Below are 139,446 nucleotides of genomic sequence, written 5' to 3' on the forward strand. Positions count from 1 at the left end.
ATACTATTTCAGGGTATGCCTTCTATGAATCTATACCATGCTGTGGTAAATTCTTCATTTTTCCACAACACAGAAATTTAGATTTTATTCTATTGTTGCAGTCATTGTAAGTTGCCCTGGATAAGAGGGAATGAGCCAACTGCCTAAAATATAACTAACAATGAAAACTGGAATGCTTTGCAGCTCATTTGGCTGCAGTGATTGCCAGCTGACATTTTACCCAATTTCCTCTTGGGAATCAATAACGTATTTCTGAATAAGACTCTGATTTTACCAGGGCTGCCCACCAACAGTGAATACTGGCAATGGTTTTTTTTTTGTATGTTTCAGTCATCATACCGGTGACTTTGGTTCCTATGATGAGTGGCAGGGGGATTTCATCAGGAAGGTCTTTGCAGTTGGACACATCTGACAGTTTCCTCTGCTGCAGCAGGCGCATCTTCTGCCTCTTCTGTCTCAGCGCTGTCCGCTCTTCAGCAAAGAATGCTGATGAACACCTGAACCAGAAAACAGAGCATACTGATGGTGTTACAGCACTGGCATTAATTTGTACAAAAAGAAAAAAGAAGAACAAAAGTCGTGTCAAAAAAGGGTGCTATGAAATATGTAGAATGACAGTGAACCAGCATGCACTCACAGAGTTTGTACATTTTTCAAAATGATGGAACTGATATAAAAGAAAAAGATGATGAATGAAAGTCCTGGAGCACAATAAAGCATAAAGCCCACTGGACTGTGGCGTACCGCCGTGGTTTGCCCATAAGTCTCCTGATCGTTCCCCACTCCACCCGTGTTAGCTTTCTGGTTTTCAGGTTAGGGAAAGACTCCTTCAGACACAGGCAGAAGTCATTGTCACCCTCAAAGAGAGGTCTAGAGGAAGTAAATAAGGAATGATTACATTTTCACAGGAAAATATTCAGGCAATATTCATAAAGTATTGATCTTTGACGATAGCTATCCTTTTGTCTCTTGCACAACTTATCAATTATCATTTCTTATACCTACTTCTTCTAAATAAAAAATAATTAATGTCTGTATAGCTTCTGCAGGTATGAGTTGGGCTTTACCTGTCTATATTGGAGTAGAACCATTCATAAATGCACCATTTGTGAGCTTTGGGTAGCTTGAGAAGGTTTCTTAACCTCAGCCCAATTTTCTGAGAGGCTTTCTTATCTGGTGTCGTCACAGCAAATTTCTGCAAACAAAAGAAAAAACAAAAGATCCATATGCATTCTGACAAAAATGAACAAATTCCTTAACTAACAAAACTAAAAATCAATGCATATGCTTATCTCTATCAACTCCTTCTTGTTAAGAGTTATTCTCCTGCTACAATTCAAGTGCGAACATGTCTCCACCCCTATGATTGTCTCATTCACAGGGGTGCCCTCTGGCCCTAAATGTAACAAATGTATCCCCTTCTTTTCACCATCTCTTCACCTGTGACAGGGATCTTTTCACAGGAATCAGATTGTTTTTGCATTTAAAACAACAATGACAGCAATCACAGCTGTGCAATTCAGGCTTCAGATAATCACATTTAACCACACCTGCCCACGCACAGGCCAGTTACATTCTCTGTTAAATAGGACAGTACTGCACTGGCAGCACAACAAGCAAGACCACAAAAAAAAAAAAAAGATCTTATCACTGGCCTATTTTTTGAGGATCCCCTCATTAGTCAACAAATACTGAGAACTCTCTGGAGCAATGTTTGTTAGAATGTCAAATATTCACAATCAAAATCTGTAATGCCTAAAGTGGATTGTCATGGATCCTGGGGAGGTGCTTTTTTTGTAACTTAAGTGAAGCTTTCTGAAATTTATAAACAGCAACATTTTTCACCTCCTTTATGCATGGGTCGTGACATGGATTAAAGAAAAAAACTGAAGTCAGGCTGTTTTCTTTACCTGTGGTGTGGTAGTAACCCTCTGGCTCCTCCTGGGGGACCTGGAGGGGAGCCTCTGCTGTGGCTGCTCTTCTTCCTCTCGAAACAAACGGCTCCTCTTTGAGCTCCGTGTGGGCTGGATAATGAGCACAACAAGATGTAAGACTAATGCATTAATGAAGCGCAGGGTTGGTGACAAGTGGGCCAAGTCTGATGAAAAAGCCATTTGCGGAAAAAAATCACACCAGGGTTTCTACATTTATTTCCCAATTAAATTCCAAAACTTTTCCATTTTCAATAACCACATACCAAATTTCCATGAATGCAACTCTGCAGAGTAATGAAAAAGCGACGTTTACAACTAGTGGGCGAAATCAAATATGTTTCATAGCAACCACCATGTCTTAACTCTGGCTGGCTGCCTTCCTAGAATGATACAAAACCTGATTTCCAGGCAAAAAAAAAAAAAAAACAATCTTGGGCTCCAGGCTTGGAAAACACATTTTCAAATTCTATGACTTCTCCAGCATTTTCATGATAGGTGAAACCCTGTCATACAGAGAAGGCATCTGATGGACAGCATCCAATCTAGGCCGATACAATCAGCAGAGCAACAAATGCACAAACAAGAACCTGTTAAGGACTGAGTGCCAGACAATCCTGTCTCAAAGATTTCATGGCTTAGCTTAGGAAAGCTAAGCACAAAGACTGGGAGACTCCAGGTGTGGATATCAAAAATATGTACAGTTTTCCTTAAAATTACTGAATGCTCTGATCAAACATGTTTTGTAGTGTGATATGCACCAGAGGCCACTTTCTTCCATTTGAATTCATCTGATGCTGCCTCTTTACAGCTGGTATTGAAGAAGCATCATTTCTCTCACCGTGTCCATTGTCAGGGACGAATGCCGTCCTCTTGTGTTGTGAGCTCTGGGAAGCTGTTCTTCTCATTCAGCGTGTTAGACAAACTGCCCTCTGTGGGAAAAACAATCCATTTATTCAAAACAGCCTTATGACACAAAACACAAGATCTCTGTAGGCATGATTCATACACATTCAAATGTCAAACTACGACATACAGCTCCCAAATTAAAGAACAGATGAATGTGTGTTTTCCCCATTACAGGTGAGACAGGAAAGGAGATGAGCTGTGTGATACAAGTATAGGCCTACAGTCTTGGAACACAAAAGCTTTAGCCTTCACTGACACGAGGAGAACGCTGTGATTAATGGTGACAAATGGGCAGATCCATCATCAACATCATATATAAAGAGTTAACTTCCAAGTTTAATTAAACTCAAGACTATATAGACAGGGCTCTGCACTATTTAATTAAATGCAGTGTGGGGTGTCGCTGTAAGTTGTCATTATCAAGAGACATATAGAGAGATTTAGATTTCTGACCACCTGAAACGAGCAGCAGACAAAGATATAAATTCATGAGGCATTCATTGCCTGCTTGATACATTACCTTTCAGACTGACAAGAGCCTCTGCTGAGGAGCCTGTAAGATAGGACAAGATAGGGAAAGAAATTAGGCAATATAAAGCTAGTACACCAATGATATAAGAAAAACTGTGTCAAAAGGACAACTGGGCTGCGTTTAACTGCAAAATGGTGTCAGAAACAAATGTTTGGGAAACTGATTATTTCTGTCAAACCATTCTTAACCCTCCTATTATTTTTGTGGTCAATTAGACCCCATTCAGTGTTTAACATCTCTAAATACATGACCCCAATTGTTAAAAATGTTAGTAAATTTAAAGGTAAGTAAGTAAGTAAAGCTGATTTATGGAAGACATTTAAACATAGTTCAAACTGACTGAAATGCTTTACAAGAGGACAGAAAAAGGTGCTGTACAAAGGACATTAAATACAAAGTTAACAGTGAAAAATAAATAAATCAACAATATTAAACAACAAGGAACATACAAAGTTATAGACATAACATCCAATTAAAAGGTTAGAAGGCCAAGGGGGCCAGTGAATAAAAATGTCTTTAGCCTGGATTTAAAGACAGATGGAGCACATCTGATCTCTGATGGCAGCTGGTTCAACAATCACTGTGCAGCAAGAGCAAAGGCTTTGTCAGCTGTTGGTGTGAGTCGTGACAGTGGGCCATATAAGAGAGATTTGTTGTCAAATCTAAGAAACCTGGGAGCTGAGTGCCAGCGAAAAGAGTTTGTGATATAACATGGGTCCCGACCATTAGAGCCTTAAATGCAATCAGAAAGATCTTAAACTGAAACCTAAAATGGACAGGAAGCCAATGAAGACAGGGAGGGAGACTGGGGAAGGCCAAAGTAAAGGGAACTGCAGCAGTCTAGTTGTGATATAATGAACCCATGAATTACTCTTTCAATGTCATAGAAGTAGGGCTGAAGAATATACTGTTATCATGTTATCTAAATATGAGCATGCAAGACATTAATATCTCAAAAGGAAATGATATGGACTATATAAAATTTAGGGTAAGTGTAAGACAGTGATTGGTCTGTTCTGATCAATAAAATACTCTGAAGTAACTGCATTTTCTACATCCAGCTGATGAATGCTTAATTTTCACTGTTGCTACACTTCAAATTTCAGTAAGTGTGCACCCACAGTCACATCATATATCCTATCACTATCAGGATATTTAGCATAAATATCAAGGTATGAAATTTTGTCAATATCGTGCAGCTCTATATGGAGGGACAGAGTTGTCTTGAGTTTGGGGATGACTAACTGAAGAAACGATTTTTAACAACACAGCTGATTTATTTGTCAAAACAGAACTGGGAATCAAAGGTGACACTCAGGTTTCTTGCATGTGACTTCAAACACGGGGAGAGGTGGCGAAATGGCCTCTGGACTTAGATGGACCAAAGATAATTACTTCATTTTTATAAGCCGAAGGAAACTGTTTGGACATGTAACAGAGGGGTTGAGGCACAGATTGCAGTTCAGTTAAATGCAGCTAGCGCGATCAGCTAGGCCTAAACCCCCTTTCAGAGCTGTCAAACACAGGGAGAAAAAAAACACGGCAAGACAGATGAAATCAAGGAAAAGAGCTAGACAAGCTAACACTGCATCAACTTCTAACCGTGAGATAACCGTAACATCAACTACCATCAAGTCACACGACTGCTCGGGCTGAGAGCACATACACAACTCAGCCCTAATCACCACTTAGTGTAAGTCATACACAACGGGTTACACACTTAACCTGTGTAACAGTGAACGTTAACCAACCGACGCTAACGTAAATATCTAGCAAGGTGTCACGGTGGACTATGCCCAGCCAAACGGCTAACTACTAGCTAGTGTAGTTTAGTTAGACAATAGGTCGAAACATTGTGATAACCGTGTTATTATTGCGGAGAGGAACCAACGTTAAGGTTAGCAGACGTTAGCTCAGAGCTAAGCTAGCGTTATTTGTTTACCCAGCTAGGCTAACGTTAGTTGCTTAACTCCAGCGTTAGCTATCGTTAGCCCATCTTGCTAACAAGCATTAGCCGACTTAGACACTGGACAGACCGGTATCTCTCTACGGGGGAAAACGAGTGCTTCGTCTTTGCACAAAACGTGCGATATTCATTGAACAATTACTGCTAATAGTTTATCTCTTAACACGGTGTTTCGAAAGCGCAGGGCCGTTGTGCATTACCAAGACAAAACTCCTTGAATTTGTGTTGTTACTCACTCTCATCTAACAGCTGGTCCATCTCCGCCATCTTGAATTAGCCGCGCCGCTTTTTCAAAGACCTTGTCAAAATGCATTCTGGGTCGGGACACTATCTGGAGCGCGATTTGAGAAATAAAACAAGCCCGTACAATTTGACACCACAGTGCTCGGCAGCTCACTTTGTGCTGGTGATTTTGATACATAGGTAAATCAGCTGGACACTGACAAGACCCTCATCTGTTGAGATATGAGGGGAAGTGCTGGACATGCACTTTCTGAGCTGGAACTAGTAGTGCGAGTCAGAGGCACAAATCCTGTTCCCTTTGTTTTCTACTGCAGTTTTCTACTGGCTCTGCATCTAAACCGGATGATATACACCACATCCTATGCACTGGATACTGTCTGAGGTTCTGGGATTTAGGCCAGTTCAAGCTTAAGCCACAAACCCCAACCTGAAACGATTTTACTCCAAGGACCATAATATGACAGGATGATTTTTTTTATTTATTTATTTATTTTTAAATAAGGCTTGATAGATAGATATACATTATTAATCCCAAATTGGAAAATAAACCACTCAACCCCAGGACAAATATATATCTTTAGAAAACTTATCAAACACAAGTGATAAAATAAATAAATTTGATCAATACAAAGAATCTAAGAAACAAGAAAAACTTTTGCATATTCTGTAGACCTTTCATCTTTAAACCTTTACATATACTATATATATGTATGTATAATGAAATATATCTGCAAAATGTCTATAGAATAGAATATGTATATATGAAATAGATGCACACTTGTATAATTTTAAGTATAATTTCCATGTGGCAGAGACTGTCAGACCTCTGTAAAGAGTTAAACTGTTAAGATGTCATATTTGAACACTGTACAAATTCAAAATGGTGAGATTAAAACATAAGGTTACAATATTTTCTTTTTTGCGACATGACAATTTCTAGTTAATTAAATTATAGTGTAATTGAACTTCCCCATATTTCGCTGGGACTGTGATCACAATTTTATCATTCACTGCACTATTTGTAGGTGGTGTTATGGCTTTGCTCCATTACAGTATAATAAGATTTTCTCCCTAGTAAGTTTTTTTTTTTTTTTTTTTTAATGCACGGCCTGTATATCACAGGAGAACTTGTGGGAAGTTATCTGAAACACCCTCTCTTGCAGTTTGGAAATCACACACATTAATACAGCTTTTTCAGCATAGCCTATTTAGCAGTGTGCCTTGTGTTTCAACCCTACAACCACACCACCTGGATTCAGAGCTCATGTTAGCATGACATCCACCCTGTGTGAATCCTCAGGCTGCTGTATTATAGCCGGCCCTGACATCTGCCCTCCAGCCTCTGTGGAGAGGGTCACGTGAAACAACAATCTTTCTACGGGCAATCAATAAAGTAAGTCATCATTACTTTGAATTCTGAGGGAGAACTCCAGAAAATATTGGAAATTAAATGCTTGAAAACTGAAATTGAAAACCTCCACGCAGTCTATCAAATCAGCATGTTTAACCTGCACTGAGGGACTTTGGAGTCCTGGTCCGATTTGTTTGACTAGGGTCTTGAATTTGAGCAACACATTAAGAGATTAGTCCAGTGCTGCCTTTTCCAAAGTGACTTGTAACATGGAGTGGCCTGTCTGAAGAGCCCAGGCTGGCTTAATAAAAACCTTCTGCCATAAATCCTTGTTTAACCTCTGACTTTTATTCATTTTCATTCTATTTTACTGCATTTTTTTGCATTTTGATTTGCCTTTTGTCTTTCATCCTGTTTGACTGTGAAGCACTTTGTGGCTTTCACTTTGTAAAACGCTATATTGATAAAGGTTGTTATTTTATATAATTGTACAGTTATTTTACATTTATATACAAGTTTAAGAACAAACTGAAATGAGATGAAATAATGAATTGTATACAAAATAAGACTGCTTTCTAAATAAGTCACTGAGACACTGAAACATTGTCAGGGATTCTCAAAAGGGTTTTAATCTGGGGTAAGCAGGGAAAAGAAAAGACTAAGAAAAATGTAGCACATCTTTTTTCTGTTACAGAATACTTGGTCTAAACACTAACCACAATGTCTATTTTTTATGGAATCATTCTTGACAAAGAGGATAGTTTGTGAGACAAACAACAAATGAAATATGTACATGTCAGACTTCGTAATGAACCCTTTAACTCAATCTACAAAAGGTTCATAATCCCTAGAAAACAAAACAAAACAAAACAAAACAAAAAAAAAAAAAACAATTGTGGTGGTATACGTCTTCAGTTTGGTTGTTCACATGACCCAAGTCCTTCTAAACGTGCTGTACTATGCCTTATTAACTGCTCAGATTTATTAAAGGATGAGGAACACACTCAAAGTAAACGCTACCTAGAGACGGAAAACCGCAAGCCATGGCTGATTTTCTTTCTTGACCAAAATCTTTCCATACAGTATGCAGAGCACTTCAACCATTGAGCTGATTCCAGTCTGGATCAGGTACTTAAGTGCATAAAGCAACATACCAGGAGTGAGGAACGCTGCCAGCTAGTATATGAACCTGATATGTAAGCGAAAAAGTGTCTAGGGATTTCCAACGAACAATACAAAGCAAGGTATAGCATCAGTCCTTTGCCAAACATTATCCTCTGTTGCAGAAAATGAAGCCCGGGCGCTCTGGAGGCAACAGTGTTCTTTGTATCCACTTGGGAGGCTTTGGCCACAGCCCCTCACCACAAGGAGGACTGGTAGTTAAACTTGATCTTCAGGAGGTACTTCAGGTTCACCTGTGCAACATCATACACAATGTACCTGGAGGAGCAGCAGTTAAGGAAAACTAGCATCTAAATCCTATCACACTGTTAAAAACAAAGCATTTCACACAAATTAAAGACTACAGGGGTCCACAAGCTAAGCACTGAGATCATAAGTTTGAAATCTCTGGCACCCAGCAATGCACCCAGTTCCTGTTTTTTTTTTTTTTTTTTTTTTTTGTCTTCAGCTCCATGTTTGTGGCCACTGCGAGTCAGATTTATGTGGTTATCCTTCTTGCACAACAGCATTTCATCCAGATTGGAGTCTTGGAACTCAAAACAGTTTGAAAAACAGTTCCTTCACTTCATACATACCAACCAACATGATCAAATACTCACCATGCGATGCCTTTAATCCTATGCCAAAAAAGTTTCACTTGCGAGCCTTGATGGTAAATTTGTATCGCAAAAAACACCAGCCATCTCTGATCCAATGGGGAAAAATTGGGTTTGTTATTTTAAGATATTATAGCAGCAAAACACTATCACTATCACTAACACTATCTGTTTGAAAAGCTCACACCTGTCATGCAGTATAACCAGGGTATCCAGTCATATGCTCAGTACTTCCCAAACACACATATTTTCACCCAGGTCTTGCTGCAAGGACCACTTCCAAAAAATCCTCATACACTTCATGAGCGCACACAAGGATTTTGTGCAAGTGGTCTTTGCAGCAACATTTGAGCAAAAATACTTGTGTTTGTGACTGAGCATACAACTGGATTATACAGCATGAGGGCGAGTGTGAGCTTTCTAAACGCAACTTTCTAAATGTCTTTTGTTGTGAGATTGTAAAATTACAGCCCCATGTTTTTTCCAATGGATCAGAGATGGCTGACATTTTTGGAATGTGAGTTTACTATGAACTGATGAATTGATCTGTCAAGTACTCACCACACTGTGAGTACTTCACACAAAAATGATTGTGTGATGATTGAATGATTGATGATTATGGGCAAAATATCCCTAAGTGCTCTTAGCTATTTTCCCACTACAAGACTGGAAATGCCGACCATCAGTGCACTTGACCCAATCTTGACATTGGACTGGGAAATTTGGGCCTCGAGTCAGGTGAGAGCTTGTCAAATAGTTCAGTGAGAAGCACAGGAATGAAACTTCAGTTTACTCAAGGTTAGAAGCTGCTACATGCACTTGACACACTCACTTTATTCAATGACAACAAGAACTGAACATGTAAGAGTGGGGCTTACTTTTCCACTCTCCACTTTTCTAGACCATTAGGATATACATTGTACAGCTATGCAAGAAAAAAAAATGAAATCATTTGTATATATTGTCAAATTCATAAACCCCGCAACGAAAGTCAGCAAAGGATACTCGTTGTACAGAAGACTTGTATCATCAATGTTAGTATGGGTTCCTTTCCCAGAGGCACTTGCACCCCATCTAAAGAGACAGTAGCAGCTGGATCAGGGGCAGTTCGACCCAAACCTGCCGACAAGAAAGAAAAAAATGTTAATGCATTATAGTCTGAAGGAGGGAAAGACAAACATTGTATTGTAACAATGTATTAGCCAGAGGCACTTGAGATGACATGCCATATTGCTGTGTATATAATTTGCACAAGTCAAGGGGGGTACTTTTACCACGGATCTTTTGTAGCACAGAGATGTGTTGCTCAAACACTCAGTATGTAGTGTTAATGTATATTTATGAGTTGTAGAACATAATAAATTATCTTGAAGGAGTGGATGTTTACCAGTAAGCGTGACTCCAGACATTTTTTAATTTTTTAATTTAATTTTTTAACAATATGTTAAATTATTATTTATTTTAAAAATGTAAATTACTTATCAAACAGGACCTAACAATTCAACTACCAATGAATGAGCAGCAATATGCATGTGATAACACAGATTGAATATGAAAAATAAGCCGAAGTGATACCTCCTCTCTGAGTAGACAAGCTAAGCCAGTGTGCAGCTGTTAGCCAGTGAAAATAGCGCGGAGTAGCAAGTCTTCACTTTGTTAGACAATCTACACTACTCACAAAAAGTTAGGGATATTCGGCTTTCGGGTGAAATTTCAGGATGAACCTAAAATGCATTATAACCTTTACAGGTGAACTTAATGTGACCTTCTGTAAACTTTTGAATGCACATGTCCAACTGTTCAATGTTTCAGTACTTTTTGCACAAGTTGCTGTTCTCTAACAAGGAGTTTAACGGCAAAATTCACATCAGGTGTTTGATGCTCCAGCTCATCGAGGTCGTATCATTAGGGAATGGCTGCTGGAGACTGGGGTACCTCAAATGGAGTGGCCTGCACTTTCTCAGACCTGAATCCCATAGAAAACCTATGGGATCAGCTGAGTCGCCGTGTAGCGGCTGGAGCTCTGTACCCCAGAACCTCAATGTCCTGCGGGCCGCCCTTCAAGAAGAGTGGGATGCCATGCCTCAGCAGACAATAAGTCGACTTGTGAACAGCATGAGACGTCGTTGTCAAGCTGTAATTGATGCTCAAGGGCACATGACAAGTTATTGACACTGACATTTTTTGTTGTGGTATACCCACCACTGTTGTTGGCTTTTGTTTCAAGAAATTGTTTGAGATGCTTTTTGGCTAGTGCTGTGCCAGTGCAGTTGTTATTATGTCCGCGTTAAAAATAGATTGTTTTATTTGGCTAATTCCGCGATTCCGTCCGCAATTCTGTGATCGATAAGTAGACCGCCCCCCCCCCCCCCCCCCCCCCCCCCCCCCTTTTTTTAAAAAAAAAAAAACTCATCGGATCACCCAAATGGCCACGAAAAAAGCGAGTTGCGCTTTTCGGCGCGCTGTTTGCAGAGGTAAGTATTAATAGGAATATGGTAAGTTATTAATGAGAGCTCATAAATGAAAATTTAAGACTATTTAATGACTTCTATGGTCTAATATTTGTAAAACGAATTTAAGACATTTTAAAAAGGAACTGCAGACACCCTGTAGCAGTTTTAACAAATGTGTCACAGTGACAATCCATGAAAATTCCACTGCAAGCCATTTTAGCCATAAAAAAAGAGAAAAAAACAAAAACAGTTTTCTCACCTTTAACACTGTGTTTGCCCTTAGGTAACTTTGTAATGTGTGAGGCCTTCTTCAGTTCATGCCTGCATAAAAAAGGCAAGATACATGTTCATTTACACCATAACAGAGATAGTTTGTAAAGAACTTAAAAAAGCCTTAAAAGTTTTCAGCATCCTGCGAAGAATTCAAAGTGTCACTCACATGTTGCCAAGGGCAACCTCTCCCAGCAGGATGAGACCAACGGGGTCTGACTGGGAGGTGTGGCAGTAGTTGGCACTCTTGGACACCATGTCGGCAAAGTACACACCTTTGCCAAACATGTAACCCGTCTACAGAACATAAAGACAATCACAAATGACATCAAAATGTAATCTGGATGAGAATAATTTGCATTTAACAACATCTAAAATCAGAAACATTTCTATCCATTGATCCAAGGGCATTATAAAGTCTGTGGTAATGGAGGCATGTAGCTGTTTTTCTTGAAAGGCCACTCTGTTTCAATACTTATCCTGTTTTACTGTGAATTTCTGTATATCATGCGGTATATGTGGGACTTCCTGGTTAAATAAAGGTAAAATAAATAAAATATGCACTGAAAATGCTTATAGAATGTAAGCCTGTGTGAAAAGGGAGGTATAGAACAGTTGCATGACTGCAAGGAGCGGATGAAACACAGTAATCTGGCCTGACTATATTTAGAAAATCAGTACAAATATACACATCATAAGCAGCTGATGGCCATGTAGCAGCAGAGAAACACGCACCACTGGGGCCTCTGGCGGGGCAATGCGAAGACCCTGAGACAAGATACCAGCATAGTTGGTGGTGCGTGAGCCGTGCCACAGCAACTGGCGATTATGCATGTCCTTGAAGGGACGGTACCGCTGGTACTCTCCTTCTCGAACAATTTTGAAGATCTGGAAGATGAAAGGAAACATACAAGCACATGAGTTTAGGCCTGGAGCTACACAGAACCACCAACATATGGTACGTGCTAGTATTAATACAATAATCATGTACAAGGATTAATGCACACAATTACTGTACAAAATAGACATAAAACACTTGTTTTTGATAAAATCATGTCTTCTCCTGTTAATAACTTACCTCTTGTACTTCCAGTGTATAAGTGTTGTGTGTAGCAGCATGTGTGTTCTTGACATATTGCAAAATTGTGTCAGCCTCCTCTGTGCTCTTATCAACAACCTGTGTGACAAACAATAAAACATGTCACAGAAGTTTTCCAAACTTTGTTACAATGTAAACTTTACATTTTCTCAGTTGAACAAAGCATGCAGAAGCAAATGAATGAAGAATAAAGAAAGAAGAATAAAGAATTCCCCTCACCTCAATCTTGGTTTTGAGTTTTTCATAGTTGATGTCAATGGGATCATTTTCATTGTCCTCAGCGCCTCCTCTCAGGAGGCTGTAGGCCACTTCGATGTCCAACAGGTTGTCCAACATCTGAACTTTAGCCTGGTCAGTGGGACACAAACACTTTAATGCGCTTGTCCCATTGTCTGTCATAGGTCACATTTAATACTATTTGTTAAATGCACATTTGCGTGACGTATGCTAGTGTTACCATGTCTTACATAGGAAGACCATTCCTTTTTAAAGGTACAGTTCAACCATTTTGAAAAATTTGATATTATTTCACTCCCTCCCTAGCTGTTATGGCGAACAGTAGATATATTCCTGTTATCAACATTCACAAAGGTCTAGTAACGTCTGCACTCCCTGTATCACTCCACGCCAGAGGAGCAGTAGCCACCACAGATATGGAAGTTGATTGAATTTGCTATCGATTGTTATCTTGTATGCATGTTGGAGGACAAAAATAATCTTTTCTGGAGTACTAAATAGCGGTGGGACTTGTAAACGTGTAAACGTGTACACAGTTAGCCAATCATAAACGTTTAGAAAAAACACGTGTGTAAATATTATGGAAGCACTACTAGTCATCCCTATAATATTATTACAATATCGATAGATGTATTCAGTCAAAAATATTGTGATATTTGATTTTGTCTCTATGGCCCAGCTCTACTAGTTTTAAGAGTACATGATATGTGCTCCACCTGATTAACCACCGAGGAGCTCTGTAAAAACACCTTCTAATCCTATTCTGCATAGGGCTTATCAGCGAGAGGATAAAAGAAAAGTGAAAATGTGAAGTGTAATAGAATGGGTACATTCCTACCTGAATGTAGTCCAAGTTGCTGAGCAGCGGAGGCTTCTTCATGCCAAAGTCATGAGGTATGAGTGTGTAGAAGCGGTTGGACAGGTCCAGAATCTGGGCCTCAGGAACACATTCTGCCACAGCCTAGGGATGACACAGAGCCAAATACACTCACATTTGATTGATTTGATTTGATTTGTTTTGATTGACAATTATTTTATCTATCCCACAGTGAAATTATCATGGTAACAACAAACTTTCAACACAATAAATAGCATAAATAGCAAACAGCCAACAGTAGTGTTGTTATCATTCCTGTATGATGACGCGCAGCATAGAAACCAGAAAACATATAGCACCAGGGGTGGACTGGCCATCGGGCACACCGGGCGTTTGCCCGGTGGGCCGATGTGCTAAGTGGGCCGACAGTCCCCCGACACTTTTTTTATTATTATTATTATTATTATTATTATTATTGAAATAGCTGACCGTAAGATCAGTAGATCAGCGGCCCGATTGACACTGGGCTGGTCCAGTCACATTGCTAAACAACCCCTTTTGCGTAGTTTGGTCCCGCCTGCATAATGATTTCGGCAAATAAAGTCATTGCAAGAGTTTGTTTACTCAGCACCGGGCTGAGATATATATATATACCAATCGAATCAGATTCAGATTTAAAGGATTTGTGTGGTATACTTTGTTTGTCGCCATGACCTTCCTATGTGCAGTTTGGGCTCATTCTCCATTCATGCTGATAGGCACCTGCACTTACTGATCTGAAGTAGATGCCCAAAAGGTGTTGGCCAGTTGTGGCCTGTTCAAGAGAATAAAAAAGTTCAATTCCTATTCATCTATTGTATTTTATTGTTCCACTATAGTACTATAGGCCCGTATGACTGAGGCAGCCAAGTAATTTGACATATTTGAACAATTTTTTAAAAAGTAACGTAATAGTTACTTTTCCTGGTAATTAATTACTTTTTAGTAGAAGTAACTAGTAACTATAATTAATTACTTTTTCAAAGTAACATGCCCAACACTGCTGATGACAGCTAACTAATTGCATGGCATTATGGCTTTAAAGAGTTGCACAGTTGTTATACACATTTAAGAGAGCAAAAAGACCGGAAAGGTGTGCGTTATCGAATGTGGTGGGCCGGTCTGGTCCAAAATGCCCGGGCCGATTTTTTGTCCCAGTCCGCCCCTGTATAGCACAAATCCAGAACAACACATATTGCAAACAGTAACATGTACTGAGTGTGACAAATAGAGAAATTTGCGATTTGTTGTCACTCTCACAGTACTAACCAAGTAAAAGACCACAGTAACAACCCTTGTGTGTTTTTGGGAGTGAAATGAGTCATGGATCACTCGCTTGCAATGACCAATGGAAATGAGGGTTAGATCTAATTAACACTTTGTCTCAGCGCAGACACACTGGAAAGGCCCAAATTAGGCTGATCCTCTAGGAGGTGCGGTGGGTTACTGACCTGCTGCACCTCACTCAGCAGGGCGTAGGCACTCTGAATCTGCCTCTTACTCAGCTTTCCAAGGGGCATCTTCTGGAGATCAATCTAAAGACAGGAGAAGAGATAAGAGATGATTTTCCATTTATTTTATTTATTTATTTAAATTTATTTCCCTAGGGGCTATGTACAAAATACATAAAACTTGAAGAGAAAAGCCGATTTAGAATGAGCTAAGGAGGCAATTTCCATCAGGGCAGATAGATGTTTAAAACACAAGAAAATCACAACGTTCAATGAGAATTCACGATACAAAAAGACAATAACATCACAGATCTACAGTAACTAACCCACAGAATAAGAATTAATATATAATTTATTATACTAATTTGTGGCATGTTAAAAAAAACCCACTAAATTGTGCACACTATAGGATTGTTAACACTAGTCTTTTTTGTAGATAAAAGCATTGGCTCTACAGAATTTTTCTCTTTCATCAATATTAAAAAGTAAAAAAGTAAGATGAAAACATGCAGAAAAAAAACAAGACAAAACAAAACAGGACTTCTCTAATGCACTCATCTACAGGCACACACACTTATTCCAATCAGTATTTAAGTCTAACCTCAAACTCCACCATGGCCTTCTTCATGCTCTCCACATCAAAGATCATCCTGATCAGTTCCTGGACAGGTTTGGCCAGCTGAGACTTGGTGCCAGCGGAGGCTGTCAGCTTCTTCACCGCCTCCTCGTCCTGCTCAGCAACATAAACAACACAGCCCATCAAGAAAAACCATGGTCAACGTATAGAAAAAAAAAAAAAAAAGAGAGCAACAGAAAAGCCACACTAATGAACAAAGTACTACAGGGTTTCTCAAACTGAGTAATGTATAGATATACTGATAATGTAGCAAAATATTGCTCATCCACCACTCAGGGGTGTCGTATATGGGGGAAAAGTTAGGACAATTCCAAGGGCCCTTGCCTGACAGGGGCCCCAAAAAATAGGTAAAAACTAATATAAAATTATTAAACCATCATCAAGCAAATATATAGATATTTTTTTTCATGGGGCCCAAAATTCCTGGCAGCGCCCCTGCCACCACTGCCCAGACTCAACAGGTTAGCAACTGGAAAGTGCATATGCCAGTACCTGCCCATAGTCAATCTCCAGAGGGTAGAACTTATTGGGGTACTTGGTGAAGTTGGTGGAGCCCCAGGCGTTGCCCGTCTTCTCCTTGTACACACCCAGGAAGTTGTCCATGGCAGAGTTTTTATCATGGAACTTGTCGAGCTTGTTGCCTCCGATGGTGGTGCCAACTCTGCCCCAGGACCTGAACACCCAGTACCTACACATATGTGACAGATTGGGATGAGTGTAAACGCTAAGTGTTGTTACAGTCCAGTGGTGCAGTTTGCAAGCTACAACTAGCAAGTTAACAGCAATTTTTTAAAAATAAATTACAGATCTCCAATTATCAGAATCAGCATATTTTACCAAATATGTTGACAGAAGTTGTCAAAGATAGAAAATGAGTAGCTCTTTCTGAATGCAAAAAACAAGACTGTATGTGTCTGCACATTTTCGGCAAAGATGAGTCCTTGTTGAGGTTACATTTTTTTTTTAAACAATTTTATGAAGTACCAGTCTATTTTATTACAGTGCTCAAAAGATGTGAAATAAATGGTAAAAATGATTTTTCTCAAGTGATGAAAACCATCATTTTGATAGCAGACGATGCTTGATTTATAGTACTGCTGCTTGGCACGCTTGAACTAACCATCTGGATCTTGTATGCACAACATCAGTCTTTTATATTACAGCACCTTATAACTGCAAAAAGTATCACACTGCAGGACTTTGGCGATTCTTCCACTGTAAATCCTGCCTGAGCTCTCTGACAAGCCGATCAATATATCTGCGATGTCTGGCTCCTGGTGCATAGCTGCTTTTTTCTAGAGGTCTATGTCTGCTGATCATCTCTGCCGCCCTTTGAGCTACCAGAGATAAACTAGACACTCCATACCCACAATTACCATTAAAGGGATAGTTCACCCTTTTTGAAATATTTGATAATAGCTCATATCCCATACTATACCCCATCTCAGACTCTGACCCATTGAGACATTATTGCACCTTTTGCACTTACATATTTATTAGTATATTTATTAGAATGTGGACCTTTTTTACTCTGTGGACTTTTTTTACTATGTGCTTAATTATATGTGCTATTTTTAAAATTCAATGACTGAGTTAACCCTACAAGAATTCCAATGCCCCTGTGCACCTGTACTTGGACAAATGGCAAAATAAACACTTGAACTTGAGCTTGAGTGGTTATATAGGTGGTGCTATCTTTCTCTCATTGTTACTGAGTGCTGGATCCTGTCTGGATCTTCCAAATGCTAACTGTTAGCCTCCTGCCACTGAAGTGGACTTCCCCATGAGTAACTTTCTCAAAAATAACAGTTAGCTAACAGTTAGCATTTGAAGCATCCAGCCAGTATCAAGCACTGAGTAACAATGAGAGGAAGATAGCACCACTACTGTCCTACATAACAGCTAGGGGGGGAGTGAAATAATGTCACAGTTTACAAAATGGGTTAACTATTGCTTTAGGATATAAATTACATGAAAGTGCTTGACCTGAATCTGCCTCTTGATCAGTAATTGGACTACATCAATCAACATCCTCCTTCTCTGCAGTGAGACTGACCGTTTCTGTACATCATCCTCCAGCAGCTGCAGTTTGTAGTAGGAGTTGGTTCCTCGGACAATGTCCACAAGACCCAGAGTAGCACTGTACATCTTCCCACTCTGCTCCAGCACATGGGCACTGTTCTCCAGGCCTGAGCAATCATGATCCAAAGTCAGGACAAAAAAAAGAAAGGAAAAAAAAAAAGGTTATTCTTGATAGTATCCTCGAATATCCAAGGTACTCAGGAATACAATCAGGATAGTTTAGATTTGCTAACAAGATCATGATTTAAGCATGCACACATGCCTACCTGAGTCCGGGTCCACAGCAGCTCCTCCTTTGACTGTAAGTTTCATCTTCTTGGCTTTGCTGCCACCTGTCATAGTGTTGATACAATTATTCACAACCAGATGCTTTTAGTCTTTGACCTCATATTTTGATCCAGGGTGTCTACAGGTACTGCACAGTTAAATGAAATACATATTAAGAACTTTTAGAGAAAAGTTTTAATGAAATTTATAACTGATTTTTGGACAAATTATCTTTTTTTTTTTTATTCAAATAAGTGTTGCAGTTAAGCATGAAGGTAACTAAGTACTATATATTGCCAAAGGCAGAGGTCTGTTTCAGGTAGGAATAAGGCTGGTTATTCACTAGATGATTGTTTGCTTGTGGTTTAAAAAATTTCATATGTACTTCACTTTGGATAAAAGCATCTACCAAATCTGAATTGTTAATTGTTGTTTGAACTGCCATAACAACATTAATATCTTATTGACAGGCAATTAAAATAATCAGCACTTTTGTAATGATGAACTAAAACAATGGCAAGCCTTTACCTTCCTCTTCTTTCACTCTGCCTGTGCTCTTGGTGGCCACTGCTCCAGACTTGGAGGCCACTGGTGCAGCCTGGGCCTCGAGTTTGACCTCTGCCCCCCAGGGCGAGATAGCATGCAGGGACACCAGCTCCTGGAGGGCTTTTCCAGATGACTTGATGTCTGTGATGAAATCCTCAGAGACCACACGCACGCCAGCCTCTTTCACTTCCTCCATCTTCTTGCTCATTTTCTCCACCTCCTCTGAAATCATGAGTCAGAGCAAGACAGAGCAAGTTAGAGAAGGGAGAAATGTTGTGTACATTACAATGCTATTCCCTGTGCTCATGAGATAAGCCAACTGGCAACTGGTTTGTTGACTAGGTACTCACTCTTGGTGCTGAGACAGAGAGCAGCCTTATTAGCTGTGCCAGTTATCTTCCCTCCCAGCTCCTCCACAGCAGACTTCAGTTCATCCTTGTTCTTGGTCAGTTTGCCCACAGCCAAAAGCTTCATACCTGTAAGAGGTTTGTCTGAAAGGAGACAAACACACTTACGTATTACAAACTATGACTGGAACATAAGAAAACTGTTCAAATATCTGATGTCTGATTTATCATTTATTTTAGTCTCATTTATTTACCAAACGAAACAAAAATCAACTAAAACTGAACTAAAGAGTAGTATTTTGCTGTAATATAGCATGAAGTCTTATACTGAACCTTCTTAAGATAGTAAAGAGAATTCTTGATATAATATTTTGATATAATTATTTCTGTCCATAAAAAGCAAGGCATCAAATCAAATCAAACTAGAAACTTGGCACAGAGGATTTAAATTCCAATTTATCATATTTATACCAAAGAAACAGACTCATAGAGGGCTTTTTGGCTCACCTGCAGGCGCTCCCTCAGGTAGTGATTTAGTGGGGGCGCTGGACGCACTGGCCCGTGGTTCAGCTGTAGCTGCAGTCGGGGTTGGGGCCGGGGCCACCTTGGGATACAATCTGTCCTGTCGCTTGAATTTGAATTTTTTCAAGAAGGGAACCTCGTGGAATTCCTAAAAGGACAAGCGAGCAGATACAAATGGAAGCTCTTTATGTAACTATAAAATAAAGTGTTTTTTTTTTTTTTAAATCATATAGATAATGCTGGCAGATGCTGACTAACTTGAGGGCAACAACCAAGGCTTTAGGTGAAGGACAGACCTCCTGAGCTGAGCCGGCCTACCTTGGGGATGACCCAGTCTTGACGTATGGGCTTGGTGATTTTGAACACACACTTTGTCCAGGCTGAGATGTTGCCAGTGCAGTAATAAGCATCACCCTTGAACACCAGCTGGCCGCTGCACTCCTTGCATGGCTCTAGAGCTCCAAAAGCCATGCCGTCTGCCAGGCTGTCCACCACCTGTCGATTCAACAGCACAAACTTACTAGCCGTGGAATAGCATGAGGATGAGAGCATCAGGAATCAGAGGAATAGCTGTTAATTGAAGATGAGAGCTGACAAATAGAGACAAGGCCTCCTCACATTGGACTCTCCAGAAGGAACCTCCTGGCCATTTGCAATTAGCAGCTCCTTCATGTCGTTGGTGGAGCAGTACTTTTTCAGCTTGTCCTTGATTCCCCAGATCAGCTGACTTTGCTCCTGTAAATATTACATAAACAGATGCAACGCATTAAGAAACTTGCCTCTCTCAACATGTTTTCTGAATCTGTATTCAGTCTCAATGATATGGGAAATCTCTGTGAGCCAAAATGATGCAAAATACACTGGAAATACCTTCAACTGCTCTTCAAGCTTTTTCTTCTCCTCATCTTCCGCCTTCTTCTGTTTCTTTGAGACCCCATCCACCTCATCACTTTTCCTCTTTCTGCAAGAACAAATGGGAAGTTCAAACAGTTTTCCTCAAGACCAGTTTTTAAAAAACAATTTCTGCTTGATTAGAAAAGAGTTTGGAAAGATTAAGTTATGTCCCTTAATAAAAACCCCAGGTGAAGTTCCTAAATGAGGCCAGAAGGGACATGGGACAACAGCAACGGTCAGGGAAAAACAAGTCTGAATATGACACCTTTACTCATTAAACAAATTCATTAGAGCCCCATCAGTAAACGGACATGGACACACACACCCACAAGCTCGAGCACGTCTCTGTCCCCAGGCATCATTACTGATGTCACCCACCCTACCCTGATAATAAGGAAAATTAATCAGCTACCCACGAGGTTTTTACTGCCCCCCAGGTAGAGAGGCATGCATATGAAATCTTTCTCAGACACACAGATTTACTTCATTAGTCAGTCGGGCTAATCCTTTGACATTGGAGAAACATATCACAAACATCCCACATAAGAAAACAGCTGACACCCAAAGGGAGGGGGGGAGGGGGTCAGGAATTCTATAAAACAGCGTCAACCCGCCTATCTCAGGTCCAGCATGACTTAAACAGAGGTGTGAGAGAGTGTGTGTGACTTTCAGTGCAAGGACAGGGGTATGCTGTTAGGATGACACCGATGCAGTCTCCTGGTACTTAAGAGTGAAACATAATGCTACAACATGTGTGTTTAAGAATGTTCCTTCTGCCTTGATAGGTGAGTAATTTTACTACTTTTATAGCATTTCATTCTGTTGCAAGAGGAAAAATATCCATGCAGTAATCAAGCTGGAAACCTCTGACTTGATCTTGTCTCTTTATTTAAGACAGCTATGGAGAACACCACTGCGTTGCTGAACTTGGACACCTTCATCCTTCCTGGGAACCCATCCCGTCTGCCTTCGCTTTTCCTGCGACCTCTCTGGAACTTCTCCTCCTCCTCTTCCTCCTCTCGCTCTTCTCCAGCACCACCTCCACCTGATGACTTGGTCATCTCTCCTAATGTTCCATACATGGCGGCTGAGCTGGTCATTGCCTTTTTTTCCACCGTGGGCAATTCCCTGGTCTGTGTCGCCGTGGGCCTCAACAAGAAGTTGCGCACTGTCACAAACTACTTCCTGGTGTCGCTTGCTGTGGCTGACATCTGCGTGGGTGCACTTGCCATTCCTTGTGCCATCTTGACTGATATGGGTGTACCGCGGTACAACCTCTACCTGTGTCTGCTCATGCTGAGTGTTCTGATCATGCTGACCCAGAGCTCCATCTTCAGCCTACTGGCGGTGGCGGTGGAGCGCTACGTGGCCATCTTCCTCCCCTTCCGCTACCAGGCACTGATGACACCACGCAATGCCCTGCTGATAATCGTGGGCATGTGGCTGCTGGCGTTCCTTATCGGTCTTGTGCCACTGATGGGCTGGCACAAGCCTCCACCTGATTCGGGCTACTGCTTCTTTGTCTTTGTGGTGGACATGAACTACATGGTCTTCTTCAATTTCTTTGCCTGCGTGTTGACGCCCCTCGTGGTAATGTTCCTCATCTACGCCCAGATCTTCGCCACCGTTAAGCGGCAAATGCGGCGCATCGCAGCTGAGCATGGCGGAGTAGGGGAAGGGCAAACAAGGGCTGCGGCCAATGTACGCCGAGAGATCAAGACCGCTACGTCTCTCTTCCTGGTCCTCTTCCTTTTCACTGTCTGCTGGATCCCGCTGCACATCATTAACTGCTTCCTGCTGCTCTGCCCTCACTGCTCAGTGCCGCTGGAGCTGCTGCTCGCCGCCATCATCCTGTCACACGCCAACTCCGCTGTTAACCCATTCCTCTATGCCTACACAATGAGCACTTTTCGCGATACCTTTAAAGCCATCTTCCTGTGCTGCAGGACCCTGAATGACAGAGAGGCTCCGACTGGGGCCCCTGCTGATGATGGAAGATGCACCATTGGACCTAACACACAGCGGACCTGACCAATATACAGCTCTGCAGCATATCTACATTGTAGTGGCCTACACCAGTGTGAGCATTTATAGCTCTGCTAAAGAGAATCTGTGTGCACAGAGGCGTGCTCTGTAACAGAAGGCAGCGCTGCCAAGATGTTTTTAATACCACACTACTGAAGCACAGATAAACAAAGAAGCAATATTATGGATCCTCTCATGAAACAGAGAATATGCTGCCAGACACACAGGCAGTGTCCAAAGTGATAATATGGGATATTTCTCACCATGAATTTAGTAACATCTTGCAGTGTGAATTATTTGGGGATGAGTTGGCAACATCAGCACATGTTTTCAAACAACCTCAGCTCCGGCCGGTTGAGGAGAGATGACAACAGGCATCATGTTGTCTTCACTTTCAGTGAAATCAACACGGAAGCAGTACTAAGCAGTGTAGTACAGGGGCTCCCAAATTCTGTGATGCCAGGCCCCACATGCTGAGGTACTATTTGTTCTGAGACATACCGTATGTTTTGTAAGGTGAACCAGAGCAATCAAAAAGTACTTATGCTGTGAATGCACTTAAAATCCATTATTAGGTGGAATGCTGCATTTGTCCTAGGCCTATATTTAGTTGAAAAACACTGTCTTACATTTATTCTTACATTCAATAAAATGTGTTACTCTTTGCTGAACACATGTCATTTAAATTTGTAGAGAATTCAATGTTACTACATGCCAGCGTTTTCTGTAGTAAAGAATTTGTTGGGGCTTTGTCTTCGTGTTGATGTGAAAAGAACGCATTAACACAGCCTTCCTACCACCTGCCTGACTCCACACAGGGGCCTATCATTTGAAAATTACCCATCTAGCGGACCAATCACTGACCTTGTGGTCCTGCCTTATATTTTTGGAGGTGCAGGTTCTCTAAATGTCAATATTCTAACCAGTCTACACATAAAATACTGTAAGAATACCATGGACACCATTGTACTATTCTCCACCAGCATAATGCCTCTCCTTGTACATTCACTGGTAATGTGAAAATTACAATGTCAAAAATTATGAGAAATGCAAACACAAACCTTGCTTTGAATTAACAAATGTTTAACATTAAAGTAGGACCTCAATTATCCCGTACCTAATTATTTGGAATAACCAGGCAACCGAATGGCCTTTTTTTTTTTTCCTTTTACCACTACAACCTGCGCACTACTCTCCACTATCCTACAACACAGTAGACTACTGATCTAATTCTGTTCCAGCATTGATCTACAGTAAATCACTTTATTATTTACTGGTTACTTTGTTTTTGTGTGTGTGGCCTACATTTTTGTTATGCAGGCCGTAATATTTGTGCTGGTTTAAAGGCTATTTGTTCTCCAGTAAATGAGCCTGTTATTCACTCGTAAGTTTGTTCCTGACTGTGTGCCACTGCCTTAGTAAGTAAGCTTCTTTGATGCAGCCACAAAAGCGCTTGGAAACACGTTAATAACATATTTAGACACACACAGACACACCAGAAAATTAGCAGGAAAAAAAATGCTTATCAAAAGTGTCTGTGTAAAAATGACACGAAAATTGTAACAACACTGAATATTGAAAAATTCTTAATATCGGCCGGGGCTGATATTTGATTTAGCCGATCCCTAGTAAAATGTGCCTCTGCTGTTTAGCAACACATTAAAGACCATCCTCTTCCTCACCCTTCAGATTTGACAGCAGGAAGCCTCTTGGTCAGCTCCTCTTTGTCCTCGGCTCGCAGTGCGTTGAAACCTTTGAGCTGAGTGGCGCTGTATTCAGGCTTGAAGGCCAGCTCCTCCCTGCGGCTCACAAAACAGGCCGTGTGGTACCAGCGGTCTATCAAACCCAGCTGGGGCTTCTCTGGGTCCACAGTCTTCTTGGACACACGAATCTGGTCCTGAAGGAGAGGCCCAAGGGTCAGAAACTTCACTAACACAATGAAATTAACCTGTACGGTCAGGCTTACTTAATATACAGTGTTTAGTTCATAAAGGTTAAATATTGTGATACACATGGCAACAAGCCATTTGTGAACAGTCTGAACCAACAAAATCTCTCCAATCCAAACTTTTCAAACCATTTACATGCTGATCTCAGACAGCGCAATCACTCTGATGTGAAACTGGCCCAGGCAGGGTATGTGTTGTTTCCAGAAGGTGTTCTGCTGTGTGCAAACCTCACCTTTTCTATTTTCTGCTCACAGCCTTTGCATGTGCTGCGGTTTGACTTGGCGTACTCCACCGCAAAATCATTCAGTGACTTCTCTCCTTTAGCTCCGCCCTTCTGGTCCCCTTTGCCTATGACAGGGAAGCCAAAGAACAACTGTCAGTAATTCAATTCAGCTACTGACAGTTGTTCATAACGTAACAATAACTGATTGACTGAAGGACTTATTGGACCACAATGTGATTAACATGCGATTAAAACTGCAGATAATGAACACAAACAGCCAATAAGCTTACTTCGATTGCTTCCTCACAATGAAATATATGTAAAGGATTAAAGGAATACATTAAAAAAGAAAAAAGCAAACTATAAATGTAGATATAAAGATATTGACATAACCATTATTTATTTATATCACAGTGACAGTGGTCATTGGGAGGTAAAGTCAGTTCAGCCGGGGTGACACATATCACCCTTTCACACTTCAGTGACTATGTCATTATGATTTGGCAAAACGATTTTTCCCCCACAAATAATGTCTGTGCTTTAATTATTCAAATGCATCATTCTGAAAGTTAAGCATTCACTTTGAATGTTCACCATGCTGTAGAAGGGGTGTAGTTGTGCGTGTTTGTAAAATGCCTCTTAAGGTTCATGCTGATTAGCGAGCCAAGTTGTGTTACACAGCTGTTTTTCTCCAGAAATGAAGATTAAGTAAACCACATAAAACTGAGCAAATGCACCTGATTTCTTTCAAAAACATGGGGGACAAAGGCAAAAAATCACCAGAACATTAGTTAGAAAAGAAAATTTGAAAACATAAATTTAGAAAAAAAAATCTTTAAATTATACACTTAAATGTCAGATCAGTGATGCTGGATTGACATCAGAGGCAGACCACATTCAACTAAGCTCAATAATGAAGGTGACTGGCCACTGACTTTCAGAAGTATGCAGACTTTTGGCACTGTGCTCTTTTACCAATCTCTAACTAGAGGGAAAAAGTCAAAATGGCACAGACCTCCTGCAGCTCCCCCACTTTCGATGGCCTTCTTGACCTTCTCCTGGTCCGGCCAGCGCAGGTCAGAAAAGCCTGCAATATCAGCCGTGGATTGAGCAGCTGCTCGCTGCCAGAAGCATGAAAAGTGGTGCCAGTGGGGAACCTTCCCATCGAACATCGGCGACTAGGGGACAACAAACAAACAGAAAATGTTCAGTACATGAGATACTGCTGTATGGAGCCAGCTTTACACTAATGTGATGCCTTAAATAATTAATAGGGGTGTAAAACCCCTACTTTAAAAAATACAAACCTTTCAATCCACACTACACCCTACAAAGTGCAGTCTTACAAACACATCCACTGTCTGAGAGCCATGCAACCACACACTGAGCTGAGGAATTAATGAATATACTGCAAGTATTTTCATGCTTGTTTTAAATAGTCTAAGTGGACTTTTGCCTTCGAAAGAGTATTTGATTTCATTTTGTTATGCCAAATCTCTGACTGAAAAAAGTTATCTTTGCAAACAAGACACAATACAGAAAAGAATGGAAATGGAGTGTTTTTCCTCCCTGATGTAAAAAACAAACTGAGACGAAATTGTGTCCCAAAACCCGTAAAACAAACCGAACCGTGGAAATACAGCGCAGCCTATAGAAATCAGAAATCAGATCGCTTTGATTTGTGTTTATGTGAAGGGACTCAGTGTGACTGTGGCAGATCTGTGCTGCACAGGCTGGATCTGCTCCACGGGCCATGAATCAGGACACTTATTTTGGGCAGCCACAAAAGCACCAGACGTAGCGTAAGCCCAGCGGTGAAAATACAACTATTTCCAGGTATCTGTGCGATGATCATGAGCCAACAGAGCTGTTATCACAATCAGTTTATTGCCACTTCTAAAATATACATTTCAGCATGTATGGGAGCGAGATAGCATATTCGGAAATTCAAAATGCAATCTTGGTATACGATATGCAATATGTGCTGCAAGTGCAATCACCATTAAAACACTGCATTAAAACGTGATTTTTCCTTTTACAGACAGGGCTGATGCACACAGCACACATTTCACAAAGGCTCAAGTTTCATTTCTCGGATTTTTGGCTTGTGAGAGTTGCTTGCTCACACATGTTGTTTGGGCTGCTCTAGATTACTTATTGGCACGACGTAATCTGAAGGTGGTAATCTGGTAAATCTCTAACGCATAAACGGCTGTTTGCTATGATTTCTAACAGCCCAAGCATGCGTAACTCCGGGATGAGACTGAAGCATTGATGAAGATCAGCGGCTCTTTGTGAGGAAGTCATTGGCTAGCTGTTTAAATGCTAACGAGGGCCTGTCGTAAAGCTGTTAAGATGCCAACTACACGTTCGCACTCTGAAATGAGCCCTTACATGCTAAAAAATAAACAAACAGAAGCTGGTTGATCTTCCAAACAGGCGAGTTATGCACAACATGCAAGCTAGTCTCGGCGGTAAGTTAGCTAACTTAGCTGCTTTCTGCAAAGGAACACACACAAGACGTCGTTACCTGCACCATGATGGCCATTCGCAGCGAGTCTTTAGCGATGTTTTCCTTGCATTTCTTGCATGATGCGCGGCCGCTTTTGGCGTACTCGGCTCTGTAAAGCTTGTCCTCTTGAGAGTCTGCCATAATTCTCGAGTATTACAGCAAAATAAGATGACCTGACTGCGAGGCTAACTTTCACCGGGATGACAAGAAGCCACAACAATCAAAGCAGACACAGTGGCGGAGCCCGCGTGCCTCACAGGCAGAGAGCAGAGGAAAGTGAAGAGCTCTCACTCTGCATGTGTGTTCAGGGGACCACAAACGTCATCACGAGGAGCAGCAGGGAAGTTTCTGAACTGTCCTTACATTTTCTTTCTTTTTTTAAAATTTATTTTATCCTTTATTTTATTCTTTTTTATTATATCATATTATAACAACGATTGCTGTTGCCTATATTCTCTTCATCCTTAATCAGGACACCATCATGTCTGACAGCAAGACCATGGTGGAGCCGCACCAACAGGGGCGCCGCCAGTAATTTTGGGCCCCCTGAAAAAAAAAAAAAAAAAAAAAAAAAAAAGGGGGGGGGGGGGGGAGATAAAAAAATAAATAAATATATATATATATATATATATATATATATATATATATATATATATATTAGTTTTTACCTATTTTCTGGGGCCCCTGTCAGGCAAGGGCCATTGGAATTGTCCTAACTTTCCCCCATATACGGCGCCCCCGGGCACCAATCACTAGCCTGCTAAAGCTGCTGAACTGCTAAGCTGCTAAACCAAAACCTGCCCTTCACATCTATTCCATTCTCCTCCCATTCAGCTGCACAGACAGGCCACAGTCTAGAGATGGGTACTCTTTAACAGGAACTTGTCATTCCCTCAGCCACAGCAGCTCTCAAGAATAAGCATCATACATATAAGCCTTTTTTTAATATAAAGAGTAACATTTATGTATTTTTGGTGTGTTGAGTGTGAGGGTGTTATTTTGTGTTTACCTAAGTATTGTACAGACTTGGACAACACATTTTCTCTTGGACTACAACAAAGAGTCTATCTATCTATCTATCTATCTATCTATCTATCTATCTATCTATTTTCAGCATTTTTCCCAGTCATCCACTACAAATTGATTTGTCATGAAAGATGCCAATGCTAGCAACAAAATTGCTGATTTGACTGAATGAATGAATGAATGAATGGCTGAACACTTGGATGAGGGTTAACGCCCACTTTTGAAGACAGGAAGTGTGCCTTTTTAATTATTTTTTATACTTTTGAGTGATTACTCTTTTTGAACATATACAATCTTTGGTGCATGCTTGCCAGAATACCCGCGCTTGGCGCAGTCACTACTAATCGAGTGAGGAGCAGTCGTCTGGAAAAGTCAAACACTGAGCGCAGCTTAGTAGCAAAGGCTAAAATACGGTATATTACGCTCTGAATTACGCTTTCAGTAATTTCTTGTGAAATAATTTTTAACTACGCTATTGCACCGACCAACCAAGCAACCAATAAATAAATAAATAAATAAATAAATAAATAAAAGCACGGTTTGTGCGTCACATCAGTGAATAAAAAAAAAAGAAAAGAAAAGAAAATAAGGAGTGTCAGGAAAAAATTAAACAAAAATGTAACAGGCCCAATGTTTTCCCAGGGTTGATTAATATACCTGAATAGGCTGCTGTTAGAGTAGTAAGAGAGGAAAGTGGCTGTGAAAGCTCTTCATAGGAGGACTGGGCTCATCCATTAGATCACATTAGTTTGGCTGTCGGCTGCTGATATTGATTTTAGGGCATTCAATGGCAGCCCTACCACAATCCATCAAAAAGCTAACAAAAGCTAGTCTAATTATGATGAATTTATAACTTTACAAACTGGCTAAGCTTTTAGATGAACCAAATGAAACCAAAATTCCTGCACACGGCAGGCATACTACCTCCACTTTATCATAAGATGCTTGATGTGCAACATCAGATGGTAAAATTTGCTCCAGCACGGGCCAGAGGTTTGTTGTACAGCTGAGGCAGATGGAGTTTCACAGATAGAAGCAGGCCTGTAGATGGCAGGAGAAGTTCAAAAGTTAAATGCAGAGTGTGCACTGCAGGACACAGGAGCAGGAGTAAGTCATCCCTCAGCTTCACCCTAGGCCACCAATGTGATGCCCAGGGCTCCCCTCACAGCAGATGAATTATATGCACAATGACCTGAAACAACATCACTCACTCAGATTTATTTTCATCAGATTTTATTAGCAGAAAAAGTAGACCATTAAATATGTTTAGTAGAAATTATGGAAAAATAAATAAATAAATAAACCTAGCAAAAGCTATGCTACTGTTTTTGGGTGAAAACCTTATTTCTCCAAAATGTCAACTTTATAGCAAAGAAAAAAAAAAAATGTCTTTCACCCTGATGACACTGCATTTCTGCTTTTATGTATTTACATTGGAGAATGTTCTCAACCCACAGAGAAGCACATAATACTTAAAGTGAAGTTAAAGTCGATGAAAATTGCAAAAACTGGGGTTATGACATTTTCACCACCAAATACCGCGTCTTTTCATTTGAGGCTCTAACAACATGACTAACACGTGAGGTGAGATCAGCGCCACAGATTGAAAACTGTGATTTTTGGCAATGAGGTTGGCTCAACTCTTAACAACTAAAAACACACTCTTGAAACCAAAGAAATTCGCCGTTGAATGCTGAAAAGGTCAAGTAACAGTAACATAAGTGTAGTCAGTATCCCAAGGCAAACCCGACGACTTTTGTGGATGAAGATTTTTTGACACTAATCTCAGTAATCCAGACCAATATGGATTATTTTGACACTGACAACTGACAAGAATCCTCATAGGGGCTACATTCAGAGAATAAAAATACAATATCAAACCTAAAAGTAATCAATTAATCATACATGAGCCTTTGAGTGTCTCTGTCATGTTGCTGGGGTGGATATGACATGATGAACTGATATGTCATAATATTAAGAATGACGCAACATTAAACAGTACAAAACAACTCAGTATTCTGTAGGCCACTGGTAATCTAAGAGAGGTTGCACAGGTTGTTTTGAGGTATTCTGTATTTTGGCCTGGAGGCGTGAGGACTCCCTGGAGCGAATTCAGGGAGTTTAATCTGAGCGTCTGAATAAAGATGTGAAGGAGAACCACATAGCACTGGTGTACAGAAATGATTTAGAGGAGCTATCTTTCTCGTCTTTGTTCAGGCTCTCATCATAACCAGCACCTCTGTCCTTGGTGTGCATTTGCTTTTAAATCAAGACTAATATGAATACTATCACTATCAAAAACTAAAAAAAAATGTTGGCCTTTGTACAACTTAAACCTGCTGCCTAATGACTAGGTATGGCAATGGAGAATAGTAAGCAGAGCTCTCAAGATCTCAGATGATTAAAAAACTGGTAGCAGCCAGTGGGACAGTTAGATCCTTTCTAAGTAAAGGACGAAGTGAACTAAAGGTGTCTTGCAGTCACTGATCCTGCTCATGGCCCTTTAACCTGATTTAAAGCTCTGCCTCAGCACTCTAGAAATCTGTCCATGGACGGTCCACGGGAATAAATGAGTTCCCTACGTGTCTACACACACTGTTAGCCCAGATAGGTCTCCTAAGTGTGTTAGAGCACAACCCCTCTTTATGTTTTGTTTTCTTGTCTTGTGAGACCACAAGGAGCTGGGGAGCTGAGAGGGACAGAAAGTCAGGGAGAAATGGGAGCAAAGGCTCTGACAGGACTGCATCCTCAGGACAGTAGTGGTGCTATCTTCCTCTCATAGTTACTGAGTGCTGGATACTGGCTGGATGCTCCAAATGCTATTGAGCTGGAGAGGAAGATAGCGCCACTGCTGTCCTACATAACAGCTAGGGGGGAAGTGAAAGAATATATTAAAAAAAATCAAAATAGGTGGAATATCCCTTAACTACATTACCATCTTTGGACCTGCCCATTTTTTTTTGAAGAAGTACAGCTAATCAGAAGACAACAGCCACAGCACAACAAACCAGTGGACACAAGACGGCTGCACCCTGCCCTCCTCCACCAGCAAGGGTCTGTTTGAACTCTGACCCCTCAGCACTACAGGCCGTTGGGAGCCAGGCTGAACCCCCCGTTGGCCTCTCTGATCTTCTCTTTTTGCCGGGCCTGCACCAGGCCGAAGACCACTCCGGCCAGCGTGATGCGGCCTGAGCGCGCCCCCGAGCGTCCCTCTGTCCCGGCGTTGGCTCTCTTGCTGCGCATGGTGCTGATGAAGTAGGTGCGGACCTTCCCCTGACGCTCGCTCACCTGCAAGCACAAGCAGGTGGAGCTGCAGCAGGACTTGAGCACATGCTATTTAATAAGCACCCCTCTGAAGTGGACTCAACATGGAAAACTGTCCCTTATCAAGTGAGATGTGGCTCATTAGACTCAAACCACTAAGCTTGTAATTTAATGCATGAGGCTACATGGTTTGCCTGACTCACTAATAGATGCCTGATCATGGTTTACTCTTTTGAAAGATACCTCTTCGACTGGAAATAAATCATATTAACCCTATAAATCCTGAACTATGAAAGAATTGGCAGAAAATTTGAATTTTTTGAAATTGAACCCTTTACTTAGTCCTATAACAAAATATATATATATATATATATATATATATATATATATATATATATATATATATATATATATATAAAAAGAAATTCAAAAAATATGTTATTACACAACCTTTCTGGTGTATGATATAAGATATGTACTTGAAGTGCCAATGGTATGGTCCAGGGTGAACAGGGGAAGTGTTCAAAGGTATACAACAGTATTTTGGTGAAGTATTGATTAAACTGAAAACGAAAAACGGAATTGAAAATGTGTATCATATATGATATGAATCGCTTTATAGGGTTAAGAAAGTAATATTCTCTCAAACTGAATTCTATCCAATCTATGCACTCTTACCACTGAATAACAGGCTTACACTGTTTGTCATGCTGAAAATGTTTTGCTCTAGTTGGGAATGTGTTTTTCATTTCACTGTGCAGTTGGTGGACTTAAAATGAAAATTGAATTTACAAACTGGATTAGAAATCCTGTTAAAGACTAACTAAATCCTTAATCTGTGTCAAGCCTGCCTGGTCCTGCCTGGTCCTGCCTGGTCTGTGGTGGCTGGTGATGTCACCAAAAACCAGCCATCATTTCACCATTAGGGGGCAGGCTTCACTCAGGTTTGGTGTGGGGTTTAGTTACCCTTTAAAAAAACATATTGGGCCTCCAGCTCACTAACCCAAATCAGAACAAAGAGCGTCAGTCAGTGTTTTCGGCCTTTTCAGCCACTCACCCCCTTGACAAAGATTTCCCCCCGCAGCTCCAGGATGAAGCCCCACTCTGCCAGGATCTTGCGCGTGGCCTCGGGCACCTGGATGCGTCCGCTCACCCCGGTGCTGTCCATGCGACTGGCCAGGTTCACCGTCGTCCCCCAGATGTCGTACTGCGGCTTGGTGGCGCCGATCACCCCGGCAACCACGGGCCCGTGGGCTATGCCTGTTTCAGTCCAGTGCAACAGAGCCAGGGGAGGATTTAGTGCCACTGTGTGTTTGCTTTACGGTTACAATGATTATTAGTTATTATGACACTGGAAACCCCCTGGGATACATTTATTGTCAGCCATCCATTGCTGAAGTGTGTATGTGCAAATGTGTGTGTGTGTGTGTGTGTGTGTGTGTGTGGGTAGGAGGCCAGCTACTTACCCACACGCAGCTGAAAGTTTTTGGCAGAGTGCCTGTTAATCTCTTTCAAGGTCTCCTGCATTGCCAAGGCAAACAGAACCAGCTCACTCAGGTGATTCCATTCATCCATACATGCCTGTGTGTGTATGTGAGAGTGTGTGTGAGTGAGAGAGAGAGAGAGGAAGGAAGATGTTTAAGTGATGGAAGGACAAATACAGCATCCTTTCAATGGAAAGTGCCGAACAAGCAAAACAAGCCAACACTGTCTTTCGTGGCACTCGGTCGATCAGCGGTTAGGACCAGCACAACCTGGCTCCAAATGGATTTGGTGGATCACCATGAATTTTGGAGACAACATTCACGTGTCTTTGAATGAAACCTGGCATTTGACCTCATGACCTTCCTTTTAATGCCAGTGAGACATCTATATTACAGATAATGTTTGTTCTTTCTTATGCATCGGCATTGTCCCACCTGTTTGTCCGGAGCAAGGCCGGAGGCGGCCATGTAACAGCTGCCAATGGTCTTGATCTTCTCTACAAAGTGGAAGTAGGACTCCTCCAGCAGCTGGTGAGAGGCACAGGAGAAACAACAAGGGAAAGTGATACAGTGTACTGGACTGGGTGGTGTAGTGGATAGGGATCCCACCCTTCAACAGCAGAAGTGTCCTTAAGCAAGACTCGGTGATAATAATACTAATAGTAATAATACAGTGTTTTCAAAAATGATATGATAAAACAGTTGCAATGATTAAGAAGGAAGGTGGACGACGAACACAGGAGCACCATGTCATCACTTTGTGGAACAGCATCGTGTTATACATTTATTTCAGATTGTAGTTCAAAATTGTTGAGCGAATTCTCTTGATCTCTTTAAATTAGTAAAATGTTACAAGAAAAATGACAGAAAATTACCCACAAAATTTGTTAAAAAAATATATGAAAAAACTGAAAATTATCAAAAAAAAAAAAAAATTACAAGAAAAAAAGTATTTATAATTATTATAAATATACGTTATTATAAATATACAAACAAGTAAGTTAATCACCTCGTCGAAGCCAGCGATGATCTCGTTGAGCAGTCGGAGGCAGTCCACCCCTTCGTGCTTGATCTCTTTCTGCTCGTAATACTCATTGAAGCCAGCGATGGAGGCGAACATCACTCCCACGTCATCATAGGACTGGGAGTAGAGCTCCTAAAACAAACATGTTAAAATAATTATTATAGACTTATGTATTTAATGCAAAAAAAGATACAAGCAGGCTTTCCAAGCATCTGCAGTCTACAGCTCCCGTTGTACTCATGTTGTACTCGTGCTCAGGGGTGTCATGGTATTCTCTGCACCTCATCGTTCTTGCTCCTCTCCAGGAAGTGCCGCGCCACATGCATAGGTAGGATGTTGTGCAGCAGACACTCGTTGTGCTCCCGCAGCTCCCTCATGTCCTCCACTTCCTGTTGAGCCTGCAGACGCCACAGGAAGTCCAGCCTGGCTGTGGCCTCCCACTGGAAAACACAAAACTGATCACCTGCCTGTGTGCGCTGCAGGTTATTATCTCAACGATAATAAGACTCCATGAAATGGACTCTTACTTTCATGTTTCAGGTATTTCCTGTTGAAACAGGATGTTTGGGTGGGACATACAGCAGGGAGGGATCATTCACCAGTGCAAACCAACAGGATAGCAGTTTGGGAGAGGAGCACACTTTTATTTTGAAGGGAAAGATTTAAGATTTGTGAGGGTTTCTTTGGTTGAAATTTTAATTTACAACCAGTAGTGCATGATGATGTCACTGTTTGAGATGCTCTGTTTCACAAGGAGCAGAAGTCATGTGATGTCATCTCATGTGAACTTTAATGGAAAGTAATGAAAACATTTTCATAAACTGCTATAAATAACGAGGCCTTACAAAAAAATGATGACTTACTGAAACTGTCTTGTGTGTTTCAAAAACTAACTGATTAAACTAAAATTAAGCAGAAATGTATTTAGTTTTCATCTTTGTCATTTTATGTCATACATAAGTTGATATACTGGGTGGATATAAATCTCTCTTCCAGTTTTTTTGGAAACATGCTTTAAAAATGAATGAAAATGAAACTGAAATTGACAACAAAAACTCAACTCAACTCAACTGAGCTGACTGCATGCTCTGTGGTTACTCTCTTCCAGGTCAGGAAAATTACGGGATAACCGAAATTCCGACTTACACTAAACTGCAGTATGCTGAAAACAGTGCTGAACACTTTGCTCAAATATGAGTCTGCAGTATCCAGTACCCACCTGCCGGCCATTATAGAAGACAGCCACAACAAACATGGCCATGAGAAGGATGGAGATTCCTTTTCTCCGGAGATACTGAGACCTGGGAGAGAGGGAGACAGGTGGGACTGTTGTGAATAAACAGATGATTGAAATCCAAATCCAAGTGATGCCAGATGAGGCGAATCACAGAATGTTCTGTGTACATCTGGCAGACCGTAGGCATCAGGTTGTGTCTGCATGCTGACAGATACGTGTGTGTGTATATGCATGCTTATAATGTGCAAGTACGTGTATGTGTGCACATGTATGTCTTTTCAGTGGTGAGGCTACTGTATGTGTATGTGTGTGTAGGTTGACTGAAACAATGTTTTTTTGGAAACCTACAGAAAATAGATAGAAATATAAATGACAAATGAAAATTTGGCTGATTCACTGAATGCTTGTGAACTTTCCAAATCATTTAAACCTAAAAAAAATCTGACATCGATCCAGCATCCAGCAGGTAATTTTCTTTCTTTTTTTTTTTTGTTAATGGCCTTTCCCTCCATGTTTTTGAATTAAATTTGCACAGGTTTCAAAGGTTTAACTGATGTGAAACTCAAACATCTGCTTCCATTAGCATGCCACAGCATTAATCTGCTGACCATTACTGTAGCATTAATAGTAGACCAAAGACATAAACGGCAGTGCAATACTGGCTCAGTGCAATACTGATTAATTAAACAGTCAATAAAACATATGGTTCAATGACTATTTTATTCTCAGCAGAATTTATCTTAAGCACAGTGGAAAAACTGCTGAAATGTATTTAGACTGTGAGGCACTGGTTTAGAATCAGTTCAATCAGGGCCATGCTGATCAATTATAGAATAACAAAATATCTAACCTAGAGGAGGTGAATCATATGGGTTGATATCTGATTTTTAATAACAAATAATTTACACTGGCAAACCAGTATGTCAAAATATCAGTCAAACCCCTCTACAGACACACTCCATATTGGCGTGAGGTTGATGCTGGTGTGTGTGTGTGTGTGTGTTTCCATGTGGCACGCTGACCTGTGCAGCACGTCGTGGCTGAGTGCGAGGAAAGCCAGGTGGATGAGGTAGGAGTAGACAGCCACCACCAGCAGCAACACGGCCAGCTTCAGCAGAGAGCTCAGACGCAGAAACACCGCGCAGGTTACCATGGCGATCACCCCGCTCAGCACGAAGAGCTACGCGCCAAGTGGAGAGACAGAGGGAAGGAGGAACGTGATCAGAACGAGAGAGTGGGGATAAACGCCAGCTGAGGGAGTCACTCTTCAAATCGTGATGTGGGGAAAAAAAATCTTCACTGACCAGTCATTTAGTCTATATGACAGAAAACTAATGTGGACGACTTTATTACGGTGATGGAATACTGGTGTGAAGAAAGTTTGGAGTCTCTGAAAGTTCATTTTCATATCATAGTGGAATGAACGGAAACCAATAACTGGATAAAAGGGAGGAAAAATCATAGTGGAGCTCTAAAATACGACGTCTTGCTTTGGGAAAAGATTAGGAAAAATGTGACGTATATATATTTTATGGATAATTCGCTACACAAACAAAATCACTGGTATGATCCTTTAATGGAAGGGGGACTGTATTATGTAGCATCACAGTGACTTGCTGATCCAAATGATGTCTTCCCAAGATACACTCAGACCACTCAGGACCAATCATAAGGGATTTTCCACTGATTACTGTTGTCCTTACCTCAGGGTAAGTGCAGAGGGTGAGTGGCCTTTGGTTTGGTGAAGCTGTGCCAACCCTGTCCATTACCTCAGCCACCCCTGTACCTGTGTCCCTGAGAATACACCATACCTAGACCAAAACACAGAACAGCATACACAAATGACACAAAAAACTCTTCAGAAAAATGAGTTTATGCACTCAGCAGGAGAGTATTACAATGAAACTGATACACGTGGAGGACCAACACCGTGATGTGCTGCTGTGGAGGGTCTCACCATGTCAGCTGAGGCCAAGCCAAAGTTGATGGCGATGGCGGTGAGGGTGAGCAGGTTGCGGGCGCTGTTGTTTTCATGCATCCAGCAGCAGAGATGCTGCAGTGCCAGAGGAGTCCACTTAAACTCCTCGGCCAGAGCCAGCAGCAGCAGCAGCATGTAGGCAAGCAGGAAGACTGAAAACTGGAGCACGGCCGGGTACTGCCTGCAGAGAGATGAGAGGCAGCGTGAACAAGAGGAGAAAAGAATGAGGTTGTGAGATATAAATGTTATTTAACTGTGCAATAATTTATACCTGTAGACGTTTATAACAATTCAACAGTGCAATACCACTATATATGTATATAGAGTGTATATAGATAGTCTTTCTACATATGCTCATTTTCTATTTCTGTTTTTATTGTTGCAATATTTTTGTAGGATTAATGCACATATTTATATATAATGAACATATTGCGCAGACTTTTATAACAAGGACTCATGCACAAGTAAGATCAATGCACATATTTATATGTATTATACACATTTATCTTTTTTTCTATTTCTTATAATTTCACTGATACTTATAATATTTTCTTCTCTTGAGAATTTGAGAAACGACTGACCCAATTTCCCCTTGGGGATCAATAATGTATGTCTAATTCTGATTTTGCTGTCACAATGGCAAGTGAAAAAAATGACAGCTTGTAGCTCTGAAATAGACAAATGTGTTGTTTTTTCTCAAACGTTGTTGCTCCATGAATTTAATCTGTAATTTAAGATTAGATAAAAGGTCAGGGATGATATTTCTCAACAGGGTTGGACCAAGATACTGATATTTTTTTTTTAGAATTTAATTGTTGATGGATATTTTGTTGATTGTAGTGCTTAACGTTTATGCATTTGTATTACATTACAATAAGGGAAAATAGATTGGTAACATATAAAAAGGAGAGGATGAAGTTTGATTGGGCGCTCTTGGTGTCAGTCTACCTGGGGGCGGGGATTAGAGCCTGGGCAGCCATGAGAAAGAGAAGCAGGATGAAGGAGCAGACCAGGTTGGTGTTGAACATTTCCTCTCTCATCTGGGAGAACTGAGAGAGTGAGGAGCAGACCATCAGACGTGGTGAGTGTCACAACGTAAAGAATGCCACAGTCAACGTGGCGATAGAGCTTTTTCACAGCAGTCATTTTGACGTGAAATAACAGGCGAAGACACGTGCTGACACTGTGACATTAATTAAGGTTCCCATTTGGTGTGGCAGAGTCTTTCCAGTGAGCCAGCATGAACAACAACAGGACCCTGGCTCTGTTAGACCTAAATGGAACAGAACCTTAATTAATGTCATAGTGTCAGTACCTGTGTTTACCTGCTATTTCATGTCACACTGGCTGCGGTGAAAAGGCTCTATTCCGCTGCAGTTGTGGCAAAGTACATGTGCACCCCGCCAAGCACCCGTTGAACCTGGCTCTCCCGCCTCACCTTGCCCTCGATGTGCGCGTCCTTGAACACCAGGGTCAGGGGAGTGATGTGCTCCCTGTGCATGCGCTCGCTGCTGCGGACCTTAATGGCGTGCTCGATGCGCTTGTTAATCTCCTTGGAGGTGGAGTGCCGCGCGTTGGGCAGCTGTGGCAGCGAGCCGTTGGTGAAGGAGGCCAGGATCTGTTAGGAAAGTTTGTGGATGGTATGATTAATTATTCAGTTTTTGATCAGTTTTGCCTTTTCTAAAGATAAAAAAACCTCTCTGAACATGGTATGAGATACACAAACAAATGAATGAATGAAAGTTAACCCTATAAAGCCATTTGTATCATATATGATACACATTTTAAATTCTGTTTTTCGTTTTCAGTTTAATCAATACTTGACCAAAATACTGTTGTATACCTTTGAACACTTCCCCTGTTCACCCTGGACCATACCATTGGCACTTCAAGTACATATCATATATCATACACCAGAAAGGTCGTGTAATAACATATTTTTTGATTTTTCTTTTTTTTAAATATATTTTGCTATAGGACTAAATAAAGGGTTCAATTTCAAAAAATTGGTATTTTCTGCCAATTCTTTCATAGGTCAGGCTTTATAGGGTTAATAAAGCTAATAGCGCTGGTCCTGTAATACAGAGCACAACCACAAGGGGGCGTAACCCTTCTGCTGTAGGTGGGGATGGGGTGAATTAAAACCGTCTCCTGTTCAGGGCCAATGGGCATTTTGGCAAAGAGCCCTCATATAAATGGATGAATCGCTGAGGAAAACCAAGTGTCTCAGCATTTGGCTGCCTGGCTGCCCTGATTCACTCAAATTAAAGGTGCTTTTTTGTTGATGCCCTTTTTGCACTAATTGCTGATTACAGAATTGGATAACAGCAGAGAAATAAAATCTGCATCTAGTAGTAAATGAAATGAGAGCAAGAGAGAAGCACATTATGAGTAATGTTGGTTTTCCCTTACAAGATGTGACACTGGGCATCAATAAAACAATCAAAACAGATCTTTGCTTGCCTGAATCCTAACCATGTTCCCCTCCATTCTGCAGCTCTGCCCACTTACACTGTTCATGTCAATGATGTTGCCAAAGGGCAGCTCTGGATTCCACGTGTGGTTGCTTTTCTGGATTTTGTGAGGCTCAATTTGGTCGACGGAAGTCTTTTCCTCTTGGGGGCAGATGAGGAAGGTGTCAATGTTGTGTTTCCGGAGGAACTCGTTCCTGTCCCGGCCATGCCCGGCCTCGGTCTGGTAGATGCCCCCGAGACAGTCCAAAGTTGCCCGGGAAATGTGGATCCGTCTGGATGAGGGAGAGGAGGAAAAGAAGCTTATTATTAATTTGCAAGACAGGTCCGAGTTTTTACACACTTCACTTAAACAAAAAACTCCATCTTAACAACTCATTTACCCCAATATTCAATGTTAAAATCTTGCTTTTTCAAACAAGTGAAAATAACTGCCAGTAGGATGAGATAACTCCACTTGCTTCAAATGCTAATCAACTTGTTTCCAGAATTTTCTTCAATCAAGTGTCATTTTCTTGATCCTAGTGGGCTGATCTGTCTTATTCTGCCTTGTTTCCACACATTTACACTTATTCCAAGGGGGGAAAAAATCCTGAAATAAGTGAAACTGCACTGAAATCAAATCTGCAAAGAGGGAAATGTGTTTTTTCTCCCTTATACAGTCAATTTCTAACACATTTATGTAACAGGAAAGTGCCGTACTACTTGTTCTGCTACAGAATAGTACCTGATACTAGTATGTTCCATTATTTTCTTGAGCACTAAGGCACTTCTATTCATGTTATAGATTTCTTTGGTCACAACACCACTGCACTGAGACAGACATTATGTGCAACTGAATGTGTGACCTAACCGCTCAGGTCAGGACAGTGATGCTGTGAAGGCAGATGATGCTCTTCCTGACTGAGTCACTCCCTCCCAGGTCACCACAGAAGTGACCCTGCAGGCCTCTGAGACACACAGACCACTCACCCTGGTATGCCCCCTGCCTCCAGATTGTTGGCGACGCCCACGTCCCAGGACCAGACGTCAAACTGCCACTTCTGCAGGCCCAGCACGCCACACAGGACCGAGCCCGAGTGGATCCCGATCCGCATGTCCATGTCGTAGTTCAGCTGCTTGCGTACATGCCTGGTGGAGGTGGACAGCAGGATATCCATATTATAACTACAATTAGTCACAGGGAGTACATAAACCATGCAGATAAAGTTGTTATGTCAAATTCACGGCCATTTCTAAACAATTCCATGTAAATTTCATATCCTTTCAAAGGCATAACAAGACATTTAATTAACAGCTAAAATGACCTGTGATGCACAAAGGTAGTGCAATAACTGTCTACATACAACCTTTAGAGTGTATAGCTTATATATGTTATCCTAATACATAAATTTGACATTTTAAGGAATTAATTTTAATAATTATGGTGCATTTACATGTACAATCCTAAAAAATGTCACAAAAGTTGACACAGCTGGCACTCACACCCAACACTCCAGTTTTCCCAGGAGTCTGCCTTTTTTTTTTTTTTTTTTTTTAACCCTTCCTCCCTTTTCTTCCATTCACCTCCCATTTGCCAACACATATACCCAATCTGGTGGGTGGTTTTGTTTGAAATGTAGGTTGCCAAGTAAGATCAAGAGACAGTGTCATTTGCTTCACACTTGAGGCTTAATTTTTCCTCATGGTTCCTCAAGTTCTACTGACTCACTGACACACACACACACACACACACACACACACACAATCTTCCTCTAGCAGTGTTTGTTCTTGAGATTATTAGTGAGCTGCATTTTGTGATGTAATTTGCCATGTTTAATATTTTGTATTCCAGCTTTTTGTACATTTTCTAATATGCTCATGTTGTGTTTTTTTTTATTTTATTGAAATGTCCTGTAAGCTGCCATAAGAGCTTATGACTCATTAAAATTTTGCTTTTACATTCTTTATTTCTTACTATTCATCTATGATATAGTGTCATTGGGGTTGCAGATAGGCAATTTATGCCTGTGATTATTTATTTTTGTTTTTTAGAGATTTTTGTTTTAGATTTAACTTTACAAGCATATGGTAAAACAATGGCCCAATTATGACCGACAGGAATAAATTTGATCATTTACAGAGAGGCAAAACATTACTCATAAAGGCACCTAGTTTACAGACTGTCCTTTGTTTACCCGTCTGCAATTGTGACATACATTTAAACACAGACAGCAAGAAAATCTCCCTTTATTCACAGTCTGAGCTTGTTCTTAAGCTTTACTGGGCTGCACCATCATGAAAATGAACAATCAGCACTGAAAGTTACCCTCCTTCTAGCTGAGTTTGTAGATTCCCTGTAACAAGCTATAATTTACCCTCTGCTACATTTTTTACTATCTGATTACATAACATTCAGCAGAGTGCTAATGACACTTCATTCAGGAAACTGCAATCTGGTAGTAAATCCTCTTGCAAATTTCTCAGCACAAGGTGACTGAGAGCATTGGTGTGAATGAGCGAATAGGCCATTGAATCCCTAAGGTATTTTGCTATATTTATACACTATATTACCAAAAGTATTTGCTCACCTGCCTTTACTCATACTATGAACTGAAGTGCCATCCCATTCCTAACCCATAGAGTTCAATATGATGTCGGTCCACCTTTTGCAGCTATTACAGCTTCAACTCTTCTGGGAAGACTGTCCACAAGGTTGAGGAGAGTGTTTATAGGAATTTTTGACCATTCTTCCAAAAGCGCATTGGTGAGGTCACACACTGATGTTGGTCGAGAAGGCCTGGCTCTCAGTCTCCGCTCTAATTCATCCCAAAGGTGTTCTATCGGGTTCAGGTCAGGACTCTGTGCAGGCCAGTCAAGTTCATCCACACCAGACTCTGTCATCCATGTCTTTATGGACCTTGCTTTGTGCACTGGTGCACAGTCATGTTGGAAGAGGAAGGGGCCCGCTCCAAACTGTTCCCACAAGGTTGGGAGCATGGAATTGTCCAAAATGTTTTGGTATCCTGAAGCATTCAAAGTTCCTTTCACTGGAACTAAGGGGCCAAGCCCAGCTCCAGAAAAACAACCCCACACCATAATTCCTCCTCCACCAAATTTCACAGTCGGCACAATGCAGTCTGAAATGTACCGTTCTCCTGGCAACCTCCAAACCCAGACTCGTCCATCAGATTGCCAGATGGAAAAGCGTGAATCATCACTCCAGAGAACGCGTCTCCACTGCTCTAGAGGCCAGTGGCGGCGTGCTTTACACCATTGCATCCGACGCTTTGCATTGCACTTGGTGATGTGTGGCTTGGCTGCAGCTGCTCGGCCATGGAAACCCATTCCATGAAGCTCTCTGCGTACTGTACTTGGGCTAATCTGAAGGTCACATGAAGTTTGTAGCTCTGTAGCAATTGACTGTGCAGAAAGTCGGCGACCTCTTTGCACTATGCGCTTCAGCATCCGCTGACCCCTCTCCGTCACTTTACGTGGCCTACCACTTCGTGGCTGAGTTGCTGTTGTTCCCAAACGCTTCCATTTTGTTATAATAGAGCTGACAGTTGACTGTGGAATATTTAGGAGCGAGGAAATTTCACGACTGGATTTGTTGCACAGGTGGCATCCTATGACAGTTCCACGCTGGAATTCACTGAGCTCCTGAGAGCGGCCCATTCTTTCACAAATGTCTTGTTTCACAGTCTGCATGCCTGAGTGCTTGATTTTATACACCTGTGGCCAGGCCAAGTGATTAGGACACCTGATTCTGATCATTTGAATGGGTGAGCGAATACTTTTGGTAATATAGTGTATCACCACCCGCACCATGTACCAAAACATACACCCTAATTCCCCCTTTTACTGTCTTCTTAACCCAAGCACATTTTTCTGCAGACCACAACCTGTTTGTTTTATGCCGGCATTTGATAGTGGAGATGGTATTTGATTTGATTTATTTGATATTACTCTGAACTCACTGCTTCCTTCTCCTTTCTGTTCGTAGAGGAAATAATTACAGAACCAAACAGAGCTTTTCACCGAGCCTGTCTCGTTAAATGGATCTTTTACATACATTCTCATCCCGCAGTCAATCACATGGCAATTTGTATGTGTATGATTGTGCGGGGGTTACAATCATATATTCTTTCCAAAATAATTCCTATGTTCAGTAAAGAGATATTATCACGCTGCGTCCTTTTGGCGGTCTGCAAAATCAATAAACTCTCTCCTTGTGAAATATCTGTGATTCAAATGTTGCCTCGAGAAAATGACCTTTACATTACGCAGCTTTTTCTTGTGAATAATGCAGTGTGTCCGTGTATTGTGGATAACTCACATGGCTCTGCAGCTGCAACCGGTTTTGCTCTGTGATCCCTAAAGAGTGAGGCAGGCCTTGCTTGTGAAGCCCTAACATTGTTGCACATGCACCATATGGTGAACTGACAGCACACAGGCAGGTGCATTGTGCACTCCACGATTGGTATCAGATTCAGTCGGACGTAAAACCCCACAAGCTTGTCTCTGTAACATCTTTCTAAATCCATTCTTCAAGAGGCATGCTTCGGCTTAACACGTTGCAACATTTTGTTAGACCTTTTTGCATCGGGTATCTGGCCTATTTATTCACAATGGTGCTAAATAATTGCTCTCAAAATTTGCTTGAGGTATACCATCTCTTCATAGCCACTCCATATTAACAAAATCAAAAATGTCTGCTGATCTTGCTCATTTTAATTGTACTCATTGTTCCCAGATCATTGCATTGTATGTCTTTTTACACTTTCTTTTATGTTTGCATTTTTTATGTCTTGTACTCTTTTTTACTGAATTTTACTGAATATAGTAATACAGAATATGTGCTTGAGCCTGTCTTGGCAAGGACGCAGAGATTTCTAATCTCAGTGAGGTATTTCTTAGCTAAATAAAGTTGACCTAAAATAACTAATCACTGAGCCAACAAAACAACACCGCTGCTCCTCTTTTTAGGCTACATAACATTATTGTTTGGAAGGTGAAAGCCTACGGGTGGAAAATGATCATTACATCACAAGAGCAATGCTTAAAACACAGATTAGAGACCAGAACAAGATTTTTTTTCTATAAGTAGATATATATATTTTTCCACCACCCATTAATAATTGCATAACCTCCACTGCAGGGCCTAAACACCAGACTGATAATCATTGGCCAAACTGTTTATTTTTTCACTGTTGTTCAGATCAGTGTCCACCAAAGAGATAGTAGGCAAACACATGAGGCCTCATCTTGGATAAAATGATGATAAAATGATGATGGACTCCTGTTTGAGAGTCTTATGATTGTATAAGATTTGGTACAGATCGAACAATTGGAAAAATTCAACCACTGTTTGATTTGCTGGAGGACCCTGTGGAACCCCTGTGACCCCCTGTTTGGGGTAGCAGAGCTCCAGCAGGCAGACAGACTGACCGTATGGTGCTGATCATAGCCAGGCCCATCTCAACGCAGTAGCGGGCGTGGGCAAGCTGCGGCTCAGGGACCCCTGACACACAGTAGTAACAGTCTCCCAGGATCTTTATCCGCATGCAGTGATTCTCCTGTGACGGGACACAAACACAAGTGGGCCAGATACAAAATGCTTCACAACTGAAACAGTTTTATAACTGTTCTACTTCAAGCCAAGGACAAAGACAGTACCGCCTCTAAGGTACTTATGTTAACTCTGATTACTATGGGCCTCATTCACCAACCGTTCTTAAGAGCAAATTTGTTCTTAAAACCCACTTACACAGTTTTCAAGAAGATTCCAGCATTCACCAAAGTTTTTTTTATTTGATATTTGTTCTTGGGTCAGAGTGTTTCGGAGGGATTTCAGCTCCGTTGCGCCATTGCAGCGTCTCCTGTCACACTGTCCCTTGTTGTCTCCCTGCACGTGTCCTTACTTGCTCTGTGGTCACTTTCTTGCATAATGAAAAATACACATGAGGGGTCGTTTGGCGTTCACTTCCTGCAGCGGTACATCCATTTCAGAGCGACATGAGCTTTCAGTTTTTTCATCAATATAAGAACACAGGTGTGAAAAATTCTGTGGTGTAAGAACTCATTTGTGAATGAGGCCATATATTCTTAACCACGACACTACCATGGTTTTACTACAGCACTGTCCTTTTTAAGGTATTTATGAGAATTATGATTATACTGGTAACAATAGTGTAGAAAAATGGGTGGGTTATTAGAGGGTGAGTGCAATTTTTACTCTGACTCCAAACTTTTGCAGCTCTTGTCCACTGTATGCATTATCTGACTATATTTGACCTGACTTGACATTTGAAGAGTCTGTATCCTGTCATTTCAGAGAGACTGCAGATGGCACCACACAACCTTTTGATAGACATTGTGGGTGATTTATGAGAAAGGAATATTATGTTTTAAATCAAATGGCATTCAATTTAGAAAACAGGAACAGGAGAATTTCATTTGAGTTGCAGCAGATTTGTGAGCCTGCATAAATCATGTTCTAAAAAAAATCTAAACTAGCATCAACAGGCAAATACATCCATAATGTGCAGTGGAATGCTTGATCTGTTGGCATACTAATAATAATCTGAATGGCTGAATTCATGTTTGGCTTTTTAGGCCATCTTTTGGGCAAAATTGTTCATATATTTAGGCTGACTGAAGCTGTATGACAAGAGTCTTGTTGTATTACATGACTGCACTGAATCTGTTCATGACAATTATGAGTAAAACCTTGCAGGTTCTCACCTCTGCCAGGCGGTCGAAGCGTCCAAAGAGTTCGTTGAGGATTCTCACCAGCTCCTGGGCCGACAGGTTCATGGACAACAGAGTGAAACCTTTGATGTCTGCAAACAGGATGCTGTGGAGAGGAGGGGCAGAAGAAGCAAAACTGAAATATCTACTGTATATTTTACTGGATGAAAATCAAACACACACGGTCAAAGTCAACCACAGGAAAAAAAAAAAAAAAAAAATCTAAAAAATTTTACCCATCTCAAGTTAACACTCAGCTCTCGCTGCTGGAGCCTTTTTGAGTCCAACCTCTCACCTGACCTTTTGGCACAGCTGAATACCATGTATCCATTTCATTTTCTTTAAGGTAAATCTACTGCTCAATTAATGTCTATGACAGATCTGCATAATGATCTGCATAATGATGTGGCCCCCTGAGGCACATCAAACACAGTGCCAGGGGCCCTCCTCCTAATAGTGCCCCCACAACAAAAAAATCTCACTTCAATGCTTGTGAAATAATTATAAAGATAGATTTCTTGTGATTTGATTATTTTCTGTTCATTTGTTTTTTGTTGTTGCTAACTTCTGTTTTGTTACTAATTTCTTGCTCATCTGTGCATCACTTTTTTACCTATGTTTTTCCAAGAAAACATTTGATTTTGGTGACCCAAAAAGTTGCAAAAAAAAATTCTACAAAAAAAAAAAAAAAAAAAAAACTTACAATAACACAATCAGATAATCTGCCAAAATCAAGAAATGACAAGAAAATTATTAAAAATTTGTCCCAAAAAATAATGGAACTCATGAGAGATTTAGCACAAAAAAATTACCTGAAAACTATATTTATACTTATATAATTAAAATTATATCACAAGAAAAAGTATCATCAATTACCCCCAAAATAATTTAAAAAATCATAAATTACAAAAACAAACAAACAAATAATAAAAATTTATAAAATAAATTTCTGCCTATAAGGCCCTCAAATGTCTATGGCTGCCACTAGATGTTAGAATGCTACATCGGCTTTCCTGAAAAGCACACAATTTACTAAAGTCAATGTACATTTGACACCAATGTGTAAGAATGAATAAAAATGTACTTTAAAGACTCTTATTTTGATGGGCCCTCTCTTCTGTAGTATCTACCACACTGGCCTCTAAATCCATCCCTCTAAATCTGCCACTGTGTGTATGTGTGTGTGTGTGTGTGTGTGTGTGTGTGTGTGTGTGTGTACCTGACATCCTTGTACTGGTGAATATAGATCTTGTGAAACTCCTGGGGACTGAGCTCGTCTTCTAAGGAGCTCATGTCAGCAATCATCTCCAAGGCAACAAAGCGAGGCAGGATCGACAGCACCAGGCGCTCCTGTTCAGACACAACAACCTGTTTAAGTCTCTTTTCAGCACAGGTCACATGTGAAGCCACAATCTTAGAACAAAGCAGGGGATAACAGCCTGATGCTTGTTTACAGACATACTGTAAAAGAGTGAAATTTAGGAGATGTGTTCTAATAAAAGTCTCTATTTGATTTGCCAAAATCAATGTTCTGTTTTGTTTTCCCTTTAATGAAATAAAATTAGTTTAGGACTTTTAGAAAAGAGCACAGGAAAGAGATGACAGCACTGTCCTTCATAATCTGACTTTGTCTTAACACATGAGTTAAAAATCATGCTACACTTTCGGGATGTAAGTAGTCAAATCAAAATACAATGGAAATCACTTATGGTGAGACATTTGTGAGCCTTATATTTTATATGGGGATTCGTTTTTTTTTCCATTTATGGACAACATAAAATATTTTTGTATGCACTGGAAAATATTTTGTGGAGATTCATTTATATATAAATCCTAAAATATATTTGTGAATCCGTCCATGTGCATTCATTCATTTCGAGAGTCATCTCACACTATATTTTTTTCTTTTACAGAATCGCAAACAGAAGCAACAGCTTGACAATGGTTAAATGCATTTCTAGGGAAAAAAAGAAATCGAATTCGGCTCCCTTTAAAAAAGAATCATAAAAAAAAATCATATATTTTCATGTATAAAAAGACCCAAAATGAACACTGTAAGCAGACTAGAGAATTTGATTCCACTAAGTGAATTATTTAAGCAGCATTTGTATAGCAATGATTCTGTCCCAAGATTTTTTGTCCATATAAGCAGTTGATCACTATAAGTACTTTCCACTGTACATCACAACCTGCACATTCTCTTAAGGGAATTGTTCACCCATTTTGGAAGATTTTAAATTATTTAACTTCCCCCGTAGCTGTTGTGTAGGATGTAAATGGGTCTACACTTTGAGCACTCACTGTTACTGAGTGCTGGATACTGGCTGGATGCTCCAAAATTCTAACGGCTAGGGGGGGAAGTGAAATAATATCACATTTTTCAAAATCCTTTTAAGCTTCTGCCACAGTACCATTGCTGCCTCCACAGTACCTGTCTCTGGTTCTCTTGCTCTAGTTTGAGGCGTCCCTCAATGAAGCGGCGTGTCTCCAGGAAAGCCTGTCTCTGGGCGCGGTCCGTCAGGTAGTGAATAAATAAGCCTGCTGTGTTCATACCCAGGTACAGCAGGCTTTTGGCAAACACCTGCACAGAAGAGGGTTGTGACATTCATTCCCTTTATTTTGACCAGGGAAACCCAGTAAATGGAGTCTTGATGGCCTTTATATCTGTAGTCGGCCTTTAGCCACAGCTAGTACACGACAGGAGGGACAAGTGGAGGAGAGGCAGTGATGGAAGGGAGTTTGATGTGGATGAACCTTGGGCTGATTTGCATAATATGCAGTTCCAGAAAGGATATTTGCAATATGGTCACTGGACCTTTGGTGACTGCGTGGGCAGAGAGGGAGCAGTGGAATAAAGCAGAGTGGATTTTACATTAGCAGGAGGGTCAATGCTTTTAAATATCTCACAGAATTTGGACTGACTGTCTAGCATTCTTTGTGGGATTACTATGTGTTAGGATGTTAAGAAACTGGGCATGATAAATATAAGGACATACAGAGAAATGTAAATTAGATCTACAGCCAGGTGATGTGGACAAAATCAAATATCACAATATCTTTGACCGAATGATTGACAATATTGTGGCAATGACCAGTGGTGCTTTCATAAAATATCTGAACAAAAGAGATTTATGACAAACTATCATCAGTAATGCCAAAATGATGATATCATGATATCAATATAACACTGATGTATCGCCGGCCACTACTCAAAGCAAATAGATGAAATTTGGCCAAAATCTTGAGTCAGGGAAGATTGACACATATCACAAATTTCAATTAAGACCTGGGACGGCCAGTGCAACCTGAAGTTATGTTTGTAGGTTACCAGCACAGACCATTTTTCCATAGTACAGAGCTGGGATATTGTGCTGAGAATAAGGAGAGGAGCAAGAGGAAGAAGAGATAGTGGAGTGAATGAGAATGACTGCGGGAAGAGGAGAAGAATGATGGGCTGAGGTGAGAGGAGATGGGGTGTAGGAGGAAGAGGAGCAGTGAGGGGAATTATAAGTTTATAGTTCTGCCAAATTTACTTGATTTCTTTCAAAAACATTGGGAAAAAGCCAAGGCGATGAGTAAATAAGTGAGAAATTAGTAAAAGCGTACAAGAAAATTAGCACAAAAATGACCAGAAATTTAGCAACAAAATATAAAACAATACAAGAAACTATATTTGTAATGGTTAAAATGCTCAGTTTAAAGGTCAGATAAACGATGCTCAGATTTCTTGTGTTTTAATGCCGCACTAAGACATATTTCACAGTATTTAAACTAGTTCTCATTTTAATGAAGATCCCCTGGAAGCCCTGGAAGATCCCTGGGCGCCCGACCCCACTTTGAAAACCGCTGACCTAGAGAGCACCAGAAGTGTAAAAAAGAACAGTGATATATCATCACAGTTCAGAGACCAGTGAGTCAGCTGATGTGCCCACCTTTCTCAAAAGCATGGTGTCACTGTAGTAGCGCACAATCTCCAGCATAATGTGCAGAGCTGAGGTGAGGGAGCCGGCGCAGATGGCCCACAGCAGCGGCAGCGGCAGCAGTGTGTATGTGGCGAACAGTGTGAACAAAACATACCAGGACGGGTCCTTCTCCAGCCCATACCCCAGCCCCCCAAGCACCTGTGTGGTCTGGGACAGCCAGCTAGCCAGGCCGGCATAGCGAAGCCACCGCGGGGATATGGAGGCTTTGCAGATTAACACCAGAATGCACAGTGCAATCGACACTATCATGAAAAAGCCTGTCAGGCAGACCTGCAGGGTGTCTGTGACTGCCTCAGCGGCTATTGCCAGGTACAGCACCAGTATATGTAGCTTTGCCACCGCGTCAATGACGTTGGTGATGGCCAGCGAGGTGCGTCTTTGGTGAGAAGAGTGCCGCTGGTAGAGTTTCTCCAGGTCCCGGGACTTGAAGGTGTGCCTCAGCGTGGGTATGTAGATGCCGCGCACTGTGTGGCCCCAGCGCACGAAGAAGTCAGCGTCGCTGGCATAGTCGTGTAAAGGACCCGTGGTGCTGCCGTGCGTGCTGGTGGAGCCCCGACTGTGTTGAGGGTGGATGCGAGCTGCTGAAGAGCGCCGTTTGGTGACCCCGCGGGTGGCCTTGTTGCGGATCTGTCTGTTGATCTCCTCGATGTAGGCATCTGTCACAAAGATTTTGTGTGCTGGCTCCACACCCACCTATCAAAGCAAAAATAAATAAATAAATAAATACATCATTGCTGCAGCTGATTTGCAATAATCTTCTAACAAGCAACCAGTGGACTGCAGTGATGCAGCAATGGCCTGTCAGCATGTGAACTGATGATGCTCCTTTAGGCCACACTGCCACCACCCTGGAGAAAAAAAGATGGTTTCTCGAATTTTCCTGGCGTTCCATCTACCCTAAGCTGGCATTTTCCCACCCATGATCTCCAAGATGTGTAAATCTAAAAACATTGGCTTGCTGTTTTTGTGTGGATGGGGAAACATACATTATTGAAAATGATGACTTCAGATGATCATGCAACCTAACGTTTCCACCTTGTGTTGGAGACACTGGGAAATGCTGGCTTAGTGTGGATGGAAGGATAAAACAGAGGAAAAATATGCATTTTCAAATTTACCCAGCTTAGTGTGGACAAACAAGCAACCTCACGGCTTTCTGTAATTTTTCATGTGCTAGACCCCCAGTTTGAAGTAATTTTTGGGGACCCTGATCATGAACACCGCTTTATGGACACTGAGAAGATTGAATGCTGCTAGGAGCCCTAAAGGTCTGTCTTTTGATCACTTACAAAGCTGCACATTATCATTGATTGAATTATGACATTTCATACGGCATGTCACCATATAGCACTGGCTCATTTACAGCTGTTCTCATTTGCTTTGGCTCAATTCTCAAATGAGAATCTTTGAACAATCTCTGAACAATTACTTTACTGTTCACAACATATTTGAATTTCTCATTCATTCAAGCAAACTGCACATGTTTTGGCACAAAAGAAATAGCTACAGTTACAATTTGCACAATGACCACTTGCACATAGCTTGCTGATCACAACTAATCAGTTGATTCTCAGTGAAATTATCACATTGTCTAAAGATACTTTCATCGTTTAAGTGATCACATGCAAAATGATCCATTCAATTGTCAAAATTTGTCACTGCAAGGGAAAACATCAGGTATGGTGTTGGTGAAAATCTCAGGGCAGACCGACAAGAGCGACAGAATGTCCACCGAGAGGGTGAGAACAGTTTAGAGAATGTTAAGACTGTTTCAAAAAAACATGAGCCAATGCAACTGAAAAACAAATTGTAATATTGAGTGTTCATAATGTCAGCAAACAGTTACAGTGTGAGTTGAGTTTTCTCAGTGTGAGACAGAGGTGCTACTGCAGACACACCTTAAAACCTCCAACACATAGGGGAATACATGCATATAACAGCACTTACAGGAAAATGCAACACCACTACGACTCGACAGCAGCGCAGGCAGCTCTGCTGACTGTTAGTTAATCACCTGTGCGCTCAGCTCCTGCTGGATTATGATGTGTTTGACGGCATTTTGCCACAGCATCTTCTTGCGCCGCAGCCCAGGGGACAGTGTGGCTGTCAGGCAGGCGGGCTCCCGCAGCTCCATAGGAGAGACTTCAGACATCTCGGTGAAGGTCACCATGGCAATAACAGGATAAGGATAAGGCAGCAGTCTAGTGTGAGAAGGCAACATATTTGAGAGAGGTGAGAAAAGAAGGTGTGAGGTGGTCAGGGAGGATCCACCTCAATGATAACTGAATTGAGGGGAAAAACATAACCTGGGATTTAATTTGATATGAATTTGTTGATAAATGTCTAAATATGAGATCACTAAAAGAAGGCTTTTTACATCCCACACTATAAACTATTTGGCTATCTTTGATTCCTATAAATACTGCATCTTGACTTTGCAGAAGAAAATAAATCCTAGAATTTTAGTTGTCCTCTTTAATCTGACCTGTAAAAAACAACAACAACAACAACAACAACAACAAAAAAAAAACATTTACCCATATGCAACAGTATGTCAGTATTTAATATCAGACAGTATTGTGAGACTTTATCATTTTTCTCTACTGCATTTCAGAGCAGGAAACGGCATATTGTTGCTGTTTTTTCTCCATTATGTTTACCTCACTTTAACAAGTAAACTTTTACATCCAAAGCCGATCAAATCTGATGCATTGAGTGTGAAGATGCAAATTAGAATTACAACATTATCAATAATTTAACACTTGACAGAGTCATTCTTCCCGAAACTAATCTTATCATATATACATTTTAATGATAACACTCAAACACTTCACTTAAGTCTTTTTACTTTTACTTTACTTTTCCTCTTAATGGAGCATTTTTCAGTCACCACTTTTTCTTGAGGCATTAAAGTCCTTTTTTACACTGACATATTATTATAAACATCAACCAGTGAGACTCCAACAGCAATTTCAAGTCTAATGTTGAATCAGGGCGATGTTTATCATGTGATTGTGGGACTGGTTTTAACTGAGCCACACAGGATGTTTTCAAAATAAATATGATGGCATAGAATATCTTCTAAAAAAAAAAAAAAAAAAAAAAAAAACTGCTTCTTTTTTCATGCTATTGTGGGTAATGAGGGTATGACTGACTAGTCCAAGTGTCTCTGTGTGTGTGTCAGTATGTTGCACACACATTTGCCGTGTGCTGTAGTGTGCAGGAGAAGGCCACCTGGTTGACGCCACGTGTTAGAGATAAAGTGTGCCAGAAGAAAGAGGAAGCTTTCCAGAAAATGAACTCGTTGCCAGATTTAGACCTGAGCTGGTTAATGCCCGGAGATAAACTCGTCCTGGCCCTTCTGGTCAGGCTGTTCTCCCACCCACTTGCACAGTCCCATGTAACAACTGTGAGTCTCACTAGAACATAGATCTGAGCACACAGAGCACATGGACTGAATTATATAATACTGCATGTTAATATAACAAGCCTTTTTCAAGTAAGGCTCTTGTTATGGAAGCTTAACAAACAGTAATTTCAGCTTCAGATAGTGAATATACACAGTGATTTTTTTTTATTCAACTGTTGATTACACTGCATAAATACACAGTACAGCTTCATTATCTATTCCTGTGAAAGGATTACAAACTACTCTGCTTAGTTAGAACATCTAAGAGCAAACTACACTCATGAAAACAAAAAAAAAATATTTTCCTACATTTTAATTGTCCATTGTACTATAAAACCTATAGTGTATCTAATTCAGTGTTGCTCTCTTTTTAATGCATGTCTCTGAGAATTCAACAAGAGTACAGCTGACCTGAATCGTCTTGCATGTTGTACATTCACTCCTCATTGTCTGAAGAAAAATTGCCATGAGATATATTCAACTGGAGGACAGGTAACGCACTCATAATCCTCATTTGGTGATTCCTTTGCGCAGGAATCATGCACTGATCCAAAAATTAAGGCATAATCCATGAAAGGTTCAGTGAAACTGAAGCAGATCTCACTGCGCTGGCAGGTCCAAGTCCAATTAAGAAAAAAGAGAAAGGTCCAGCCAAGATGTGTAGAGTTGTTCTGGCAAGACTGCAGGTCACCACCAGTTTGGAAATGAAGTCAAGGGATTGCGACTAAGCAAAGCTGCAGGAATGAGGAGTCCAAAGAGGATTACTTAGTCAGCAGCCACTCTCACTGTCCCACATAACCAAAGTCACTGGCTCCAAGACAACAGCAACAGGAAGACAGAGCCATCTTCCCCTGGCCAAGTCAGCTAATTGTTTTAAATCAGTACTGAACCTTATGTGACATAGTATTATTATAGAATACGGGCAGCAAATTTTTGTTCTCCACTTTAGCATGCTGCGTACTGTATTGTTTACATACTGTACAACAGACCTTGTTTACAGCAGCCATTTTGACATTAAGGTTATGGTCCATTTAGGTCTAACAGAGCCAGGGTCCTGCTGTTGTTCATGAGGGCTCACCAGAAAGATTATGCTACACTAAAGGGAATGATACCTTCATTAATTTCATTAATAACACCTGTGTTTACCTGCTATTTCATGTGATGAAGGCTAACATGAAAAATATGCATTTATTGATGCTGGAAGTGATATTTTGCCTCTTTATTGCCTCTGGGCTCCTGGTTTATTCATGTAACCGTGTGTATTTACACACATCTGACTCCATTTTGGGCACCACATTCAAAAACGTGATATTTTGCTTTCACAATATTGCACGTAGGCTGTGTATCGGTAGAAACCTCGCTTAACACTAAATATTGATTTATGCATTTCAGAGACCCGCGACACCCGATCTGACTGTGAAAGTGAGATGAGGCAGCGCCCACTCAGTTGCAGTAAAAACAGTAAAAGGAGGCAAGGCCAGTGAAAGTGTCTTTGTTGAGAGAACTTCACCCCCGAGGCGAACTTTATGGCTGTGATCCTCTAAAATGCACCGTTTAAATGTGTCCTTGAAAATTTGCCTTGGTACACAGAGCTGATTGATAGATGTTTCACACTATACCTAGGGCAAGTGTGATGAAGTGCACCATATAAACACAATTTCCAAAGGCTAAGAGCAAGAACGGGTCATATGAAGAGAATGGATAAAAAAAAATGGAGGACTACACCCTGGAGCGGAGCGTTTATAATGACTTGGACAGAGACAAACCCGAGGAGAACAAGAAACAAACACTCAGTAGAGCACACACCTCTGCCAACACTAAGCAATTGTCAACATATGCTATTTCTACATGTTGGATATTCACTAAAAGCTAATCACACCTGTCCCCACAACCCTCATTTGGTGAGTCAGTGTGAAGTTTAGTTTTCATTTTTGCAGGTTACGCCCCACTTTGGCTGATCAGTGCGAAAAATGAGTCAGTTCTTTCCAGCCTTTCCACCAAGTTTCATGCAAATCTGTTCATAACTTTTTGAGATATCCTGTTAACATCCAAACAGACAAACAGATGGAATGGGGCGAAAACATAACCCCTGTCCAACTCTTTTGGCGGTGGTAAAAATCAGTGGGAACAGCAGATGCGCTGAATCAGACTTGGGTTCAGATGGTGATGAGTATTTGTTGGGCTGATAGCATCAGCAGGGCTGTGGTCCTTGTGGTTGTAAGCTGGTTAAAGCCTCAGAGTCTGAGTTTGCTAATTGTGAAACGGCAACATACAAAGCCCCTAAGACTGATCTAATGAGTCTCCATCTGTCCCACCGTAACTGTGAGTAGCCCTGGCTATTCCTGCTGATTACTGTATGTCTAAAATTAGTGGCAAACTCTAAGGCAATTAGTCCCACTGTAACTGCTACCACCTTATATTAGCGCTCTGAGAGCTGCCAAGCATGGGCCTAAAGCACCTTTGAACGTGTTTAATTAGATGTGCAGGTGAGGGTTTGGCGGCATCCTAAAAACAACGAGTGAGTGACTACAGAATGTTGGCATGATTTATCTTTAGTGAACATTTCAAGCATTTCAAGAACTGAAGATGATGCACAAATCCTGAGTTAGCCCAGGATAAAGCATTCATTTAATATTCCATTTAGAGAGAGAGAGTGTGTGTGTGTGTGTGTGTACACATTCAATCTGTTATTTCATCACGACAGCTCTCTTTGAAGTGCTTCTCTACCTGAGAGAAGAACAAGTCTCATATGGACAAAAACCCCAGAAGCTAAACAGTATTAAGACTAAACACGGCCATTAATCAGCTGATTCCCACAGGGACTCAAGCCAAACTAGCACCAAACTAAATCCTATGGCCTATTTGCTTGTGAACACTTATGGCAGCAGTAAAGATCTATATTTACCTCTTGGCATTCATTACAAGTTGCTATGTATGCATTTGTGTATGATGAAAGGCTCCACCTGGACCGTGAACACATACCAGCTTTTTGCAGGCAAGCGTTTGCACGTGCAAGTGAAGCAGCTTGCAGTTGAGCTGGGGCCAAAGGGAAAGGAGGAAGTCAGTGTTGAGATTTTGCTCAGACACTGACACACTCCTCCATGCAACTCCGTCTGGAACATCTGCAAAACATCAAACAACAATGCCTCACACACCATACCTCTGTTTGCTTTTAAAGACACATTTCAGAAAAGTGCTGAAAAGGACTTTTTAACTCATGCAGTAAAATACAGTGATAAAAAATCTGATGGCACTCCCGACTTCGATGCCTGATTTCACCAAAGTTTTTTTTTTCTTTAAATAATTTTAAATAGTTGCATACATTTTCATAACAGTATCTGAAATAGGACATGAAATATGCCAGTTTATACTCCAGTCACTAAAAAAAACCAGAACAAAACAAAACAAAAAAAAAAACACAACCATTGACATAATTGTCCCACTTTGTTTGGGAAGATAATAATTCACAAGTATTTCTTGTGCAGTAACAACAACCTGCTAAAGTTCTTTCTATTAACCATGACGACTCCACCATCATTAGCTCAGTAACTTGTCTAAGTCACATCAGTCCACACAGCCATCTACTTGGGGTCCAAGAGAGAGACAGATGACAGCAACACATGCCTTAGGAGGACAAAAATACTGGAACATAATAGACTCAGTGGTCTGGTGGCTTAGTGGGTTTAAGAGACTCTAGGGCAGTGGGTGGCTAAGCATGCAAGGTAGGGTCACCCAGCTTAGACCTCAAAAAGGTGACATGATGTGTCATGACATCTACCAATCATAGTAAAGTTGTCCTCCACAGCCTCACTACATGGGCTAACACATTAATGACATGGAGGCAATTCAAGCTTTTATTCTCAGGAAATTTACTACTGCAAGGAAAGTGCAGACTGGACAGTTATGGACAATTCAGTCGTTGCTGCTTCATTATTGTTGCTGGCAGGAGAAGAAGAAAAAAGCACTTATTCTATCAATATACACTATATTACCAAAAGTATTCGCTCACCTGCCTTTACTCATACTATGAACTGAAGTGCCATCCCATTCCTAACCCATAGAGTTCAATATGATGTCGGTCCACCTTTTGCAGCTATTACAGCTTCAACTCTTCTGGGAAGACTGTCCACAAGGTTGAGGAGAGTGTTTATAGGAATTTTTGACCATTCTTCCAAAAGCGCATTGGTGAGGTCACACACTGATGTTGGTCGAGAAGGCCTGGCTCTCAGTCTCCGCTCTAATTCATCCCAAAGGTGTTCTATCGGGTTCAGGTCAGGACTCTGTGCAGGCCAGTCAAGTTCATCCACACCAGACTCTGTCATCCATGTCTTTATGGACCTTGCTTTGTGCACTGGTGCACAGTCATGTTGGAAGAGGAAGGGGCCCGCTCCAAACTGTTCCCACAAGGTTGGGAGCATGGAATTGTCCAAAATGTTTTGGTATCCTGAAGCATTCAAAGTTCCTTTCACTGGAACTAAGGGGCCAAGCCCAGCTCCTGAAAAACAACCCCACACCATAATTCCTCCTCCACCAAATTTCACAGTCGGCACAATGCAGTCTGAAATGTACCGTTCTCCTGGCAACCTCCAAACCCAGACTCGTCCATCAGATTGCCAGATGGAAAAGCGTGATTCATCACTCCAGAGAACGCGTCTCCACTGCTCTAGAGGCCAGTGGCGGCGTGCTTTACACCATTGCATCCGACGCTTTGCATTGCACTTGGTGATGTGTGGCTTGGCTGCAGCTGCTCGGCCATGGAAACCCATTCCATGAAGCTCTCTGCGTACTGTACTTGGGCTAATCTGAAGGTCACATGAAGTTTGTAGCTCTGTAGCAATTGACTGTGCAGAAAGTCAGCGACCTCTTTGCACTATGCGCTTCAGCATCCGCTGACCCCTCTCCGTCACTTTACGTGGCCTACCACTTCGTGGCTGAGTTGCTGTTGTTCCCAAACGCTTCCATTTTGTTATAATAGAGCTGACAGTTGACTGTGGAATATTTAGGAGCGAGGAAATTTCACGACTGAATTTGTTGCACAGGTGGCATCCTATGACAGTTCCACGCTGGAATTCACTGAGCTCCTGAGAGCGGCCCATTCTTTCACAAATGTCTTGTTTCACAGTCTGCATGCCTGAGTGCTTTATTTTATACACCTGTGGCCAGGCCAAGTGATTAGGACACCTGATTCTGATCATTTGAATGGGTGAGCGAATACTTTTGGTAATATAGTGTATCTATATCTGTCTATCTATCTATCTATATTAGGATCAAATGATAATTGACGCATAGTTTAAACAATGCTTCAATTACCATTTCTCAAACAGCAAAGTATTATTGAAACATATCTGTCAGTTAGCTGTATTACTATCCCAAGTGTGCAGAGACATAAGGATGGTTTTGTAACTTTTCAAGCCAGAGACAGGGACACCCCCTTCACCTCAGAAACCACCACCCACAGGACTTCTTTCTTCTTTTTGCATCTATATCTATATATCCACACACACACACACACACACACACACACACACACGTATATATATATATATATATATATATACTCTCTCTCTCTAGATCTATATATGTATCTGTCATACTGTTTTTATTTCAGAGCGTATTGCACTCAGAGTACATTATATACAGTATATCATAGAGTAGGGTGTGTTCCAGCTGCTGACCTGATGTGCTGCTGTGCTGTACCTCTGGCTGCTATGTGTTGACACATTAAGAAAGTCACTCTTCATTGGCAGCTTGAAAGCTTGAATCCTGGAGCTAGAATCAAGCTAGGTGACTGCTAAACGCTACTGTTAACTGTCTCGGCATCTCCTCAAACTTTCCTCAAAGTAGTAAACTGCCCGTATGCCACACATTTCTCGGATTTTAATTCCGTTCACTACATGGTAAGTCATGTTTGTTGACACCGTGGCTGTTTCTATGGGAAAGGGTCAAATTAAAAGTCTCTGGTTGTGTGTACTCTCCAGCTAACGTTAGCTAGCGTAGCTAACCAGTTAATTCAGTTGACGGTAGCCGTGTTAGCATAGATAAATACTTGCTAAGTGCTTGGTGAGTTACCAGTCCTAATTAACTTCGTTCAGTTCATTGTTGGATAGTACAAGCGTGTGTGAGTAATGTGGTTGAAGACCCAGCACAATTCGGCTCTCAGAATTAGACAAATTTAGCTGCAACGTTAGCATCGCTAAGTAAATTAACTGACATCTTGATCTGTAGCATAATCACTTGGAATTTTCTGAAAGAGAGTCAAAATATTACGGTTGACAAAACGTTTCTCATGTGGTCACTTTAAAAGGGTAGCAAAGGGGATTGCGGGCATTTTGTTACGTTCACACATCGTCCATTCATCCTTTTTGGGTAGCACAGCTAACTTGGATGCATTCGATTTTCCACAGGCCAAAAACAATCCAGCGGTTTTCCTGAATTTTCAAGCCCCGGGAGGAGTCGCAGTTTGGGGCTGAGGAGCCCTCCACCGCCCAACCTCTCTGAACCTTGTTGAGCAACGCCGCCCTGTGACGAGCATCGAAAATGACAGGTGGGTCATGGTAATCTTTTGCTGAGTTACAAATCTGAAGTCCTGCACACCTGTTCTAACACTGCCTGTTGGAGATATTTCATGCCTTCACAGTTGAATATTGTGCAGATCAATAAAAAACGCTGCAATTAGCAGAAAGTGCCTGAGATACCTAATCAAAATCCAGAAGGAACTGATACCAGAGAGAGACTGACTGAGGAAGGGAGCATGTTATGCCACAGTGCCACAGTTTGCCTGTGTGAGTTCTCTGTTTGTATGTGTGTACATGTGCCTGTGCATTTGTGCAGCCAAGTGTATATTAGGTGAAAGTGCACAGAAACCACTATCCATATGCTTGTCTGTATCTGTGGATGGCTGAACTCCTTAAACCTCCAACCAAGTGGCTGAATAGTTGTCAGTCAGTTCCCTTCTCTCCTCCTTTCTCTCTCTCCTTCTTTCCCTCTCTTCACCCTTGCAATGTCTATCCACCCTCCGTCTCTCTGGGAGAGACGGAGGGTGGATAGTGAGTTCCATTGTGTTAGTGAGATGTTTATTAATGAGAGAGAGAGAGAGAGAGAGAAGGATGCAGAGAGAGCAGAGCTGCTGCAAGACTAATCGCTAATCTCTCCGTTAATACGGTCAGCCAGCCTGAGTTAGCTGACTTGGGATCTTCAAGACGGGAACACAGGCAGCTGTTCGTCAGCAGGGACTTTGTGGGTTTGTGCTTGTGTGAAACTTTCCATGGAAGTTTAACGTAGCTTTTCTGGACAGACTTGGCGAAGGACAAGTGCGCTTTCGTGTGTGCATAGTGATTTACTGAGGGCAATTTGTTAAGAATTGGTAAAGTTGCGCTTGCTTGAATTGTTTAAAGGCAAGGTGCTCATGTTTCATATATGCTGATCAAGCTAGATAGATTTTAGTTTAGGCAAAACTTACAGATTTTCAGTTTCATAGACCCACGTGTCTGTGAGTGTGTCTGACTTTGCACAGGAGGTTTTCTGTGTGTATGAGAGGGCTTGTGTGTGTGGGCTGTTGTGTGTTTGCTTGCCTGTCATGCCCCTGCCTGCTCCTGATGTCCCTGCCTCTCGGAGGCTGACACTGGACTGCCGTAACCTTCTGGACCATCGTGTTGGCAAGGGTAAGTGCCACCAACACCTCCTCTGTTACCCTCCTCTCTCCCCCTTTTTGTTCCTGAGTATTAGGACCAGCATTTTTATCAGAAGTTTTTATTTTCTCCCCTGGTTATCCATTATGTCAGACAAAAATATATTTAGCTGCAAATTGGGTTTTACAGCTCAACCACGGTCAGCGGGAAGAGTTTGTTTTGTTCAGAACTGCCCTGTTCCCTGTGAAATGGATTTAGCCTTTTTCAAAGCTTGTTGAGGATACTTGAGAGCTTGAGCAGGCTAATAGCTGACATCAAAAGGAACACTGGCTGATGAGCTGTGTACCTCTAAAACCTGCTATTTTAACACTAACACTCACAGTTTAGTTTTACATATCTAAATATCCATGATTGAACAGTTTCATACTTTTTGGTGTGATTTGGTATAGTTCTAGTGACCTTTTTTTTGAGTGAAACCAGATACAGCATGAATGTAGCATCAGAGTACTTGAATTTTTCATTTTTGCTGACTAGCTCTCACCAGTTAAAATTACATAGCATAATATCAAAATATGCTCATGTGTCAGGGCATAGGGAATTGGAAACTCAGATGGGAGGCAGATCTCATTGCAGTGTGAATATTCTCTCTAAAAGGTTTGAGTGTTTGAGTTTCCCTTTGCCCTGCTGGAAGGTATTGAGAGCACAAGCTCTTTAAACTGAGGAGTACACGCATTTCTGCTTTACTAACTGATGAAATTTTGATGATCCTTATGGATTAATTAAAAAAAATAAATAAGGGGGCGCACTGGAGGCTGACTGGTAAAGAGCGTGTTCCATGTGCCGGGGCTTAGTCCCAGTCGCAGCGGCCGGGGTTCGAATCCGACCTCAGGTCTTTTGCTGCATGTCATCCCCTCTCTCCCCCTGCCTTTCCTGTCTGTCTCTACTGTGACTGTAAAATGAAGCACAAAATGCCACAAAATAATCTTAAAATAAATAAATAAATAAATAAGTAATAAGTGAGAATTTGATACCATGCTGCCTCAGTGCAGATTGACCAGATGCTCATTATACACTTGAGTGATGTGTTAAGTTTATTGCCCATTATACAGTATGTCCATCTGCGTCGGTGAATATTGTTTTACTAGGTGATCTGTATGTCTCCATCAGCATAAAAACAAATGTCTGCACATGTTTTGTACAATACCTTGGGCTTAACAGTATGGGAAAAAATAAGAAGCAGATTTTTTTTCCTCAAATTTTCACAATTTTCACCAACTACGACTACTACCCAACTGGAATTTTTGAAGGCATGATCATGTCACTGGTGCATGTTGTGTAGATGAGTGGATTGGGGATCAGTGTCTGTTATAAAGTTACACATAGTCAAAATCTTGATTTTATGATTTAGGATTTTTTTTTGCATTGTGAATTCCAAGCTTTACGTGATCATTTATGGGTTTAGCAAGTTTTGTGACCTTTAGCCCCAAGTTAAGTTAATTTCATGGCAAACAGCATATCGTCAGCCAGAAAGCAGGGCTACGTGTCTGGACTCCTAAAGAGATGACTTTAGAAACAAGATTTTCACCACAGCACTGATCAGTGGGTCATTTGAGATTGCTCTTTTAAACTGGAAAAAATGCAGTATGTTTACATGCACTATAGTGATCGGGTTACTCCCCTTGTACCACAGTTAGCTGATATTTAAACTGCCATGTAAACGAGAAACTGGGTTTCCATAATCAGGTTAAAGGATTAAGAGAAACCCAGTTAACACAGCCATATTTCTTTTGGAAAAACTAGATTACTGGACCATGTAAACCTCACATTTCTGAATGGCTTCTTACATGTGCAGGAAAAGACAGTGGAAAAGGGAAGTGACACAATAAATTCACACTGTACAATACTTGGGAGAGTAAAAATATGACTGTTAACCACTTAAACATTATGTTCTTATGTCAGCATTATGATGGAAAAAAAAACTATATGCTATTCTTACTTCCATTGTAAGTCATAACTGGGGTTTTTAGGTAATTGGATTTTGTGGTTTAACCTGGTTACTCACAATAATCTGGTTTCTTATGTGCATATTAACACAGTCAGTGTTGAATAGGGGTGAGTATTCGCAAGAACCTCACGATACGATACGTATCGCGATACTTGGGTCACGATATGATACGTATCACGATATTGCGATTCAAATAGAGTTTCTGTATATGTACATCAAATGATATTGATCAGAGCATCAATTTGTCAATTGACGAGTGCGTGAATCAATGTATCATTGGAATATTCTCTTTATTTGATTAGCTGGTGCATGGCAGGGCCTTCTGAATTCTACCCGGAACTCACTTGATTCCTCTACCTGTAGGGCCCTATAAAATCTATTTAATTTTTTCCCAAATTCCGTTTTTTACCTTTTACTCTTATTTTACTACCAAAAAAGAGTGTGTTTTTAATGTTAATGACTAAAATGTTAATGACTAAAATGCACACAAATGAAATAGAAATTACCTTAAATGAATTGAGGTAACAAATAACACTTTATTTATTTATTTAACAATTACATTGACAGACCTAACAATTCAACTACCAATGAATGAGCAGTAGAATGCCTGTGATAACATAGATTGAAAAATAACTGGAGGGGACTGGAGGGGTTGTGCCACCCAGATTTCCGCAATTCCGTCCGCGATTCCGTGATTGCAGAAATTATAGGGCCCTATACCTGTTCCACTGTTATAAAAAAAATAGCGGCGCAACTTGGTGGGCATTATCCTGGTAATATCTCTGCGTGAGAAATACAAGGTGTGGCGTGTGAACGGGTTGAAATGCGTGTCTCACGCCCAATGCTCGAGACTTGAGAGCCCTTAAACATGAATCATTATTCTAATAAAATATCGATATTTGGAGTTGAAAAGTCAATATCATATTGGGCGGCAAAGTAACGCGATATACAAGGATACAAGGATACAAGGAAGTTTATTTGTCATTATACAACAGGTTGAATAATATTGCAAATATATCGCCATATCGATATTTTTACCCACCCCTAGTGCTGAAGTGTCCTTGAGCAAGACACTAAATGCCTACCAGCTCCCAGGATGTGCTCTGTAACTAAATGTACACTTTAACACCTGAGAAGGGGGCAAGCGGACAGATATATTTCACTTCTTGGGATCAGTGGATTAGTACAACTAAACCAGCCCCAAGCCCAAAAGTGCAGGTGCAGGTGCAGGATGCAGGGTAGCAGGCTGCAGCCTCAAGACCAACAGTCTTTTTCAGTTTTTAATAATTCTTTTAGTTCCACTTACAGAACAATTGACCAGATTTTTAATTCAGTTAAACCTGTCCTGAAGTAATCTAATCAGTTTTCCCTGCTGATTAAATGAAAGTCGGGTGATTGTAGGTAATTAGAAGACCTAGCCTGATATCGTCCCCTAATGCAGTAGCATAGATGTTTCTAATGATCTGATTAAAAAAGGACTTGATGCACATGGACATGCATTATCTGCAAACAATAGTACTTAGGTTTGACCAATGATGTGTAATAAAGTTTTTGCAATGTCATAAATTCTTTGAGGGTGACCTATGTGTGTGTGTGTGTGTGTGTGTGTGTGTGTGCATGAAGGTTTCTTTGGTAAAGAACCTTCATGCCAGGAACAGGAATTCTGGTTTGTGCTTGGCAAGTGTTTATGTCTTCCCAGATGAAAAGGCCTAAATGATGAGGCATCAGCTTCTGCTTAATTACAGATTACAGAGTGATCAATTAGTGTGATTCTCAAGCAATTTCCCTCAGGAGCATTGCTGCCTTGCAATATTCAAACTATCAAAGCAATGAGTCACATGCAGTTCAGACACCATACTACTATGACAGCTGGTTAGTTATGGTGAAGGTTAGTTTGCGCTGTGGTGAGTGTTATAAAATCAGCAACAGATAATCATCATTTTGTGATTTATAACGAGTAAACGGAGGCACCGACTTGATCAGTTGAGCCAGACAGGAAGTGTGAACAGACATTAAGGTTAACTGCCAACTCCTTACAGTTTCTCAAAGAATAATCATAGTGACAATAAAACAATAATAATAAAGACAATATACAGTACAATTATCAAAAGGCAACTAGATTTACAGTAAATAGCAAAATAGGTAATTATTCAGTAAAGCTACTAAGGCTAATTAAATGTTAGATACTTGTACAGAGGTCACATGCACAATTGTTATCACAGTAATAAAGAAATCGGCTCATCATTTTTCACACAGAAATTATGCACGTATCCATTTCAACTACTAGTCAGCTGCACTGCTCTGAATGTTCAGATATTAACAGTTATTAGTTAATCACTGAGAAAAACCAACACAATAAAAACAAAATAAACTACACAAAAATATCCTTAAATGTCACACACATGCTGTGTGTCTTGGAGAATCAGGCAAACATTACATTGGATTCCCAACATTAATTGACCGGTGTTACTGTAAATGATGCACTGGCAGCTCATCCCTGTTTAAAATATCAAGCTAGCAAGCGAAACATGATCGGTAACAAACTTACAAACTTTGAATGATCCATCCATCTTATTCAGTTTCTGTTGTTTCAATGTGTAACTGTACATGTAACAGTTAATCTAGTTTAGCAACAAAGTATTTATGTGCCTTGGTAACATTCATCCACCTGAGATAATAAAAGGAACAAGATATGAGCTGGCTGGTCTTCAGCCGTTCACTGATTACATTAAGGCTAACTGACGTCTGCCTACTGAAAAATGCAGCGCAAGCCCACAAAGGTACATGTGCCTTTAGGTTCCAAAAGTGAAATGAATAAAATTCATAGGCAGGCAGTCTGTAAGTGTGCAGAACAGTGCAACTGCAGTAGAAACTACAAAAAATAAAAATAGGCATTATCCTGTGCGCCCCACATACACAGAAGCACGTGCTTTGCTGGTATTACTTTTTAATGCATTCATGTTGACAAAACATCTGTAATCTGTCAAGAGAAACCACCCTCTCTACGTCACAGCCATCTGCAGGTGGATTTCCACTGAGGCTGGCATGCCTGCAGAATGGCACAGGATGAGGATGTTCCTCTGACCTCTGACCTTTCACCGAGCAGTTGAGGATACGATGCATCTCGTTGCAGTTGGAATGCAGGGAATGTAAAGTGGGCCCTCCCACTGGCAAGCTCCTGGCCTGTCTACCCTAAAACCTCCCAGACCTGCAGCCACATCACAACAAAAGCCACTTGGCTGAACACAAACCACCAGCGGGGTAAACACTCCACAGTTCACGAGTCAACAGATCACAAGTCAAACCTGTTAAATATCCACAGTTTCTTTGGCAATTTTCTAGTTTTTTGTATATGTAGATATAGATACCATGAGAAATTTTCTGACAATAAAATTTTAGGCATTTTGTAGATGAATTGATCATTTAGTCTGAATTCAGTTAAAGCCTACTCTAGTTGAACAGGCTTTGCCCTAGATTTTATAGCCCGCTTTCATGAGTAGCCCTGAACCGCAGCAGGTGACTGGTTGTGTATATTTCAGTTCACAGAGGCATGCCAGTGACAGCTCACTGTCAAGTAGTGAAGACACTGCTCCTCTTCTCACTCAAACTGTCACGTTTGGAGGCATGGTTGATTTGCCAGCTCCACAGCCTATTTTTTATTCTTAGTCATTATGTCTACCAAGGAGGGGAAACGTCTGGTAGGGGGTATGTGATTGCCCCTGTCTGTCCCCCCGCCTGTCCGTCTGCTTGTACGTCTGTCGATGTGTAAACCTGATGTATTTGCATCTATGGCAAGCTTGGTCATGTGCCAGTCTGCTTTAAGGCAGCATAACAATTGGCGGCGCTTAACACAAGGCTAATAGATATTTTAAATTCTATTTTGTGCAAAGATGATGATTCTTTACTTATTACTGATGATGTTTTATTTCTCTGTATGTGCTCATAGTGAAACATTCCATTAACTAGTACAGTCATTATTTTTTGTTAGATACTGTCCTCGCAACTATAACTAACAGCACTAATTCAGTTATATCAGACATAATTTTGCACACAGAACATTGAAGGCTGAATTATATTTGCTTTCCATATTTTTGTTTGACGTTCCATATCCTTTGTAGGCATGTTTCCCAGCCATAAAATGTCAGGCAATTACTGTGTGTGGAACAGTGTTAAATATTAATATGAGACTCCACATTTTCATGTCAGTGGATGCCGAACAAGTATTTGTATTAGCTAGCTGGGACAAATAATTGATACAGCTCAATACTGCAATATTTTTCACAATGCTGAAAAATAATGGTGAAGAGGTTAGAGAATACCTCTTTAATATGAATTATATACTTTTGTCATTGTATGATGTTACGATATCTAAATTTTAGTTCATTAAATGTGCTGTGCTAATTGTGTATTTAATGGAATATGAATTTTGAGTTAAATTGTTGTTGGCCAGTTTGTTGCTGGATTTATCATGTAATATGTTCTGTGCTCTATGTTTGTTAGGCTGTCCAGCTCTTTTGTTGAAGTTTGTATTTCAAGCTCTGTTTACATAGTATTACAATTATACAAATTGTATTGTGACCCATTTCTTGTGGTGTGTATTGTATCTTGAGGTTTTTTTTCCTATAGAAAGTTGTAGTATTGGCAGTATGCTATTTATTAGGAATGATAACATGAAGGAGGAAGGGAGACATTTGATGACTGGGCTTTAAAACTGAGGGCAATATAAAGGAAATGCCATAAGCATGGAGACACTGCAAGGAAGTAAAACAAGAGGCAAGGAAAGATTAATGATGGACAAGAGGGAAAGAGTGATGCTGGCAGGGGGCGGGGAGAGGGAGAGGAGATTGCGTGGGTGGGAGGTCTTCTCCCTCTCTACCCCGTAGTGCACATCTCTCTCTCTCCTCTCTCTCTCTCTTTCTCGGAGGCTGTGAAAAAATGATTGGAGCGAGGTGTGCATGTGTGTCTGTGCATTTGTGTGTGAAATCCGCGCTGTCCGCTTGAGAAGGAGCACTGTTGCAGAAGGCAAAAGGGAAAATCCAAGGTCATCACGGCATGCTTCTCTCTGACGTTGCCTTTCAGCCCCCCTTGCGCGTGTCTCTGTGTGTGTGTGTGTGTGTGTGTGTGTGTGTGAATGTATATATGTATGTGTGTGTGCATGTGTGAGCGCATGTCAGGGAGCGTGTATGTAATTCATTGCATCAAGCCAGCCAGGCTCTGCACCAATCACCGCGTGCATTTATGTGCCTTTTAGCTTTTAGCACACGTGCAGGCATTCATCCCAGAGTAAGCAGCGTGCGTGTCTGTGTGAGCATCTGAACCTGCATTAACAAGGCTGCAGGCATCTATAGAGAGAGACTTCATCATCACAATCGATGTACGGTAAGAACAACAAGCATTTGTAACTGTATGGGGGTATGTTGTCTTTCCATGCGTGTATGCAATGTGAGGCATTCAGTGCTCAGCCAGTTTTCCTACATTCTCCAAATTGCTTGTCCTCGTATTTCCCTGGTGGCAGACTGCACCTCTCACCAGACTGTAACATCTCATGAAATCACATTATGGAAACTGGACTCTTGCGAGGATATTGGTCTGGCAAATTCCAAATTTACCACGAAGAACCACTTTGAAGATGTTTATTTTGGTAATAGCAAAGGCTTATTTGATCCAATACTTTTTGCTCACACATATAGTTTGCTTGTATGGGGTTGTTGTGGAAATTGTGTATTGTGTACTTGTAGCATATCAAGTGGCTGATTTACTGTGCTAGCTGTTGTGGTGTTTGTGTACATGGGATTCAGTGTAAGCTCTGCTGATTTCTTACTTGGTGGTGTTCATGGCTCTTCAGTGCGGCATTTTAAGTCTTAAAAATAATTTACCTTACCTGGAAAATTGCAAACAGGGTACATAAGCTATTCAAAATTGAAATTTGTGACGGCATTTTGTGCATATCTTTTTCTGCATCATTACTATAATGGAGGTTGCTGCTGCCTGCCCATTTGCACGATTATATTTTTTGTATGTTTTTTTATGCTGTGTGGTGTATCTATCACGTGTATATTTTTGTTTAGGAGAAAACAAAGATAAGTTCCAATCAGTCAGTCACTATTTTTAAAGGACGCCAGTCTAAATTGCTTTCCTATGCTCCAAACTTTGTCCCCTTTTGATAAAAAGCCTCAACAAAGCTCTTGATATTGCTGGCTCATGTTGATATCTGATGCATTGATTAGCCCTAATTAATCGTGCAGTCAGCTTAGCCTGCCATGAGTTTGCAAGCTATTGATGGAAAAAAAAATGACTGTGGTTATTCGTGGTAGCCTGATGAAATAACACACAGTTGCTGCGCACTGGAAGATTGAGCTCAGTTTGTCTGGATTGTACAGTGCATCTTGAGCCCTTCACACTCCATTCTTGGTGTCTGTGTGACTGTGATTCATGGCGTGTTGAATCGGCCTCGTGTTATGAGGATTTGCTGGCAGGTGGGTCTGTATATCAGCGTGCTGGTCGCATCATATCAGACATGTTCTCTCCCACCCACGCTGGATCGGATGTTTGCTTTGAACGTGGCATGGTGCACATATAGCTATGATTGTGGATATGTTTTTGTTCCTCTGAAAGTGTGTTTGCACGTGTCTGTGCATGAGTGAGAGAGAGGAGCACAGCCAGTCCTAGATTTTTTTTTTTTTTTACATTCTTTAAGCAAGGTTTGTTGGGAGGCATACACTGCGAAAATGTGATTTTAAAATGTAAACATCATAAATAAAACACATATAGAAGCACATAAATAAAATATTAATCATAAAGAATAAGTTTTGTATTAATAGCATCAGCGTCATTTTAAAATATACTACAAATTTCGAAGACATTAGGTGATTGTTTTTCTGACTTGCCAATGCTGATCCCAGAATTGACTGAACAGCCTTTAATCATTTTTTTAAATTTTATGTTATTACAGTTAGAAGTTTCTGCATATATAGCAGAAGATCCAAACCGTCTTTGTTTTCCCACTGAACTGAATCGCACAGCCCAGTGGGAAGGTAAAATAAGCAATGGCTCGTGCAGTCGGTGACCAGCTTGCTATAACCCTCTGGTCACTGTCTGATCAATTTGTGGGTTGTTGTCTAGTTCTTCCTGTTTCACCAAAATACTTCAATAGACCTCATCTGTCAGTTAAAGCCCTTTTGGCACCACTTTGGTTAATTGGAATCAGTCAAATGGAAACTCATTGTGAGGAGGTTGCTTGTTCTCGCAGGACCCTAAGGAGCCTCTTAGACTGCATAGGAGGTAGAGCCAATGATGACGAAGAGAGACCATTACATGTGAATGTTTGGTTATGTATGCTGTAATGTATTTGTAGGTGATTATTCCTTGCATGCCATAGTGACAGGAGCTCATGTCTCTGTGCCAGGAGCCCTAATGGCTCAATCAGCATCTCCTCTGATGTGCTCATCGTTGCTCTTCTCTTAGCTTCTTCTTAGCTGCAGCTCCATCCAGCTGTCTCAAAACTCACGAGCTCGTTGACATGCATGCATGTCAGGAGGCTATTTAATCAGCCTTACTTTTTTCATTGCTTGATTACACTTTGCAGTTCCATTTCTAGCCTCCTATCTTTCTAGCACTTGCCTTTGAGTGCATGAATTTACAATATAATGATGTTCTTGTCCCACTCCTTTTCTGATGTAAAAATAGCAGGATGTGCCCCCCCCCTTTACTTATGTAATAATGCCCCTGAAGGACATAAGACCTTTTAACCATCATGAGAAGAATAATGTATTTTGCACTATATGTGTGTGTATAATGTATGCGATTGCGTATGTCAAGTTTAGCCAACTTAATAAGCCTAGTTTGCCAGCCAAGCTGTTCACAAACCCAGGTGAAGAAGTTTGTATTTATAACGCTATTGCATACACACACACACAGATCCCAGGGTGTGTTTAATGTTCTCCTTGCGGGGCATCAGGACTATATTTACTCACACTTGTCCGCCACGTGACAGCGGGAGCAACCAAGCGGCTTTGGGACAGCAGGTGCAGATATGACACTGCAAGATGTACTGGGCTACTTGTGACACTCCTACTGTGTTTGTCTGTGTGTAACGCAAAACTGGGCTATTTTTTTTTTCTCAGGTGTCTCAATTGCTGGTCTCAAGGACAGGGGAACACACACAATACTACAACAAGCTCACTTAGACATGGGAAAGCATGCATAATTAGCAGAAAATGAGCAGTGTGTGTTTGTGTGTGCTATGTCTTTGCATAGGGAGTTGTTAATTGGAGACATTTCAGTGTATGAGGCCTTCCTAATTACTGGTCCCATGCTTTTTGTTTGGTTCATTGGGGATCATTAAGACTGGCTGCTTCATGCTTTCATATTTTATAAGCAGTGAGTCCTATTTGGGGTGGCGAGCCATGATAGGGTTAAACTAATGTGTTTGTGTGTGTGCATGTTTGTTTGTGTACCATATTCCCTTGGTGTTAGATAGTGATTCACCCTCATCTTGTGGTCAAGTGGAAAGCTTTTCTGTGGTGTGTCATTGTCCAGTCCTGCTTCATGATGGCAGGAGTCCAATTAACACTTTCATCGTGTGTGTGTTTTGTAGTCTCATGCTCAAACATGTCTTTGACAGCGGCATTGCTGTCTGTGCCCCTCTTTTCTCTTTCCTTCACCATTCTTTCCCCTGTTCCTTCTCCATCTCCCTCTCCCTCTCTATTTGTCTGTCTCTCTCACCCTAAAGTGGAAACTTTAAGCTGACATCCTGGGGGAAATGGAGAATGTAATCTGTTAATGCACCGACCAGTTGTCACAGGGCTAAAAATAGCTTTTTGATTGGCTCGCTGCTCGGTGCGGTGATTTTTCGGAGTGGAGGTGGGGGATGGGGGGCATTGGAGTGGGCCCCCTTTACATGTGTAGACACACACCCACCTTTTTGCATGTCACATAGGATCCAGTCAAACAAACAGGTAGAAGATGTCACAGAGGCCAAAAGTCACCAGAGGTCTCAGTGGGTCTCTAATTACCATGAAGGTAATTGGCAGAGCACAGCTTGTTCTTGTGGGTAATGCAATTTTCTCCTCACCATGGTGAAAGAGGGACATGTTTCCTACTGGTATCATCCTTGTCTCTCCCTCCCTGTGTCTTCTGCTCCCCCTGTACTTACCCTGTTGACCCACTGTCCATCCAGTTTGCTCTCCCCAGCCTGTGTCATCTGTATGTGCGAATGTGTGTGGGAGCAAGAATGAACATAGTGTCCATCCCCTAACTGTCTTGTTAACTTGCCATGCAGAGTGGGTGGATGTCGTGAGACCACCTGCTATGTTGTGCTTTACACCGCTGTTATCCACATTCTCGTCCGCCCACCTCATTGTCCTTCCTTACCTGCTAACACACGAGCCCAACACCACAAAACACAAAACAACACTACCTTGTACATGCAGACAGATGATTGTTTTTTTTTTTGTTTGTTTTTTTTTTAACCAGTCTGGGGGTTTCCTTGGATTCCAGAAAGTTGAAAAGAACGCAGTATTGTCTTGGGATCGATGAGGCAGTTAGGTCCATATCCAAAGCACAAATGCTATTATGCTATTGCAATACAGTTTGAAGTGCATGCTTTCACGTGATGCAGCTATTTTCAGTGTTAGAAGACTCACCAAAAGCATCAAGTGGTACCTCAAACCACCTTGACACATCGCTTTGCTCCAGGGCGTTAGTGTCTGTGGCTGTCCTTGTTAGCCTAACTCCACTAACACCCTGTCAGGGACAATGTAAAATGCCATGGACAAAACTCTCACTGCCTGCACTTCAGCGGCTGGCTTTAAGATAGTTAATTGACTTACCAAAGTAAAGACTGTTCTGGAATCATGAAAGACTATTCTTCACATTGACTGTGGTCTACATCTCAAAGTTTTGTTTAAAAAGCAGTTTAACATGAAAAGTAGCAGTAGTGCCCTGGAACAGCTCTACTTAACATGTATGTTTTACTTTGGATTGTCAACAGAACACCTGAATAGCTGCGTTTTGTGTGGTTTCATGGAGTGCAGTGCCAGTAACGGCTTCGAGGTAAATGAACTTGTAGAGGTGAAGACTGCAGACTAAGCAGGTCATTTAGTTTGTATCGTAGAACTGTTAAGATGTGTGGACAAAATCTGTATTAACTGGTCTAGCAGCTGGCCTCAAAAGATAAGAAGCAGATGGAACTGGCTGTGCATCTTATAGGTCACTTATTTAGTTACTTTACCCCTGAAGTTGGTGAAATGCAAATGATTGCAGTGCACCTCAGGAGCATCAAATGACATCTGTAAGTTATTTCACCCACTGAGTTGAGGAGCCTAGGCTTAGCAACTTCTGGATAGTTCTCTGTTTTCTATTATTTATCAAGCAAAGAATTTTATGGGGGTGGATGAGAGACTCATAAAAATTCAATAAAGGAGTAAAAAATTCCAGCCAATCGTCAGTTAATGAACAGTACTGCATCACTACTATACAGTCTGCTATCCCACCAATAAAGACTGTTTACTGCAGTTTTCTAAGTTACAGTTGGTCTAACCAGAGTTTTTATTAACCCTTTGAAACCTGAGTAAATTTGCTTGTTTTCTTTCAAAAACATGGAGAAAAGTCAATTAGCAAAACACAACCAATAATAAAGCATTTAAAGAAAAAAAGCAAAACATGTTACAAGAAAATTGCCAAAAAATGATCAAAAAAGATATTTCTGATCTTTCACCAACATGGAAAAATTGATGAATAAATGATCAAGAAATGACCTTACAGTTAGAAGGAAATTAATACAAAGTTGCCAAAAAAATTACCATAAAATATGTTTTAAAAAAATCCAAATAAATAATAAGCTAGCACAAAATTAGCAGAAAAAAATATTAATAATAGTGTATTAATAAATTAATAACAGAAAATCAGTGAAACATTACTGGAAAAAATACTTGACAAATATACATAACTATTTAAAAAAATAATTACATAAAAAACAAGAATATTACTATAAAACAAAGAAGAAATAAAGTGAATTTAGTTAAGAGGGGTTTCAGAAGATTAAATGATAAAGAGAAATGACAGAACATTTCTGGAATGTCTTAAGAGTGAGAATTTCCTCAAATTAGCTTAAAAATAATAAACTTGACATTTTTAATAACAACCCAAATAAGGCACAAGCTTTTAACTGAACATAAGGAGTGACATTAGACATTTAAAAGCTCTCTCCATGTTGTCTTCACTTCCCTCCCATGTCTTCTCCCTCTTTTGTCACTCCTGACAGAGCAGACAGGACAGATTTTGACTGGACAGAGAATATGTCACACTAATCTGTGACTCATTCAACAGAACACAACCCAGCCCATCTCCCTGTCGCACTTCACCTCTGTCTGTCTCTCTCTCTCTCTCTCTCTCTCTCTCTCTCTCTCTCTCTCTCTCTTTGCGTCTGTGTCACTCTCTCTTCATCCTTCCCCTTTTTTTGTCTGCACCTGGGACCTGCTGCATTGTCGCTAATTCATCCTGGGTAACTCCAACACCCAGTCCCCGGGCCAAAACAGTGAGGAGAGGAAGAAGTATGGGAACAGAGGCCTCATTAGTGTTTGAAGTGATGGAGGAGAGAAGCGGAGCTATGAATAGACTCCGAGCTCTCAGAGATAAGCCGGAGCACTAGCAGAGCTCCTGCTGTGGAGTTTAGCAGAACTTTTTTGACAGAGCAGGCAGTGGCCTTGAAACAAGACGGCCTTTTAGAGCCCGGAGAGGCCTGACCCCAAATTCACACTAAGGCCACTGCTTCACTTGGATAGACAGATGGTAAAAATGGCTTTTACTGAGCTCAAAGGCTTCTAGAGGACATCCTGCTTGCCTTCCTCTTGGGTGAAGGTCACTGATAAGACACCACAGGGGTAGTGAGGGAGACAGGCTCCCTCTTAGTGTAACACCAAACACTGAGTCAATGATAAACTGTATATTTTGTCTTGACAATAGAGGGAAGGAAGGGAATGACAGCAAGAAGGAGAGAAGGAAGGAAAAAAGTACTTTCTTTGCAGCTTGTGTGATTTTTTTTTTTTTATTTCTGTTTCCTTCTTCATGTACATTTGAAGTGTGTAATGCAAACATACCCTTATTAAACTACTTTTCTTTTGATATTTTTTATGACTTCCATGTTTTTCTGATATTCATGTAGGCAAGACAGTGGTTTCAAAGAGCTCTGACAGAGGTTGAGCAATTCGTCTTAGGGTTGTTTTAGGAGGTTATCCCCTCTTCCAGTTTTCCTGTTCTCCCAGAGCCCCCTTTATGAGTCATCACTGCTGAATTCCCTCGACCAATCAGATTCCAGCTCTTACTGGCAGCCTTGCCAGCTCTCTCCTCACTGCAAAGTCAGACAAAGCGCTGTGTGTTACACTGCTGTCCTCAAGGCTCTCTCAAGGCTTGTTTTGTTTTGCATTGCACATACATCGCAGTGTGTGTGTTTGTGTGTGTGTGTGTGTGTGTGTGTGTGTGTGTGTGTGTGTGTGTGTGTGTGTGCGTGCGTGTGCGTGTGCGCATTCTCTTCTGAGTGGCATTTTTGTGTGTACTGTGAATGTCTTGTGACCTCATTCTATCCGTATCTTGCCTCCTTCAAATGTCTGCACAGAATCACCTTTTTCTCAGCCCAGTTTTGTGTGGGGAAATAAAACAATTCATTGTCAGAGCGTCCACCAGTGCAGGAACACGCTGTTCAGTCCTTAGCAGGTGCCAAGTTTCTGTCTCCCAACACCCCCGTGATGATGAATATGTCCTCATGTTTTTAATCTCACAGCCCTTTCTGCTTGATGCTGCCATGTCTGATACTGATATCAGTGGTCTTTATCTAAGGTGTGGCTAAGTGTTTCTGCATGGTGGTTGACCAAAAAAATGCATATTTGCAAATGCTTCCTGTATTTTGGTTTCACATGTATAGGGTTGCACGATTAAGTGTTTTGTTTTTTTTTTTTTAATAATACATTTTACATATTATGACTTCCCCTGAATACCACAAAATGATTTTTATGACTCATTCTGTTTGTTGCTCTGGCTTTATCAGACTCTCTCTGGTGATGTGTATCAAATCAAGGGCTCCCATTTTACCTCCCTGGCAATAGAGGGCGCTGTATCCATCACCCAAACATGCTCTGGCCATTTCATTTCAGCTGCAGAGAAACTTCACAGAGCAGACATCATGTCAGCCAAATAAAAAGTTATGTTACGTCATTTATGTCTCTACCCTCTTTGAAAGTGAAAAGAGAGTGCCTGGTTGACAGAAATATGTTGGTTTTCGCACCCCTAACTGATTTATTCTTCGACTTGAAAAGTTTTTGTTTTTCAGTTCAATTCTATGTATAGGTCAAGGAGAGCCACTATTAACAAGCATCACTTTTTAAAAAATAGTACAGTAAAAGCATTAGTTCCTGAAATCATTGAGAAATTGTTAAATATAACCAAAATAATCATGATTTTTTTTCGCCATAATTATTCTGCCCTAAGGCTTAGGGTGTTTTTAAGTACAAAAAAAAAAATAATTTCAAAATTTCGACCACCATTAGTTCAATTTTGACGAAGCTTAAAGGGACGATGCATATCAGCACTGTGGTCTGGCATCCAAAGAGTTTCATTGGGTGGCCCAGTAAGGAAGTTGTACTTAAAAGGGAAAATTTCTAACTTTGAAAGAACATTACTGTCATGTGCCTTGTTCCATTTTTGCAAAAGTTGTTAGATTTTGGTAGTGTGTTATGATGTTAAACTTGGACCGATTGGCCTTTTTTTCGAGGGTGCTAAAGTTAAAAGTCAAAATTTTTAACTCAAACATGATACCTCACAGACCACTGATCCACAGAGTTCCTGTGCAAAAAAGTTATGAACTACTTTCCCAGTCATGGAATACACCTGGAAAATTTGAAAACTGATCATATGTTCTGGAAATATTAGTAGAATTCTGGAAAATTACAAAATTTGGCTAAGATGACACATTCAGATTCCTACTGTACATCTTTAACCACTGATTCCCAGTTTCAAAGCCATTCTTACCCAGTTATGTTTTGGCGCACAGCATTCACGTGTAAGGAAGGCCAAACAGGTCAAACACTTGTGAAGCCAGCACTTTGATCAACACTGTGTTGACAAGACGTTTGCACATCATTAGCGTGCTGTTAACATGTTAATTTTGTTCATGCTGTGTAGTGCACAAACAATATGTTAACAAGATCTAATTAGAGACATCAGTTTCATGGCTTTTTTTTCTTGAACCTAGGCCACTGTGTTAAGGACTTAGCTTTCACATGTGGTACACGCTCTACCAGGTGAATTTGACACAGTTTGAGCCAATTATGCCACTTTGTCTGTTTGGAATCATTCTAATATAACTTTCTGTGAGCATAGCTAATGTGTGTAAATCATTGAGTATGTCTTAATGTCAAAATGGTAACCATGATGGGTCCAATTTTGATGAAATTTGGAGGAATGATACATTTTGACACAGTGCTGTGGTGTTTCAGACCTGATACCCTGATGGCCCTGATGGCGATGCTATGTTTAAAGGTCAAAATGTTGCTTTGACTGGCCTGGACTACTACAGTCAAATAATGATGAAATTTGGAGGGGTGATGCATTTTGTTAGTCACTGGCCTGAAGGCTACCTGCAACCTTCATACTTTATATTTTTCTACAGTCGTCAGTCATACCATGCATATCTAATTAATTAATCATGTCTCCCTCTCTCTTTCTTTCCCCATCTCTTTTCTTCCACAGGGGTGTGTGGTTGTTGCGGGGCCCTGAGGCCTCGCTACAAGAGGCTGGTGGACAACATCTTCCCAGAAGACCCGGAGGTGAGAAGCTCACCTCACACTTGTCTTTTCTTTTGACTTTAGAGAGAAAGGGTCCATTCTCCTCAGACAGTTATCCCCTTTTTCATCTGTGTGAACATTTATGGAAATTGTCTTGAGCTTGCTAAAGCCTTTAGTGATCTCTGATAAAAAGTAGCCGCCACCTCAACTTGGGGCCGTGTCATTGTGTCTACAAGTGAGGAGGAGTGGAGTGGAGCTGAGAGGAGAAGTTTGCAATTATCAACTGGAAACTGTGTATGGATGAGTCATAGACAGTTTGTTTATGGAGCAGAGGGAGGTGGTTTGTTTCCGAGATATCCCATCATTAATGCCTCTCTGGTGCGACAATAGTCGACTTTATCTGTCTGATCTGTCGCCAGCGTTACAAGACACTGGACTCTGACTCATTTCCTCACGATGTCACTGTGTAGAGTTTTGCGTCTTTGTGTGTGCTTCTGTGTGTGTGTGTACATGCTTTTTGTGCATCTGTGTTTTTGTGTACGCAGCCACCTGCACATTGTACTCCCAAAAATGGTTTCTAATTTAGGCTCTAAACTGCTGCCACATAAACTGTAACTAATGTAATCCTGTCATCTGGGGAATAATGGAACCCTCTGATAACATTCACACATGGACGAAAAGTGTTTCACTGTCTATGTGTGTATGTGTGTGTGTGTATGTGTGCATACTGTATACATGTGTGTGTCAATTATCTTTACATACTCACTAGCACATATAAAAGTTAGGTAACAAGCATTGTGCATATGGTGAAATTCATTCCAAAGTAGTGAGTCACAGCTGATCTTGATGTAAAAGTGAGCATGTTTCATCACATCTAGATACTAATACCAAAAACATATTCCTAGCTTTGACAAAAGCAATAAATTTAGTGGGCAGTTCAAATTACAGTGTGATTTAATCATTGGTAAAGTAAAAGATTGTTTCAAATGACAAACCCCAGAGGCAGGAAGAAGACGCTTAAGTGCATGTCAAGGATTTTTCCTGTCAGTCTTAACTCTGTGGATGACTAATATGTTTGCCTGTATATCAAAAGTTATTCTTTATAGAGCCACTTAGGCTGGGTTGCACCAACAAGGATTCATCCTTTTAAACCAGATTAAATCATATTTTACCATTTAAGTCTGTTGCACCAAACTGTAAAACTGGGTTTAAAATGAAGAAGAGTCAAATTAAAACCTCTCTATAAATCTCAGGTTAGTTTTTACTCCAAAGTTTGGGGTTCAATTTAACCCTGTTGCAGCAAAACTCCAATTTAAACTATGGTCTGGTGTTGACTTTAAACTTAAACTTAAGACTTTGAAATTTTAGCAAATTCACCTGTTTTCTTTCAAAAACTTGGGAAAAAGGCGATTAGCATATTAACAAGAAATGATCCCTAAATAAGCTCCCTAAATATCCCTAAATAATAATTTGTTAATAATTTTTAATAAATAATTTGTAACAAATTACAAGAAAACAACCAGAAGATACAAGAAAATTTAAAACTACACTTGGACCAGGATTAGTTTTAAATTGTGCAACAGTGCTCTGTTTGATTTTAAATCTGGATTTACTTATTTTAAAGCTAGTTTTACTAGATTTATTAAATTAATCTTTGTCGGTACAACCTATCTGTAACCTTGCAGAGCTACACACTGCAGGATACAGCTAGCTTACTACAGATGCTACCCGTCACGCTACCCAACATAGTGTTATTGAGTCATAAAATCCACACATTTTGCTCTGTTTCAAGTGTGTATCTGTCTTGTTTACTCAACTTCCACTCTCTCCTCATCACTTGAGTGTTCTGCTGACTCCCTGGTTTGGCTCAGTCTGAATGTAAATGGGATCTCTGTGGACCCATTGGATGTTTTTTAAGCTCTTTCCTCTTCCTGACCAGACCGGAGAGCTGGAGAGCGAAGTGGGTCAAGGGGGAAAGGAGAGATGAAAATCAGTGATGCTGCCACACTTTGAGTTTATAGCTTAAGCTGTTGCAATAGCTCAGTAGTCAGAAGAAAATGTGAATGAGACCCTGGAATTCTGTCCTTTCTCTCCCTTGCTCTGTGTCTCCCTCCCTCCATCCCCCTCCCAGGATGGGCTGGTGAAGGCCAACATGGAGAAGCTGACGTTCTATGCCCTGTCAGCTCCAGAGAAGCTGGACCGTATCGGAGCCTACCTGTCGGAGAGATTGTCAAGGGACGTGGCTCGACACAGATATGGGTGAGCATCACCAGTTGCCTGCCTAACAGTGCAGACTCCAGGAAGGGGTCTGTCTTTTCAAATCTGAAGTCACTGTCTTGACAAATACTGCATGTACACATCACTCATACTTCTCTGAATTTTATATTCTAAGCCATATGTCAGCTTAGTTCAATCAAATATGCTCACGCAAAGGTAACAGAGATTTGCTAAAATGAAGGTCATCTAGCAGATTATTATAAGTTGTGACCGCTGTCTGCTCAAAGTCCTTTCCCTGCACAGAGATTTAGATTATTTCACTGGCAGTGTGATCTGAATCTGAGAAACTATTGGGTGACAAGGTATACATTTAGACATTTTGACAAGCATATTTTGCTTTTATTAAAATTTAAAGTATTAAAGATAATATGAAATTCTTAAAGCTATTGTTCATATGATATTATGTCACTTCACCCCCAGCTTTTATGTGGGACAGTAGTGATGCTGTCTTCCTGTCATTGTTACTTAGTGCTGGATACTGGCTGGATGCTCCAAATGCTAACTGTTAGTGTCCTGCCATTGAGCTGGACCCCCCCCCTCCCACAGATAACATTCTTAAAAATACATGCATGCATTTACATGTCACTTTAATGAGCACTGCTCTTTATCCAAATATATCTATATACAGACAGCATTTAATACCAGGTGTAACTGAGCTCCATCTTTCCCTCACTCTTTCCTGCTCAGGTATGTGTGTATAGCCATGGAGGCTCTGGACCAGCTGCTGATGGCCTGCCACTGCCAGAGCATCAACCTGTTTGTGGAGAGCTTCCTGAAGATGGTGCGCAAGCTGCTGGAGTCAGACAAGCCCAACCTCCAGATCCTGGGAACCAACTCGGTGAGTGTCCTGGATTATATTAAGGCAACAATACATTACTTCTATTGAGGGGTATGTTGCTAATGTATTACTACTAAAAAGTAGAAATTAAAAAATATATTATAGATATCCATTGTAAAATACTTATAAGTTGATACCTGCAGCTGTAAAACAGTTGATGAGCAGCCATCAAACCACAAAACGCATACTGTTATTCATGCGTCAATTTGTTTAGCTAATATCCAGTGACTATAATATTTGGTAGTAAGATTTAATTACAGTATGTTCAACTCTTATGTGCTACTGTTGTTTTATATTTAAAAAATGGGACACTATACCTCATTGTCTCAGCTGTTTAAACCCTCTAGAAACCACTAGACTGATGGCACGCCTTTATTTTGAAAGATTTTATGTCACCCTCTTAATAAAATTCTCTTTATTTCTTGTTATTTTTCTTTTTTTTTTGGAATAATTATTACAAAATAATTATAAATATTAGTCTTGTTTCTTGTTTTTTTTTTTTTGTTTTTTTTTTTTTAACTATTTTTTGCTATTTTTTGGTAATAGGGTATTACTTTTCTGGTACTTTATTGGGAATTGTATGATAGTTGTTTTGTTTTTAACTATTTTTTGGTAATTTCCGATCATTCTCTGATATTCTGCTGATATTTTACTTGCTAATATTCAGATCATGCCTTGCTAAGTTGTTCATGATCCTGTTTTTCCATTTGTGAAGCAAAACAAGTGAATTTGCTCAGGTTTCACAGGGTTAACGTGAGAAATCTGACATCAATTTATCATCAGTGATCTCTCTGTTAAATATATAATTTTGCAGGTATCAAAGAGTTGAATTCTGAATATTTGCAAAAACTTGAAATTTTGGTAAGTCACTTTAATGCATTTTAGTGAAGCATTACTGTATTTAAGACCTCAGTCGAACCACACATCCACCAACTTGTGTGTTTGTGCTGTTTTTCTGCGGGTTTCCCTGACTGTTCTCTACAACCTCTCAGCTGCCGAAACAATTTCCCAAAACAATTTCACAGAAGTGCTGGTAAAGTGTTGGGCACCCTGTGCAGCACTGAAGCAACACACAAGCAGCAATTTTCATGTCACTTACAGCCCAACTCACATCAGGAGAATGACTGAAATTTCCACATAACAACAAAATTACATTACTGTGAAAAGAGGCTACTGCGCTAAAAATGGTGGCAGGAATTGAACTGAGTGGTGCATTTCATTTTTTTAGGTCATGCAACAGTTGCTGGCTTAGTGAAAACGAGAGAGTGAATGAGACAGATGCCGGCAGTTTAGAGTGTGTGCATTCATGTCTGTGGGACTTGATGCGGGGTTATGTAATAGACTTTCTAAGGACTTGCAGTTTTGACAGATGGTTGCCAGTTACTGCAAAAGCCAAACACATTAAACATAGTAAATTTGCATTCAGTCTTAGGTAGATCAGCCTGTGTAAACAATTATTTTTGTCATTCAGGAATAATCAAAAACAGTAGGAAGGCTTATTTTACTTGTAAGAAGTCAGATAAACACACTCAAACTGGTAGTCATGGATATATCAAATGTGCTTTTAGCACCACATAAAATGCAACCCATTTCATTGGATTTAGGGTTAAATTGAAGCTTATCTAGTCAAAAGTTAAGTTGTCGGGGTACAGTATGCTTACTGTGCTAATATTAGAAATGTGTCAGCAAAATAGAGATGGCGATATTGTGAGAGACACTATTAGTGTTTGGATAAACAGAGGCACAATGCAGAAAGACAAGTGGTGGCAGACAGGGAAAGAGGGAGCGATGAGTATCTGTTCCTCTGATGTGGGAAGCTATCAGTGTTCTCGGCTGGGTCAGTGGAGGAGACATGAAAGAAATCAGATTAGCCGCAGACCACACTGGCAAAGCTCTCTAGTCATCTGCACAGATTGATGAGACCCACCAGTTCCTCGCTTATAATCTTCCTGCTGTCAGTCTCCCATGCATACTCATGTTCGTATTTAGGACAAATGCATGACCATTCATGCCCAAACATGCACACAAATTCCATATTGCAGTGCTAGTTTCTACAAGTAATAGTGGAATCTTGTCATAATAATGCTAATGTAATATAATTGCTTCAGATGTTGAAAAAGAAAAGAAATTGTCATCAACTCACCAAATCCAATTGTAATTTACCCTTTGAAGCCTGGGAAGACTCAGTTGATTTCTTTCAAAAACATTGGAAAAAAGGCAATTAGCAAATTAGCAAAATATAACTGCAATTCAAGTTCATTGGGCCCCTCGGAAGTTGCCCCTGGGCCCATGTAGCCCATGGCCTGGACCTACAATTTTGTATCTAATTCAGATGTTACGAGTTGATATTCCAACTAAATACTTTACTGATCTACATAAATATTTGTGCAAAATTTTATGGGATAATAAATGACCAAGGTTCCAATTAGCAGAACTATAGTTACCCATATTAAAGTGGGGTCTTTCTGTGCTTGACTTTTTGTAATATCATTGAGGCCTTTTCTTTTCTTGCACCAATGGAAAACAACCCAGATTTTACTCCCTCCTGTGCAGACCTTTGATTTAAGAGATGGCAGGAAAGTGGGAATAATACTCATAAAGGATCTGTTTTCATGGAACTATAATGAAATCATTGTCCCAGCTGAGGACAGAGTATGGACTAGAGCAGAAACACTTTTTTTTTTTTTTTTTTTTTTAGATATTTGCAAATTTGGAAGTTATATACATTCTGTTTAATAAAACAGAAGCTGAAATTGGCTTACCAGAGGAACTACTGTTAAAATATTTTTCAGTTAGAAAAAGGACACTAAGCATTTTTTTTTTTTTTTTTTTTTATTAAGAAGTTGACAGATGGGAGAAAATTAATACAAATGCCAGCGAGTGCATGGGGGAATTAGATCTCAGGACTGCAATAAACATAGAGGTGAAGTGACTTAGATGAAGTACAATCTAAGATTATTCATAAATTGCATATGAGTAAGGTTATAAGATCCAGGTATGATACCGAGCTTAGTTTTGGAATAATGTTAAAATTAAGGTTGATGGCAGGTTTGGATGTATAACAACATTAAATCCCATAGTATGCATTTTAGGATTAGATGATATTTCAAAACCTGTTGTAAAATATAAATATGTTTAAAGAATTTGTTGGTCTGTTGCAAGATTATGTATCTTTAAGATATGGATCAGTGATAAATGTCCTGATGTGTCATTGTGGTTTGAAAAATATCTGAATGTTATGCCATTTGAAAGGTCTTCATACTTGGATACTTAGCTTTCATACTTTCAAACGTTGGAGCAATTTCTACAAACCTGGAAGCCTGTCTTAGACAGTATAGGGAATAATTCATACATGTAGCTACCAGTCATTAATTAACATTTATGAAATGTGAAATTGAAGGTATAAATATAATGTCAAATATAAAGCATACCATCTTGGAAAATTTCTTAAGTACATCCATATCTTCAGGTAAATTGTTCACTGTTCACATCTGAATCACAGACTGTGTTACTGTGTCATCATTTAAGACATTTTTTTAAACCCTTTGAAACTAAAACAAAACTGCAATTTACCAGAAAAGAAGCAAAAAATCACCTGAAAATTAACTTAATAGCTTCTTATTTAAAAATGTTATTTGCTTTATGAATAGAACTTGCCATATTTCCATTTTTCACCATTATTGCACCTTTATTTGTATTTTATTATACATATGTAAATGTATTCAAGAATTTCTGTACTTTTAACTTTTATTTCTACTATTTATTGTTAACTTTCCCTCTTGCACCAACACATCAAGACACATGCACATGAAGCCATACACATGTGAGAATAGGCATGTATGTACAGCAGCTACCTCACAGCAGTCTGCCGTTTCTACTTCAGCCTGCACTGTCTCATCTGAAGCAGGCCAGTGTCAGAGTGAGAGGAAAGGAGAGGATAAAAGAGATTATCACCTCAGGGCTCAAGCCCCGCCAAGCTTTGACACACAAAGTGCCATTGACCTAAAGCCTCTCGCAGCGGAGCCTCAACCAGCACGCACCAGCTCTTCAGTACAGGCCTTGTTTCAATCACTTCGCGTCACTTGTTTGTGAAGTTTGTGTAGAGGAAAAACTTGGGCTTAAATCATACCTGCAAATGCTGATCTGAAAAGAAAGTTGCGGGGGGAACATGAGTTACAGTGGCTTATTGACCCTGGAATGGCCCAGTATGGGAATGATGATCTAGTCAAAGCAGTTTTTGCACACGGTTTTCAGATCTGTGGTTGTGACAAAACTTTTCTTTTTTAAACCTTGCATTTGGATTGACTGCATCACTTAGACTCAGACAGTTTTTTTTAATAGTATTGATGTATGGATGGAATTAGCTTCCTAACTGAATTTTCATCATGAAGTTTTTGCTTCAGATAGTATTCTTTCTGTTTCCAAGTAAGAGCCAGGTGTTAATTTATTAATCGGAGAGTGGTGTGAAGCTAAATGTCATTGTGTTTAAATGGTGACATTTTCTAACTCAGCTGGAGGCCTGCTTCTGCCCTATGCTTTTCACTCCTAATGATATGTTTTGATCCTCCTGTTTCTCTTTAATTTCATTTAGGAGATATTGAGCACGGTCATTTTTAATTAAAACAATTAATACACGTCTTTATTTCATGAGTAGGAGATGCTAGGATTTGTAACATCTGAAAGTATTTTTTCTCTTCTGTTTATCCATCTTCTCATCTCTCTCTTCTATTTCTCTCAGTTTGTGAAGTTTGCTAACATTGAAGAGGACACGCCATCGTACCACCGCAGCTACGACTTCTTTGTGTCTCGCTTTAGTGAGATGTGCCACTCGAGCTACGAGGACCCTGACATCCGCACCAAGTGAGTGGACAGGCGCCTGATAGAGTAGAATGCAGAATTATGAGGAGGCTGCTCTGCTTTGACCACTTCAAGAAGTCCTAATTTAGACTGTACCCCCGAGAGTTACTTCACTTCCTCTCCAAAAAGCAAAGTAATATCGTCACGTCTTGGAGAAAATAGACAACTCTTTGAACAGTTAAATATAGCAGAGACCTTCTGAAGATCAGTCAGATACAGAGGGACACAAACCAAAAAATAGACAAGAATGTTTTTTGCTAAATATACTGTGCAGTGTTATTTTTAATGTTGTCATCCATTTACTGATTAATTCTATTCTTAATTCTATTCTCTGCCAGGATTAGTATTGCAAAAATGAGCATGCTTCTTTTGAATTCATATAACTGCAGCAGTTCCTTCAGCTAAAAAGAAAATATGTTGACAGTTCCTCATCTGGCCTTATTGCTCAGCTGGACTGCAAAACATGCATATACAGAAAAATGACTCCCTCTGAAACTGCAAAACCTACTGGAACTGATGTTGGAATATATTTAGTTTACCTACCAGAGCAAAAATGACCCCTACCATCCATCTACTAGTAATTCTTTGAGAAACTGTCCATCCCAAATTATTTTATGGTATGGTTCACGATCATATCTCATTAACTGACTGATTAAAAACTGGCTGATTGATGCTGAATAAGTGTTTGTTTTCTCCAGGATCCGCATGGCAGGTATCAAAGGCCTTCAGGGCGTGGTGAGGAAGACGGTGAATGACGAGCTGCAGGCCAATATCTGGGACCCCCAGCACATGGACAAAATCGTCCCTTCTCTGCTGTTCAACCTTCAGTGTGGAGAGGGTACAGAAAGGTGAGGGATCATCGAGCAAGTGACAGTTTAAAGGGTTAAATATGTTGCCATGTATTAGGGGCAAATAACTGGGGCAATGAATGTTTGGAAACTCCCGAGTGTTTGATTTTTAACCTCCTTTTAGCAGCAGATGGGTCGGGTTTAATGCTTTGCATGGGTCAGATGGGCCATGGTAGTGCTTGACATTTCCACATCATTTTTGAGATCCAGGGCTCGAGATAGCATCATTGTACTCCGGTTTAGAAAATACGCAATATTAATACAAATTGGGCAGGAGAGGTTGAAGAAACCTCTCCTGCCCTCTCCAACCTCCTCTAATAATTGAAGACATTATCAAACATCCTTGATTGAGCACAGTAACCAGAATGGAATACCTCACTGTATGCTCACTTGGCCTGAAAATGGCTGCCCACAATGAAAACAGGTAGGAACTATGGATCAGTCTTGGTCTCTTCATTGGTTCATTGTTTGTTTCATCAGTCCATCCATCTAGCACATCCAACATCTCAGATACTATTGATCAGATTTGAATGAAATTTCAAGTAAGGGTGTGTCTTATGTGCATTGGTCCAATGGGGCACTGCAATCCTTGATAATTGGAAGAACCAGTCATTATAACCACATTTCAGATTTTATTGGCATGAAATTTTGCGAACTTATCCAACTATTTGTGCTGTACTTTTTTTTTTTTTTTCCGTGGACTATTTTTGGATTTTTCACCATCTGGCATTTCTTTGAAAACTTTTCCCTTTGGGACTTTTTCATCTATTGACTTTAAGTGATATTTTGGGTTCTTACTCACAAAGCAGTATTTTCAAAGTTTTACCCATCAGGTCCTTCCCTGTTGCAAGAACAAATGTTTCATTGGGACCGTTCTCCACAATGACTGAAGTGTACCTGGCCCAGTAAACAGTACCCAGTATCCTTTGTTTGTGATTTATTATCAACACACTTCATAGCCCTTCTACTTGCTAACTTGTGGAACTACTTTGTTTGATTTTGATATTTTATCAGACCCAAATTATAAAGCCAAATGTCACTTGCATCGCAACACAACAGGATATTAAGTCACGTTGAAATGAAAAGTGTTACTATAACAACAATGACAGGTAAGTTGTCAGTCGAAATTGTCAGTCATACCTCTTAAATTGCTTTGTAATTCAAAAGGATTGAATTGCAAATAGTATACAGTGTAACTATATATGCCAATGTGTGGTTGAACCCACTCAAGCATATTGAAACAAGCACAAAGAATCTTTTGTTCTGCTGTATGTGCCATACAAGAAGAGCAGATGTTTTTCACTGAAGGCAGATCTGTGGCTAAATATAACAGGCTCAGTTGTTAGCATGCTCACAGCCCTCGCATAATGCCATTTTACAGAAGGTTAAGTGTGTTGGTTTAAGTGTGATGACCCATTAAGGCTCACTGTTAACCTTCCATGCCTCATTCATAGAGAGTGGTGCAAGGGGCCATAGCCTTTTGCACTGTAGGTTATGGGTGTTTTGTGTTTTTAGGTTAGGCCATGTTTGTTCTGGCAGTCAAGCCAACCGACACCCATGCCATTCATCATCATTGTCATCACTGAGTGAATCCACTGACAGCCCTGCTCCCCTCGTGGGCATCTGTCCGCCCACCCACACATTCCAAGGACAAAGCTAGCGTGAAATGGAGACAAAGAATGTAAGAGATGGAGGGAAAACAAAAGATGGAGAATAAACAAATAATATGGTATGGCAGAAGATTAAGATGTATGTGTGAAGAAAAAGCAGTGGAGAGAGAAAGAGAGCGAGATAGAGAGAGAATGGGGGAGAAAGGGTAATGCAGAGTCGAGAGCCACCCACTCTGGGCAAGAATCCACATCCTGCGTTTCACTTTGACGTCATTGCTGAGATGGAGATGGGAGGGGAAAGATGAGGGAGTAATGAAAGAAACATGGAAAATCGGGGATGAGGGCCATGAAGAGAGAACGAGCGAATTTGTTGAGAGGCAGGCATGTCGAGAGAGAGAGATGGAGACAGACAGACAGACGCACAGGCACACCTTGAAATCTCAGCTTCTCTCCTCTCCATTAGCATTATGAGACTTGCCCCTGCTGTGCCCCCTTCGCACCTCCTCGCAGTGAACTCAGCTATGTTTTTACAGCCACAAAGACCACAGCAGTTATTACAGAGTCTCATTAAATTCACAGATGGTGCTTTTCTCTCATCATTAATTCCTCATGCGCTTGTAAAGGTCATTTAAAGGTGAACTTCCGGCACAGTTTTAAGTCTAGACTAGACAGTTCAGATTTTTTTTTTTTTTTTTTGGAAAGTTTGTTTCTAGAAGTACTAAAGGACTAACCTTTTTCTGAATTGAGAAATTTAAATCTTTTCTTATCTTACTTTTAAAATATAACTACCATCATTGGTTATAGTATCAATTATTTTAACAATTTTAGATGGGGGAAAGTTCCCTTCAATGGCAGGAGGCTAGCAGCATTTGAAGCATCCAGCCAGAATCCAGCACTAACAATGAGAGAAAGATGGCACCACTACTGTCTAACAGCTAAGCGGGCAAGTGAAATAATATAAAAGTTTTCAAAGTGGATGAACTATCCTTTTAACTTAAGGAAGGAGCCACCTAGAGAGAGGAAGAATGACGAAAGCGAATTCATTTGGCCAAAATGTTTTCATTAATTAAGAATAAAACTTAAGAGTTTTGAAGATGGTCATATCACCATCAAATACAGTCGTATTTGATGGTCCAGTGATCTGGCGGCATTATTCCCATGACACATCGGGCAGCATCTGGGAAATCAAAGTCTTGGGATTCTTGAGGGCATATGGTTGCAAAGATGGAAACTTGACTCGACACAGGAAACCTCACCCGGCCCGGATATGGAAATTGACCATTTGATAGCTCTGTCTTGATTCTGTGCATGGTACTGCATGGCCTTTATTAGTGGGAGTGATTTGTCCGGTTAATTTTGATAACAGATGAAACTTCGTCATGCTAAGTCGTTATGCAGCCCCATGCATTTGGCAGCAGCAACTGTGCAGTAATGGGTCTTTTAATGCTCGTAGATGTTTGGGGCTGCATGCACCCCACACTGAGCGGATCAGCATGTGCCTGTCCTTCGCTGAGAAGCGTGGCTTTCCTGCTGAACCCCATTCGTAATAGGGGATTGAAGATTGCAATTATTTCCTGTGAACGTGAGGAATTCCCAGTAAGATGGTATTTATTAAGTCACTGCCCTCACTCAGTCACGGCCCTGGCGGGTCGGGACTATATTTATCTATCTGTCTGTCTATCTGTCTATCTATCTATCACAATATTTATAATTTTGCCACCACCACAGTGGATGCCAAATGGAGTAATCAAGATGTGATTGAAGTGCAGACTTTCAGCTTTAATTTAAGGGGTTGAACAAAAATATGGCATTAACCTATAAAATACATATATATAGTGATAATAAAAGATTTAAAAAAGACAGGAAGCCACAGAACCTGAACCGCAACAGTGTTAGAATAGAAAAAGTTATGTTGTTAATAAGTAATGCCACCACTGGAGGACCACCCGAGGCCAGTCCTGGCTAAGACGGTCTTATGGCAGAGGCTTTAAGTATGCATGAGAACCAAGAAAGGCTTGGTCCAGTGTGTGTGCAGAGAGCATGCTCATATCCATGCAGATACACACCCTTAGACAGGGGCATGTCCGCCCATATCTTGCTAACACGTGCAATACAGTCACCACAGTCACTTAACTTTCACTGCAAACAAACAGCAGAGGAAGAAGTCGACTCGTGCAGAAAGCCTGCAGTAACACCGCTGTCCAGTGGGTGATTTTGTGCAAGAAAAAGAATGTGTGGAACTGGTAGTGTTATTGATGCAAATTGATTTCAAGCCCCGGCCTCTGCTCTCTTTCTCCCTCCCCTCTCTGTCTTTATCCCTCATCATCTTTCTCTCTACCCACCTCCCATCTGCCCATTTCTCTCCCTCCTGCTTAATCTCCTCATCTCCTCCCCATTTTGCTCCTATTCTTCCTCACCTGCATCTCTCCCCACCAGCCGCTCTCCCTCTCCTCTGCAGGCATCGGAGAAGGAGAAGGAAAGCCCGGTGGAACTGACGGAGCGCTGCTTCAGGGAGCTGCTGGGACGCGCCGCCTACGGCAACATCAAGAATGCCGTCACGCCCGTGTTAATGTGAGCCCAACCCGCAAACGCTGCTATGCACGACACCTAAACTGAGATCTCCTCATCTTTTATTTATGTTTGTTTGCTTGTTTGCTGCGTCACAGCATTTGCAGCATTCCATTGATTGGCCTACAGGGGGCGCTACAGTCATAGGTCACAACAAGGTGACACATTGTGTGTGTTGTAAGAGAACAACCTTTTAACTGAATGCATGTTTGATCTTGCTTCGAAGGTTCTGCAGTTATTGTACTTTTCTCGGTATTTCATCATTTTGCAGGACATTGTTCCCTGTACTTTCCTTGCTTTTTCATGTTCCCTTCTTGTCTTTTTCTTTTTCTTCTTGTCTTTTCGGACTTCGCCGTCTTTGTTGTCCGTCATGCCCCTCTTTTCCAGTGTGTATTTAACTTTGGTTTTCTCTGTGAGCTTGGAGATCAGCATCTTTCTGTTTGTGTCTTCATCCAGTTGGTTGCTCTGTATTATTTTTCCTATGTTGTGTATTCATCTATTCTCTGTCCTTCTTGGCTTCATGCCCCTGGAACTAAGTTTATATATTTAATTATTCCTCCTTTATGTATTCCTGAAGGTGGTAGTGCAATGAGATTTGCTTGCTGTTTCTTTGGGTACAATATTATACTTGTAAATTGTTTCGGTTCTGGCTGGCATAGTGCCTCTACGTCACAATGACTTTGAATATCACGTTATGTTTGTGTATATTCTACGAACACATTAGGCTGCTATCTAGCCTGGTTTTTACATTTATATAACCTACTGATTGCAGACAGCCAGATATGAAAAAGGCTAGCAAAAATAAATATGAGATGTTATAGTTTAACTGATGACCAAGGTAAAAATTGATGATAATACTCTTGGATACCCAGTAGTGATTGTTTATGTTGCTTTCCTCTCAGTCCTGACTCCGTCTGTGTGCCTCTTCAGTTGCATTTTTCTTTAGCAATCACACATTGAATTGATCTGTCTTTCAATCTGTATATTTTCACTTTTTTCCCCCCTCAATTTTCCCCTTAATTTGTCTCTGTCGTCGTGTGCAGTGTGAGACCAGCTCTTTCAGCACTTCACCTCGTCCATTTATCACTGTCTCTGCTGCTCTCTGTTTCCTGCTCTGCTCATTTATCTTGCTCTAACCCTGCCTCTGTTTGTCTCCGCACACAAGTGCAGGGCTCCCAGTTTAGTAATGGGTATTAGATAATCCTGATTGTTTGCTGGATACTGCACTCACAATCATTAGCATTGATTTAGCAATTTATTGCATCTTTCTGCCCTCATATCAACATCCTGAATATTTGGAACCACAGGTAACTTTACAAGGAAGACGATGGCTTGAAATATCGCTATATTTTATGATTATTTACTGTAGAGAGCAACATTGCAGTGTTTTAAGTCCACGCCACCCCTGCCACCCACTCTTGTGACCGAGGACTAGCACAGAGAGGTCAACATTGTTTATACCATGTCAGGCAGTACAATATCTGCCACACATCATCAAACTCAAGCTGTATTTACTTAATGGATTAATGCAGCAGGAGGCTAACAGTTAGCATTTGGAGCATCCAGCCAGTATCCAGCACTCTAACAATGAGAGGAAGATAGCAACACTACTGTCCTACAGAACAGCTAGGAGGGGAGTGAAATAATAATACATTTTTCAAAATGGCTGAACTGTCTCATTCAAAATGGGCTTAGGCTACCAAGAAGAGCACATGAGAGACCTAAGATGCAGAGTATGTGCAGTATATAGTATATGCAGATGTTTTCATAGATCATACTTCTTAAATTCCTTTCCTGTGCTCCTGCATTTTTTGTTTTCTAGTGATTAGTACAAGCAATTCCTTACATTTTTGTGAATGCAAAAATGTACATGCAGAGGCCTCTGAATGTGCTCTGATGCCGTTTACATTTACTGTACCATCCACTCATCTCTCCGTCTCTCTTTATCCCTCTAGGCACTTAGATAACCATTCTCTATGGGAGGGGAAGGTCTTTGCAGTGCGTTGCTTTAAGATCATCATGTACTCCATCCAGGTAAGCCACACATTGCTTCCATCCTTTTCTCACGTCCTTTTCTCCTCGTCTTCAACACTATTTGTATTTGTATTTATATTTGTTTTAATTCAGATTCAGAGTCAGGAAAAAAGCGGGCGTGGCTTAACCTGAAATAATTTATTATTTTTTTTAATTGTTGGATTTTAACCACAAATAAATATAAAATGACTGAATGTCCTGCTTATTAAAACTACTGTATATAGGTTTAGTAAACCCACTCTAACAACTATGTATTCTGTGACTATGTATCAAAAGAAATATAAAATTATTAAAAAAATGTTCTGCACCTTGACTCTACGAAATAGCCAAAATGGCGTTATCCTTGGCAAGTAAACTCAGATTGTTAAGACATTGCATGTATTATTTAAAGCCAAATTTAAAGATAAATGTTTGGGAGAGAGATTTATTCGGCAGAGAGCCATTATTCGTTACTTGCCGGACATGGCTTATATATGGGTTCAATATGCACAGCACAATATTTTTTTTGGCTTTTCTGCTTTATTTGACAGTCACAGTTTAGAGGGGAGCTATCAGCTTTTAGAAATTGTTTGAGTCTACTGCCAATCATTTCTGTTGGGTGAGACGGTGAGGCTGGCGACCGGAGGAGAAAGTATGAAGCTAGCAGTATAGTAGTGAATGTAGCACAGCAAGGATCACATGGTTCACTACGACTAAATGGAGTCTTCAAGAGTCTTCAAGATGCAAACCAAGTTCCTGTGTCTCTTGCTTTAAGTGACAGGGTTAGCAACAGTGGGTTTGCCCAACTTGACCTGGCTCACTTGAGGTGAACTAGCCTTTAATGTGGACCACTTATTGTCATTTTAGTGACAATCTCAGCTGTTTCTAAAGAGAGAATGTAGAAATGTCTGGCTGCTGAGTCTCTCCTGAGACCCCCGCCTAAGGCCAATATATCAGCATTCGCCGGTTGTTGAGCTGATGGTCTGTGGTGGGGACATTTTGACATATCACCCAGCCCTAGGAGAAACATGATATAAACCCACTGCAGAATTCATGTTCTCACAATTTTTCCAACTATAAGTAGTTCAGGAAGTGAAATAGGTGTTTGCAAATTGAATTTGGGCCTTCTCATCAAGCCTTTTCCTCATAGCTGAAAAATGCAAAGTGCTTTATTTCCAGCCTGAATGACTTGAATGACTTAAGTTGCAATCCACTCCTCCCTTACTTTTCACTTCCTCCCTTTGTTGTTTTCATTGGTTTGTCGATTGTCGATTAATTTATTTTTTCCCCTTTATTTCCTTCCCTCTCTCCTCCTAGTCGCAACATTCTCACTTGGTAATCCAGCAGCTCCTCGGCCATCTGGACGCCAACAGTAAGAACTCAGCCACAGTGCGAGCTGGGATAGTGGAAGTCCTGCTGGAGGCAGCCGCCATTGCAGCCAGCGGCTCTGTGGGTAAGGAGACATGCGCAAGCAGGCTCAAGAATAATGCAAAAATAATTTATTTCATTTAAAATCTGACTACATGTAGATGAAAAGGTTACGACTCAGTTGAAATCATTGATTGTGCACTCTGTGTGCGTGCGTGTGTGTGTGTGTGTTTGTCCAGGCCCCACGGTGCTTGAAGTGTTTAACACCCTGCTGCGGCAGCTCCGTCTGAGTGTGGACTACGAGCTGACCGGCTCCTATGATCCCACCAGCAACATCGGCATCAAGATCATCAAAACTCATGAGGAGAGGCAGCTGCAGGAGGCTGTCATCAGAACTATTGGTTAGTCTGTGCGTGTGTGTGTGTGTGTGTGCACGTGCGCGTGCGTGCATGTGTGTGCGTGCTTGTGTATGCGTGTGCAGTGTTTCCCACAGGCTGACAGCAGCAGCACTGTTAAGTGGTAACTGCTCACTTGCCTACTGTTTGTTTGATTGGAGGATATCTCAGGACATGCTTGTATTCCATGTAAGATTGCTTTAAAACATCTTATTTAAAAGGTGTGGAATATGATGCTCTGGTTTTGTTGTTGTTCTTGTGTGTGCATTGTTGTTAAACCAGAGTCAAGACAAATCAGGGTCCTTTTTGTAGGACAATCTGTTCTCAGGAGTGTGTCGCCAGAACCAGAATTACAGTTACACTCATCCTTCCTGTCTCTGTGGATTAGAGGCCAGAGGAAGCTCTTAGCAGGTTGTGAACACTAGAGATGAAGGAACTGCACTTTTTAAAAATATATCCACACAGGTGTCATCTCTCCATAGCTCGACAAGTCAGATCCATGAAATGCTGAGCAAAGTACACCTCCCATAAGGTGTAAGGAATTTCAAGTAATCGTTCAAGTTCTTCTTCCATGCATGGGAAAAATGGCTCTTTGCCATGCTTCATTTTTTTTTGTCAGCATACATATGTCGTGGCCAAAAATAAACCTGCTACATACCATCCAGGTAAGATGAATACTGTAATTCAGTCATCCCTGGCCTGCTGGGGATTAATTCTAGTCACAGGTTAAAATGCCCTTTTACACTGGAATGACTCAAATTGATTTATGAGTATCATCAAGGTTTGAAATAAAAGTAATTATCTACAACCTTTTGATATAAATATATGTACATTTGGATACTCTCTATCAACCTATAACCAGTTCATGAAAGCTTTTACTTTGGCTAAACTCCTGTGAGGGTGCACGGTTTGTCCCCTGGAAAAATCTGACATGCTTTATGTTTATGGAAGCAACAACGGTGGCTTGTTTGTGATAAAGGTGAGATAGTAGAATAAATATAAGAGATAACTCACCATCAGTACTGAGAGTCTTTGTTGTTGTGCAGAGCTTATGCATACAGAGTGCAAAACACTGGAGCAATAACCACTTTTTACCAAAGGTGTCGCCCAAACCAAGAAAAACATGAATCTGGTGGATTTACCACTTCAAATTTAATCAAGGACTCCATATTCCAGGTTTAACTAATCTGAAGTTAAGATCTGTTTTGGAAAGACACCCTTTAAGATATTCTGGATTAATGCGTAGTCCTGTCTTAATCAAATTCCTGTCTGGGAAAAGTTAAAGTTTATAGTTAAAGTGGAGTACTGCAGCAGAATTTATTGAGGGTGTGATGTTATTGAGAGGTTATCATCTGGACTACAGGTTAATCTGCAGTAATTACTATTCTTTTACTATTTTTTTTATGTGTGTGTGTGCATTTTGTTCTGATTTATATGTATCTTGTTTTTGATCTCCATCCTCCTCTGCCCCAGATTCATCCTTGTTCCTCTCTTCTCTTCCTTTTTCTTTCTTTGTCACATCCTCCTGTTTTCCCTTTGTCACTGATGTTGTTTTCTCCCTCTCTGTCTGTCTGTCTCAGGTTCATTTGCCAATACTCTGCCAACATACCAAAGGTCAGAGGTCATGCTCTTTATCATGGGCAAGATCCCTGTGCCTGGGGTTCACCCAGCTCTGGTTTCCACAGCCTCTGGGTGAGATGCTCAGACATGTTTAAATGCACATACTCTTTTCTGCTCCACACATAAACACACCCCAATCACACATCATCTTATGCCACATTGAGTTTGACTTAACTCTTTTCTACACAGGCCTGAGGGAACCAGGATGATTCAGGTCATGCTGCTTAAGTCCTTGGTCCAGGTAAATTTTGTGATTATCATGCTAGTTAGAATGTGTGTAAAATGCGGTTCCTTTATGACCTTGAATCAGCGCAGCGCAAAGTTTTCAGGTTGTGGTTTGGAATAGCATTTTATTTTCATATAGATGTGACAGAGAGAGAACAGGTGTGTGCTGGAGTCTGTCCTTTTCCAGGTAAAGTTTGAGCCAGAGCTAGAGGACACAGATGACAGGGACAGGAGAGCTAAAGCAAAGGTGAGAGAGAGAGAGAGAGAGAGAGAGAGAGAGAAAAACCAAAGACAAAGGCTTTGCTCAGACTGCATGCAAATCTGATTTTGTTTCTCAAATGTAGGACTGACTGTCCACACTATAATTTGCAAATGATGAAATGAGAAAACACTGAATCCTAGAAATCTAACAAAATAAGAAGGAATCAGTGGATTTAAACAAAAATAAGAAAATATTTGTTCATCGCTTTCTGCCTCTAGCCCATTGTCTCACACTACAGTTCATTTTATTTGTTTATTTTTTTTAAATTCCTGATGCTCCGGATGTAATGCCACTATCATGCTTCATATCAGCAGTGATGTAAATTACAGTTTGAAACCTTGTTTGTGTGGGCAGAGTGGTGAGACTGAGATGCATTTGTAGAAAGTTTAAACCACATACAAATCTGATCTGCAAAATTGGTTTCCATATGTTTTTTTGCTGGTATGCCAGAAATCAGAATTGGACTGGCAACTTGAACAAGGCCAAAAAAAGACACAGACAAAATAGATAAACAAAGTACATCTCTTTGCTTTCTTTTCCACCAGAGTAGTGGATGTCAAGTTCAGGATATCAGTGATATGTTTTGTTCTTTCTAGGCGAGCAAGAATGTGTTTTGAAATTGTTGGATTTTGGCTTGTAGCCTGAAAAAACACAAATTTTCTGTTGGAATGTGCAGAAACTGTTATTTTAATAGTTTTTCTCAGAAGTGCGCACCAGCTGTCTGGCTAGCACCTATTAGTCCTTTTTGCCATTGAAATATTGTGCTCCCTTTCTAGTTAATGTCCATTTGTCTCTCAGGTGACAGCAGGCTTCCAGACCACCAACATGCTGACGGCCCTCCCCAGCTCCTTCCTGGAGCCGCTGCTCTCCTTCTCTCTGACCGAGGATCCAGAGGTTCGCCTGCTGGTGCTCACCATCCTCCTCAGCCTCATTGACCGACACGACAACAGGCCTAAGTTCTCCACCATAAGGTGTGTGAGTTTACGTGTGTGTGTGTGTGTGTGTGTGTGGATTTCGGGCAGCTATATGAGTAAGTATTTTCTGATATTGGACATGCTTACAAACCTTCCATTATACATTTGTAGATTGCAAGTTAGTGCCAAACATCTTTAGAATTTGGGGGAGTCGGGTATTTTTCATTATTATGTCATTAGTAATAAATATAATAATAATACTAATAGGGAAAGTTCCAAACATGATTACAAACAACAGGGTTTTTGTAGTTTTGGCATAGATCTTGCAGTCTGAGTTAGGTCTTTTTGAATAAAACTAGTTCTTCTCAACAGATAGACACTATATTGTCAGTGAAACTGCATGCTCAAAGTTTCTGGATTTATTTATATTGTACAAAACTAAAAACTCCTTTCCGGAAATCAAGTCATCTTCAAAAGCATAAGGCAGTTAATCTGTGGCTCTTTCAAATGCCATTTAATACATATTTTCAATCACTGTAGCCCTCTCAAAAACAGTCGCTTAAAGTGGGCAGGGCTACCAGTGCTGTCAGCCTATCACTTGCGAATGGCTCATCGGTAACGAGTGAATGTGTCCTAAATGGCTGATTAGATTATAGTATTTTTCTTTCATTAAATGTCCCTGTTATGGTTAATCACTTCATCATACAAATTTGCCACAAATTATGAAAATACCCTCCTTTCATTAAAACTGCTGTGTGTGTGTTCCTGTCTTTCTGTACAGCATCATCTCTGATATCTCTGTGCTCAAGCTCAAAGTTGACAAGTGCTCCAGACAGGACAACCTGTTCATGAAGAAAGTAAGCCATCCTCCATCACCATCATAAGTCAGGCTTGGTATCAATGCATGTCAGTACAGACTCTGATTTTCCCTCGATTCTCCCTGAATCCCTCACTCCCCAGCATGGCCAGCAGCTGTACCGACACATCTACCTGGGCTGTAAGGAGCAGAGCAGTGGGCGGCAGCACTACGAGACCCTCTACACCCTGTTGGCTCTTCTCAGCATGGAGCTGGCCAACGAAGAGGTGGTGGTGGACCTCATCCGCCTGGCACTGGCCCTGCAGGTATCAATGCAGGCACACTCACGTTATTGTAGGAGAACTTCCATCCATGTGTGGATGAGGTTCTCCTTTTTCCAGTGATAGATCCTGATCAAACAATTACTTTCATTTATACAGCAGCTGGCCCAAGTGCTTTAAGAGGACATCAAAACAAGTATTATGAAATATATTAAAAAATGTTTAAAACTTAAAATAAATAAAGCACCAAACAATAATAAATTATGCCATATAAAAAATGGACCCAATCAAAAACACTGTTCAGAAATGCATTTAAAAAAAGAAATTTCATAGATGATGTTTATTTTGTAAGCCCCCAGTCTTCAGTGTGGCTGTTTTGGCTGATGTCCTTGTGTTTCTGGCTTAGGACCTGGCCCTGTCGACAGATGAGTCTCTGCCGATTTATAACCGCTGTGCTGTCCATGCCCTCGCTGCTGCCTACCTCAACCTCATCTGCCAACTCACCACGGTCCCAGCCTTCTGCCAGCACATCCATGAGGTCAGGGACTGTGGAATGTGTTAGTGTGTGGATACCGTGACACTTTGTCTAAAGGGATGGTCTGGCCAGTTAAAAAAGTGGGATTTTCTTATTTAGTATTATTCATGAATTCTGTCTTCATCATCCATCAGGATTTGAGAGTTCCTGAAGGTCAGTAACTGTAATCAAGTGCAGTTTTAAAGGCTGCATTAGTATATATTCCAGCAGGACTGAGTGGGCAATCCCTTAGGGTAAAGATACTGTATTGTTGTAACACTGTTATCACCCAACCAGATGTCACGTTGTAAAAGTGAAAGTGAAAATACCTGGAAATAGCACTGCAGCAATATGTCAGCAAATGTTTTTGTAGCTCGAGCTTACTTTCTAACAGCATCCACTTTACACTGATGTGATGTAACTAAAGCTCTGTATTTACATGGATGCCTTTGCTAGGTCTCGCCTCTTCTTGTCTTCTTAATCCTCAAGCATACTGTGCTAACAAGGTAATAATGAGCTGAGACTATTGTTTGTTGAAGCTAATGAAAAATAACAGGTGCGGTAGAAGAGTCAATCAGATGGGGACAGGAGGAATAAAAACTGAGGTTGTGTTCTGATTGGCCGCTTCACTCTTATGTGTGAAAGTCAGTTTTTAATCCCCAGCAGAACAGCTGCAGAAATGAACCTCGAGGCCTCTATCTGCATATAGAACGGATTTCAGATTCTCACTGTTTCATGATGTTTTCTGCAACCATTATTGACAATAAAAACCATTTCAGTGAAAAAATTATATTTTTTAGTTTGCCATTCTTTTGATGAACTGCCTTTCTCTTCTCTCCCTAAGGTGATTGAGGTGAGACAGAAAGAGAGTCCCTACCTTTTGCCTGAGGATGTCTTCATAGATAATCCCAAGTATGTGCCCACTACATTGACACCTCTATTCTTCTTAAACCTAGATACTGTACTCCTATTCACTCATGTCTTAGCCTCATATATTTTTGCTTTTTTGATGAATCTGGATGAAAGTCATGGATAAGAAGTTTCTTCATTGAGATTCCCAATCTCTGACCATTACCATATGTAGGTAATCCTTCATGGCAGATGCATTTTTTTTTTCAGAATTTTTTTTAATTCTGTCTCCTATTTTCCCACCACCCCCACCACCACACATCCCTTTATTTCTCAGGCTGCCTTCATCACTGGAGAAGGCAGAAGGGGATGTGTTGTTCTTGCAGTCCAAGATCACTGAGGTCCTGGGAGGCAGCGGTTATAACACAGAGAGACTGGCCACACCCTACGTCCCTCAGTACACTGGTAAGGAGCGCTTAGGATGAGCCTCACATGTTGTATTCAGGGTTCCCACAGGTCCTTCAGTTTTGAAAAATCTGTTTCAGACTGGGAATGTCAGGGAATTTAAGAAATTCCTGTGACAAGTCATGGAATCTCATGGAATTGTCTGGCTCACTTAATTCTGGTGGAGATCCCAAGGTTTCCAAAGATCCCAAACATGTGCTGCTGTATTCCATGGCAGTGTACGTAAAATGATACACGAGACATGAAGATCGTTTCTATTTCATGTTATGATGCAGCCATGAAAGACTGGTATCTTAGCTTTGAATTTTTCACTCAGTTTAAAAAACAAAAACAGCAACTACTTAGTCACCAAATAAAGGATGAGTTTTCTTTGTACTCATATTCACTTCACCCGCAGATTAAAACATTAATAAAGCTCAACAAAACCCCCGAATCTGAAGTATGATTAAAATTTTGATCAAAGATTTTTTTTTTTTTAAATCCTAAAGATAAAACACTCAAATTTATATAGCTCTAACATAATAAACCTCAACTAGACCTCTAAATCTGAAGTGTGATTAAAATTTTAGTCAAAGATTAAAAAAATAATAATGATGATAAATAAAAAAACACTCATATTTATATAGGTTCTGTAAATTCAATATCGTGGAAAGCCATGGAATTTTCAATTTGACATAGTTGGGGGAAGCATGAACATTAGTGGAGATGAAGGCTGGTACTTGTTTTTGAGTGTTCACTTTTCAAATGTGATGAAGTGCTTGAATTCTTTCAAGAAACAATAAAAACGTAGCTGTTCTCTCCATGTAAATAATGGACTGAGAAATATGTTTCATCTATATTGCCTTCATCAGGGTGCTACATTTATATGATGTGATATTTTATCGATCCCTGTGTGGAAATTCAGTGTTGAGAAGTGAACCGCAGCCTTGAAGCTTGAAGAGATTCAGTATGTTATTAAAGGACTCTTCAGCATGGCAGATCCTTACTAATATTGGTCATCTCCTTCAAGGACTTTCTCTTAAACTCCAGGGTCAGCGAGCTTTTCAGTATCCCATGCCAAGTTACAGTATTTTCCAATTCTTCCATTCTGTTTCAGTTTACATAACTGCTTGCATAACTCGTCTAATTCCATATGTCAACACTCGGCAATGCACACACACAAAGGGAAAAGACGCAGAAGAGATAGGGAGAGGCAAAAAGGGAGGAAAAAAATATCCCCGCTTATTACTCAGCAAGATCAATCATCACAGAACACATTTTTAGCTTTGCTTAAATGTATCCGTGTTGTTAGAATGCAGTAAATTTTGTTTCACTGAGATCATCTTACTCACTGATTTAGTGTGATCCTTGTCCCAGATTATCTGTGTTAGTCATGATATCTGTCATGTTTGCGTTTCATAATTGATGATCTACAGCCGCACAGATTCCTCCCAACTATCCACTGTTAACCGGCTACGCCTGGGACACTTTAACAAAACATTGTAAACTTGTTCAGGCTGTCCAACCTCTTCCAACCACATTTCCCAATGATCATATCCAAGAACCTTGGTCATTGTCGGCTCTTTCCATTGTTTCGTGCAGCTCCTTGAAGGCCGATGCCCACAGTTAGGATGCATCATGCTAAATCTGCTGCATGTCAAACTCCTCATTTCCCAGGCATCGAAACAAAAGGCGTGTTGTTCTCACTCTCAACTTTTGGGTTTATCAGAGGCACGAACTCCAGTGGTCACATGTACATGCTTACGTCAAGAGGACTGACAGATTGATGGGCTCAGGGCTCTGTTAAGTAAGGGTTCACTTCGAATGTCCCATGAATCCACTCCAGTTTTGGACACAAATACCCTCTATGTGTTAAATGGAGCTATATTGGCGCAGCTGTAGGTTCAAGGTTGCTGATGATGTCAGACAAGAACATGAGTTTCACAAGCTTTTCATTTTCTAATTCAAACTGATCAGACTCCTTTCTCCCAATGGTGAGGCCTCCATCCAAACACATAACTAACTGTTCCACAACCTTTTTATGTCTGGCAATTGGCTGTGCAACTTTATAGCCGTCCTCAATAGCTTGTTTTTTCACGCCACGAATAGTTTTAAACCCTTGGCTCTGCTTTTTATTCTTGGGCTCCGCCGTGTTGATTGCTTAAGCTTTATCTGCCTCATTTGTGAAGTCTTGTTAAAAGGTAACTTGTTGTGTGGCAAACCAAGACAACAGAAAACACCATTTAGGTAACAGACTTCTCTTTGTTGCTGCCCTCAGAACCATCCACACTCGCAGCAAGTCACTTTTTGCACTTGTTTTTAAAAACAGATCTGTGCCGTGAGATGACATGAGCTGGTTGCCAACCTGTGTTCCAGGCCGCCTTACAGCTTGTACACTCCCATGTCCACTTGATGAAAGCATACAATCAAACACACTGATGAAAAACAGTGTTTATTCATGGATGAAACAGTGTAGATTCTGTCATTTTAAACAGGAAAAAGACTGTTTGCTCGGTTTGCTCAGCAACCCTTATATTTCAGATGAAGACCGCCTGTCCAAGAGAAAGAGCATCGGAGAAACCATTTCACTGCAGGTGGAGGTAGAGTCCCGTAACAGTCCAGAGAAAGAGGAGGTGAGGATAGAAGCAATTTATATATATATATAAAAAAAGAGTGGTTTGCACATCTTGACTTTTATGGAGTATTTGATGCCCAGATGTTTCGAGGAGTTTTGGCCACATTTGAGCTTTACTTGACTCAAATAGCCCAATACACCCTTTCATTCACCTCACCTATGTACCAAACTACTTTTTAATTGTACTTGCCTTCATTGTTCTGTTCTGCAGAGGACGCCAGCGGAGGAGATTACCTTTGAAACCCTGAAAAATGCCATCGGTATGTCACCTCACATACACAAGTGTTTCTGTAATTCCGTGCACAGCCACAAGAGGGCACACTCAAGCGCAAATGATGGCTCGTAGCTTTAAACATTTCACTGTTTCATTATCGAATTGAAAGTGTGAGACGGTGTTTGTGTCTCCCTCCAGTGGACAGCGTGGGTATGGAGGAGCAGGAGAGGGAGCGTAGGAGGCAAGTGGTGGAGAAATTCCAGAAAGCCCCGTTTGAGGAGATAGCTGCCCACTGCGGTGCCAGGGTACAACAAAAAGATCATTTTCTATTCATTCCTTTTCTAAACAAAGTTTTCCTTTGTTCTGACGTTTTGACATTGTCTCATGTGACTGTTTTTTTTTTTTTTTTTTATCCTGTTCAGGCCACACTGCTGCAGAGCAAACTGAATCAGATCTTCGAAATTACAATAAGGTAAGAGACAGTGCTATGAGATATTTAAAGGCTCATACCAGTGATGCATGTTAAGTGTAGTATCTAGTGATTGTTGTTGTATTCCATCACCATAATGAAGTCGTCCACATTAGTTTTCCTAAAAGCAGCAGCACTGTTGTGTTTTGATGACTTGAAACAGAGTACCGGCAGACTCTTAAAAAGTCCTGAATAACATTTTCTGAAGTTAAGGTAAATTTTGAGGTGATGCCTAGCAGTGTGAGAAATACTGTATCTCTCCATGGGATTCACGAAGGATTACAGAAGGTCACAGGGTTAAAGAAGTTCACAAAAAAGTGCAGATGATGCTCAGGAGGGTTCAGAAGGGGACACAGAGCTCTCTGTTATTTCGGATAGTTGCTGGAATCTGGATAATAATGTCTGTAATGCGGAGCCACAACGCCACACATGTGACATCAAGGACAGTGGCTGACTTTTAGTTTGGTGACCGCCAATCTGGAGTTTACAGTCTTAATGGACTGTGAAAGTGGATGAATGGTGGATGTACTGTAATGTGCACGTCTCGTACCCCTAGCCGGCTGGGGGTGCGAGAACGACCAGAACAGCCTTACTGTTTCGCAGAGTGTTGTCAAAACAGCTCCATGGAAATTGTCATTAAAAATAAACTGTTAAATTAACATGCTTTTTTTTTTAAACACTGAGTTTTATTTAATTCCAAGCATAACAGTAGAGCACAGTTCATAGCATTTGCCATTAATTTGACCCGATACTTTGTGATTTTACATATGATTGTTATATGAAAATACAAAACTATCCAGAGAAATATCCCTAAAAATCATCAGATTCATTTCATTGATGAAGTTTATAAATGTAAATTTGTTTTGCTGTGGAAATGGTGTTCGATTCTCCCTTTGGGGTCTTGCAAAGTGTTAAATTTGATGTGAAAATGTGGGCAGCAACCTTGTTGAATTTGGGATTGCAGAAAATAGTCGCTAGGGAAACTTTAACTTTACACAGCCAATTATCAGTTCAGTAGTTTATGAATGTTGATGACTTTGTTACCTGCAGAAGCTGAACATTATCAGGTGGATGTTTCAGGTAGAAATTCAAATTTGAAAGCTGAGGGAGTTTGATTATATATAGTGAAATCTTTAGTATCCCCATATGATTTGCAAAATGGTGTGTTGTAATGTAAAATGTGGGTAAAATGTAGTAAATGGGCCAAACATTCAAAACCACTGGTATCTTTTTAAATAAAAGTGTAAAACAGTGTAAAATCAGTAAGGGGAGACACTGATGACAGTGATTCTGACTAATTAAGTGGATGATGATGATTTTCCTATAATGATTCCTGTCTTCTTGTCCCGTCCAGGCCCCCGCCCAGCCCATCTGGAACTATCTCCTCAGGATATGGCCAAAGTCAGAGTCGATCTGTACCTGTCTACGAGATGAAGTTTCCTGACCTTTGCGTGTACTAGTCAGACGTTTTCACCGTGACATCATAGAACTTGAGTAAAGTGGAGTCAGGAGTGGTTTTTCGGAGAGGGGCAAACTCTCTTTCCTCTGGAACTTCACCATCAATTCAGAGAACCCCAGGGAATGATGGGACAGTCACAGTGTTTGCAGACACCTATTGATTTCTCTAACCACCTGAAATGACATTTTCTTTTTCCCTGTGACCGCAGACAAAAACAAGCTGACAAATGTAAATGAATGCAGCAAGCAACGCAAACTTAAATTGATCCTTTTGCCCTCAGTTACCCTCAGCGTTCTGTTTGGTTTACGTCAAGCATTTCTTAGGAGTGTTTACAACCGAGACATTGCCAAGAACCGTGGGAGAAATTTAGTAACGGTGAAAAAACGTCCTGAGGCCCACACTTTGCAGCTCAGTTAAATTGCTGCTCACCCTGTAACTGGAAACATAATCCTTGATGGCATTACAAGGTTTTTTGACAGGTTAATTCATTGTTAGGGTGCCATACTACCCTTTCACATATAAACATCTTTTTACATTCATTTTATTATCATTATTTTATGGTCAAAGGAAGATCCTATGGGAATTGGAGGCATTACATTTTTTAATTGTATTTTTGGTGGATTCTGCACTGCTAAAAATAATATTCACTACGTTTCAGTGATATAATGACAGTGATATGGAAACACACAAGTCCTTTTTTTAAAGAATTTTAGCCATATATGCTTCTGTTTTATTTAGGGCATTCCCTGACCTTGTCTTATTATAATTATTATTATTATTTTTATGTTGCTATGTTAATTGCTGACCTGTGTGCTATCCTCCCAAAGTGAGTGTGCCTTATAGGTGACTCAAGTGGAAATTAGACTGAGGTGTTGTCACTCAGTCCACAACACACTCATACTGCACTGCATAGGCAAAAAAAAACCATCATTACCACCAGAAACACCTGAGGATCAGAATGGATTATTACAGTGTTTAACAGATCAACAAGCAGAAAATCATTCAAGAAAGTTTTTTTTTTTCCTCTTGCCATATAAATGTGTACATACAGAGAAATATAGTATAAATATGTAAGTTGATGTATAGGAGTGTTTTGTGTGTATATATTCAATCTGATTTTAGACCGTCACTGCACTGATCCTGGCCATAGATAATGGGCAAAAACTACTAAGGTAGTGTTAAGAAGTTTTTAATTTTGTCCACAAATAACAAACCAGCGTGATAGATGAAGATAGATACTGACAAGAGACTGAGCAGCCTGTGTCAAAATACAGGTCATACTAGTGAGCTCTCAAAGTATCTCTCCAAAATAGCACCAAGGCCGCATTTTGTAATAACTTGCTGCATTTTGTAATAAAAAGCCTGAAACGCAAAATGTAAAACTTACTTAAATAACTGTTACTTAAATAACTGTTACATAGGCTCATGTGGGATTTGTGTTTTTTTTTTTTTTTTCCCCTTTGGACAAATTTGTAATAATTCAGTGCATAAAGTGCCATACCTTTTAATTTACTTAAACAAAATTGTGATAGAGAGCGGGAAATTGCACTACTCTAAAAAAATATAAGAGCGCCATGCCCCTTTGAGGAGTATCCAACTGCAATTTGCAGACTCCAAACAGACACGCCCACATCAGCCCAAGACACGCCCACAGCCGTCCAAGACACGCCCACATCAGCCCATGACATGCCCCCAGCAAGAGGGTAAGGTCAGGGAAAAGTGTCCAGCCCCTCTCCTGCTCTCTGGAGACAGACCCCTGGTCTTATTATTACAAAATGCGGGAAAATTTATTACATTCTGCATTCAAGGTTTTAATTGTAAAATGTGACTATTATTTCAAAATGAAGGAAAAAGTCGCTCCATTTTGGGAATGCGGCATTCTTCTATAATGTGTCATTGCAAGCCCCTCTGGTAATCTTGGAAGGACAGCACGTTTTACTACAGTTTCACACTTCACACAGGTAGCCACAGGTTTTTAGACGGCTTCAAGCACAGTCATCTCCAGCTTGCCCCTTTCCCTCGGTGTCATGTAGTGATCCTTAGTCACACTGGGATGAGTTGGCGATCAGACATTTCTTTTCATACAAGTAGATCTGAATAAATCCTAAAGCCATTTTTTGTGTGTGTGTGGACACACAGGCATAAAAAAGTATATTGGCAATAAATAGGCAATAGCCTGATATATTTTGGTTGCTCTGGTAGCATATATTTATAATGAGGATGACGCAGAGAGAGATTCTAACATTCAGGCTAAGTGTAGCTAGCAGATCCTCCTGTGTGTTTTGATACGTACCCTCTGTTCTTGTTATGGTGCTGTGAGCGTTCGGTTGAGTTTCGTGACGTAACACATTGGTCCCCCTATGTGCTTCTGTGAGTTCCCTCCATCGGGCGCTGGGTGTGGTGGGTGTCGCTGCCATAACCGTCCTGTGTCATGCATATAATGGTGTCTGGAGTGTTTCTGGCTGTCCTGTGTCCAGTTGGCGTGCTGTATGTGTGTACTTCTATCCATACATGCAGGTGTATCAGATTGCCCTGTGACTCGTGCATTTGTGCACCGTTCACGTTTACTCGTCTTGTCGGTGCGGATGTGTGTGTGTGTGTGTGTGTGTGTGTGTGTGTGCTTGCACGTGTTTTTGCGTATGTATGTGACAAGTTACATTCTTGGAGAGGCATGCTTGCCTTCTTGCATGCATGTGTGCGTCTGGGTGTGTGTGTGTCTTAAATCATCAGTCAAGACACAACTATTCAAACACAGTTTACAGTTAAAGGACCATACCAGTGATTTGGCGTGTTTAGTGTAAGATCTTCAAAATGTATATACTTCATGATTCTGCTCATCTTTTCCCAATGCAAAAAGTTGTATTTTAGAACTCTGTTATCATTTTTCCTCCCTTTTATCCAGCCATTGGTTTCCATTCATTCCGCTATGATATGAAAATGAACTTGAAACTTTCTGCACACTGTTGTGTTTTGATGACTTGACATTGGGCAGAGTGAAATGCCAGAAAATAGTCCTCAGAAAAAAATCTTTGTTTTCCACAGCCAATTATCAGTTCCGTGGTTTTTGAATAGACAACTTGTTAGCTGTGCAGGCAGAACGTTATAAGGTGTCTGTTTCAACCATATGTTGATTTCAACCATATGTATATGTTGCAAAATTTTTAGTACCCCCACATGATTTGCAAAATAGGTTGTTGCAATGTAAAATGTGCGTCAATTGTAGTAAACAGGCCAGTATTCAAAATCACTGGTATGGCCCTTTTAAGTCCAATGACTCTTTCCTACATGAACAAGTTATGTAAAAGCAACGTGCAACTGTCTAACCCCTCCACTGACACCTGTGTTTATGCCACACTTGTAAAATTGTCATACAGCACCTGGCAGTTTGGCAGTGAAGACATGTAAAATCTCTTGATCCGCTTGTTGTCATTGCATAGTGTAACATAATCTTAACGGGACAGTACTCCAATCTTACTTTTGTCATTTACATGTCTGGTAAATGTATCTGTTTACAGTGTAGTGCTGTAGGTCAAATCTATTGATTCTGTGAACTTTGCACTTTAAAACTGGATTACCTAGTGACAAAGGCAGCTTTTACATGGAGAAAATGCCTTACGAGTGTCAAACCTGACTTTGCATGCTAGTGATATTGCTGTGCTGTACAGTTCGATGACCATCTGTGCGAATAAACTTGTCTGTAACCATTACAATGCTTGACTTCATTTGTTCCTTATAAATGAATTTAAATGAATTTGATATATTTCCCTCACAACACAGAGACAAATGAATTCTGACTGCAGAGCTCTTGATTTCTAATGAAATTGAGAGAAAAGACAACACGATCATCCATAAATATTCACTTAGACTGCAGTGCTTTGTAGGAACCGTGTGGTACTTTTTTCCTTCAAAGGCTGAAACTTAACTGCATGCAAAAATGCATGTCAACGGTTAAGAGCAAAAAAGAAACAAACAAAAAACAACAACAACAACAAGAAATTAGCAAATAAGCCCCTTGCTATATGTATATGTACAGATAGATGGATATATAAATATATATATATATATTTTTTTTTTAGATTTTTAAATACAAGAAAACTCTCTGGATATTAATAGTGATATATTTAAAGCTCAGATCAGTGATGGTGAATTAATGTCAATTTTTTGTGTTCAAATACTTTCAGACGCCTTTCACAAGCATGAGACTGAACACAAACCAAAACCAAAATAAACAGAATATCTTTTTTAACTGTTTGAAACTGAGGAGCTGTGAACAAAATTCACTTCATTAATTTTTTTATTTCATTTTTTTTTTTTTTGTAACAAATTTTTGTAGTAATTGTGTGGTAATTTTAATAATGGTATTGATGTGTATTAATGTGTGTGTGTATGTACACTATTTTTTTTTTTTTTTTTTTTTTCCCACTAATTGAGTTTACTAATTTCCAGGATATTTCTTGCTGTGTTTTTGGATGAAAGCAAGTGAATTTGCAGGGTTACATACTTATGAAAGGCATCTTTCACAAACATTTAAACACAAGACGTCTGATGTTGATCAGATTTTAAAGGGTTAAAACCAACAACTCTGTTAGTCGCTGTGTGTTGCTGCCATAAATGTTCCTCTTTATTCTTATCAAAATTCAAATGGACGTGCGGACAGACGACACATGGAAACTAAACCGCTTCTTTTCAGTCTTGTTACATTTTCTTCCCTCTGTCAGTGTCATCCTCCATGTCCATTTCTCTGGCATATCTCAGACTGACATATGCTAATGGTATGTTTAGTGCAATTAAATCCTGCATCATATGTTGTATATTAGGTATAATTTGATTTTTCAAATTTCTAAATTGTAATTTGTACTTATAATGAAGGTCCTCTTCATTCCTAGTATTTTGTAGCTGTTGCATGTTGTAACACAACTCATACAGCTCTGCTAAAAGGAAACACACTCCAAGGATCTCCAGTGTGTTTACTGAAACTGTTGTGTGTGTTACCCATGTGTGTCTTGTAGACGTTGGAGCGGCCTCTCAGCACTGACTGATTGCAGACCAGCCTTGTGAAGACAAACATACACCCAGTTTTGGGTAGCACGTCTTTGTTTCATTCTGCTAGGATTGCATAGTGGTAGCTGTGCAGTAATATGTGTGTGTGTGTGTGTGTGTGTGTGTGTGTGTGTAGTTCACTTACCTCTGTGTCTCTTTTCCAGTGTGTTCAGCCAACAAAAGTCCCCATGCAACTGAGCACTGATGTAAAGGTTCCAGGAGACACTGTGTTCTAATTAGTGCAGGGGAAGTGTGGTCTTCTTTAATCTGCAGATTAGCGTTTCTTTGCTAAAGGAGTAATGTGTAGCATGGATTAACTTCATTCATCTTATGGGAATGGATGTATATAGCATGTATCTTATTGTTTGTTGTTGTAGGTTGTGTGTTATGATGTGTTGTGGCAGGGGCCAGTAGCAGGCTGCCAGTAACATGTAGCACTGCTGTTGGCAGGACCACAGGCTGTCTGTGAGCCTCCTGCCTGTGACGCTGAGCCGCTGCACGGGCGTCCCACCAGCACTCATCATCTGACACCACACAGTCACAGTCCTCGTGTGCCGTAAACAGGATGATCTTTAATATATTCATTTACAAAATGGTACAACATACCTCCGTCAAAATAAACAGGACAAAAAATAATTTGGAATTGCTTCCCCCCCCACACCCACCTCTTACCCCGGGACGGCATTCAGTGTTTGCTCCCTTGTTCAAATGGTTTGGATCGGTAATGACGTTGTGTCGCCCACAAGAAAATAATATTCCTCAGAAGGCATTCAAGTCAAGGCCATGAAGATCAAGGCAGTAGGTGGGTGAATCAGTGTTATTTCTTTCTTTCTTTGTTTGTTTTTCTTTTTTCCTTTTTGTGCCCCCCCCACCCCAAACATCCCCACCTTTAGTTAACATTGTGGTATGAGAATAAATATTGGTCCAAAAATAAAACTCAGAAACATGCTAATAATATGGACAACTTCTTGTAATTTTAAATCTGTGGGTTTTAATGACATGCAGTTGCTATCAGACTCGGCTTAACCCTCCCTCTCCTCATCTCCCTCCCTCTCTCGTTCCTTTCTCCCTTCATCCCCTTCTCCTCTATGGAACATCCTTGACTATAGCGTCTCTGTAGAGCTTGAGCAGCCGCCCCTGAGGTTTCTCCTCCCACGGCCTCATAAAGCTTCCATAACGCTTAGTAGCGGGTGGGCTCCCCCATCGGAAGTGACTCATTCGATAGGTCCCGTCTTTTCTCTCCTGCTGCTTCAACAGGGCGTCTGGTTTGGGGCTGAGCCTCATTCCCTGCAATCCCTGGCTTTGAGGACTTCCTAGATCCAGGGCCCCGGCTGTTTCATCCTCCATGTTGCTCAGCTGCCTGCGCACCTGCGGGAGGAATCTGCCCTCGGAAGAGTCGCCGCCATCTATGGAGGAGGCGAAGACTTTCACGGGCCTGCGCTTGCGGCCGGTGGGTTTGCCCCAGCGGAAGTGCTCCATTGAGTAGGAGCGTCGATCCTCGCTTCGGGACTTTGGATCGGGCTCCTCGGACCTTCCCTCAGAGGCCAGGGTGGCAAACAAGGCGTTAAGTAGGACATCGTTGCTATCTGAATCCAGGGCCAAGGATCTGAACTGCGGGGAGTCTTCCTGGGCCATGTGCGTGCACTGGTGAATGCAGGCCTGTGTTCGAGGAGACAGAGACACAGGAGCAGTTTCATAACCGACTGGGATGGAGGATGTTGCCACATTGTTAATGGCAGGGGTGGAAAAAGTAGCCAAACCACTTACTTAAGTCAAAATAACAGCATTGTAATGGGGAAGAAAACTCCAGTAAAAAAAAGTCAAGTTTTACTCAAGTATAAATACTTGTATTTAAACGTATTTAAAGGAATATTCCACCCAAAGTACAAAAAAGGGAAAAAAGACATTTTCCCCGTGGAGATGAGAATGTCCTGGGTGGGTCCATTTTGTTCTCAATAACAAGGAATTGAACTGATTCAAATTCTTTTTAAATGATGGTAGTGTTGACATGATGCCCTGAGAAACTGACAGGGACTGGTGAATGCAGCAGAGCAGCATGACAGTTTTGAGAACCAAGGACCTAAAAATCAATAAGGATCATACTTCAAAAACATAAAAAGGCACTGCATAGAAAGTATGATGAATTGATTATTGATCATGAATTGATTATGATTTTGTTGCCTCGGTCCTCTGATTTGTTCTTTGCCTGTAAAGTTAAGCTGTAACGCAGCTGTGAAACATCTGAAGAAGCGTCTCGATTTCAGATTATGTTTGAAAATGTGTAAACTGGCTTTTTGACAACCTCATTTCTCCTTTCTCTTCACAAAATATACAATATCTCTACATGTGGCTCCTTGCATAATAAAATTTGGGAAGCTCTGCCCAAGAGCAATCTATCCATCCTGAGACTTGAGGTTTCCATTCTGCAGGAGTCTCCCTTTTCTCCCAGCACCCCAATCACATGTGGCTGGAGTATATTTTCTTTCAAACCATCAAAAATATACATGTGAAAAACTCAGCCCTCTGGCCCCCCCCAAAAAAGCCATGGATAGCCAGCAAAATCCACAGCCCTCGGGATAAACAACTTTCGCACAAAACTATTTCCTGCTGAAAAAGACTGGCAAACTGAACCTATCCGCCCCCGGTGAGGATGGATTAGAAGCAGATAAGATGGGAGAAACAGAAACAACGGGGCAGTTTGGCAATTCACATGAATCGTGGGTTGGAATTCGACGCCACATGAGCTATTTATAGCCGTCATAAAACAAAGCCTGCGCAGTTACCTGAGTCATATCTTTTAAAAATGAGCACGGAAATGTCAGCACACACCGGCCAAGTAGCCAATTATCACAATGAAAAAAAAAATGACTGCACAGTCTGGGCTACCACACCTAAACCAATGGTACATGGTGTTGCTTTATTAAAATAATGAAAGGGCCGGTGCAGGACTCCTGATGGGATACATGGAGAGCGGGAATACCACAGCAGACTGGAAAACCTGCAAAACCACACAAACGACTGGATTGCATAAGAGGGAACTATTTTTTTTTGCACTGAGTGAACTTTTCCTTAAAGTTTACAAAGGAAAATGCATTCATCTATCAGACGTATTTTATTGTTGTAGCTCAAACTGTTAAATAAACTCTTGGCTAGTATTGGCTCGACTTTGTGTTTTGGATGTAAAGCTTGCCCGCCCTTTCCTCACCGCAGCCGCTTTGACATGAAATAGCAGGTAACCGCAGGTGTTACTAATAACATTCATTTAAGGTTCTGTTCCATTTAGCTTTAACCGAGCCAGGGCCCTGCGATTGTTCATGTTGGCTCACTGGAGACAGGCATGTGTTTACCTGCTGTGAAAAAAGTGTCGTAAAAATGATTGCTGTCACATAAATGTAGTGCAGTAAAACGTACAAGATGTAAAGTGTAGCTGAAAAGTGCATTTCAGTGCAGTGCCTGAGAGGTGGAAGTCATTAGCTACTTTCCACCTCTGTTTAATGGAGATTTCCTGGCTGCAGTAATGAGCTCATGTTCTCTGGCGGACGATAATGATGGCAGTAATTATACAGAAGATGAAGTTTACCACTAGATAGATATAGATAGATAGATAGATATACTTTATTGATCCCAACCAGGGAAATTCTAGAAAAAAGGAGCTTGAATCTCTTAAAAAAAAAAAAAAAAAAAAAAAAAAAATGCAACATGAAAGATGATGGTGATGACAGTTAATCGCAGACTTACCAGTATCCTGCCCTTGGAGCTCATGTCATTGCAGATGGAGCACATGGTCCCAAACCCAGGGGTGCACACGAACGCCATCATCACCGCCAACAGCCGGGATCCACACACCATATTCAGCCTGGGACGGCACAGGGGGGGACACACAGACAAGTATGACTGTCAAAGGCACACAAAGCTCTGCTCTAGCACAAAGGAAGCATACCTCCGCTGACTTTTTTTTTTTTTTTTTTTAAGGTTTTCCCTTCATAGCCAAGACAAAGAGCTCTGTGACAGGATGAGCCAGCTCTCGTCAGGCAACTCGACTCTAAATCATACCCAAATTAGGGGGGTACGTCCTGTCACAGAGGTGAGAAGAAATGTGTTCACACAACACTCACCAATTGCCACACATAACTTGACGTGCTCGGACGTGTGGAGTCTTTCGGGGCTAATTTGTTGATTTGCTGCGTGAACAATTACTATAAACACAGAAATAACTAACTGAATAAATAATTGAACATTCCTGCCTAAGATGTCATTCAGGGGTGTGAATCTTTGGAATGTTGGGTTTGATCCGATTCACGATTCACTGGCTGGCAACTTGAGGGAAGAACAAGTCTCATTTTTTTGGAGCGATTCAGTTCCAGTGGATTTTGCAAACTGTGATTTGAGTCAACAATTTGATTTAGTGCCTTTCGCCAACATTTTAGACCCATCATAAATATAAATATCAAACAGTTACTTTAACGTTATTTGTTTTCAAAGTTGATGTTTTGACATTGAAATTGTATTCAGTCCACTAACAGTAAGCCATAACAATAAGCCATAAATAAATAACTAATTAAATAAAATAAGAAATTTTAATTTATTCTCACATTTTAATTAGAGGATAAACCTCTTGAGATGCACCATTTTGTTGTCAAACGGGGCCCCAGGCAGAAAACATGGTTAAGTTAACAAACATTTGAACACATAAATAATAACTGATAATAACTGCTTCTCTGACCATCTCAAACCTACCACATCTGTTGCAAGACTCATCTGTACAATAAATAAATCAAAAATAAATGAAAAATAAAATAAATGGACACAGTAACAGAAATTCAAACAGATGGAAAAGGTGAAAGCTGAAGCCGCAGTTTATTTTGCCTACCCTGAAAATCTCAGGCATCAAGAATTTCAATAATTCATTGTTACAATGTCTATTCTAATATTGCCAAAATCTATTACTTTTGGCAAATGGGCGCAGTTGAATTGTCAGAATTTGTAATGGAAGTATCGATGTAATATATCGATATTATATGGGCTTTGGGTCACGATGTGATGGAAGTGTCTTTTGTTCGTCATTGCGGTGACTCCACTTTTCCCTTTTTCCTGTGTGTGTCTCTGTGTGTGTGTGGCTCCCTCTCTCTCTCCTGGCTCCTACTTCACCTCCACACCTGGCCTCCATCAGCTCATCATCTGAGCAGCATAAGAACCCCGGCTCCACACCGACTCTTTGCCAAATTGTTCTGCCAACTCCCATGGTAGTCACTCTCTTGGCCGCTGCATTTGTCCAAGAACAAACAGAACAATCTGGCCACGATGGGCCCGGCGCACGCTGACTCGCTCTGTCAAGCCCTTGATATTTGCAGGGAGTGCGGTTGGAACGATGAGTCACTGCAGGGGGTTTTACTTAATGGACTTAGTGATCACATTAAAGATGAGCTAGTGGCTAGGGATGGGCTCTGCTTATATAATTGTCTGACAAAAGCCACAGAGAAAAGTAAAGCTGTCCTTCAGCCTCTTCCTCCCGCTCTCTCACCAGTGTCCTCCCCTAGTTGGCCCTGATCATTTGGCCCCTCCCACTGCTCCTCCAAGCCCGTCTATCTGCCTCCACCAACAAACCCGTGCAGTTGGGCTGGCCTCGCCTGTCTGCATCTGAGCGCCAGTGTTGCTGGAAGGCAGAGGTTTGTATTTCTTGTGACCAGCCTGGCCACTTCCTTGCCTCCTGCCCTCTCCAACAAAAAGACAAGGCTCATCAGTGAGTGTGGGGGGGTCCTAATGAGCCACACCACCTCATCTTCTTCAGTCCCCTGCTCGTGGACGCAGCTCGGCTCTGGAGCCAGCCAATGAGACATGTATTGACTCCATGCTCCCCGCTCAGTTTGGGGTCTCCCCACACCACTGGATGCCAATGCATAGGAAAGCAGGCTCTTGGCTTGAGTAATGCATTACTCTGTGCCTTGTTGGGTAACCACCTGGAGGTCATCCAGTTGCACCTCATTTACTTCCCCCATATTCTTGTGGCCCCAGTCTTGGTTAGTGCTAGCAGCTCCTGTCACCCGGCTCACCTCCATGGTCACCCTCTTCTCCTGGTGTCCTGACTTACTTACCTGTCACCCCAAATTCAATAGCACACTTGCCTTCATCAGTACTTCTGGTGGCCCTCCAGGGACAAAGACACTCAAGCCTTCATGTGTGCCTTGTCCGTCACTGGGACCATGTCTTCTCACCAGCCTCTTAGTGGGTTTGCAGTGCCCGCTGCTCGTACCCACCTGTCCCTGGTCCAACATCGCTGTCAATTTCATGACTGGCCTACTACATCATCCTCATCCTAGTGGACCGTTTTTCTAAGGCTGTGCATTTCATTCCTGTCCATAAACTTCCCTTAGCCACCAAGGTTGCGAACCTCCTAGTGCTCTGTGTTTTCTGGCTCCACAGGATTTTCCCAGGACACTGTGTCAGGCCGGGGGTCCGCCTTTGTCCGAATAAGTGTGTGGCAGTGCCATCAGCGCAGGGTGCTCTGCTCCGTTCTGCTGCCCAGAACCGCCACTGGACCCCTGCATCTGCCCACCAGCCTGAGCAGGGGCTTGGGCTCTCCTGCCATCCCTCACTGCCCTCTCTGCTCACTGCTCCAGTCTGCCTCCCATCATTCCCATCACATCCATTTCCTGTCATCCTATTCTTAACCTTTAGCCTCTTGTCAGTGTCTGTATTTAGGACCAAGAACAAACAAAGTCGTAACAGTCACGGTTTTAATGGCTACATTACAGTAAAGGGATGATTTTTTCTGAACTCAAGTGGACCGTTCTAGCTGTTCTATTATCATATCCATAATTCTAATGATTTTTTTGGTCATAAAATATCATTGTGTATGTGTGTATTTTGTGAAAGCATCAATAGCTGTGCTTACGATATCATCACGCCGAGGTGTTCAGTCAAAAAAATGTAATATTTGATTTTCTCCATATCACCCAGACCTAAAATAAGTGATACTGAAAGCAAGGGTAAAACAATGGTAACTATGTTTCAGCGGACCCTAAGCTGTAATGTCACAATTGGGTTTTGTCAAGCAGCCCAGAATTTCCCACAGAGCTCCTCAGAAAAATTTCATCAAGAAACAAATAGTACCGAATGCAAAAGCCCCAGTGAAGCTGCCCAAGGACATTGTGAAATTTATTTATTTATTTTTTTAAAATCAATGAAAAGGCTTTGAATTTCCTCTGCTATGTTGCCCTTTTTAACTTTCATGGAAAAACTGTTGAGGGCTATTGAAGGATTATTGATTATTGAGAGGCAATGCGGGACTATGGTGATGGCCAAGGACTTGTATTCAGCGCCTCCACTGTTCCCCTTTGTGCCATTGTTAGGCCTTTCAGAGAAAGCATTGAATGCACTTGCACACACATATGAGAAAGAAGAAGAAAAAATGTATACATAGTGTAGGAGGGTATGCTCATACATTGTTGCAGCAAAGTTCTGGACACAAATGCACACACCATACATGCAATCATCACAGTGATAATTAGGTTACATTCAGACATCCCACACATACTCAGAAGTGTCCTCAATGGAATAATGAGGGAAGATACGCAAAGGAAGGCTATGAATCGATGGCAGCCTTTAGTGACTTCCTGTAATGACACATCTCCAACCAGACAGACAGCTCCCTTCACTTCTCTGTTGCCGCGTGTCAGCGAACCACCAATCCCTCTCCCTCTCCGCCTGTTACCTAAGTCATATTACCATTAAACTGTACAGTTAGCGATAACTTCTAAACGGGGTGTATATGAGAGCACTGAGCTATTCTAAAAATGAGTGATAATAATAATTTCATTTGGAAGGGACAGTGCAATTTAACATAGTTCCAATACAGAGCATGAAACTGATGTGCTGCGCATAGTTTATAGCTATTTCTAATTTTTAACTTTTTATCCTAATTCTATTTTCACATGCACAGTCTAATTGAAAATACTCTGATGCCATAATCATAAAATAATAACACATGACCGATGTGGAAATTAATTAAAATGCTACTACTATAATGTTCTTAACGTTTAGTGTAAAAGGTTTTCTATCTAGAATTAATTTGATTTCAGTTGTGTTGCTAAATTGACAGCCTTTTATGGAGAAAGCTGATTGTCCAAATTGAATTCCACAATGTGGTATTTTGCAGTTGCCGTTCACCACGCTCCTGGCTTCTCTGCTGCTCTCTACTGTGTTTGGACAGACCTGGAGAGAGGCTCTGCATGGGGCTGCACTGTTGGTACATTTGACAACTAATCTGAGCGCACTTTAAAATACAGCAAAATCTCAAGATGCTTTATAAAATATACATGAACAGTATTAAATTTAAAAAATTTGCAATTAAAAAGAATCAAATTCAGAAATTCAGATTCAGTGCTGTCCAGTTTTCCTTATTGCATCGGTTAGAGGGGAACGGGTTGTTTGATTCCACCGATTTCACTGAAATGATCATCTGGAAACTTTGGAAGTTTGATACCCAGTCACCGCTTGTCACTGCTCATTTCTCTGACTTCATGGAAGAGTAACATCTAACTGTGCTCCCTCCATTCCCTGCATTATTTTAATGAGTGACTCTTTTGGGGGCCATTCGCTCCATAAGAGACAAGCCTACACTCTTCCTACAGTATGACTCACTCAGCTGAGCTCTGCTCTCCATAGACATGATAAAGAAGTCTGCGAACGGTAATTAAAATAGAATGGAATCTTATCATTTCTGACATATGAAATTTGTTAAAGGCTCTGTAAACAAAAAAATGGGCAGCAATTCTGGTAAAATCTCACCTGCTAGATATTTATTAGATGAGGTGTATTTAATGTAAAATGTAAATCTGTTTGAATGATAATTTACAAAGCAAATCTAGCTGCACATGTTGGAAATAAATTAGTCATTTAATAATAATAATTAAAAAAAAAGGGACTTCCAATAATGATACACAACACAAATCCTTGCAGTAACAAAAAATCAAGTTCAGAAGATTACTTACCTCTTCCAAAACCTCTGTCCTTCTCTTGTTGTTTTTTTTTCACCCCGTTTCTCCTTCACAGATCTTTCAGACTGCTGAGTGATCTCTCTCTCCTGCCTTCTCTCCCTCTCTCTCTCTCTCTCTCTCTCTCACTCACTCCCTCTCTCTCTCTCCCTCTCTCTCTCCTCTGTGATGAACTGCTCTGTACGAGAGGGTCTGCTGTTGTTTCCTCGGTGCTGGAGGCTCTTTTTATAGACACATGAAATACAGAGCTCGGTGTCTCAAGGCCTCGGGGTGTGATTGAGGTAAAGGGTCTCCTGTTCCATCTCGTCCTCTGGATGGGGAGGGGGTGCTTTGTTATATGTGTTAAGACCGTCTGTGTGTACGTGTGTGTGTGTGTAAGTGTGTGAATGGTAAAGGTAAAGCCCACCCCCGCATTCTTTTCTTAATCAACAGACCAACTCACGTCAGCACACAACAGGTGAAAAATTCACCTTCGGACTGGCTGTTATCTTGCTGCCTCTGCTCATGCCCTCCTCCTCCTCCTCTGGTTGGATAACAACTTCTAATTCTGCTACGTTCTGGAGATTTCATGGATGCATGTTCACATTGCCACCTAATAAAAGAGACAAAACTCATTTAGACAGGTCGGTAGTCAGCATTAATCTACCACCGAGGAGGTGTAAATCCTCAAAAAGGTCACTCCTGTTCTGCCACAGTTAAGCACGGGGACCAACATCCAGGATCTGGAGAGAAGCATGCAAATCAGTGATGGGGGGAAAAAATTGGAGCTGATAATCCTTTAGAAGGTGCACGCCTGCATGGAAACTTAATTTGGAAAATCTGACTCACTATTTACATGTCATGACTAAACCATTCTCCAATCCACTTTTTTTTTTTGTCAGTATTCCATCCATCTTCCACTTTGCCACACTGCAAAAACTCAAAATCTTACCAAGAATATTTGTCTTATTTCAAGTCAAAATGTCTTATTTCTAGTCAAAATATCTCATTACACTTAAAATAAGACATGATCACCTCAGAAGTAACTTGTTTTTAGACAAGTTTCACTTGTTTCAGGTGAAAATTCACTTGAAACAAGTGAAAATTTGCTTGTTTCATTGGCAAAATTTGCTTCTTGTTTCCAGCTAATTTTCACTTGTTTCAAGTGAATTTTCACTTTTTCCACTGGCAAGCGATGCAGAGGGGCCGACCCATACACAATAACAACAGGATGCTACAAGGACAACTAAGAAAGTGCATGGATGCTCTAAGAGGTGTCAGTCAGTCCAAGTGATGTGAATTCAAGAGGTAAAAAACAGAGATGTCCAGTCCAGATGTCCTTTCACTATAACATTGTTATTTGTGTGGTATTGCAATCCTGCAAGGAAGGTAGAGCAGTCTTAAGTACAGAGTATGGAGAGCGTTAAGGAATAGTTAGGGTGGTTTGCATTACACTGAGGCTCCTTGTTCGCAACATTCCATCTGTCGCACATCATAACATATAACTTATCTACAGGGAGGAGGAGGCCAGGGAGGGAGGTTCAAAAGGATGATCTTCTAATTTTCTTGTGAACTGCAGACAGTGACATGTCCTTCCCCGGCCTCCGAACAATACACCTTTCACAGAGGTGTCAGACTGAAGAGAGACACTACAGTATCCAAAAGTACAAACGGAAAAAGTGGGTTGCAGCGACGGCCGTAGAGGTTAGTCTGGCTGCATTACATAATCTGATCTATGATGGATTGGTTTGTTAAATCTATTCCTTTACACCCCCACTTTTCAAATCATGTTTTTGTCAACCACAGTTTTCGTCTCTTGCTAAAATCACAATATGCTACTACTGCTCCTGGGACATTGCTACCCCTGCCAAAGATGGATGTCGCCTAATAATAATAATAATAGCTGAGTTTTATATAGCGCCTTTCTAAAACCCAAGGTCGCGTTACAAACGGCGGCTATTACCTGTAACTCAGAGAGTGCTGGTCTCCTTTTACATCCTGTTCTCCAGAGGACAATGGTGACTGATTGTGGCGTCCCACCAGTGCTTTTGCTGGGTGTGTGCTACTTTCTACAGCTGCTGCCTCCGTCATCTAGAGACCAGTTCATTGTGAGATGGACGGACCAATCTCAGGAGTCCACCGCTCAGTCCTCATCCACATCAGCGCCCTGTTGACATCATCAGCGTCCTCTCTGGCGGCCTGGGCAGGCAGGTAGTTTGCCAGTGGAAGTCACTACATAGCTAAGGTGGAATAGATCAGTGCTGCTAATGTTCTCCTCCACCAGTGGACCTGTCATGTATCATGGTCTGACAGACACGGATACAGCGAGACATGTGGCTGAACCTCAGCACCAAGATCCGGGACCATCAGCCTTAGCGCTGATGAGCCTGTTGGGCTGCACCCTCAGGATTTCTGGTTCACTAAAGGGCTGCGTTGGAGGAATCAGAGAATATCAAGTGGCACACAGAGTTAGGCATGCCTCCTGCTCATCCTCAATGCTCTGGCTCCTGGAGACACCAGGACTCCTGATGGTCGTACCACCACCCTTCCTCCACTTTGCCTGTCACGCCCACTTCTACTGCAGCTGTTGTTTCCCTTCCTTGCCCCCTGCCTCTGATGCCAGTGGCATCTTCTGCCTCCGCTCCTTGGCTAACTGCCAGGAAATGGCTGTTTTGCTCTTGGACCAGCCCCCCTGGAGCCCCCAAGCAGACAGATGAAGCAGTGATGGCCTGCGGGGGATGTGTGCACCGGGCTACGACTTGGCGAACAAGGGTTATCCTGCTTCCCTCACACACATTCCCCTTGGCCATGTTGGTGGCCATATATCTCTTCTGTTCCACAACACACCTCCTTTTCTCAAAGTGTGTTGATTTGCACGTCTTTGCCTCAGTCTCCGACGACGCAGAAAGGTGGACCACGTGGCAGATCTCATGCTGCAGGCGGTCCACGTGTGAGCAACTAGTGTTTGTATCTGCACTTGGTCAAGATGCTGTGGGCGAGGTTTAGTGAGGCCAGTGCAGATCTCCGAACCTCTCTGGAAACACTCAGTGTCCTCTGCGGCTGTACCCGAGCTCTTGCTTGCAACACACCTCTGATGGGCATGAACATGTTTGCCCGGCAGTGGCTGTGAGAGCTCTGATGTTTCTGCCCCATTCCATTTGTCTTTTTGTTTGTTAGCAGGATATCTCTAAAAGTTCTCAATGGATTTGCGTGCAACTTTGTAGAAACGTTGGTCATCTGGCAAGGAGGAACTGTTTCACTTTTCACACCAACTGGCCAAAAGGGCTATAGCAGGGGGCATGATTAACTTTTGGGGGATATCAAATATACAGAACTTGCAATTGCACAGTGTTGGCGGAGGGATATGCTCTACTGAGTGCTTTCTAGTTTTACTTAACTTTGTGTTTCATCATTCTGTGGATTAGTTAATTCTCTACTGGCTCACTCTTTGTAAAGTCCTTTGTGATAAATGACTGTATAAATAAATGGCTGTATCATAAAACCTGAGCTTAGAGTACTTCAGTACAGTAATAAATAAACAATCATCATAAATAATCACAGCCAGTAGATCATCATGCATCGTGCTGTGATACTTAAACAACAAAGGCAACTGTTCAAGTGAAAGAAACTAGAGTGTGTATTGGGAAAATAATAACAAGCTTGATGGGTGAAAGCCTGAGGGAGAGATAAAATGTGCTTTAGTTTTCCATCAAAAGATATTCACAAAATTCACCCTTATCTTAAAAATCATCCAAGAGGCTGGCCACAGCAGTGTCATACACAGATTTATCAGGTCTGGATTGTTGTTCAACATTGCTGTACATTATGATAGAAGTAGAACATATTGTTTATTCACCCAGTTTTGAATATAACAGTTATTGGATTAAAGATTAGGCGTATATGTGTAAAGTTGGCTTCTTCAAAAGGCTGAGAAAATACAAGAAGGGAGACAGAAAGGCTCTCTTCTCTCTGAAAAAATAAGTGGTGAGGCATCCATCACCTCAGAAGGACCAAACTGGTGTTTTTGCATGTTTTGTCCCATTTTCTACACTGCACGCATACTTCTAATTTAATGTTCTCCGTGCCTGGGTTTAGAGGTCATTGATGGTTAAACTGAGCTTTTAAAAACACGTTTGATAAAAAACAATCCTTGCTTCAGGGACTGTTTTCTGACAGAGACACACATTCTGTCGTGCAGGCTTTGAGAGTGACAGAGAAGAGCGGTGCATTCATGTATGAGAAATACATTAAAAAAAAAAAAAAATCATACTTGGTGGTCCAGACTCAACTTTTTTTTTTTTTTTTTAATGCAACAATAATGCAAAGCAACATCTTCCTTTTCTTGATTCCATGTTTGACTGCAGTCAACATTGAGCTCCCAAATGTCACAGCTCGCAACCGGTTATGAATATGCCACACATGCAGACTTGTAAATCAGGGTCAGAGGCATTAAATTGAATTTACAATGCAATACAAATATAATTTTGACCTTGGGAGTGGCATGCAGTAAAATGAATGTAAAAGTTGCCTGGAAGGTAGGAAAACACATTCCAACACCTACATAAAAGAGCAGCTTTAGGAAAGAGTAAAGTATGTTAATTGTAGCATGTGGGCTAAAACATGGAAAACACAGCTGTGGTCTTCTAACCCCCTTAAAGGACCATACACACCGTGATTCTGCATGCATCATAATATCTACAAAATGTATATACTTCACTGCCAAAACAATTTTGAAATGAGCTTTCAGAGACTTCAGACTTTCTTCACAGCAGTATTCCATCACTGTAATGAAGCTGTCAGTGTTAGTTTTCCTAAAAGTGGCAGCACTGTTGTGTTTTGATGACTGGAAATCGGGTGGAGTGATCTGAATGGATCTCAAAGTCCTCCAAAAAATAGTCCCCCGGGGAAACTTTTGCTTTACACAGAGAAATTCTCAGTTCTGTGGTTTATGAATGGTGACAACTTTGACGCACAACATTACAGCGTGGGTGTTTCAAGCAAAAATTCAAATCTGAACATTGAGGGATTGTGATTTTATATTATGAAATCCCAAGTATGATTTGCAAACTGGTTCGCTGCGATATGGGTCAACAGGCCAAACATGCACTGGTATGGTTCTTTAAACCCATCAGTTCCAGTTTAAGTGGCTGGGTATGGATTTGTGTCTGTACTACTGTCATTCAAGATCATCCTGTTGTGCCACTGTATTGCTGTGAGGCATACCGAGGAGTATTATCTTGCCACTTAAGGGGAGAATCCTGTCTTGTATCAGGAAAGGACCCAAGTACAGACACGCAGGTGGAGGTAGTACATTACAGTCTTGAGGGATGATGGCAGGCGGGGTACAGATACAGTCTGGCAGGAGGTCGTACGCAAGCATTAGTCCAGACAGGCAAAGGTAACACACAGCAGGCAGGGAGCACAACGTGACAGCAATCACACAGGTCACAAAAACTAGAACAGGGAGAGGCAGGCAAGACAAAACACGTAGAGAAACACACTCATATACACATACATTGCACACTAGGGTGATCTGTCAGGGAACATGTGCCCGGGCCTTCCTCATTTCCCAGCTGTACATCCTCGATTTCTTCCCTCGCCTCCTCTCCTCGCGTCTTCGTCTCGTCCGAGGGAGATGCGAGCCGAAGAGGTGAGGAGGAGGCGAGTCGAGGCACCCGTAAGATGGGCAGGCCCCATCTTATCTGAAAGAGCTCATAGTTCCTTATGACCCTGCCAGAGCACTGCGCTCCCAACATGCAGGTTTATTGGTGGTTCCCAAAATCTCTAAAACTAGAACGGGAGGCAGATCCTTCCAATTCCATTCACTCTCTATCTTTAAGAGTAGACTTAAAACTTTCCTTTTTGACAAAGCTTATAGTTAGGGCCAGCCCAGGTTGCCCTGGACCAGCCCTTAGTTATGCCGCTATAGGCCTAGGCCTAGGGTTTTTTTTTTTTCTTTTTATATACGCTATTTTGTACCTTTGTACTCACATTTTTGTGGAAACACGACATTGAGGAGCGTACTCTTGTATTTGGAAAAGGGGGGCAGGATACAGATAAGCTACGCTTCCTCCTGTCCCACCAAATGATAATGAGACAAAATTTAAAGTGCTCTTAGAGAAATACAGTAAATCACCAATTATCCCAACTGCAATTATTTTCTTTCCAATCACCTTTGTAGTGAAGCACAACAGGTGTTTTTAGGGAGAGGCAGTGCTGTATAAACAAACATTATGATAATGATGATGATGATGATGATGATGATGATGACGATGCAGATCCGTCTGAAAGCATTCAGTCACATGGCCTGATATATTGAATTTAAAAAACAGTCTATTGTGGGTAAACAGTTATTATTACAGTGGCATAGATGCAGCAAGTGAGTGAATTAGCCTGCAACTGTTTGCCCTCTGTTTCATTTTGAGCTCGAAATACACAGCCAAAGTTGAAACTCTTGCTCTTAAAGCTTGTTATGTTGGAAAATACAAATGCCTTGACATCATAGTTTGTCATTCTCAACCCGCACCCTGTCAGACTCCACCTGATCACGTCAGGTCAGGCTCAGATTATGTAATTATCCCTGTGGGGTTGAGAGGATCATTTTCTGCGGTGGATGAATGAACTTGAACATCAAGTCAAACATGCAAGCGGGCGGTGGCTCTTCCCCGGTTGTGGGTGTGACATGTGTCAGACGTTACAAACAAGGACGAAAATAAAGAACTAGCTGAAAAATAAAGAAATAAAGAAATCCAGATGCTGATGAGATAAGTGTCAGGTAGATAGCCTGGGTTTTCATTTCTCGCCTCCTCTCAGTCAGTTTGTATTTGGTCCATCAGCTCTGGCAGTCCAACAGGATGTTTTTTCTACTGGAAAAATGACGGGTTGGGACAGTGTTGGGATTAAAGCACGGGGTGTTGGATTGGACAGGTGTAATAATCTCTTAACACTTGATCTTTGCAAAAAACAACACCTGCAGTATAATTTATTAAATGATCACGCTATCATTCTGAATTCCAGATAAAGAAGGTGGGGAAAAATTACAGCCTACAGTCAGTCATTCAGGAAAAACAACAACAACAACTGGAGCCTTCCACAAAGGATGCCCATGTGCCTCCTCACTCCTCTCTCCTCCAGATGCCTTACATTCTTGAAGATGGGTCTGGGTCACAGGCGGGACAGGGAAACAAAGACGAGGACGCACAAAATCGAGTGATGAAAAAAGCCTGGCGGACTGGAAGCTGATTGGCTGAAGACACCAGGGGCAGGTAAGCTGGGGAGGAGCTGTGGGACTGATGAGGCTGATGTGAAGCGGGAGTGTAACAGATTCGGTTTGACTCTGGTTTTGCTTGAGGTTTTAAAAAAACAGGTTAAAAAAAAAAACAACAAATCATAAAATCATAAGATGGGTTGCACAGCTCTGCAAATATATGATGTCACATAAATTACAACGGCACCTTCAGTGTCCATAGATTAGAAGGACAAATATAACATTTTTCGACAGTATTATACATTTCTAGTATGTATAGATATAGATATATACACGTTTTGTGGGACTTTATAGTGTCTTACTCCTACTTTGTGTTTTTTTTTTTTTTTTTTTCATGCTTTGGTAGTGACCGATTTTGTTTTAAAGAAATTCTCTATTTGATAATGATTTTTTTTTTTTTTTTTTTTTTTTACAATTGTATTGTACAATTGTACAATTGTAATACAATGTATTAATTTTCTAGTTTTCTAGTTTGATATGATATATGATATATCATCAAAAATGTTTGTTCTCTTCAATACATCATTAATGTGTCTTGTTGTCTTTTTTCTATTTAGTTGGCCTTGCATTAACCTATGCTGATTATATTGCAGAGACAGATGTCATGTGACCTTACCTAGGTGCAAGGTAGGGATTTTTTCTCTATTAGCAGCCAGCCAGTCATTTTGTTGTTACTGTCTGGCTTTAGCTTTGTAAATTCCTGAATAAGCTCCTCCTCTGCCCTCCTCTTCACCCCCCTCACTTCAGCTTCATTCAAAGTGTCTTTGAAACAGCACATTCTGCAGATAAACATATCCAAATTTCAGATCAGTTGTTTGAATGCCTCTGTTGCTGTAGTCATCATTACCACCAAAGAGATAGGTAATTCAAAGCAGCTTATCTTTTAGCTGAAAGTCTACAGCATCACCACATTTTCAAATTAGAAGTTAGACAAAATAATTCCTGTAATCCAACAACAGATTTGTGAGAGTGAAATGCATCCCTCCTTTCCATCCCGGAAATGATTTTTTCCACCTCGACTGGTTTTGTACAAGTGAACTGCTGTGAACCTGGAGGCAGGATTAACTCTGTTTACAGAGTTTGAACTCTCAACACCCTCTAGTGGTCAGAACTCACTTAGTGCAGCTTTAACTGTCTTTGAGACACAAAGGATTGTGGGGTATCCTACCCAGTGCTGGATACATATACTGCACCTCAGTGGGCAGCATTTTATGCAGAAATGTGATTGGGATGTGACTTGATGCTATGCTGCCTCAGCAGACAGCATTCTCTTCTGCTAGGGATGCAGGGACAGTGGGCAGGATCTGTAAGGACACAATGCACTGAGATGGAGAGCGAGGGAGCAAAAGAGACACAACAGATAGTGTCCTTGTAGGAAAGAGAAACAGAGATCAGAGAGAGAGAGAGAGAGGCTGGTACTGGCCAGTGCTGGCAGGGGTTCTGGGTGCACACAACTCCCTGACAGAAGACAACTGTTATTTACTTTGATGTGTTAATAATGATGCTACCCTGAGATAGGCACCGCGGTTATTATATCATCACACACTATTCATTGCATAGTAGCTCAATAGTAAGTCAACTGAATAAAGGTAGACCATGCAAAATAGATGAGGTTCGATTCAATAGTCCCACATTGTCAAAATGCATTTAAAGCACGCGATTTGGTGGTCTTCCATTTTTCCCCATAGAAATGTGTTTAAAAGAGAAGGTTTAAACATCATGTGATGTCGACGGTGTTTCCTGTTTTCCAGTTCAAGAGGGTTGTTTTCTTGGTGATAGCTGAGGTTGGTTTGGGTTGATGGCAGAGACGTCCCAGAGCAGACAGAGGGGTGGAGAAAGTGGGATGCTACAGCTGAATTTATGGGATATTCTGTCTGTGAGCTCCTGCTGATGCTGTACACAATTTTCTTTGCAAATAACACGCCATTGAAGCTGCACTGGAAGGAGAAATTTTATTCATCATCTGGAAAATTATCCCCAAGAATAAGAAAAATAATCACCGTTAAAAGCTCTCAGAAGTAAAAAATACACTGCTAATAACAATACATAAGTGTTTTCTGGTGTAAGTTTTGATGTAAAGGATAGAGAACGCCCCTTTGTCTGCCACTCCAAACAATTCTGACATCCACTTTGTACTGGAGAAATACATTGATCACAGTATATGAATGATGAAGATGTTGATGATGATTCTGATGATGATGATGATGATGGTGATGATGATGAAAGACTGTCAGGAGTTGATGCAGCAGCCTCATTCAGTGAGCTATGATGAGCTGTGGTGGAGTGCCACTCTGTGGTGGGTAAAGAGAACTGCATGTACATGACCTTTTATTTTCTTACTTATTTTTTATGTGGAAAGAACACATCTGTAACTACCAATAGTGTACAAAAGTGGCCCCTGTAACATCCTTTAAACCCTCACTATCAGAAGACCATGATTGATGTTTGAAAGCACAGTGCTCAGCATAAATGAGTACACCCCAACAGATTTCTCAGAAAAACAGCTATCTCCCTTTAAAATTAAGACTTTCTACGGGATCTTGTACAATAAAATATTCATGCAAATCTGGTTTATTGGCTTTAAATGAGATTAGTTACTACGAGTTTACCAACAGATGAGTCTAATTAGTCAGCACACAGGTGGCCACCAGATAATTGACAGGTAAGGGTGGTACTGAAGAGAGAAAATCCACTCCCATTCAGTGCTGACCAAAGCGGCATCACATGGAAGAGAAATGTCACAAGAGCTGAGAAAGAAAATGAGTTCTTTACACAAAAAAGGACAAGGTTACAAGAAAATCATTGCAAATCATTGCAATAAAGCATTGCAAATCAAAGTACAGTAGCAAAAGTGATCCAAAAATTCAAAAAGGATGGAAATGTGAGAAGCTCACTCCTTGAAGGAATCCACAGCTAAAGCCCAGGCACAAAAAAAGCCCGTCTAGCATTTGCCAGGGCCCATGTTTACAAAGGTGAAGACTATTAGGACTCTATGTGGTGCTTCAGGTGCTGAGCAACATCACTGACTCCACAGTGGGGGAGATTTCTGTCATGTTTGAGCCGTCAAAACACATGGAAATGTCCAAAAAGGTACAGACACCAGCTCACATAAATCACAGAGTGTAGTACACTGTCGAGTAAGGTGGAAGCAGGTGATTCCTCCCAAAGAGCTGCAGTGGATGAAACTGAGAACTCCCCCAAGAAGACATAGCATCCAGCCCAGAAACAGACTGTGCTGCTGGTCCAGCTCTGGAGAACTCTGAGCCCCCAGCTGGAGCTGCAGTGCAGGAGGGCTCCACCCCCTGGCTGCTTGATGCTGAACAGAAGCCAGAACAATCCCCCAGCACCACACCAGCTAGGAGCTCTTCACTCCGACTGTGTCTGAGTCATCACTGTTGCACTGTTTTATACGAATAATCATTTTCAGAATTATCACAAATAAAGGTGAGCACTTCAGTGTGGATGTCATGGCAGTTAAACAGCTGTTCTCAGTGTGCAAGTCCAGTGGTGTGTGTTCAATGTGGAGCCTGATGTGTAATTTTTTTCTGCAGCTCTTTCAAAGTGTTACTATGAGGAAGTGGGACCTCAACACACTATAGAAAATCACTCTTTTCAGGAGAGGATATCTCCAACAAGTCGGCTGAGCACACACACACACACACACACACACACACACACACGCGTGCGCGCGCGGGCGCACACACACAAATAATTTTTTTTTTTGATGTATTGACAGTATATTAATGCACCGCTCTTCTCTGTCACACTCAAAGCCTGCACAACCGAATGTGTCTCTGCTAGAAAATAGTCCCTGAAGAAAAGATCAAAAGTCGTTTTTAAAAGCTAAGTTTTACCATACATGACCTCTGAACCCAGGCACAAATGTTAGGTGGAGCAGCAGAGAACATTAGATTAGAAGTATGCATGCAGTGTAGAAAATGGGATATTTATTTATTTTGAGGATTCAAATTGTCCACATATAAGCCTAATCTTTAATCCAAGAACTGTCATTTCCAAAATCCGGTGAATATACAATATTTTACATTGTATATTCAATATAATATAATGTGTTTTTTTCCCCAATATAATGTACAATAATTTCAATATAATGGAAACATCCCGCAGACATTTTGGTCCAACTGACAAAACAGCATCACGTAGTTGCTGCAAACTTGTCGGCTGCACATCCATGATGCCGATTTCCCATTCCACCACATCCCAGAGGTGCTCTGTTGGATTGCAGTCTGGTGACTGTGGAGGCCATCTGAGTACAATGAACTCACTGTCAAGACACCAGCTTGAGATGATCTGAGCTTTGTGACATGGTGTATACAGTGGTGTATACAGTGACATGGTGTATATAGTGGTGTATACAGTGAGCTTGCAACAAAAGCATAACGGGGCTGGAGGTCTGAGTTGGTCTTAGTGACTCAGGAGTCCTCTTGACTGCCTTCACTCATCACAGAGTTAGGAACTGCTTTTAGTGCTGAGACACTTTGTGAAATTCTCTTAGCAGAGAAATTTAGGAGTCCTAAAATTAGGACTGAAACGTCCATTATTTTTTAGAGTTTCTCCTAAATTGGCAAGTTAGGAGCTGCTTTTAGCCTTAAAATGTTTTGTATGGGCCCAGATATGGAAATGTGCATGTGTGGAAAGCCAGATCGACACTCGACTGAATGAATGAAACCATGTGTGCGTGCATGTGACACGCACATGTCTGCAGATTGAGGAAGGTGGAGAGTTTGTTTGGGCCTGAGGTCTGGGGTGGGGTCGGTGGGGTGGAGTCAGTGCGAGACTGATCCCACGGAGATGCACCAGAGAGCGCCACAGGGAGTCCCTCCATGCTGCGGCCGCCACTCTCTCGCCGACTCTCTATCGCCCCCTGTGGAGGGCAGACAGCCTGAGTTAACAAACTGCACACCTGTTTTCAAACTGCTGATTTAACTGTTTACCTGTGCAGTCACTCACCTGGACCTGACAGAAACTCCACAGTGCAACATCCCTGTGGATATGTGCTGTATATCGGTAGACTTTTTATATATGCTCAGTTTCTTACCTCTGTATAATTTGTTGTATTATTATTGTGGGATAGTGCACACATTTCTTCATGATGCATTAATATTTTTTAAAGAAATTTCTAATCCACATATTTTTCTATTTCTTTTTTTTCTATTTCTAATAATTTAATTTTTCTCTTGAGAATTTGAGCAGTTGCAGCTGCAACAGACCCAATTTCCCCTCAGGGATGAATACAGTATTTCTGATTCTGATTCTGACTGGTTCACACAGTAACTTGCTATATTTCCCTAAATGTGGATGGCCCTGGCTTTGTGCCTGGATCCTGTTCGTCTCTTCTTCCTGTTACAGAGCTGCTCTTCTCTCTGCAGCTGCACCTGGATGATCTGCTGCTGCAAGAGAGGAGGGAGAGAAAGGTTTCATTTATATTAATGGAGTCTCTTTATACCAATGGTGGGGTTTTTTTCAGTCATAATTTTTATGTTTGCTTTTTTTAAATTTTAACTCATAACCCAGTTTCTTTGTACATTGTTATGTCTGGAATGTTGATGCATTCGTTTTGTATGTGTTTTCCATGAGGGTTATGATATTATGATATTATGAAGCCGGTGGAGAGGGTTAATATTCTGAGAAAAACAAACAAACAAACAAACAAAAAAAAAAAACAAACAAAAAAAACAAACAAACAGGATGCTATCTGAGATTAAAGTGGCAAATTTACAAATAATAAGACTCACAATTTATGTGAAGAAAAACTAGAAAATTCTGAGATTGTAAAGTCAAAAATTTGCAGGATGTGCCGTCAGTGAGCATGACAGCCGGTCAGTGAACCTGCTGCCTCCTCCGTGGTTTTCCAGTGAGTTGTGGAAGCTGCTTCAGATCAGAGCCCAGCAGCCTGCTGCACAAAGCAGGCCTGACATTCTTGCTGGTTTTGTTTTCCGAAACGAGTTCAGACATGTGACTGCAGACTGAGATCCGCCTCGCTGCTTTCAAACTATAGTAAATTTGCTTATTTTGCAGCAGCTCCTGGTTTGTCTGGATTTGCTGTGAAGCGGAAACAAACGGCTGCTGCTGATCAGCGCTCCGCTCTCTGTCCGTGGTGCTGAAACATGAACAGACGCGAGGAGATCCGCTTCCTCTGCTCTCTCTCAGCCACAGCACACACACACACACACACACACACACACACACACACACACACACACACACACACAGCTTCACTGATCATGCCAGCAATTACTCTGGTTGGTGACTTTGTAGGTTATCTATTTGCACCTCTGTCAGAGGCCTGTATCACGAAGCGGGATTAAGGGGTTAGGGAGATAACTTCAGGCTCAACTCCGGATTTTCTGTATCACAAAGCTGGTTCACCTCTGATCAGGATAGAAAACCTGTCCTAATCCTATCCTGAAAGCTAGCCTGCTCCGGGGCAGGCTAGCTTTCAGGAAAAAAAAAAAAAACGGACTTCTGCACAACACAACTGATGGTCCCAACCCCATTGATAAAGCAAGAAATTCCTCTAATTAACCCTGATAAGGCACACCTGTGAAGTGAAAACCATTTCAGGTGACTACCTCTTGAAGCTCATCGAGAGAATGCCAAGAGTGTGCAAAGCAGTAAGCAGAGCAAAGGGTGGCTATTTTGAAGAAACTAGAATATAAAACATGTTTTCAGTTATTTCACCTTTTTTTGTTAAGTACATAACTCCACATGTGTTCATTCATAGTTTTGATTCCTTCAGTGAGAATCTACAATGTAAATAGTCATGAAAATAAAGAAAACGCATTGAATGAGAAGGTGTGTCCAAACTTTTGGCCTGTACTGTAGTTTATGGGTGAAGAAACCCTGTATGGGTCACACTGACATCAAAAGTCTAACTGTGATGTCAAGTCAAGTCTCATGTGGTCATGTAAGTCATGTTTATGAAAACTGATGTCTGAGATCTTACAATGATTTGCACATGTATTGAGTCTTGCACTCACACCAGCAGTGATGAGTGTGTCTACAGAACATATCAGCTGTTAACTCTGGATGTTACACTGAGTTGCATAGATTCTGTTGTATGAATGTGATCATCTAAATGGAAGTTTTACAGATGTCAAATGTTAAACCCACCATGGCAGCAGCTGTTGGACATTGATCAGTGAAGTCTGTAGCAGGTTTAAGGGGTGACGTCATGTTTGTCAGTGTTGCTTGCTATATATTTAGGTGTTTTTTTTTTTACGTGAAATGTTCAGCCCTGTCAGGTTGAATGCTTTGCAATGTCACCTTAACTTTCAGGAGAGTGGGAGCAAAAAAATGGATGCTGTCCACCGAGGACAGTGATGCCCTCCAACTGAGTGACCAATCAGATTTCACTTCTGTCCTGGCTGTGTTCTTTGGCTCACACTCTGTGTTCAACACTGAAGATACAGGGAAAACAGCCACATCACTGAGGTTACCCAGAGGTACGCATTTATTGGTTGTTGATGGCTTTATCAGATATTCTAAATCTCAGATAAGGATGTGAACAAGAGTTCGAGTACTCATTATGTAACCCCCTACTTGATTAGTAAAACAATACTTACTTATGACTAAATCAACAAAGAAATTTTGCTGATCTAAGACAGAACAGAAAAAACATTTCAATCTTTCACTTGAATTTGACAGTTCCACCTGAATCCACAGGATGGCAGTATAGTCCTGCTGAGCTTAGCTGCAATATGGCATCACAGCAGTGATACCACAGTCAGAATTTGACAGTCTTGGTTCTCCGTATAGCTTTGATGTGAAATTCTACAACTTTACAAAATGATTTCAGAAAAACTTACAATGGCGTATTTGGGACATTTTAGTGGGAAAAAAAAATACTGAGCACTGAGAACATAAAAATGCAACATACTTCATATTCTTGAATTGTTTCTGAAGCTTTCGGTCACACAAAGGACGTGAACTGTGAATTTCCCCAAACTTCATTGTCAGTTGTTCAGGGTATCAAACCTAAAAATGACGCTTTGTAACGGTACTTTTTCGTGAACTACATTTCCCAGGAGGCCTGCAAACAGCCCTTCAACGTTCCTGTTTCCGCCCTCACCAGCCCTCTGACTTGTGAAGATCATCCTCTGCTGTTGATTTGGCAAAATTCAGGCTGTTTTTTTTTTTTTGTTTTTTTTAGCCCAGCTTTAAGTAAGTAAGAATCATAAACCCAAGACCAACACATAATTCGTTTATAGCACTTAATGTCATTTTATTAAATATTTTGTTTCTCTTTTTATATGGTAATCCATCTCACTGGAAATCTGTCGGTTAATCAAATCCAGATTTTAAACAGTGCCAATGGACATTTAAAGATGCACCATGCTCTGAGTTTTATTCAGTATTGAAAAATGGCTGTAAAAATGAAAATGAAAAATGAAAATGTAAGCGATGTTGTATTGTTTATGACCACACTAGTGTTTAGCCCTACCATTGCCTGTGAGCACATGCTGCCTCCAGTTTTCATTTGAGTAGAATATTGTAAATTCAAGTTACTACATACTATTACTGCTCCTGCACTATTACTACTATGGCTACATCTAATGTTGGTGAATTATGTGTTTTTGTGTGGATGCAACATTAAAATGAAGAGCATTTTAAAGCAAATTTCTGCTAGAAAAAAAGAGGATTTTGACATGGAAGACTGCGCTCATGTTTACCAGACACGGTGGACAAAAGACTAAAAGTAAAAGTGTGCATTGATGAATCTGCATTGAAATATTGCCAGTAATCTCTGATCAAATGAGCTATTATGTAGTGTCTGGCAAGCCAAAGCACTGTCTAAATGTTGTCTACTGAAATTAAATTTCATGTATATCTATTTAAATCTGCAAAATTAGCTGTTTTCCTTTCTTCTGTATGAGTGTTTTGTTCAAATTATTATGAAATACATAGACATACATACATACATACATACAATTACTAATAGTTAACTGATGAATTGTGTCCTTTTAGACTTATACACGACTCTTCTTGCAACTGTAATATGGAAATGGGAAACATTTTGTATGACAAGTTAGCAGAAAAATGGAGGACACATTTAAAAAGCATCGTTTAAGTGAGTTGTATCTTCAGGAAACCAATAGATGCATTTTCCATTTTTCTTGTATCAGTTGATACTATATACTTTGATAGGAGGTGTAAATCAATGACTTAAAGATTGATGCATGACTAAAAAAGGCATGACAAAGTGAAAAAAGTCAGTTGAGACACAGTGCCTTTCCTTTTGGATAAAGCACCTTGAGTTTGTAACCTCTTATTCCTCCTGTGAAACAAGGTGGTGTATGTACATCTAGAGTTTGTGTGTGCCCTTGTTTAGAGGAAAAATCCCCCCTACAATTGTAACACTCTTCAAAACAGTAATTGGCAAATGGTGATGTACTTTGTACTTCTGGGTGTCATAAAACCAAGTCAAAGCGGCATCAGGACTATGTTATGTCATAACCTTTTTCATATTCATGACTGAAAAGCAGGAGAGTCAAGATGGCTACTTCTGTCTTCAGCACTTTTTTCAAAGAATGAATGCATTGCTTCTACAAAAAAGCCACCTGCAACCTCAACATACCATGGTCATTATGATGTGACTCTAAGCTGAGACAAATGTAGAGTAACAGTGACTGCACTTCAAAGTTTGGTTGGGGAAAAAGAGAGAGAGTAAGACCTGTCTTTAACAGCATTTAAACTGAACCACACAATCATTCACTTCACACACAGGTGACTGTGGTGGAGCTTGTAATTCTAGAGAATTAATAATAAGCAATATTGTATTTCATTTTTTTTGTTTGTTTGTTTTTTTATTGAGTAGGGAAAGGGTTGGGGACAGTGGAAGGGTTTTGAGGGTAGCGGGGGTGGAAATTGGTGTGTGTGTGTGTGTGTGTGTGTGTGTGTGTGTGTGTGTGTGTGTGTGTGTGTGTGAGAGCTCAGATGTTAGTGTGCAGTTGCAGTGTTCTTCTGGCGTCTGAAGGGTCGGGTTATCCTCCTCCAGAACTTTTTGCCTGCACTTGGAGGTTTCTTCTTCTCCAGCTCAGTGATCCTCTCCAACATGCTGGCCTCTTTCTGGGCCCACTCCTGCTCTTTCTCTTTCTGGGCCTGCTCAAATTCCTCTCTGGCTTTGAGGAGGGAGGTTCTCTCCTCCTGCAGCTGCTGGAGTTGGGTCTGCAGCTGTGTCTTCTCCTCATTGAGGGCGGCGATCTCTTTGCTGGCAGCGTCGGCTTTTTCCTGCTTATCCTGTTGGATGGCCAGGAGTTTGTCCTGGATCATCTGGACCTCGTTCTTCTCCTGTTCCAGGGTGTTCTCCAACTGTTGAACTTTGAGGACAGCACTCTTCTCACTCAGGTCCTTCTCCTGGAGTTTGAGGACTGTTTCCTCAGAGGTGGCTGCATTTTGGCTGTTTGAGGCTTGCTGTGTGAGGGCTGTTTGTTTGAGTTGGATCATTTCATGACGAAGTGCCTCCAGCTCCTCCTCACAAGCCTTCATCTTAATGGCCTGCTGGTCTGCAACATGGAGGGTTCTTTGAAGCTCCAGCTGCAGCTCTTTGATGTGCTTCTCAGCGGCCTGTGTCTCTTTGCAGACACCTTCCTCCTTAGCCTGCTGTCCTCCAGAGTTTGGCTCTGTGGCCAGGATTTCCGCAGGAGCACTAGGCTGTTGGAGAGGAGAGGGAGACGATGGGATGTCCTGTTCTGCAGCCTGGAGATTGTCCTGCTGAGTGATGTTTTGCTCTGCAGCAATCCCATAGGCAGCATCATTTTCCTCCTGAACCATGATCACCCTCGCAGGTCGTCTGTCCAGTGCGACATCCTTGAGTGCTTTCGCAAACACTGACACCGCACTCCTGTGAAGGTGGACATGGTCAAAGAGATCCTCTGTCGTCAGAGAGGGGTGACAGACTGCATGCACATTTGGCCATTTTTCACAATCTGTCAAGATGCTCCGATTGACCCTCTCAATGATCTGTAGGTCCACATCTGTTCTTGGTAGCAGAGTGGACACCACTATCTTAGACGCAGGGAATTGGCGATGAGCCTTTTTAATGACACCTCTGAAAGAGAATGCCAGTTTATCCTGCTGTTTCACCAGGTCATGTGTGCCTGTGTGAATGAGGATATGGCTTGGTGAGCCAAGGCAAGTCTCAGTCAGCATGTCCAAGGCTGCTTTGATGTTTGGACACCATCGTTTCTCGACCTTGTGTGTAGGAAAAAGCCTGTTTTCCTGAACGAATTTCCCATTTGAATCAATGAGCAAGACAATGTCTGCCATTGATTCGTCAGGCTGGGTGGTATCGTTAGGCTGGGTGGTCATAGCCGGGTTGCTCTGTTTTTTGGCAGGCTTCAGTGTGACTCTGCGCTCCTCGGGCCCAGCAGCCTGCTGTTCCCTGTGGTTTGGCACCTTAACCAGGATTTCAGCTGGGGCTTTGGGCTGTCGGAGTCTGGTCTGTGGCCCACGGACATTGTCTGTGGTACCCACAGGCTTCTTCCCTGTGGGTTTCTGATGTGCTCCACCCCCTGCTGTGGGCTGGGGGTTGGCACTGCCCCCTGCTGTGGGCTGGGGGTTGGCACCGCCCCCTGCTGTGGGCTGGGGGTTGGCACCATCCCCTGCTTTGGGCTGGGAGTTCAGGTGGTCTGGAGTTTGGGTCTCCATGGTTGTGTGTGAGAGTGGTGTGTGAGCCTGTAACAACCAGAAAAGATTTTACAGACTCCCAATCAAAGACTCAGCGGAACTGACTATATGCTGTTTGTTTCTGACGTCACAGAAACATCCATCTATGACATCACGGCCTATGGTATTACGTCATGGAATCACACGTGAGTTGCCACGCTAGCTGGAGACAGCTGTGTAGACTACAAGCTGTTCGGATATTTTTTTTAAGCAGAGGAAACAATGACATGTCTTTGCTGACGGGACTACACACGGGACTACACACAACTGCACGTTATTTCAGCCCAGTTTTCCCATGGAAAGTTCCCTGTGTGTGTCCGTTTAAGCCAAGAAAGAACACACCGTCCGTAGCAAGTAAGATGTTGTGCATCGTATCACCAAAATAGCAACACCAAGGGCGTTAGTGAAGCGGCTCCAGGTGAGACAGACAGACAGGAGAGGTGAGACTTTGAAGCAGCGCCGCAGTCTGGACAGGACCATGGACAGCGCCCCAGCACAGCAACAACTGGTTTGGCTCCAAAATCCACCAAAACCAAACCTGAGGCCTATTCCATCAAGCTGGCTAACGGGATATCCTGGCTTATTTCGATAAGCCTCGCTAATTTAAGTGAAAGTTCCGTTCCATCAAAGTAGCTTATATGAGTTGCAGCTCAGTAACCATGGTAACTTAGTCAGCAGAACTAGCCTGCTCCGTGGCAGAGGAGAGAAACAGATCCCCAAATGACGGTACCGTCATGTATATTGAAATCACATATTCAATTAAAATAAATTCAAATTTAATTATGTAGCACCATGTCCGTGTTCGGAAATACAAGTTCAGACTTATTTTCCACAATGTGACCAAGCATGAATGTACGTGTTTACTTAATAAAAATAAACGTAATGAAAATCATGTGTTGCCACTGTCAGTCTCTGAAATCTACCCAAT

At 41.0% G+C, this 139,446-nt stretch overlaps 6 protein-coding genes across 8 annotated transcripts in view; 2 read left to right on the forward strand and 4 right to left on the reverse strand.

Moving 5' to 3' along the window:
* lin9 (lin-9 DREAM MuvB core complex component) overlaps positions 1-5,620 on the reverse strand; it is a 15,913-nt gene extending 10,293 nt beyond the window's left edge. Inside the window, 8 exon segments of the mRNA XM_030047528.1 lie at positions 340-497; positions 745-870; positions 1,068-1,195; positions 1,911-2,024; positions 2,773-2,822; positions 2,825-2,863; positions 3,361-3,393; positions 5,575-5,620. Of these exon segments, the coding sequence (XP_029903388.1) occupies positions 340-497; positions 745-870; positions 1,068-1,195; positions 1,911-2,024; positions 2,773-2,822; positions 2,825-2,863; positions 3,361-3,393; positions 5,575-5,605 (679 nt within the window). The 5' untranslated portion in view covers positions 5,606-5,620.
* A 1,911-nt stretch (positions 5,621-7,531) lies between these two features.
* On the reverse strand, positions 7,532-27,383 carry parp1 (poly (ADP-ribose) polymerase 1). Its single transcript, XM_030047537.1, is given in 24 exon segments — positions 7,532-8,372; positions 9,716-9,761; positions 9,764-9,829; positions 11,423-11,484; positions 11,603-11,730; positions 12,169-12,321; positions 12,512-12,610; positions 12,752-12,880; positions 13,608-13,730; positions 15,077-15,160; positions 15,678-15,806; positions 16,206-16,401; positions 17,770-17,902; positions 18,062-18,127; positions 18,591-18,830; positions 18,959-19,099; positions 19,463-19,625; positions 19,796-19,972; positions 20,096-20,212; positions 20,348-20,438; positions 24,079-24,293; positions 24,578-24,693; positions 25,584-25,746; positions 27,099-27,383. Coding segments are annotated over 24 exon segments (3,042 nt in total). The 5' UTR covers positions 27,222-27,383; the 3' UTR covers positions 7,532-8,290.
* Positions 20,573-22,402, forward strand: LOC115355993 (adenosine receptor A2a). Its single transcript, XM_074933709.1, has 2 exons — positions 20,573-20,606; positions 21,405-22,402. The coding sequence occupies exons 1-2, from the start codon at positions 20,573-20,575 to the stop codon at positions 22,400-22,402; spliced, it is 1,032 nt and encodes a 343-aa protein (XP_074789810.1).
* A 1,939-nt stretch (positions 27,384-29,322) lies between the features above and the next one.
* LOC115356327 (adenylate cyclase type 8) lies at positions 29,323-54,379 on the reverse strand. The gene is made up of 21 exons (XM_030047445.1): positions 54,100-54,379; positions 52,294-52,480; positions 50,229-50,972; positions 48,728-48,877; positions 47,516-47,646; positions 46,291-46,402; positions 44,995-45,122; positions 40,537-40,695; positions 39,605-39,839; positions 38,532-38,711; positions 38,042-38,142; positions 37,073-37,274; positions 36,819-36,926; positions 36,138-36,295; positions 35,098-35,179; positions 34,160-34,318; positions 33,864-34,010; positions 33,290-33,382; positions 32,837-32,951; positions 32,428-32,630; positions 29,323-31,394 (listed from the first exon to the last, which is right to left on the reverse strand). The coding sequence occupies exons 2-21, from the start codon at positions 52,447-52,449 to the stop codon at positions 31,188-31,190; spliced, it is 3,570 nt and encodes a 1,189-aa protein (XP_029903305.1). The 5' UTR covers positions 52,450-52,480; positions 54,100-54,379; the 3' UTR covers positions 29,323-31,187.
* A 4,986-nt stretch (positions 54,380-59,365) lies between these two features.
* On the forward strand, positions 59,366-106,940 carry LOC115355829 (protein EFR3 homolog B). 3 transcript variants are annotated; one of them, XM_030046733.1, is made up of 24 exons: positions 59,366-59,585; positions 60,093-60,232; positions 78,064-78,140; positions 80,230-80,357; positions 81,063-81,213; positions 85,952-86,073; positions 86,769-86,918; positions 90,965-91,099; positions 93,052-93,130; positions 94,427-94,562; positions 94,717-94,878; positions 96,453-96,564; positions 96,682-96,733; positions 97,778-97,950; positions 98,675-98,750; positions 98,854-99,015; positions 99,377-99,508; positions 100,329-100,396; positions 100,671-100,798; positions 103,319-103,410; positions 103,624-103,672; positions 103,825-103,931; positions 104,049-104,098; positions 105,450-106,940. In XM_030046733.1, exons 2-24 carry the CDS (start codon positions 60,226-60,228, stop codon positions 105,553-105,555), a joined length of 2,454 nt encoding a protein of 817 aa, XP_029902593.1. In that variant the 5' UTR covers positions 59,366-59,585; positions 60,093-60,225; the 3' UTR covers positions 105,556-106,940. The 3 variants fall into 3 exon arrangements, with proteins under 3 accessions (XP_029902593.1, XP_029902592.1, XP_029902594.1); XM_030046732.1 differs by lacking the exons at positions 59,366-59,585; positions 60,093-60,232 and adding an exon at positions 60,833-61,349; XM_030046734.1 differs by lacking the exons at positions 59,366-59,585; positions 60,093-60,232 and adding an exon at positions 68,874-68,962.
* A 4,605-nt stretch (positions 106,941-111,545) lies between these two features.
* On the reverse strand, positions 111,546-119,657 carry LOC115355830 (pro-opiomelanocortin B-like). The gene is made up of 3 exons (XM_030046735.1): positions 119,585-119,657; positions 114,333-114,450; positions 111,546-112,253 (listed from the first exon to the last, which is right to left on the reverse strand). Exons 2-3 carry the CDS (start codon positions 114,441-114,443, stop codon positions 111,681-111,683), a joined length of 684 nt encoding a protein of 227 aa, XP_029902595.1. The 5' UTR covers positions 114,444-114,450; positions 119,585-119,657; the 3' UTR covers positions 111,546-111,680.
* Between the last annotated feature and the right edge of the window lie 19,789 nt (positions 119,658-139,446).

This window comes from Myripristis murdjan, chromosome 24 (genome assembly GCF_902150065.1).
Source record: "Myripristis murdjan chromosome 24, fMyrMur1.1, whole genome shotgun sequence".
Taxonomy (NCBI): domain Eukaryota; kingdom Metazoa; phylum Chordata; class Actinopteri; order Holocentriformes; family Holocentridae; genus Myripristis; species Myripristis murdjan.

Excerpts from the sequence above, each read along its gene's own strand:
- LOC115355993 (XM_074933709.1), top strand. The coding sequence starts at position 20,573 with ATGAGGCCAGAAGGGACATGGGACAACAGCAACG. Across the intron at positions 20,607-21,404 it reads GACATGGGACAACAGCAACG|CACCACCTCCACCTGATGAC; the intron begins GTCAGGGAAAAA and ends GCTCTTCTCCAG.
- LOC115356327 (XM_030047445.1), bottom strand. The coding sequence starts at position 52,449 with ATGGTGACCTTCACCGAGATGTCTGAAGTCTCTCCTATGGAGCTGCGG. Across the intron at positions 47,647-48,727 it reads AGCAAGAGAACCAGAGACAG|GAGCGCCTGGTGCTGTCGAT; the intron begins GTACTGTGGAGG and ends GTGTCTGAACAG. Across the intron at positions 37,275-38,041 it reads GCTCTAATCCCCGCCCCCAG|GCAGTACCCGGCCGTGCTCC; the intron begins GTAGACTGACAC and ends ATCTCTCTGCAG.
- LOC115355829 (XM_030046732.1), top strand. The coding sequence starts at position 61,265 with ATGCCCCTGCCTGCTCCTGATGTCCCTGCCTCTCGGAGGCTGACACTG. Across the intron at positions 93,131-94,426 it reads TCATCATGTACTCCATCCAG|TCGCAACATTCTCACTTGGT; the intron begins GTAAGCCACACA and ends CTCTCCTCCTAG. Across the intron at positions 100,799-103,318 it reads CTACGTCCCTCAGTACACTG|ATGAAGACCGCCTGTCCAAG; the intron begins GTAAGGAGCGCT and ends CTTATATTTCAG.
- LOC115355830 (XM_030046735.1), bottom strand. The coding sequence starts at position 114,443 with ATGGTGTGTGGATCCCGGCTGTTGGCGGTGATGATGGCGTTCGTGTGC. Across the intron at positions 112,254-114,332 it reads GCTCCAAGGGCAGGATACTG|GCCTGCATTCACCAGTGCAC; the intron begins GTAAGTCTGCGA and ends CCTCGAACACAG.